The sequence below is a fragment of the Aplidium turbinatum genome, chromosome 13 (genome assembly GCF_918807975.1).
Source record: "Aplidium turbinatum chromosome 13, kaAplTurb1.1, whole genome shotgun sequence".
NCBI lineage: Eukaryota > Metazoa > Chordata > Ascidiacea > Aplousobranchia > Polyclinidae > Aplidium > Aplidium turbinatum.
The window spans coordinates 17,847,041-17,959,517 of record NC_137484.1 but is presented as its reverse complement, the minus strand read 5'-3'; the positions used below and the strand labels follow the sequence as shown (position 1 = coordinate 17,959,517).

The 112,477-nt window shown below is 38.2% G+C and overlaps 6 protein-coding genes across 7 annotated transcripts; 5 read left to right on the top strand and 1 right to left on the bottom strand.

Annotated features, from left to right (window-relative positions):
• Nucleotides 1-7,128: 7,128 nt before the first annotated feature.
• Nucleotides 7,129-28,850, top strand: LOC145782206 (protein SERAC1-like). The gene is made up of 17 exons (XM_082593976.1): nt 7,129-7,255; nt 7,732-7,870; nt 8,103-8,200; nt 9,287-9,436; nt 9,949-10,035; nt 10,293-10,427; nt 14,908-15,020; nt 23,891-23,998; nt 24,442-24,548; nt 24,776-24,890; nt 25,334-25,425; nt 25,841-25,970; nt 26,634-26,800; nt 27,068-27,175; nt 27,847-27,956; nt 28,237-28,386; nt 28,672-28,850. The coding sequence occupies exons 1-17, from the start codon at nt 7,207-7,209 to the stop codon at nt 28,842-28,844; spliced, it is 2,031 nt and encodes a 676-aa protein (XP_082450102.1). The 5' UTR covers nt 7,129-7,206; the 3' UTR covers nt 28,845-28,850.
• A 638-nt stretch (nt 28,851-29,488) lies between these two features.
• Nucleotides 29,489-35,700, top strand: LOC145782207 (L-threonine ammonia-lyase-like). The gene is made up of 5 exons (XM_082593977.1): nt 29,489-29,673; nt 29,993-30,183; nt 31,027-31,157; nt 31,457-31,602; nt 35,212-35,700. The coding sequence occupies exons 1-5, from the start codon at nt 29,502-29,504 to the stop codon at nt 35,553-35,555; spliced, it is 984 nt and encodes a 327-aa protein (XP_082450103.1). The 5' UTR covers nt 29,489-29,501; the 3' UTR covers nt 35,556-35,700.
• Nucleotides 35,701-44,132: 8,432 nt separating this feature from the next.
• LOC145781700 (tRNA-dihydrouridine(16/17) synthase [NAD(P)(+)]-like) lies at nt 44,133-69,799 on the top strand. Its single transcript, XM_082593372.1, has 5 exons — nt 44,133-44,332; nt 64,739-64,880; nt 66,885-67,051; nt 67,743-67,901; nt 69,055-69,799. The coding sequence occupies exons 1-5, from the start codon at nt 44,133-44,135 to the stop codon at nt 69,797-69,799; spliced, it is 1,413 nt and encodes a 470-aa protein (XP_082449498.1).
• A 7,818-nt stretch (nt 69,800-77,617) lies between these two features.
• Nucleotides 77,618-90,413, top strand: LOC145782534 (aminomethyltransferase, mitochondrial-like). Its single transcript, XM_082594337.1, has 8 exons — nt 77,618-80,033; nt 80,446-80,622; nt 80,890-81,096; nt 81,413-81,491; nt 81,595-81,740; nt 81,945-82,125; nt 82,338-82,454; nt 90,196-90,413. The coding sequence occupies exons 1-8, from the start codon at nt 79,926-79,928 to the stop codon at nt 90,411-90,413; spliced, it is 1,233 nt and encodes a 410-aa protein (XP_082450463.1). The 5' UTR covers nt 77,618-79,925.
• A 1,120-nt stretch (nt 90,414-91,533) lies between these two features.
• On the top strand, nt 91,534-99,399 carry LOC145782533 (RNA-splicing ligase RTCB). The gene is made up of 11 exons (XM_082594336.1): nt 91,534-91,666; nt 93,487-93,630; nt 94,375-94,483; nt 94,557-94,704; nt 94,928-95,084; nt 95,364-95,523; nt 95,873-96,048; nt 96,527-96,715; nt 97,166-97,276; nt 98,975-99,094; nt 99,198-99,399. The coding sequence occupies exons 1-11, from the start codon at nt 91,574-91,576 to the stop codon at nt 99,303-99,305; spliced, it is 1,515 nt and encodes a 504-aa protein (XP_082450462.1). The 5' UTR covers nt 91,534-91,573; the 3' UTR covers nt 99,306-99,399.
• Nucleotides 99,400-99,856: 457 nt separating this feature from the next.
• LOC145782535 (uncharacterized) lies at nt 99,857-109,452 on the bottom strand. 2 transcript variants are annotated; one of them, XM_082594338.1, is made up of 5 exons: nt 109,225-109,452; nt 102,500-102,600; nt 101,567-101,786; nt 101,164-101,337; nt 99,857-100,322 (listed from the first exon to the last, which is right to left on the bottom strand). In XM_082594338.1, the coding sequence occupies exons 1-5, from the start codon at nt 109,343-109,345 to the stop codon at nt 99,922-99,924; spliced, it is 1,017 nt and encodes a 338-aa protein (XP_082450464.1). In that variant the 5' UTR covers nt 109,346-109,452; the 3' UTR covers nt 99,857-99,921. The 2 variants fall into 2 exon arrangements, with proteins under 2 accessions (XP_082450464.1, XP_082450465.1); XM_082594339.1 differs by lacking the exon at nt 109,225-109,452 and adding an exon at nt 103,827-103,857.
• Nucleotides 109,453-112,477: the final 3,025 nt, after the last annotated feature.

Sequence of the window (112,477 nt, the reverse complement as noted above, 5' to 3'; positions counted from 1 at the left end):
AACAAATTAAGCCATATCTCTAGGTAGCCATGCTACTATTAATAAATTGTAAAAATTGCTAAAACGTTGATCGCTAAAGACAAAACTCAATCCATTGCAATTATAAAGTTGTACAACCAGGTGAAAAGAGGTTATACGAAGTACAAACATGGAGCTGCCAAAGCAAAACAAAGTGCAAAATTAAGAGAACGCTGAAATATGAAGTTCAGTTCAGTTGTTTTTATTTCTGACCATCATATCAAAACAATACACGTCAGCATAGCAAAGGTCGAGAAAAAGGTAGAAGCGACAAAACGCGAACGTTAAAACGTGCTTGAGACCGAAGTAAGTTATTGAGTTGAAAGAAATTTGGCACGGTCGCAACACCTTCAGAAAAATTTAAGATATAAAGGGAAAATAAAAAAAGAAAATATTACAAAAACAACATATATTTAGGCTATAGCTTTATTAGCCCACATAGCTTTAGCTGATATATTTAAGATTTGTATGGACAGTTGCTATGCAGATCGGCCATGGTGCGTTATCAAGAGTGCTGATGGTCGTAACACTCGTAAGGGGAGCAGGTCTTGATGCGTTTAGCTCATAGCAAAGAAGAGCAAGGCAGGCAAAGAAAACCCCACAAAGAAATCCTACCACGGGCAAAGCCATTTCAAGCGCAACGCACCATAGGCCTTGGACGACTCACAAAATAGATAGGCTATAACTTGACGACATGAAAACAATGACAAAAACAAATAAAACAAACTAGCAAAAACAACATCATCATCTTGCAGAAATTCAATTATACCCAGGGAAGTTATGTCTTGAAGATATCAAGCGTGCTTTGATAAAAGTTGCGTTGATAAAGCGATAATTTTAGACCCTAGTCAGCTAAACTCGTCACCTCCACACTGATCCAACGTTAGCAAACGTTGAATTAATGCAAAAGCGACAGGCATCGCCAGCTGGGATGTAGTAGTGGCATGTCAGAGTAATATGATAAATTTGGGTTGCCGTATGTTTTACACGTTAAACCATAACAAAAGTAAAAAAAAAAATCCAATACGGCATGTTAGAAAAATAGATAAACAATCAGACAATAGCATGACGATCCAGTCCAAGATATTGATATAAAACAACTGGTTGGAGCACATGGCCACCGCTTCACCGAAAGATGGCGATTGGTCGAAGAGGATGGAAAAACTTCTGCAGACTCTGTAGAACTTCTGTGGACAAAAAAACACAAAAACCAGAAGGCCAGTAGGAGTACTTACAACCTTATTATTTTGCTAATAAATCTACACACATTGGCCTATCATTTCTGGGCAAATAAAAAAATATATATTAGTAAGCTTGGTGCATGTAATACTTAGATAGGATTATTTCAAGGAAGATTTAGCTTGTTCATTTTTGATTTAAAGCCTTTTACAGTTTTGCATTCATTTCTTATAGTAGGGGGAAGCTTGTTCCAAACTGTTGGCCCCATGTACCGTATTGATTGTTTGCAAGTGTTAATTCTGCAATATATCGGAACATAAGGAGAATTACTTCTTGTTGTTAGGCTACTTGATTGAATGTTTACACATAATTATATCATTGAATGTTGTGGGAAGTAGCTTTTTTGAATATTTAAACATGAAAGTTGCAATCTCTGTATTTTTCATGTGGTTAATTGATTTTAAATTATTGAGTTCCATTACACCTTTTATGCTTTCTCTGCGGTCAATGTCAAATACAATACGAAGAAAGTTATTGCATGTACGTTGCAGCTTTTGCAATGTAGTTTTGTTTTCATGACACCATGTTGAGATACAATATAATATCTGACTCTCAACTAGAGAATGGTAAATGGAGAGAAGTGCTTGTTTGTTTAGGAAAGGCTTAATTTTTTTTGTCACGCAGAGTGTTGATCTTATTTTTTGAAGCAAGATTTCCATATAAGATTTCCATGACAAATGCTCGTTTACAATTAAGCTTATTCCCAGAAACTTTATTAAGGCAACTTGTTCTATGTTGTTTTTTCGAATATTTAAGGGTGGGTTGCATGATAGTGTCTTGCTTTCTTGACTTAAAAATAATATATGTTTGGTTTTGGTGACATTTAGAGACAATCAATTTGTTGATAGCCATTGATCTATGCATACAAGCTCTTGATTTGCCATATCATATACAGTAGAAACGGTTTTATTTTTATATATAATGGTGGTGTCATCTGCAAACATAATTGCAGTTCCATGTTGAAGGCAGTTAGGAAAGTCATTTACATAAATCAGGAATAGAAGAGGGCCTAAGATAGACCCTTGTGGGACACCCAAAGATATGTTGTTAACATTAGAAGATAGTGTGCCATTGAAAACCACTCTTTGTTTTCTATTACTCAGGTAACTCATGAACCAGTCATAGGCCACGCCTCTTATTCCGAAATGATATAATTTAGCTAGCAATATTTTATGGTCAATGGTGTCAAATGCTTTAGATAAATCAAGAAAGATTCCTAATGCAAGATGGTAGTCATTGAGTATACTGGTGATACTTTCTATTAGCATTAAAGCAGCATGGCTTGTGGAATGATTTTTTCTGAAACCAAATTGATTGTTATAGAAAAATTTATGTCTAATTAAAAGCGAGTATAGTCTGTTGTACATGATTCTTTTTAATATCTTTGAAAAAACAGGTAGTAGGCTGACTGGTCTGTAGTTGTTTGAAGCTTTGCAGCTACCCTTTTTAAAGATAGGTATCACCTTCTCCAATTTAAATGAATTTATGAATCTTCCACTCGTTAAAGATAAGTTAAATATATGAGTTAAAGCATGCAGTATATTGTTTGGTTAAGTGTTAAACTTAGTAGGCTAGTCTGAAAAACAAAGAAGTTTGTATATTGTTTGGTTTAAGTGTTGTATATTGGTTTAAGTTTGTATATTGTTTGGTTTAAGTGTTAAACTTAGTAGGCTAGTCTGAAAAACAAAGAAGCATACTCTAAATTTAAACTAGTAGGCTAGACTACTTTTGTTTGTAAGATAATAGTTAATTTGCATTTGCAGGGAAGGTGGGGCAAGATGGGACGTGGGGCAGGACGGGACACCGGGGATATTCTTAAAAGTATCAGCTTTAGCACCCTCTACCCATTTAGATGTTACAGGATACCATGATTCTCAATGACTTGCAAAGAAAGAGACGTTCATAGAAAAAACATGGTCGTAGCAGCAAGATAACTGATTAGAGGCTAGTTGCTATAAGAAATCTTATCAAAATTTTTCACATTTTAGCATGATTTCAGAAAAATCTGGAAGATGATACGTGGTCTAGAGGTACAGTAATAAAAGTGCTTTTGGGGTATCTGACTTTTTAGATGTGAGTTGCATATATATTAAACAAACAGAAAATTTCAAAATGCCAGTTATTGGGGCAAAACGGGACAGAGCTGCTTGGGGCAAGATGGGACATCTGTCCCATCTTGCCCTACTGAAGTAATCAATTTTCAATAATATGCTAGCCCAACTTGTCACATAGGCAAGGCCTACTAGCTAGTGCAAATGCTAAGTTAGCTAGTAACTTGAGAGTTAGGCATCTATTAGTAAGCTTTGCATCACACCCTCCATTTGGGCTGCTCCTACTATAAATAATAGAGGAGAGGTTAAATGGATTTTGTTTTATTGGAAAGTTGAAGCAGTTTTAGCATGCTGTAGCTAACCTTTGTAAAAACAGTTATCATTTTAGCAATAGGTGGCTTGACCGTAGAACATAAAATGGTTGTCACATAATTATGTTGTTATCTCTTGATTATTATTATCTCATTAAACTACGTCAAAGCCTCTACAGACCAAAGGACCACCTTTACGGTCAAGTGAAAGACCTTCTTTTTTGTCTCAAAATTCTATCTTTGACGTGAATAAACACAACTAAACAATCAATCAATTGTCTGTATTGAAAGCCTAGGATAGTTATTCTTTGTGCAAAAATGATGCCACGAAAACTGTTCTGCTTATAGGCCTAATGGGCGTGGCAATTTTATAGGTGATTTTTATGGAAAAAAATAGTCTGTCATTTTGCCCTGATGTCATTATGTGTGCAATAAATGCAAGTCATTTTTGAAATTACAAGATATTATCAGTGGATTTGTGGTTTTACAGTTGATTCCCTTTATAAACAACACTGCAATGAATTTTGGTAACAATGGGGCAAGATGTGACATGCGTCCCGTCCTGCCCCAGGTGTGGGGCAAGATGGGACAAATTATTTTTTTATTTTTTTGTTAATTATGAGGTCACGCGATACTGACTGAGTCTCTATATCTTGCTGGTTGGTAGTGGTGTGCAATGCCAATAGAAATAACATGATACCAAAGTTACCGATATTGATAAAAAGGAATTCAGCAAAACATCGATTAAAGTTAAGTGTCCCGTCCTGCCCCACCTTCCCCCAATGATCACTGACCACAATTATTAATTGATTAGCCTATGCAATATTGGCTCCATGTCCTAAACTCGCCCTGAGGTTAGCCTACGTGCGCGACAGTTGCAACGCAAGAGACTATTTTAATGTCGTTATTCGTTGATGTCTTTGTTTCCTGTAGATTTTGATTTTCAACAATGTATTGTTTTTGATATTCCTTCAGCCAGTAGCGTAGCCAGGAATTTTGAAAGGGGGGGTTTTGATGACTCAGCGGCGGGGGGTCTCTCCCAGAAAATTTTGAAAAATTACTTTGAATTTGGTGCATTCTGAGAGCATTTTCAACAAAAATGTGGGTATGAATATTCCTGTAAAATGGTGCTGTCCAGTGGCATAGCAAAAGGATAAGATCATGTTTTCTTCGGCATTTTTCGGAAGTAAAGCTAAGTCTTTATGTTTTCTTGTTGCTAATTCCTGGCTGAGATGTTTGAATGTTTGGTATTGGCAAAACTCGCTCTTTTAATGCAGTTTCGTTTAAAATTAGGCTAGGCAATTTTTTTTTAGACTGAAAGCATCATTCTCAATATCGTGACGTCACAAGCGTGCCAAAGAGAGGTTGTAACCCCCAAAACCCCCCTTGGCTACGCCACTGCCTTCAGCCCTTAAAAAGGGCATAAGACAGCCTACCTGTGTTTTACTAGCGCCAGAAACTTTGGACTTTTAGAAAGTAGCCTAGGTCACGACCACAAACTTCATTATCTTTAACCATATAATATCTTCACTGGTTTCGAAAATATAATATTTCAGCAAATGAGGTGTTTGTAATTAGCATATAGGCTACGTAGACTATCTAGGCTAAGTAGGCTAATCGTATATTATAGATTAGTTCAGTTCGTTCTGTTTCTGATTGTTACAACGTAAAATACTTTAAACGGTTGGCCTCCTGCTTTACAAACACGTCAGTTTGTGCATAGGCTGATACATTTTAAGATTGATTATATACAACTATATGTGAAGAAATTGCGAACAAAGAAAATTGAAGCATCTTGTGGGAATTCGGACATATTTTAGAATTGTTAGAGACAATAAATTGCAAGTCAAACATTTTTAAAGTTCAGTTCAGTTCAGTTGTTTTTTTATTTCTGACCATCATATCAAAACAATACACGTCAACATAGCAAAGGTCAAGAAAAAAGTAGAAGCGACAAAACGCGAACGTTAAAACGTGTTTGTTTGTTTGTTTGTTTGTTTATCTTTATCCTGCATTGCGGGAAAGCGGACTTGAGCGCTATGCATCGGTGTACGCCTTCCGACATACACCTGACCCACGCTGCAGCCGACGGCAATGTCTGTTTTCCGGTTGTCTACTTTACTTATGACTTAAATTTGGTACTACCCATTACTCGAAATCGATCACTAGGTAGAGGCAATTATCGTTAAGTTTCTTGCCCAGAGAAACAACAGGTATTGGCAAAACTCGCTCTTTTAATGCAGTTTCGTTTAAAATTAGGCTAGGCAATTTTTTTTTAGACTGAAAGCATCATTCTCAATATCTCAATATGCTTGTGATCGAAGTAAGTTATTGAGTTGAAAAAAATTTGGCACGGTCGCAACACCTTGTCTTTGACATGAAAGGGTGGAAATAAAACTTAGATTAAAAAAGGGCATTAAAGAGAACATAACCACCTCACTGGCGAAAAAACACCAGCTGAAAGAGATGGAAGCATTTTTTATTTATTTTGTAATTTATTGCAATGTAAAAACGTTCATGAAATGAATAATGAAGAAACTTCAATAACTATAGCAAGCTCCACTCTGTTAATCTCAGTGACTGGGCCTACTTCAGTGGTTCAAAGCTTTTACAAGTATGCAAAATTGCCAGGATTAAACTCTCAAAGAAGCTTTCCCAGTCCGAGGATAAAAATCAAAATCCTTAAAAAAAAATAAAAAATATCTGGCAACATTGTTTTTGAAATCATTGAGCCATTCCAAAACCACTGAGCCATGCAGTGTATACAACCAGGAATAAAATAAAAACAGTGTTTTGAAATACCGTAATGCAGTTTGCAAGTGTGCAGTTCAGTTTGTTGTTATTTCTGACCATCACAGCGAAAAAACAATATATATGCCGAATAAGTGTGTGGATAAGTCTTGAAGCTAATGTATGGCGATAGCTTAGGCTTCAAATTTCACAAGCTAAAGGCTTAGTAAGGAACTTTAGTTTCCTAAGTAGGCTAGTATGGCACGTCGTTGATTCCAGCTTGTACAACAGCATTGGTTTTATCTTCTGACTCCTTTTTGTGAGTGATGTATTGTAATAATATGAGTGCTGATGTTAAGTGTAACTTTGCCGAAGCAAACTAGTAGATGATTCATGGCCTAGCTTGTGATGGACCAGACGTTTTCTACTTTAATTGGTTGTTGCTTAATCAAAAATGAAAACAAATTGAATTGATTATAAAGTGTGGTCATTCTACTCGTATTTATTCATTCACTTTACTGCAGCTTGAGTAAGTTTTTAGGCTTTAACTTGTTGTTTGTGTTGCATAATTTTAGTGGTGTTGTAAAACAACAATATGGATATTATGATAAGTATTTAAATAATCAACAAACTAAATAAAGCATGGTAGGGTTAAAATAATATCGATAGCTTGTGATTTTGGCTCAATGCAAGTTAAATAAAAAATAGTTTTCACAAAGTCGGTGGTTTTATTCGTTTAGGTATAGACCTTGGCTTATCCTCAGCTTGCATTTCAAATATATATTACAGCCTAAGTTTGCACAATTTAAGTTTTGACTGATGTAGAGAGTCCACTTCAGTTTCATGTTTTTGTGATTATGAAAAAATCAGTGTTGTACCTTAAAAACAGTATCGCAAAATACAAAGGTGAGATGTTAAAATGCAATATTGGGAGCTGGTATACAAGTCCCCCCCCCCCCCCCCCCCTTGGTAACTCATGACAAAGACAGGACTCGACCAAACATATAGGGTGAAACTACTTTACGTTTGCTTTACTGTTCACACACTTCAATCCACATGTTTTGGTCAATTCCTCTTTGTCATGAGTTACCAAGGGGGGGGGGGGGGGACTTGTATACCAGCTCCCAATATTGTATAGTAGGCTACCTGTTACTTAGTGATCAAGTGTTGTACTATATGTTACTTGAACCACCAGAATGTCAGTTGTAAAAAAATTATTTTCAAAATTTTATAGGTGTCACAAAATAAGTAGTATCCTTGGAATGTTTAGCTTGTCACCTGAAAAATATTTCAAGTAGACTAGGCCTAATTTATGTTGTTAAGTTTATATATATATATGATATTTTTTTGTAATGGTATTTGTGTGATTAAATTTTTTGCAGGTGCCACCACTTGCATAGCCTTGGGTGGTGTTGGATCCACAATATTCTATATATATTACTGGTACAACATAAAAAAACATCTAAGCATACCTACAAAAGTTATAGATACTGAGAAGTTTAAAGATTACATTTATTTGGAGTAAGTATCTGTTTAAACAAAATATACTTTTTTGTAACATGGGTAGTTATACTAATTTACCAGTTTTCTGTTTTACACAATTTAGGGGTAATTAAATAGTGTTGCTCATTATTTTTTTCTCGTTTAAATTGTTTTGCTAGTTATTTTTCTTTAACCGTGGTTAGCCAATAACCTTTTTAATTTATAGATCAGTTCTATTAGCTGATTGTGATGCAAATAATTTTTGTTTTAGGGAGAAAAAAATTGCCGATAGTTTTCTTAATCCCAACAAAGGAAAGTTTACCTTGCAAACGCGACAACACATCAAAGAAATTCTACCTGCACCACTAGGTGATGATCTCATTTTACAAGTATTAGGCCTAGATACATTTTAAATAATGTTTGCTGTGATTTCTTTTTCAAACTAATTTTTTTTCTATCAATTCATATTGCATGTATTTCATCATAAATAGGCTATTGCAAAGAAAACTAGGATTTCATGGTATTTGAAACTAAAATAGTCTGAGAAAATTTAACAATTTGAATGATGAGAGATTCAGCAAAGCTCATTGTTACGTTTTTTATGGTAATGTTTGGCAGCAATAAGTGAATAACTGAATATGTTATGTGGTATGAAACTGTAATCATTGACAGATTGTTTAATTGTACACTGAGAATTTAACTAAATATTTAGTAGAATGATGCTATATTTAATTATGCGAGCAGCTGACCTGTGGTCCTATGTCCGTTTGCGGCTTCCTAATTTCTGTTGCGTTGCATCTATAACCACAGTGTACTGTCTGTAAGTTGTTTCAGTGGAAAAAATACAACCAGGATCATATCTTTTTTATAGCTTGTTTTGAGATGAGTTTTTTGTATAAACACTTTTCTGCTTGAAAACTGCACGTAGAATGAGCATAGTGTGAATATTTACAAATTGACAAAATATTGTATATATATATTAAAGTAAGTCATTACCAATGAGTAAAGCAGGGATTTTCTACCACTGTTCCATAAAACAGTAAGATACAATGCAAGGAACAAATGTTGTGTTACTACATTTTACACTTGATTTTGTTTGGCATTCCAAAACATTTTTTTGTTGAACAAAATTTTTTGGGGCATTAACCTGCTTGCTAGACTGTGCAGATGTCGCTCAAGTCTCTGACAAAATTTATTTACGTACTGTTCTTATCAATCTGAATTTACTGATAGCTTGTATTGTAGGAATGTGTACCTTCAATACAAGCTTACACTGAAGATGTAAATACTTTTTTTATCACCGGCGTGTCTCTTTGGTTTTTGCTGACTTATGCCACACACCGATGCTTCACTAAGTTGGGTCTTTTGAGAGCACTCTCCTCCCATTTTCTTCAAGCTATTTGTGGGGTTCTTTATGTTTTAAAACTTTTACATAACAAGTTATTTCCTTTCTAGCTCGAATTGTATTATTGATTGATAGAAAAGGAGCAAATCTTGCTGAAGATTATGTTTCCCCATGGAAGGTTCTGAGGGAAGCATATTCCAGAAATCAGCAAATTCGACTAAGGGCTGTTGAGGCAATTGCAGCATACAAAGATTGGAATGGTAAGTATTTGTTCTTACCAGGGAGATGGAGGCTCAATCAAAAACACTTTACCAACTCCACAATGTTTGAAATACTAACTTTCATCATCATTAGCCTATGTACCTTCTTCGAGCTGAAGATTGGCTATCATTTTCTTCCCCACAAGTTCCTCTTATACTTATTATATAATATACTAACTTTAGAGATTCTAAAACCATTTTGACCATATAATGTCAATTTCAATGCATTGAGTGTAAACAATTCTGCAGTAATTTCTCAAGATAGAAAGAAAACGTTTGCTACTGGTTTATCTCAGTAAAGTTAATATTTCTTACTTTTGCATTTTCTGTTGCCTGATGTTGCTAATAATATGATAAGTTTAGTGGACTTTTTTTTGCTTTCGTCTATAGTGAAGACTAGCAAGGTGATGTACCTGTGACTCTCACTTTTCAGCAGTTGTAAGATTAGAAAGTCTAGTGTGTATTATGCAATAAAGATTAATCATTAAAAAACATTTTTTAATACGAGATAGATGAGGAAAGACAAAAAACAAAACATGCAAAGCGACGAAAACTCGAAGATTATCTCAGTGCAGACCAGTTAAAAGTATTTGATTTAGGTAAAGGTTATATATACAGTTCATAAGCAAGGTAGCTACAACTTTAATCTTCAATAGTTTGAAAAATTTTACAGGATCAATAGCCTGATCTAGTGATTTTGCATTAAATGTATTAATTGTCAATATTTCTTTGCGCAAAGTTTAGTCTATTTTTTCATTTGGCGTAACAATTTTGTTCATTGCAATTAACTGTAATTTTGGTGTATAACAACAAGATGTACTTGAAACATTTAATTTTGAATCCAACTTGATGATAGATGCAGAGCTTTGCACATTGGCCCAGTCAATCGACTTTGTGACTTCTGTTGGACTAGCCCGAACCCACAATGTTGACCAGCGATTATTTCGCAAACCGCCTGCACTGAAGCCTTTGAATAATGTGGAAGAGATAGGTTGGTAGTTTGCGTACTAGATAGGTAAACTTTTTCAATGCATTTTGTTTTCTAGTAACTTTATTATGAACTTTGTAAGAATTTCATTTGTTGCTAAAAAAACTTCAGACAATAAAACACGAAACTGCGAAAAATTAGTTGAAATAACAATGCATTCACACATGTATGTACGTACATATACGTTATACAGCCACAATAAGTCATGAAATGACCATTCAAGGTCTTTTGGCTGTCGACTATCTGTTTTCGTTTCTAGCACTAGTTGCTACGTTCATCTGATGAAATTGAAAGTAAAATTAACAACAAACAAGATGGTTTATTGCTTCACTGACGTTAGCAACTAGTGTAACTCGTGCTAGAAACGATAATTGTCCTGATGAACACCCAAACTTTTCAGTATTCAGACTATCTGTTTTATCGTCAAAAATAAATCATTTCTTTATAACATGACTCCCTTGCCATAATACTAAACAAACTGTCACAGGTTATTTGAACAGATGAAAAGTTTCAACAATCGGAAACTTTATTCTGTCAATCTCGGTGACCTGGGCTGCCTCAGTGGTTCATAGCCTCTACAACAGGGGTGCACAACCTTTTTGCTATTGCCGGCCGCATTCAGATTTATTCTACAAAGCACGGCCGCTACGGAGTTTTAAATGATTTTTTTTTAATTTGCGTTATTTAAGAGAAGAATTTATCCGTTAATATCTACTAAACTTATCATGCTTATACCTAATAGTCAGGCCGTAGCCAGGGAGGGTTTTCAGGGTTCCCGGGAACCCCCCCTTGAGCCGAAAAGGTCCACATTTTGGAGAAGTTGTAGTGTACATACGATCACAGGATCAGCTACCTATGATCAGCTGAAACCTTCCAGATAGTTCTGAATAAACATGTTAATATATTGTTGCTTGTTTAGAATAGGGGTCCGCAAGTACTTGTTGGCGCGGACCAAATTTGGCTTAATAAGCGAGTGGACCAAATTTGGCTTAAAGAAAAAGGGACAAAGAAAAGACTTAAAGAAAGAAAGAACAATGGACAAAAAGAAAAATGAACCAAATTTGGCTTAATAAGCGAGTGGACCTACTAACTGTGGTCGTCGTCGTGTGAACTTCTGGGGCCAAGAATCTTTTCTTTTACCACCCCAGATTCACGATGTTCCAGGACTACACTGGAAGGCTACTAGAGAGCAGCCAGTCTTTGGTTTCATCATCCAAGACGCGCAGACCTTCCACTCCGTTCTACAGTCATTGATGACGTGGTCTGCGGTCTGTTCCTCGGCACCACATTTACAGGAGGAGGAAGAGGCCATTCACCATTGGTGCATGGTTGAGCGGAAAAGCCCGACGCTCGTACGAAGACTGTAGAGGCGCACCCATGCCTGTCTTTGTAGTGTCAGGCCTATGGAGCATGTGTCGGCGCAGGAAATGAACGAATGGAGTCTGGTAACTATAGGCTACTTGACTTCCGTTCAGAATTCAATAGATGGTTTGCTCAAGTAGCCGCAGAGAGGTTTTGTTCATAAGCTTCGTTGATCAGAAGTTGAGCGGCTGGCACGAATGGGTGTCTTGATTTCAGTCGACGAGGGTGCTCATTTGGAGAGCAGAGATCTTGTGGTGGAGAAGATGGTTAGGCTCCAGTGCCCGTCAACTAAGAGACAGAGTGGCTTCTTCACGACGAAGATCAGCGGGTTGGATGCCAGCGAGAATGGGAAGATTGTCCAATGGTGTGGGACGCAGGCATCCGGTCATTGTGCGCAAGGCGCTGTTTATAGCTGTGTCGATGTTGTGGCAGTGAGCACTGCAGCACCAAACATGTGCACAGTACTCTGATGAAGAGTAGACAAGGGCTAAGGCTGCTATAGGCAAAGTTTCAACTCTCGCCCCCCAGCTGGACTTGCATAGTGACACCAAATGGTGGTGGTATGTGAGCGATCTGTCTAGTGTCACCCTAACATATTTTGGTTCGGGGCAGAAGGACAGAGGTTTTCCATTGTTCTGAACATGTAGCTCACGATCAGCTTCCCGATGTTTTAGGTGGAAAGACGAAACTCAGTGCGTCAAAGAGTATATGATTGTATTTATTTTTGACATACAAGTTATATTTATAGTAAGTTTAAACCCTTTTGCGACCCACTGTGGATGGTCTCGCGATCCAAATTTGGGTCGCAACCCACAATTTGCGGTTCCCTGGTTTAGAACCTCGCATATCGTAGACAATTTAGGCTAAATGCGAATAGCAGAAATTGTTATATTGCAAAATGTGCAGTAGCTTACATGACCTTAAAAGGGCATCCGCCCCCTCTGCCCCCCGCTTCCGGCGCCCCTGTAGATGTGCTATTGTTAATGTGAAAATTGTTTGTAGCCTATTTATTTCGTTTTTGTAATGTTGACAATTTGAAGTTTGTTTTGTTTGTTGGTCTATATATTACGTACTTCCGCTTCCTATGTTTTGATTGCTTGCTTGGGGACACGCGAAGAAGAAAGTGTTATCAAAAGGTCCATATTTTTGGATTTGGGAACCCCCCCTTGAAAATGTCTGGCTACGGGCCTGATAGTGCCATGAAATATCAAACACTTTTTGAAATGAATTTTTTCCGTCTGCGACATTGCAACTAGTGACTCCCTTGATTTTGCATACGAGCAGATAAAAGTCTTTGTTGAAACTCCAGGTTTCCCTCCAACAATCGCGTTCGGTAGGCTACTCGTTTTTCGGTTACTTCATTTGTGAAATAGCAGACTCGCACACGTAGCCTAAGTGCTTCTGAAAAGAACAAGAGTTTCTCTTGTCAATTCTCGCAACGTTGGATAATCAAGTGCACTTTTCCACATTTTCGACACAGATTTTCCTCGACTCGCCTTCCAATTTTGCGTAATTGTGTGACATATGACGACGAAAATGCTGCTTTGCATTATCTCCTGGTTTTAACTACTTGACTGCATATTAGACACATCATAGCCTACTATGCGCTTCCGTCTCGACCATAAAATAATCCAACTCGCATTTGGAATTGAATACCCTTTTCTCCTGTGCTAGTGTTTTTTTTCTTTTTAAGGACATAATGCAATGTATGCTAATGTTACAATGAAATTGGGTCGAGGAAAAACTTTTGTCTCTAAACGATTTTAACAATATACAACCTAGCCTACAAAAACTTATGATGAAAATGTTTTTCAAGCTCTAAAATTTGAAATATTATATAGCCCTATAATTACAAGGGTATCCAGTGGTTCTAAATATCCCTGTAGCCTATAATATTTATAATACATTTCATTTTTTTAATGAAATAATTTTTTCATTTCAACAACAGGGCACGGCCGCCAACACATGCTTATGAAATTACGTGTTAACGGCCGCATAATTATTCATCGACGGCCGCAGGTTGAACACCGTTGCTCTACAACAGGGGTGGGGAACCTTTTTAGTATTGCGGGCCATATAAAATGAGAAATAACACAGGCGGGCCACTAAAAATTTCGAAATTATATTTACAGACAAAAAAATGCAGCGAAGTAGGCCTAGACAATGATTTATTTCACTTTCACAGCTAGTGGGATGGCTGAAAGTTTTTATTTTTGGTGAGTCGTGTGATGTCTGCTGACACGGAAGATGTTGCAACTCTTAACTGCGTCTTCACGTTTTTATCAGTCAGTCTGGAGCGAAGCCGACTTTTTGTTAGATTCAATTTGGAAAAACTGCTCGTAACGGTAGCTGCTTTCAAACAGAGACACATATTTCAAAGCATGTTTCCGCATGACTGAAAAATCATCAGCATTTATATAGCGTTGATAAAAGTTGAGCAGCGGAATGTTTTGGTACATCGCTTTCAACGTACCGTCTCTCTGGGGCTCTACTATTTCATATTGGAAGTTAGCCTACTAGGAACCATCAGTTGCAACCACATTGAAAGGAGATGCAAAAATATTTAACTCCATTTCTTTACTCTTTATGTCCAAAAATCTTGCTTTAAGTCTCTTTTGTTGACTCTGGTGACATATCACCCTCTTCCAATCTGCCTTGAGCCAGCATGGAAGCAGTAGGCTACGGCTCATAAAATCACATGGAACCCTGTCAAGTAACCCATGTTGATGCGTAATCTGCTGCAAGCGGAGATAGCGAATGATTATTAAGTCTCTTTTGAGCTGTTGTTCCAATATATTTTGGGTAAAGAAATTTTGACGCGGGCCACATGGAAAAGTCACGCGGGCCGCATTCGGCCCGCGGGCCGCAGGTTCCCCACCCCTGCTCTACAAGTATGCGAAATGGCCAGGATTAAGCTCTTCAAGAAGCTTTCCTAGTCCGAGGATAAAGATTCAATCAATCAAAAGTGTTTTATATTATCAATTTTTCATAAAATATCAAATATGTTTTTGTGGGAAACTGTTATGAAATTTTGCAGAAAGAGTACTTTTTTAAATGAACAATTTCATGGAAAATATTGAATATCCCTTCGTGTAAGGAAATTTATTTCGGAACTTTACAGAAGACATGCTGCGAGAATTACTGATGAAACTTCCTCAGAAAGACGTGGAAAAGTGCATTCAATATTTCACTTCGGGAGCGCTTAGTTTGAGTGACGACCAACAGCGAAATAGGGTTAGGTTTTAACCCTAACCTACCTTGTTACATTTCAGATATCAACGCTGGAAGCCCTAGGCAAAATGTGTCAACGCCACAAGGTGGCGTGACGTCACGACTGCGTTCTGCAAAATCGTTCAGGCTGTTTCTTGAAGCTGAATGAATTTGAATGTTTTAATCACGACTATGATACAATCATTTTTGAAATACGTTTTCTGCAGTAAGGACATGTAGCTATTTTTTGTTCACAAGTTCAGCAGCAACATAAATGCCCGCTCATTACAATGTAAGTCCTAAATATACCTAAAGTATACTTGAAGGTCATAAAGGTATTAACGCTACTCTAATTATTTGTCTTGCTCAGCCAACATATAAATAACCTTCTATACATAGATTATAATAATTATAACCAACTAAGCAACCCTTTGATCATTTGCCTTACAATAAACTAAAACCAATCCACTGATCAAAAGACTCATCAAAATACAACGAATTCTTCAATCAACCTAAACATTCCAAACAACAGTGAAACCTCATTGATATTCCAATAAAACCACCAGAATATCCCGCCAATCAATGACAAGTTATAAAACTCGAAAGATCTACTCCCCATAAGAATGAAACACAGTATTCGGAAAGATCTGGAATCGAACCAATAGACCTATCCACCATAATCAATAGTGAAAACTCTATTTCTGCAAGCAAAAAGCTTTACGAAAAAACATGGCAGCAACCAAACCGATACAAAATTAACAAAACTTTTATAAAATTAACTTAATTAAATCCTGCATATTAACCGATGTATAAATTTTACGTCCATATGCATACAGACAGTTTGCTAAACTTAAACGCGATCAGCTCGCAGCACGTATTGTACAGGAAGAAGAGCAAACATGCGTTGACACATGGTATTTAAATTGTGATGCTCTATATGTCTAGGACCAAAAGATTTGCGCTTTAAACCAGCAAAACTACATTAGTTAATATTTTGTGAGATTGAGATTTTTATGTTGGTTGAGCAAGAAACATTATAAAAATAATGTTAATAAACGTCCTGGGTATGACGTTAAACTGCATCCTCAATATCAGGAGGAGAGGTAGCACCTTACTCCAGGTCTGGGCCCGTTGGCACCGGAACACGTCCCGCTGGTAGTTCTGGACCTCACTTCTGACATTGATGCCCGTGCCAGGCAGGTTGGCGGCGTAAGCGGATGATAGCTACATGCTACAACGGCTACAATGGCAACATCTTTCAAGAAGGAAAACTTAAGTCAAACCCGGGTTGGCCGAACTCGTTAGTTGTCGTGCAGAGGCAGCCGGTCATCAAGACCACTCCCGTCTTTAAATGGAGGTTGGGGGTAAGCAAGGGCATGCTCCCTGTAGAAAACCATGCACCAAAAAATCCTAATGATAAGTGTCAAAAATAGAATGGCCCCCAGTCCACTGCAGCACCAAACATGTGCACAGTACTCTGATGAAGAGTAGACAAGGGCTAAGGCTGCTATAGGCAAAGTTTCAACTCTCGCCCCCCAGCTGGACTTGCATAGTGACACCAAATGGTGGTGGTATGTGAGCGATCTGTCTAGTGTCACCCTAACATATTTTGGTTCGGGGCAGAAGGACAGAGGTTTTCCATTGTTCTGAACATGTAGCTCACGATCAGCTTCCCGATGTTTTAGGTGGAAAGACGAAACTCAGTGCGTCAAAGAGTATATGATTGTATTTATTTTTGACATACAAGTTATATTTATAGTAAGTTTAAACCCTTTTGCGACCCACTGTGGATGGTCTCGCGATCCAAATTTGGGTCGCAACCCACAATTTGCGGTTCCCTGGTTTAGAACCTCGCATATCGTAGACAATTTAGGCTAAATGCGAATAGCAGAAATTGTTATATTGCAAAATGTGCAGTAGCTTACATGACCTTAAAAGGGCATCCGCCCCCTCTGCCCCCCGCTTCCGGCGCCCCTGTAGATGTGCTATTGTTAATGTGAAAATTGTTTGTAGCCTATTTATTTCGTTTTTGTAATGTTGACAATTTGAAGTTTGTTTTGTTTGTTGGTCTATATATTACGTACTTCCGCTTCCTATGTTTTGATTGCTTGCTTGGGGACACGCGAAGAAGAAAGTGTTATCAAAAGGTCCATATTTTTGGATTTGGGAACCCCCCCTTGAAAATGTCTGGCTACGGGCCTGATAGTGCCATGAAATATCAAACACTTTTTGAAATGAATTTTTTCCGTCTGCGACATTGCAACTAGTGACTCCCTTGATTTTGCATACGAGCAGATAAAAGTCTTTGTTGAAACTCCAGGTTTCCCTCCAACAATCGCGTTCGGTAGGCTACTCGTTTTTCGGTTACTTCATTTGTGAAATAGCAGACTCGCACACGTAGCCTAAGTGCTTCTGAAAAGAACAAGAGTTTCTCTTGTCAATTCTCGCAACGTTGGATAATCAAGTGCACTTTTCCACATTTTCGACACAGATTTTCCTCGACTCGCCTTCCAATTTTGCGTAATTGTGTGACATATGACGACGAAAATGCTGCTTTGCATTATCTCCTGGTTTTAACTACTTGACTGCATATTAGACACATCATAGCCTACTATGCGCTTCCGTCTCGACCATAAAATAATCCAACTCGCATTTGGAATTGAATACCCTTTTCTCCTGTGCTAGTGTTTTTTTTCTTTTTAAGGACATAATGCAATGTATGCTAATGTTACAATGAAATTGGGTCGAGGAAAAACTTTTGTCTCTAAACGATTTTAACAATATACAACCTAGCCTACAAAAACTTATGATGAAAATGTTTTTCAAGCTCTAAAATTTGAAATATTATATAGCCCTATAATTACAAGGGTATCCAGTGGTTCTAAATATCCCTGTAGCCTATAATATTTATAATACATTTCATTTTTTTAATGAAATAATTTTTTCATTTCAACAACAGGGCACGGCCGCCAACACATGCTTATGAAATTACGTGTTAACGGCCGCATAATTATTCATCGACGGCCGCAGGTTGAACACCGTTGCTCTACAAGTATGCGAAATGGCCAGGATTAAGCTCTTCAAGAAGCTTTCCTAGTCCGAGGATAAAGATTCAATCAATCAAAAGTGTTTTATATTATCAATTTTTCATAAAATATCAAATATGTTTTTGTGGGAAACTGTTATGAAATTTTGCAGAAAGAGTACTTTTTTAAATGAACAATTTCATGGAAAATATTGAATATCCCTTCGTGTAAGGAAATTTATTTCGGAACTTTACAGAAGACATGCTGCGAGAATTACTGATGAAACTTCCTCAGAAAGACGTGGAAAAGTGCATTCAATATTTCACTTCGGGAGCGCTTAGTTTGAGTGACGACCAACAGCGAAATAGGGTTAGGTTTTAACCCTAACCTACCTTGTTACATTTCAGATATCAACGCTGGAAGCCCTAGGCAAAATGTGTCAACGCCACAAGGTGGCGTGACGTCACGACTGCGTTCTGCAAAATCGTTCAGGCTGTTTCTTGAAGCTGAATGAATTTGAATGTTTTAATCACGACTATGATACAATCATTTTTGAAATACGTTTTCTGCAGTAAGGACATGTAGCTATTTTTTGTTCACAAGTTCAGCAGCAACATAAATGCCCGCTCATTACAATGTAAGTCCTAAATATACCTAAAGTATACTTGAAGGTCATAAAGGTATTAACGCTACTCTAATTATTTGTCTTGCTCAGCCAACATATAAATAACCTTCTATACATAGATTATAATAATTATAGTCAAGTCATAGATTATAATAATTATAACCAACTAAGCAACCCTTTGATCATTTGCCTTACAATAAACTAAAACCAATCCACTGATCAAAAGACTCATCAAAATACAACGAATTCTTCAATCAACCTAAACATTCCAAACAACAGTGAAACCTCATTGATATTCCAATAAAACCACCAGAATATCCCGCCAATCAATGACAAGTTATAAAACTCGAAAGATCTACTCCCCATAAGAATGAAACACAGTATTCGGAAAGATCTGGAATCGAACCAATAGACCTATCCACCATAATCAATAGTGAAAACTCTATTTCTGCAAGCAAAAAGCTTTACGAAAAAACATGGCAGCAACCAAACCGATACAAAATTAACAAAACTTTTATAAAATTAACTTAATTAAATCCTGCATATTAACCGATGTATAAATTTTACGTCCATATGCATACAGACAGTTTGCTAAACTTAAACGCGATCAGCTCGCAGCACGTATTGTACAGGAAGAAGAGCAAACATGCGTTGACACATGGTATTTAAATTGTGATGCTCTATATGTCTAGGACCAAAAGATTTGCGCTTTAAACCAGCAAAACTACATTAGTTAATATTTTGTGAGATTGAGATTTTTATGTTGGTTGAGCAAGAAACATTATAAAAATAATGTTAATAAACGTCCTGGGTATGACGTTAAACTGCATCCTCAATATCAGGAGGAGAGGTAGCACCTTACTCCAGGTCTGGGCCCGTTGGCACCGGAACACGTCCCGCTGGTAGTTCTGGACCTCACTTCTGACATTGATGCCCGTGCCAGGCAGGTTGGCGGCGTAAGCGGATGATAGCTACATGCTACAACGGCTACAATGGCAACATCTTTCAAGAAGGAAAACTTAAGTCAAACCCGGGTTGGCCGAACTCGTTAGTTGTCGTGCAGAGGCAGCCGGTCATCAAGACCACTCCCGTCTTTAAATGGAGGTTGGGGGTAAGCAAGGGCATGCTCCCTGTAGAAAACCATGCACCAAAAAATCCTAATGATAAGTGTCAAAAATAGAATGGCCCCCAGTCCCCGGCAGCCCTTAAATGGGCAGGGGGTGCGAAGAATCTCCGGGTTGTCTGACAGTTCTGTTAAAAATTCAGGGATACGACTAGGAAGTCTAAATGTTGGAAGTTTGCGTTGTAGAGGTACTGAGGTGAGTGAAGAGCTGAGAATGAGGAAGGTAGATGTTTGCTGTTTACAGGAAGTCCGATGGAGGAACAAAGGAGCCAGGTTTTTGGGTGTCAAAGGAAGGAGATACAAGCTGTGGTGGTCGGGCAATGATATTGGGACCGGAGGAGTTGGGATTTTGGTAAAGGAAGAGCTATATGAAAATGTTGTTGAGGTTCGTAGACAGAGTAATGGCGATAGTGATGGTGGTCGAGAATGTAGTGATGAGAGTAATCTGTGCTTATGCGCCACAAAGTGGAAGATTCGATGCAGAAAAAGAAAGGTTTTGTGACGAAATGGCCTATGAATGGAGCACAAGAAGTGATCAGGAAATTGTATTGGGTCTTGGGGACTTTAATGGCCACGTTGGCCAACAAATTGATGGGTTTGAAGGTGTTCATGGAGGGTTTGGCGTGGGAGAAAGAAATCGCGATGGAAGGCGACTACTTGAGTTCTGTGATGAAAAGGACCTGTGTGTTGCAAATACCTGGTTCAAGAAAGAGGAAGGACGAAAAGTGACTTTCAGTGCAGGTGGAAATAAAACCGAAATTGACTTTGGGTTGGTATGCAGGAAAAACAGAAAACTGATCAAAGATGTGAAAGCGATACCATGCGAACTTCAGCATAGGTTGGTGGTTATCGATTTGGACAAGAAAGGTCTGAAGAAAACTGTAAATAAAAAAAGGGTGATCAAAAGAAAAGTTTGGAAGTTAGAAGATGCCGACACAAGAGAAAGGTTTAAAAAGAGAGTTGAAAGTCTTGTTCACAACGATGTGAATGATGTATGGGGATCCTTCAAGAATGGAGTTCTGCAAGCTTGCGATGAAGTTTGTGGGAAAACAAAAGGCAGGATAGATCGAGGAGATACGTGGTGGTGGAATGAAGATGTGAGGGAAGTAATTGGGGAGAAAAAAGTCGCATACAAGGCTTGGTGCAGAAATAGATCAGAAGAAACTAAGCTCAAGTACAAACAATTGAAAAATCGGGCAAAGAGAATAGTTGCAAAAGCTATGAAGAAAGAAGCTGAGCAGGAATTGACCAAATTAAAAAACAATCCTAACGAAGTATATAAGTTTATGAAGGTTATGAAGCGGGATGGGAAAGATGTAGATGGTGGACGATGTATTAAAGGAAGGGATGGAAAACTTGGTTTCAGTGAGAAAGATCGTGGAAGAATTTGGAAAGAACATATGGAGATGATAATGAACGAGGAAAACGATTGGGATCAAAATGTGGAAGCCGACGTGGTAGCAGGTCCATTAAAGAGAGTTACTCGAGAGGAGGTGATGCAAGCAATGAAGAAAATGAAATCGGGGAAGGCTCCTGGACTATCTGAAGTCACTGTGGAAATGATACGCGCAAGTGGAGAGACAGGATTGAAAGTAATGCAGGAAATCAGTCAACGTGTGTTAGATGGAAAAGGAATGCCAAATGAATGGAAGATGAGTGTGGTGATACCCATCTTCAAGGGAAAGGGTGATGTAATGGATTGTGGGTCATATAGGGGAATAAAACTGTTGGAGCATGCAATGAAGGTAGTGGAAAGGGTGTTGGAGAATAGAATACGATCTGTGGTGAAGCTGGACGAGATGCAGTGTGGATTTATGCCTGGGAAGGGAACGACAGATGCTATTTTTATTTTGAGAAGGTTGCAAGAGGAATATCGGGACAAGGGTAAGAACTTGTACATGTGTTTCGTGGACATGGAAAAGGCGTTTGATAGAGTTCCAAGAAGAGTGATGGAATGGGCAATGAGAAAAAAAGTAATGCCAGAAGCTCTCGTTCAAGCCGTAATGGGTCTTTACGACGGTGCAAGGACGAGAGTTCGCGTTGGATCTGCCCTCTCAGGTGAGTTTTCGGTGAAGGTCGGTGTACACCAGGGTTCTGTCCTCTCTCCTCTAATCTTTGCCATTGTGATTGATGTGATTACCGAATGTGTAAGAGAAGATTCATTAATGGAGATACTGTACGCCGATGATTTGGTTTTGTTGAGTGACACAATGGAAGATCTGAGAGGGAAATTTGAGAAGTGGAAGGAGTCGTTTGAATGTAAAGGTATGCGTGTGAACATCAAAAAGACAAAGGTCGTAATAAGCGGAACGGAAGGGGAAATCACAATGAGCAAAATTGACCCATGTGGCGTCTGCGGAAGAAGAGTGATGGCAAATTCTGTTACATGTACGACATGCAAGAAATGGGTGCATGGAAGATGTGCAAAGATGAAGAGAGTGACATGCAGATCTGGAGATGGTTTTGAATGTGAAAGATGCAAGAAGATTGAGGAAGGAATGATTGGTCCTGTTGAAAAGCTGAATGATGAAGTTGAATCAGTAAATGCCTTTTGCTATCTAGGAGATAGATTGAATGCCAGTGGTGGTTGTGAAGCGGCAGTGACTGCAAGAGGAAGGTTTGGTTGGGTGAAATTCAGAGAGTGTCGAGAGTTGTTATGTGGTAGAAGATTTCCGTTGAAAATGAGAGGAAGAATTTATACTAGTTGTGTGAGATCTGCAATGCTGTACGGAAGTGAGACATGGTGCTTACGGGAAAACGAATTGGCGATTTTAAGAAGAACTGAGAGAGCGATGGTGAGAGCAATGTGTGGTGTAAAGCTGATGGACAAAAGGAATACCGAAGAACTTATGAGCTTGCTTGGGTTGAATGAGAGTGTTGATAAGTTGGCAAAAGCGAATGGAGTGAGGTGGTATGGGCATGTTTTGAGAAGGGATGAAGATGATGTTTTGAGAAGAGCGCTGGAGTTGCGAGTGGAGGGTCGGAGAAAACAAGGAAGACCAAAGAAAACATGGAAAAAGCAAGTTGAGGAAGAAAGCAGCAAGGTGGGCTTGACAAGAGAGGACGCGTTAGACAGATCGATGTGGAGGCAGGGTGTGAAGACGATTGCGGCACTTGGAGGTGAATCCGGCCACCCTCGGTAACGGGGACATCACCGGATAAAAACTGGACTACTACTATGATCTTCAAGTACGCTTTAGGTGTGTTTAGGACTTGTATTGTAATAATAATTATGGCAGTACTTCGAAGCAAAGATGAAAAATAGTTAAAATCAGGTCATTTAAAAACTCTTATATGTAATGTATAATGTAATTGTAATGACAGAAATTAAGGCAAGACAATTATGAACGCCTAGGAGATGCGATTAAAACATTCAATGCGCAGCATTAAGAAACAGAAGCGATGACACAAAGGTATCCTGTAACGTCAAATAACCGCAAACATAGGTTTTCCCTGCTAAAGCATTTAAAAAAATGTGATGAAGCTTTCTAAAAAAAAATCACTACAATCAGGTCGACAAAAATTAAGGGTTATCCTCGGAAGTTCGCGAAATGCAACAAATCTAGGTCAACAGTTTAAAATCAGCAACACTACATTAGTTAATATGTTCTGAGATTGCTAGTTTTACATTGATTGAGCAAGAAAAATTATTAAAGTAGGGTTAATATCCTTATGACCTTCAAGTATGTTTTAGGTATATTTAGGACTTACATTGTAATGAGTGGGCATTTATGTTGCTGCCGAACTTGTAAACAAAAACTAGCTACATGTCCTTGCTGCAGAAAACATATTTCAAAAAGTATAATTGTTTATCACATTGTATCATAGTTGTTAATAAATTGTATCATTGTCGTGAACATTCAGCTTTAAGGAACAGCCTGAATGATTTCGCAAAACGCAGTCGTCCTTGTGGTGTAGATACATTTTGCCTTGAACTTACAGTGTTGATACCTGAAATGTAACAACGTTGATACATTTGGGGCTTCTAGTATACATAGATAACTACTGTCGAAAGCTTTCTTTTCAATATCGTGTCAACGTGGAAATGTCACTTCTGTGATTGTCGGGATAGTACCATCTTAAAAAAGGTTTTCTTTTCTCATTATTCTTTAACTTTTAGGGAGGATTATGGTGCTTTGGAGGTAATGGCATCAACTACACGCGAAATATAAGGCCACAGACAGAAGTGGAGCTGCTCTGCCTGCAAGCTCTTGCAAAACATTCTTTAGTGAGAAAATTTTTCCTTCGTAAATTTTCTGTTACTTAATTAAAGACGTGGGAAGTTGGCGCTTGCTTGCCGATTTATTAGGCTGTCTCCACTGCATGAAGACTGAAATAACCATTATGTAGTTGGTTTTAACTCAATCATCTTTTTATAACATACACCCATATCAATTTGTGAAGACATTTTTTGTCTATTTTTTAGCAAAGCTATCAATGGAATAAGCATTTTCTTCTGTACTTTGCTTTGCTAGGCTGCTTTGGCTTTTCACTGCACCGCGAATGGTATATTCTGAATGCTGATGTATTTGTAAACTTTAATTGTCTGTTTAAAAGTTATTGGTACTGGTTAGTTTTTCCAACTGATACAATAATAGCAGCTTGAAACCTTATTGTAACAACCACTTGATCTTGGATTACGGTAACAACTTTTGTATTTCTCTATTTCAGTTTGAAGGTCATTGTAAAGTAATGGTGGACCATGGTGCTCTGCAGCTCATGCAGCGAATCAAAGAAATACGCTCAAACGATTCAAAAATTCAAGAAAATATTGTGAGGTAAAGAGAGCATGTTGAAATGGTTGAAACTTGGCTTATTCTAATAACATTACGTGTGGTTTCTCGAAATAAAGCGTTGGGATTGAGCTAATAGGAGCTTTCAAAACATAGCACTGGCAAATTGTTTTTTGATTTGACTTCTGCAGAAGTAAAATTGTAAAGAAACTGATTTTATTACCCGAAATAGCCCAGTCCGGTTTCGCTTATTTCTTTCAATTAAATTTCAGAACTGTCAGTAACATTTGTCTTTATCCTCAATTCCACTCGCAAATTTACCAGTCTGGTTGGGTGACAATGCTTGCCGAAATGTCAAAGTCAGATTCTTTAGCGCTACGGATACAGGTAAAGCCTAAACTGTTTCAAAACATTTGGTTAGAATTTTAGATAATGATGTAGTTTGGAGTTTAACCACACAGCGCCAAAGATTTGCAACCCTCAAGTCTCCTGAGCACCACCTTGGTCCAGAAATGGGAAAATAATCGGTCTGAGATGATTCAGAGACACCGATTCGGAGCTTTCTTAGAAATCCAGCGACGGCTTATGTTTATTTAGAGAACTCTTGGTCCACGTTGGCAGTAAATATAGTTCTAAACGAAGTGCAATCTTAAATCTCCAGTCTGTTACTGCTGTCTTAAACTCAACGCTGTTAGTGGGTTCTAAGTTGTTTGTGTAATGTCTTTTTTTATATACCTCTTGATTTCCCCAAGCCTCTGTTAATATGCATTTTGACCATGTATTTTTTTTACAAAGATGATATTTGACATCTAATAAGCAAACTTTTTCAGGCATCCAGAGGTCTTGCCAACTTAGACCGGGAGACAGTTAAAGAGAAGTTTCATGATGGCATTTGCACATTGTACCCAAAGTACCGCACCAAGTCAGTGATCTGCTTTAAATCATCAGTAGGCTACCATAGTACTTTAGTACATATCAGTGCATGGTTTCAGTTTCATTGTTTCAGTGGACACATTGTTTCTTTCAACTATATTGAACCAATTGAAATGTTTAACATGTTAGTGTAGCTGGTGGAGGAATCACCACAGACAACTGGTCGACCCTGATGTTTCGGGATAAAAACCAGGCTTTTTTGAAGCAAAATGAAGAGAGTGTATCATAGATGATTTTGCTTTTTCCCATGCGACCGATGTGCTTTAATACGCTATACTTTTTATGCATTCCAAGATGTTGTTTGCATGGTGGGTAGGAACAGACGTTGTTTTAAAATCACTCTCAGACCATACCAAATTGTTTAAAGGTCTCTTGCTAACAAAGTATTCTGTGACACGGCTCAGATCCAAACCAGAGGCGGATATTGTCTTTGTCCACGGCCTTATGGGAGGAGCTTTTTACTCATGGAGGCAAGAAGATAGCAAATCTTCTATATCGTCTCCAGACCAGCGAAAGATCCACTGCTGGCCAGAGGTAAGTCATTGTGGTAAGACGATTTTTATCCGACTCAGATTGTAAAAACTTGTGTAGTGAATTTCCTTTTGTATTATGGAAGACGTGTTGTTTTGTCGTGGAATGTGTAATTGTGCTCGCGGTCACCCCAGTCAGTGGTGCACTGAAAACACTTGTTTGCGTCGTTTGTGGTTTTTTTAATTTTCACAGTGCAAAGTTGGGAGAAGGTAACTGGTCATGTTTATGTCTTAAGCAGTTTACGTTAAGAAGCATATTAATTGAATTGTTTGTTGTAGTTATATTTAGATTTTTTAGTTAATTACACCTTATCATAAGGCTGCTGTAATATGATATATAAGTAGCTGGTTTTGTTAATTTTACTTATGACAGCATTACATCTACTCGAAAGGATGAGCTTTTTGTGTGGGTGCTCAAGCTGGTGTTACTATGCTTTTGACTGCTACGGTTGTGTGAGCACTACATATTTATGCATTACCATTTTAGCATTACTATTTAAGTAACAACATCGTTTTACTTTCAACTTTGTTTTCGTGTACAGTGCTGTGTAACCTTGGTTGAATTTTTTCTGACACTGCTTTTATACCATGCTTGTTTCAATGTACTAAAAAATACACAACACATTTTTTTGAAGTGTTGTGTTACATGAAAACTTACGGTTCATAGGAATGGTTGCCGACGGACTTGCCTGGTTGCCGCGTGACGTGTGTTGATTACGACACCAATCTGAGTGAGTGGATGTCATTATGTCCACACGAGTACGAACGGCGCACAATCTCATATCGCAGCCGCCAACTGTTGGACCATGCTATACAGGCTGGAATCGGAGACAGGCGAGTTGTTTCAGAAATTTGAAACATACGTTTCATTGGTTTTTCAAACTGCAGCTTCGAACTATGAGCATTGAGAGTTGATAGCGAGTAGAAGGTTGCTGAATTGGTTTGGTCAAAAACCAAACCAACTAAGCAACCTTCTACTCGTTATTATCAAGTTTTATCCCACCAATCAACCCTTTATTGCTTCTGTGTGCACTTTAGGCCAGATTGACGTTTTTTTCTTGCAGATTTTTGCGCAATTGATTTTTCTTCTTTATTTGATAGGCCTATCATTTGGGTGACTCATTCAATGGGTGGTTTGATAGTTAAACAAATGCTGTTGGACGCAAAGGAGAATCCGAAAATGTATGGAAAGGTTTTAAAACGAACGAGGTAACAGACTCTGTTAAACTAAGTCAGTTTTAAAACTCATTTTTAAAGGTCGTATTTTACAGCATTACAGTGTTTCTATGATTTTAAAATACACTAATTGAAAACTAGAGACATTATGGTGGTATACTTTTTGTGCAAAAAAAGGTTTTCAAATTTTAGTCTACTGTAAAAAAGAGACAAGACGCGTTCAGTTATTGAACTTGAAATGAAACGTTGAAAACCAGAAAATTGGCTCATAACCAATGGGCTGAGATTCTTACGTAAACGAGGCTTAAAAACGGAACAACTACCTTCTTGCATGTTGTATTCATGTGAAACTTAAACGCATTTGATCCATTTTCTACATATCAAAACAAGCATAGCCAGCAAAGATTGCCTTTTTCTGGAAAAGTAATAACTTTTGGTGTCTGGGAACAGATTCTGTTGTAGGTCATCCTTGTTTTCTTGTCTGTCCCTTAAACAAATGTCCCTTGAACCTTAAATCACCAATCAAACTGTGTTTGGGTATTGTATGTACCGCAGATTCATTCCATCAAATTATCGTCTAATAGCCGCATCATTGCAACCAAACTTCAAGTAGAATGACAAGTGATTTCTTTCAATTTTGTATGCCCTTCTCACGTGTGGCATTTCTCTGGCATGCGGCATAATCTAAAAAGCAATTGCTGCAGGGGGATTGTTTTTTTCGGGACACCTCACAAAGGATCTCAGCTGGCCAAGTATTCTCAACACGCCCGGAAAATCCTGTTTCCTTCAGTTGAGGTGATGGAGCTAAGTCACGGTAGGTGATGTATTTTTGATGTAAATTACACAATATAAACATGCGGTCTGGTTGCTGTGTGACAACGTAGTTGATTTAATTGAGAAAAAATTACTTTGCTTCGAATTTAAAACTGTTTTGAAAAAAAATCCTCATACTTTCACATTTTTATAATTAAGTTTATTGTGATCTGCATGTAGGCTATGTCGTCTGCGGGTGTAGGCACTGCTTCCTTTTCTGTTCTGATACTCCAGCTCTGAAACAGTCGGCGCAAACATTTAGCTTATGCGTCTATGATCAGACTCACCGAAGCTCAAGCTTTTAAACGAGTTCACGGCCGACCTGGTGAAGAACAACAGCCTGAAAGTGCTGTCGTTCGGCGAATCACAAAGCACAGATATTGCATTTGGGAAGTTAATAAAGCTTCACATTGTACCTCCAGAATCAGCAAGTAAGTCGTGACCAGAATCGTATGTGTGTGGTGGAATTAGAAAGGTTTGACAAGCTTCAAAACTTTATCCTTACAGATCGCCGAGTAGTGAATAGAATCAGGTTTGAGATATGTTACACCGTACGCATGTGATGAAAAATCTTTTTCTGACCTTTTTATTAACAATTTCAAAATTGGTAGCAACGTATTCCCGCTTTGTTTATCACAAGACATCATAATGTATATAAGATAGAAAACGATCTCACGGTGAGGCATTAATTTCTTCAATTTCCAACATGCTTGCAGACCCAGGTGTCGGGAGCTTCGTTCTTGCAGATACCAATCACTTGAACATTTGCAAGCCAGCCAGTAGACAAAGCAGCATCTACCAGCAGACTGTAAAGTTCATGCGAGATTGCTTGGCTCGACAACCACCTAGAGACAAGGAGGAATCTGACATCCACCAAGTTCTATTATAGTTTTCACACCATTCAACACGGTGTCCATCACTGTAAATTCTTGCTACAATCGGCTGCCGAGAAACATTGCTTTAGATTTTATGTATTAATTCAAGCAGGGAAACTATGAAATAGTCTATTGTCTTGCTTGTCATAGTCTTTGATGTGTTTTTTCGCTATGTCCGTTAAACTGTGACTTTTTTATCTTGTGATATTCTTCCACTATTTCTTGCTCATATGGTACTGATTTTTATTCGACTTGTAAAACTTTTGTTTTTGTGGCATGATTTTTACGTTTGAAAACATCCCTTTGCAAGTTTACTATGTTTAAGTGCTTTCGAACTTCATTTTAAGCGATATGTTTATTGACATTTACAATAGATTGGAGCTGCCCTTTAGGTTAGTTTGAATGTCGTCTTGTACCATTGAGAAACTCCATTTCTTTCAATCATTAATTTACAGTGAAATATAGAGCTTCATTTTTTTTTAAAAACGGGTGATTAAGTTTTAGTGAAGGAACAATTTTGTTCTAGGCCAATTTGGTCATTTTCGGATATTAATCTACGCTAAAAAAACACTTCCTGCATCCACTGGTGTGTTTTTTTTAGACAAAAACTGAAACAATTTTGAAATAACATAACATAACACAATTAAGTGTTGTTGACTTGTTTTGTTCAAATGGAAGGAAAACTAATTACAAAACTAGAGCTTCAATCTGCCTGCGATGTTGTGGCGAGTTCCCCACATTGTGTTAAAACCCCTCTGTTGAAGAATGTCGAAAAGATTGGATTAGTCGAATGTTCGGAGAACGTTAAAGTTCATCTCAAGTTGGAAAACATGCAAACTACAGGTAAGATAACGTTTAAGCATTGGCTTTCAAATAAGTTCTTGGTGTTCGTGTTTGCAGTATGCAAATAACGAGATGCCAACACACAAGTTAGTTTTCCAACCGTCTCATATTGGTACGCCCAGATAAGATTACAAATTGTTTTTTTTTCTTCAAAATGTCTTAAAAACTATTTCTACAGAAAGTGTAGTGTTAAAATTTTTTAACATTGTTTTATTTGCTCCTAAAACGTGTTTGCATATTTCAATAACTAACAGGTTAGTTCTATTGCTGTGACCTTAAAATACCGTGTATTCGTCAAATGTACTAAAGAACTTCGCAGGATCTTTCAAGGCAAGAGGAGCAACTGTACAAATGATGAACGCTTCACCTGAATCCAGTGACAAACAATTGGTGACCATATCTGCTGGAAATTATGGTCGAGCATTCGCGTATTTCTGCGACAGAATGAAAATGAAAGGCACGGTCGTGATGCCTGTCACTGCACCTGACAGTAGAGAAGTCTTGATAAAGGTATTTTTGTTTACAAAATTTAGTGACGATTTTTATTTGTAGGGTTTTTCTCCGTTGAATTTTGGCAATACAAAGTTCACTAATGAATTTTTCAAATGTAAAATCTTAAGTTTTGCGACCGCTTTAAACTTCTCTTCACGAGCTCATGCGTGATACGGATAGCTTTACGCGTTTTACACCACTCTGGTTTTTGTATATTCTTATAATTGTTATGCTATCACCACCAGTAACATCCTATTGGTAGATTGAACCCATTTGTACCCAAACTTAGAAAAAGGTGATTCACTTCATTGGCTGCTGTTTTGTCTTGATAAAGCTTTGGTAGAGAGTTTGCTTCGTTGAACCATAGACAAACAAAACAAAGTAACTTTAGCGGGTCATGTTTTATTACAAAGAGATATAACATAATAATTAAAAGATCAACCCAAACGTTTTCGACACGTACTTGTGTCCTCATCGGGAATTACTTAAATCTGCCATGATTGCTGTCTTATGATTTTCATTTTATGTTTATTGCAGATTTAATTAATTCCCGATGAGAACACAAGTACGCGTCAAAAACGATTTGAGTTGATTTTTTAATTTTGTTATATCTCTTTGCTTTGTTTATATTTTGTCTTGATGAAGCAACCCAACTCTCACATGCCATATTTCTCTATGTGTTGTGTTGTTTTTTTTTTCTATATATTTTTTACTTATTGAAGGTGGCGGCTGACTTGATGACCCATTCTCGTCTTCTTCCCTGTCTCCTTTTTCATTCAGTAGCAACTACTAGATATTAATTTCTTTATGACTATTAATTTCGCTGTTCTACTGGATGGAAAAATGCATTTGTTTGGTTAGAAATTAGGTTGCAACGTGTTGCGCGTTGACCTGACCAAGTTGATGACGACTGTTCATGATCTGGAGGAAAAACAGGATGTGACGTTTCTACATCCTTTCGACGACCGCAATTTAATCGCTGGCTATGGAAGGTTTGAGATTTTTAACTTTCTTCACTCAGTTTGAAAAGTCGTCTTTCAACCCTGTTGTTGTCGAGCATCTCCATCTGTGACGTTACTTTCTGTTTGTCACCAAAGCAGTTGGAACGCCTGGTCAATCTAATTAAAAAATAAAGAGCCCAAACTGTATATAATAAACTCAAGTCCAACAAACGTTTGCTGAACATTTTAGTATGCCGCCTACACTTTGGATTCTTTGTTATTTTTTTGGTAGATTCTCGTTAGCCTACTTATTTCAATAATTTTGTCGCAACTGCTAGTTTTTGTGACAGTGTTGCTATGGAAATTCTTGATGAAGTATCTCCGGATATAGTCTTGGTGTGCTGCGGTGGTGGAGGGTTGTTGTCTGGGGTGGCGACTGCAGTGAAGTGGCACGGACACCCAGGCACTCGAGTATATGGAGTAGAACCTGAAACCGGTAAGATCTGTAAACTTATCCGAAGTAGGCCCACTACCCTGCTGGAATATGATTTCAGAGTTATCTGTTTTTATAGCATAGAAGCCTTAGGCTTAGAAGGTCATTTGGTAGATATAAACCAGTCTTTTTCTTTAATCTGACTTTTTGACAGCAATTTATTGGACCTGAATTGTAGAACTACTGTTGTCACATTTTGTGGAAATTAAGTTGTCAACAAAAATATGTTGAATAATAATAATGGCGTATGAGCGATCTTTCCAGGCTAGATTGGAGGGCAGGAAATCTTCAGCCACTCAGCAGTCTCGTCGTCCAGGATTCTCAGACCATGCGCACCGTGTGGAGGCCGGTGGGTTAGGCAGTGGTGGATGACATGGTCTGCGGTCTGTTCAGTGGCACCACACTCGCATTCTGATGAAGGAGCCAGGCCCCACTTGTGCATGTCCGAACGAAAGCGGCCGACGCCAGTTAGCAGGCGGTTAAGCCTGACCCACGCAAGCCTTGCGAGGGACATCCCTGGTGGACGGGGATCGGCGTCGGGTATGAAGTCACGGAGCGTGGAGGTGTGATCTTGCCACTCCGTGTTCCACATGTGGTTCATCCAGTGTGCCGCACTTAAACCAAGTTCTTCTGCGTTCTTAAGGAGTTGTTGTGCGGCAGGCACAAAGGGGCGTCTTGATTTCAGCCGCTGCTTTATAGGTGGTGGTCTCTTGAATGTTGCATGGAGGAGATGGTCCGGGTCCAAAGCGCGGCGAGCGAGAGAAATCGTGGCTTCTTTACGGCGTAGCTCAGCGGGTTGGATGCCTGCTAGGATGGGTAGGCAGTCCGTTGGAGTTGGACGCAGGCATCCAGTCACAGTACGCAGTGCGTCGTTGATGGCGGTATCAATCTGGTGGGTGTGAGAACTACGACACCAGACCGGCGCGCAGTACTCAGCGGTAGAATGAACAAGGGCTAGGGTAGCTGTACGAAGAGTTTTAGCACCAGCTCCCCAGCCGGAACCCGCCAATCGCCTCAAAAGTGCGACGCGTGTAGATAGTTTTTTGCCCAGTGACTTCAAGTGCCGGCGGTACGTGAGTGACCTGTCCAGGGTTATGCCGAGGTATGTAGGTTCGGCACAGTAGGGCAGGCGTTCCCCATCAATCTTGATGTTTATCTCACGCTGTGCCTCCCGGTTGTTAAGGTGGAAGGCCACCGACACTGTCTTTGACTTGCTGAGCTGTAGCTTCCATTTCTGGAGGTATGCTGATAGTGTTTGCATGTCTTGGCTGAGGTTCCTCTCCACTGACTGCCAGTTTCCTGCTGAGTGCAGGAGTGCCAGGTCGTCTGCGTAAGCATATTTCCTGGAGTTGGTGGGAGGCAAGTCGTAGGTGTATATGTTGAACAGGAGAGGAGCCAAGACTGAGCCCTGTGGGACGCCGTTTTTAAGTCGGCGTAGTCTGCTTCGACGACCGCTACCGGTTGTGAGGGTAAAACTGCGGTTTTGCACAAGTTCCATCATCATATGGACCATGTGTCTGTCAGGGAGCAGACGGAGTAACTTGCAGGTAAGGCCGCTATGCCATACGGTGTCATAGGCAGTCGTGAGATCAACAAACACGGCGCCAGCCTTCTTCTTAGCCGAGAAGCTGTCCTCAATGCCTTGGGTCATGGGTGTGACCTGATCTACGGTTGATCGTCCGTGTCGGAAACCAGCTTGTTCACGAGGGAGCTGCGGATCTATTATTGGTTCGACACGGGCGTAGATGAGTCTTTCGAGGATCTTGAAGGGGATGCAGAGCAGTGAGATTGGACGGTAACTCTTCGGGTCCCCTGGGGGCTTCTTCGGCTTAGGGACTGCAACCACAAGGGCTCTTCTCCAGATTCTGGGAATTCTCAGGTGGCGCAAACAGCAGGAAAGGAAGTCTTTTAACCAGGACTTTAAGGAGGCAGCAGCATGGAGTATCAACTCCGGGCATAGGTGGTCAGGGCCCGGGGCTTTACCTGGCTTTATGTGCTGGAGGGCGGCGGAAAATTCTTCCGGGGTGAACTCACCCGAGATGTTGTCCCCGTCTGGGGTTGTTACCCTCCAGAGGTCCGTCATTTCTTGCAAGACGGATCTATATGATTCACGGTCTTTCGATTTGTATTTCCCGTTCTCCACAAGTTGTGAGGCGATGGAATTTGCTGAAACGGGGCATTGTTGACGAGAGGCACGTGATCTGCCAGTTAGGTTGTTCAGTGTACTACATGCTATGCGGCTGGAGTGCGTGAAGTCGATTGATTCAACGGCTTCTGTCCAGCGCTCCTTCCTCTTTAAGTCCAGCCTTGCCAGCAGAGCTGTGGCTGAGCTGTTGGTGTCATTGCCCTGAGGGGCGTGGAGGAAGTCGGAGTAGAGGCTTTCGCACTCCTTATCCCAGCACGGTATGTAGGTCTTTCGTCGGCCGCGGAAGATGGATTGTTTTGCCGCTGATGTTATTGCATCACAAAAGTCCTGGTAGGCTTCTTCCACGTTGTTGGTGTGAGGGGATGGGAGATACTGTGTGGCTTCATTGGTGAGGAGGTTATAGTACTCCCAGTTAGCCATTCTGAAGTTCCATCGATTAACAGGCTTGCTCGGGACAGGCATTATGAGCGTTGGAGCCGTGATAATCGAGGGTCGATGTTGGGACCTGGGGAACTTCTCTAGCACACGTCTGTCCGGTTGGCAATTATCGGGGTCATCACTTGCGAAAGCCAGATCGGGGTTTGTACCGGTGTTCCAGCGTCCAGAGAAGAAGCTGCACCTGCACCCTTGGGATCGTGCAGTAGGGTGAGGTTATTATTGGCTGACCATGAGGCCAGGCTTTCTCCGTCGGTGTTGGTGGTGTTGTAGCCCCAGTCAACGTAGTGGCAATTAAAATCGCCAGCATAGAGGCTGGGTTGGGGGAACACTGGGATGGCTGTTGGTGTTAATCGTGAGGGTGGTGGCTTATAGACATTGATGATGTGATAGCCTGATATGTCTATGCATAACCACTCTATCTCCGATTGGGCACTGGACTGGTCTATTGGCGTCCAGCTCAGTTGCTCATGGACAAACGTGGCGAGGCCGTGTTTCCTGCTGATGGTTGCGCCTGCGAGTGTGAAGTTGGGTAATACCAACTTATCCACAGATGTGCAGTGGGTCTCCTGGAGGAGAATAACGAGGGCCTGATGTTTTGTGGCCAGATACTCGATGATGCTGAGCTTGCTGGCCGTAATGCCCTCGGTGTTCAGCTGCAGTACGGTGGGTCGTCGGTACTTTTCGACAGAGGAGCTGCCGCGCCCTGAGAAGGGCGTTTCCCTATCCACCCTGGGCTGAAACTGGGCCTGGTTTGCTCGAGTGTGACAAGCTTCGCTTCGCATATCTTTTTTCTTAAAGATATGGTACTGACGGGAGGGACCACGAGAAGGTGCTTGTTCTTCCCCCCCCCATGATGGTCAATACACGTCTTCGCGTAAAGTTTGTTTTAAAAAATAAGTTAGGCTAATTTCTCTATAACACACGCTGAAACAACTAGGCTATAACTTGCTTTTTCTCGAAAGCTGTGCTTTGTAACTCCTTGAGTAGTTCTTCAACTCAGGTTTTCAATTTAAAATATTCCTTTTCAGCCAACACGATGCAATTGAGTTTTGAGCAGGGCAAGGCGGCTTCTCTCCCTACAGCACACAGCATTGCCGCTGGATTAGCCCCGCCCTTTGCTGGCTCGTTGTGTTACGAACACGCAAAAGTCTATGTTGACGGAATCATCACTATCAGCGATGAAGAAATAGCGCGCGCTACCATTGCCCTCTATAGAAAAGGCCTTGTCGTGGAACCGTCAGGCGCCGCTTCATTCGCAGCGGTTCTGTTCAACAAAGTGCCAGACATCAAAGGAGAGGTGGTTGCTGTGGTAACAGGTGGAAACTCGACACCGGACGAGCTTGCAACGTTGTTCAAGTCCTTCAACTTGTAATGTTGAGAGCAAAGATTATTTCAAAGTTCACTTTTATATAGCCTACTACGCCTAGCCCATCGTGCCAGTATGAATTGATACAATTAAACTTAATCGTTGTCATTTACTCATTTAATGAATTGCTAATTGCTGTGCAATAAATATCTTGTCACCATTTTTAAGAAATGACTTGGTAGCCGTCTTTGAGACTTGAGAGAACATTGAGAAGAATGTAGCCTAATAGATTGAGGTTCGCAAGTAAAATAATCGTAAAATTGCAGTTTTTCTAAACTTCTGTAGGGCTGCAATTTTGATAATTTTTGATTTGTCCTAATCTGGCTGTAGCCATTTGCAGTGTAACAACAGTATCTCACAAACAGTACCCTTAATTTATGGTTGAGGTAACGTTTATGTGTCAGTGACAAAGACCATGTCACGCTTTCCCACAAAACAAGGTGCTGAGAAAAAAATGGTCAAAATTTTCTTCAAGTCTTCGAAAGTGGGATGGGCCATAAAAAACTAGTTGTAGGCCTATAATATGTTCTCTTCAATTCACTGAAGATGATTTTGTTAACACCGCTCAAGTAAAAATGGGTTTGAGCAAACGTTACATTTTGAAAAAATCTGCCATAGGCTACCGTCCATAAAAGCACAGTAGCAACCAGTTGATTCCAGCACTTCTAACAGGGATACCTAAACAAACCGGGATGCGAAACTAACGGATTATCCACTTTGACCGTAACAACAGTAGGGCTATCTTCATGTCGTGGAGTGCGCACGTCGCGGTGACATGTGATTTTGTCAACAGTAAGCAGATGCTAGACAGCAGTTCACGTTTCGTTGTTCCTATTCACTGCTGTACTGGAAGATTACAAGAATGAATTAAAAGCTACAGCAGATTAGGTAGAACAAGCTAGTTAGTAGCCGACTTCACCAGCACAAATTCAATACCGAAGCAGGTAGTCGGCTGGTAAGACTCTGTACTGGTAAGACTACTCATTGCAGTTTTAGGAACTGTAACTTGGCCAAATCCAAAATGATGTCAGTTGCTAATCAGCGCTCTGCATATAGCAGCAGTGAAAAATGTTGCACACGAGTCTTCCCATTATTGTGCTATGCTACGCCATAACTGCGTAGGATAACATTGTAATTTTGAACTAATTTTGGAGATAGTTTGTAACTGCTTTGCCAAAAACGAACTCAAACGGCTCTACGCACCAAAACATGAAGCACCAGCAATGATGGCTAGAAAGCTTCGAAAAGTTACGAGTGCCAGCTCCAACAAAACTGCCGCTTAAGCCTCTAGGTTTTCGTATTCGATTTGTTATTATGTGTTTTTAATTTTCTAAGAAGTGATTTTTCATCCTTATTTGACTTTTGAATTATTGTGTTTGTAATAGTTTGATGGTGTAAAAGAAAATGTAGTCAATCAATATTGCTTCCAGTCTATGTAATGCCAGTATTAGTGTTTCTAGAATGTTTTAAACAGAAACTGCAGAAAGTTCTGCATCAGATATACGCTTAAAAAAAGCTGCATCGCCGTTTGGCGTTAGCCCTACTGTTGTTAAGCGGTCAAACGGAGTTTCGCATCCCGGTTTGTTTAGGTATCCCTGACTTCTAAACAGCGACTTTTGCAAAAACGTACCCTTGCACAGGTAAAGTAGGCTTTTACATTAAGGGAACGTTCAAATATTACGTAACGCTTTTTTTTCCGAATTTTTGACCCCCCCTCTCCATGTAACGCCAACGTAACGCTTTTTTCAATCCCCCCCTCCCCCATGTAACGCTTTTTCACTACAAATTCAGCACAAAAAACTACCATTCCGTGGTCGAAAGCGTTACGTAACGTTTTGCTTGAACCCCCTCCCCCCCGATGTGACGCTAACGTAACGTTTTGCATAAACCCCCCCCTCCCCCTCGAAGGCGTTACGTAATATTTGAACGTTCCCTAAGTTATTTGATTTGCTTTTACTTATGTTTTTCACTCATTTTTGCAACTACGGGATATCATGCTTTTAGATGCATTGAAAGTAGCGTAGCCAAGAATTTTGAAAGAGGTTTTTTTGACGACCGGTGGGCGAAGCCCGACGGCGTTTTCGCCTAAGACGCAGAGATGGGCAAGATCACCAGTATTGGTGATCTTGAAGATCAAGATCAAGATCACCAAGAATAGGTAATCTTGAAGATCAAGATCACCAAACTATGTGATCTTGAAGATCAAGATCACTTTTTGTGTAGCCTACTTGAAAAAAAAATCAAGTTTTTGATCAATGATGTTGCATAAAATAATTACTATAAGCAACCTGGGTAAAGGTATATAGTTGGTATTGCTAACTTTTAACTACTCGATCGCTGGCCTAAGAATTGTAATAAGTTAGTGACTGTTGCTATTTAGGCCTATCAATTGTTGACGTAGTTTGCGTATAATCGCAACGTCACACCCAAGGCCGAGGTTACACACACTAGTACTGAAAAAGTCGCCAAATTAGTGTTATGCTTTTTATTTATAATAAATAAATAAAAATAAACTCTGAACTGCATCATTTTTTACCAAATTTTTGTCTGGTTCATGTTGGATTTTTATTCGTGTTACTAAGTAGTTTTAACTTTCACTGTATTATGTCAATGTTTATTGTACCATTGACCCATCTGGCAACCTTGATACTGTTGTCTGTAATCAAAAAAGTTCAGAGGTTTTCGGTCAGACAAACCGCTCCATACTCAGACCCTAAACATTGTAAACAAGTCTTGGTCTGGTTGATTTTCTGCAATAAACCACTTTACATGATCAAAGTCGGCTAGAGTCCAGATTTTTTAACACCGCCATTCTAGACTTTTGAAACATCTAAAATTGAGCCAAAGAAAGCAAACATTTCTTTAAAATTCACACATGGAAATTGTGAACAAAGTTAAATCATTTTTATTATAAGTCAACATAAAGTAGGCTACACGGAAGTTGACTTCTTTATTATGACCAACACAGAAAACTTTTTTCTATTTGAAATGGCAACACTGACCAGATTAGATGGACTTCAAATCGTCTTTTGTTGGACACATATCGTATTAACAATGGCTTAATGTTAGTAGTTGCCACTAATTACTTTGTACAGTACGAGTTCTAAAAAAATGCCTTTTTCCAGCAAGTAAACTTCAATTTTAAAGTGATCTTGATCTTATTGTTCTTCAAGATCAAGATCACACAAGAAAAAGTGATCTTAGATCAAGATCACCAAAAAAAAAGTGATCTTCAAGATCAAGATCACGCCCATCTCTGCTTGTAGTGACAGGTGGTGAGTTTTAAAAGTGGGGCCATGTGTTTACTGAAGATGAGAAAAAGAGCCGGGGGTCTGGAGGACGTCTCTTAAAAAAAAAGTATTTAATTTGGTGCATTTTGAGCGTATTTTCAGCCCTAAATTGTAATGAAAGGTTTCCAAGGCCAACACAGAAACCTCAGAAGGTTGATGGCAAATTTTGGCCCTTTTATGAGCAGTTTTCGATTGAGAAGAATGCCAAGACAGGTGAGTGGCGTAACTGTAAGATATCACAAAAAGGATAAGCTTCCTATTGTGGAGGAGTTGAAGATGTAGGCCTAGATTGATGCGGAGTCTGTTTTCACAGCTAAGAGAGCCGTTGAGGGCGGATGCCCCCCTGTTCTCAATTTTTTTGTAGATGGAGGGCAGGGGGAAACGGTGCCCCTTTAAGATCATGTAAGCTACTGCACATTTTGCAGTATAACAATTTCTGCTATTCGCTTTTAACCCAATTACAATCTTTCATTTTTGCCTCAAAATACTGTAATATTCACGGCACAAAATTCTGCAACACAGTAGGTTACATCATTATAACATAGCATGATGCCTTTCGTTGTTTACTGGATAGTTGTATCATTACTCGATTGTGAGCTGATGGATGAGCATTATCGTTATATCTTATCTTAAAACTTTAAAAAATTGGCGTTTCAGCAACAAAAGTGCCCTTTTTTCATAATTCTGCCCCCCCCCATTAAAAATCGTTCCGGCGCCCCTGTACTGCGTGTGTACTACTGCAGCCTATGCTTTTTATTTTTGTATTTTTCTTTTTTTGTCTGATTTGAATATGGACATTCTTGTTTGATGCAAATAAAAAAATGTCTGCCCCATTAGCTCACTGGTTATGTGCCCGGCTCAATATCCTGCGGCGCTGGTTCGACTCTTCGGGTGTGCGCTTGAGCAACGCATTTCAGGACTGCTCTCCATTCAGTGGCACCCATGGGCGCCGATCGCTCTCAAAAATTGGTGGGGACATTTACTAGAAAAGGTGGGGAGGGGTGACGAGCGAAGCGAGCTAGAAAGATTGGGGGTCTGTTCTGACAAACAAACAAATACAGTGGGTACAAGTCTAATGCGATGTGTATATATTTTAATTGTCAGTGTCAGCATGGGACAGCAGACGTCTAAACACTCGGCAACGAATCTCCGGCAAATTAAAAACGAAGTCCTTGGAGAGGTCATGGAGGTTGATCGAATTCAAAACTTTGCTTTGCACATGGAAGACCATTGCATGATTTAGCAGTTTCTGTTTCATGGTAGATCGTAACCAAGTTTTGACATGTCGCAAAGTTGAAAATGGCTCTTCAGTTGAACACTAGCTAGCTGGTGATATGAGCAAAAGTCGCACAAAAAGTTCCACTTGCGAAAACATTTACCCAACAGCGGATGGCATCTTCTTGAATATCATTCGAAAATCTTCCTCCGAATTTCCATTGTACTGCTATCGAAAGAAGGATTGTTTTTGTGCAAGGGACTCTGTGTCAGATCAGAGAACTCCGGATAATCGTTTACTACATGTGATTATAGCTTTCCACTAAAGAGTGATTCTTGTAGAATTTTGTAGTGCTCAAGATCGGTCGACTTGAAATAACTTAGTAAGATTTTGCTGCCGTGCTGTCAATGACTGCAAAATACGCTGACCGATATTTAGTCTCCGGTGTTTGAAGTAGAGGAGGTTGGCGATGGCCATGTCCATGCTGAAGACGATTTGGGATATTTTTTGGACGTGACAGTTGCAATGACTCAAGGTTGCAATCCTCCATTAGTCTCTCAGCATTTACAAAGACACGATGAAATTCTTCTTCACTGCATAGATGGTGGAGTTTGCAGTGGAGCACTACAAAATTCAACACCTTCAAGAATACCAGCCACAGTCACCGTGTAACCTTGCAAGGTTTTGTTAAAACGTTCCATACACTGAATGATAGACAATGCCTCTAACAACCCAAGCACACTCGACCCACGAGAAAAAGATTTCAAAAGTCAATTAGCAGTTGTTGGTACATTTAAATCAAATTGACTCACAGCTGCTTCCAAGGCTTCCTATAGGGGAGAGGCAGGTTAGTTGATACGTTTTTTGGTTATGATGAACTAAAAATAAAAGTTATGTGTTTTGAGGAAAATTTTATTTTTTATACCCTGCATTATCATATTGAGGATCATTCTGTAGCAAATTATTTATGCTAAAGTTGATACATTATTATTGACTGCCTTTTAAAAAATCTTACTCAAACGTATCAACTAACCTGACCAAGCAGGTTAGTTGATACGGTCAGGTAGGTTAGTTGATACACTTTACATTCTTTTCAGTTTTACATGTAATTTTATTGAACATTTATAACGAAATAAGTAGGTTATCCAACAGTAAGTGTCAAACAAGCTAAATCAAATGAAAATTCACATAGACTACACAAAGTAGGTTAGAAGAGTCGTCTAGGGACACTTTTATAAACACACAAGTAATTTAGAGTACCGGTTTTTGTCATGAAAATGAGTCAATGAAACAGGCAGAACAACATTTTGTATCCAATACTGCTACACAAAGCATTCAAATGGCAAAGAAAAATTAGGGTAGCCTATAGGTGATGATGTAGGCCTACAATGGTATCGTAATTAGAGTACATCCGCGATTTCAGCAAAGCAAATAACTGCCTCAATTGCAGCTCCACTACTTTCAAGAGGTTCAGCGAAAGTTGCTACAGTAAGCTACCACGGTACCTTAACAAATCAATAAAAGTGCCGTACGGCAGGCTACTGGTAAAAATGTAAACCGAAGTCATTCAATTCAGAATGATAAAGACAGAAAAATGACGTTTTAGTTTAAGTCCCATTGGGTTAAGTCGCAAGGAAACTTGAATTGGTTGGACCTACGAGCGGATCCTCCTACATTTGTTGGTTGAGGCAACTTGTGCACAACATCACTTGCTGAAAAAGAAGCATCATCAGCTGCATTCATAACAAACACTACGTCGCCAACGTGTTCAGTGCTCACTCGCCCACACACCTTTTGAAGAAAAATACCTTCGTATTCATCACCATCTATTACATCAATGCGGGCAACGTAGGGCAACAATCTTGCCTTGCCTGGAACATTTACAATGACGTAGTCTCAAGGTCGTTTAACAAACTTAGTGGGCAGATATAGGCTACTTCAATTCTAGATAGAGCTGGTGATTATAGTTCAGACTCACCGAGACAGCAATCAGGGCTTGAAGTGATAATCCGTACAAATAATAATTTAAATAATAATAAGTCGTAACAGTCATACAGCAATTGATTCTACTAGTGCATCTTATTCAAATAGAATAGAATACAAAAATTTACAATTAGTAAACGGTTAAGAAATACTTAACATAAAGTTTCTCAATTTATGCTTAAGAGTTAAGATTTAAACATCTCGTTTTACCAAATGCAGCTAATACAAAACTCAACGGAATTTCTGGTCTATGCTCTCAAACGTTCGCTTTGCTAAGCCTTTTATGCTGATATTGCAAAACACAAAGAAGATGCGCTATATAAAGACAACGATAAGAAAAAATAGCTTCAGTAATATGCCTTGGTTGAAGCAAGCAAGCAGATAACAATCGTTCGCCAACGTTGATAAAACATCTTTCAAGATGCGGCGAAAAGCTTCGAAGAAATAACGCGTTTAGCCAGTATTTATAATCACATACAGACACACAGCATTTAGACGTTGAATTACCGTTGGCCGTGCTATGCCAACGTTTAAATGGATGATGAAAAACAACGATTAATTTTCAGCCCACAAGATGACATAAATTGTTTTTTAGAGCAATAGAAGTTAAAAATAGCATTTTAAAACAACACACTACAGATATTCTGGTGCCGTTTCATGAGTCACAATCCTTGCAAGTTTCAGTTTCTCGTCTAAAAACTGACAGCAATTATTTAACTTGTTTTTCGGGAAGAATAAGGAATTGCTAAAATGTAAATTGTTTTCGTACAAGTCGATAGATCACCAACTCCGTGGAAAGAGATATATGGATTTAAGTAAACACAAGCTTTATGTCTGTAAAAGTAACGTAATAATTCTATCAGCACGAAGACGCGATTGACGTTTCAGAGGTTTTCTTAAAACAACAAAGAATAGAGTGGCTGCTATTTGACATGTTATTCAAGTCGATTATAAAATTAACAGCTCTGTACCGGTACTGCCAAGCGTAGGCCTACCACTTCTTGCAAAACAACTAATTTGATCTAATCAAATTTTATTCGGAAGAATTATATCGGCGTACTAAAATAACACCAAAGCACTACAACTAAATTTAATGAGACTTTTTTTTTTGTTTACTGTCCACCAATTGGTCGCTGGGCGGTGTAAATTTTCTAACAGCGCATCGAAAGTCATTTCCGGGCGCACCTAGTCGGTTTCGATTTTTTGACTTGATGCTTTTTATGACTAAAAATCACTGCTCGCATTCCCACGTGGAAGAGAAAATCAGTAGCTGTGGAACAGCATGGTAAGCTACCGTTGAATATGAGGAGGCCATACTGAGCCAGAAGTTTATTGGTAAACATTCCTTGTAACTGTTATTGAACATTTTATTCCTATCTATTTTTAGCTTACAACTAGCATAATTCAACGTTATTTGTAGCTTAAGCTATAAAACAGTAGATGATAACTATCAAGAGCAATCACTTGACATAATTAACGCCCACTGTCCTACAGCGTTGCACGGCTTTTCAAAACAACTGTGTTCTTATTGACATGACCTGTATTTTGAAGATCGTAATGATACGAAACAATAAGAATAGGTTTCGGGAATTTTTTTTTTGTAATTAAAACCAGATTAATTACGTTTTGTTTCGCATCCAAACAAAAATAAACGACCATCCATCCAATCAACACCAAACCAAACATTCAGTCAATATTTGTCCCCGATACAAAAATAAGTAAGCAACAAAACCGGAGCGGATCTATTAATCACGCATGGATGATTTTATGTGCCAAGCTTGTTGCACAATGTTTATCAAAATTTCGACAAGTACGGTATTGAAATACTGTATTTACTTTTATCATACAAGTGTGATGTACATACGCTACTTTCCGTTTTTGTGAAAAAATGTTGCCAACCAACCAAGAATTTGTATCAAAGTAGCATTAGACTTACCGAAGTTACCGCAATAAATATATATTCTTCAATGGCTTGGCATATGTACTGTAACTTTCTGCTCTCGAAGGAAAATCTTTATATCATAATAGTTAATGGAAGGTTTACCTGTTTTTTTTTACATTTCTAGTAGCATAATTTGCAAGACATATTGTAGTATGGAAAACAATACATTGGCTGAAAAACTTGAGGGTTATGAATTTTGGGATAAAGTTTTAAAAAAATCAAAATACATTGTTGCTCCTATGGTTGATCAAAGTGAGCTTGCATGGCGGATGTTAAGTAGAAAATATGGAGCAGAATTGTGCTACAGCCCAATGTATCATGCTTCAGTCTTTGCAAGAAACTCTCACTATCGGTAAGTATCTTCAAGAATTAAGTTTCTACTAAATTTTTAGGTTGTCTGCCAAGGTTTGTGATTTCTCTGTAGACAACACTTATGGACATAATGAATATTTGCATTAGATTTTGTTTTTGTTCATTTCAAAGGTTAATTTTTTTTGCCTTAATTGCGTGTTGTTTTGTTATTTTTGCAATAAGACCAACAAAAACTGGTGCTGGTTAAGCATCGGCCGCCTTGGTCAGTGACGTCATTAAAATGTGTGACGTCATGCAAAAAAAACCAACTACTTTTAGGAAGGGTGCAAAAACGCGGAATAGAAGTAAAAGCGGAAAGGCTATTGATTTTTAAATATTTGTAATGAATAGTGCCTCCTAGCTTTCTCATTTCTGCTCGGATTTTAACAATTTTCCTATCGTTGGAAAGCATGATGCCTCATCTACAGTAGGCATTACATTTATGTAGCGCTAACTTAAACTTTACTATTTTGTACCAATTCTCCGCAATTCAATTTTTAAAATAAAAACATCAAACCAACACAAATTAAAAGAGTATGTCTTGGTTTATTCATATGTTAACTTTCACATTTATATCTAATCCACAAAACGAGCAATCGTTGTTCAAACGTAACCGCTCGACGAAGCTTTTTTCCAATGCATTTTTCAAGGCGATTCGATCGTGGTTCAGTATAAGCCGCCCACAGTTTGCAGTGATCGATGAATACTGCCTCCACCAAATGTGTTGTAGCTTTCTCATTTCTGCGCGGATTTGAGAAATTTTACCACCGTTGGAAAGCACGATACTGCATCTATCCGATTTAATTGGTTGCAAATTTAAAGTATGCATTATATTGATCTAGCACTAACTTAAACTTTACTATTTTGTACCAATTCTCAGCAACTCAATTTTTTAAATAAAAATATCAAACCAACACAAATTAAAAGAGTATGTCTTGGTTTATTCATATGTTAACTTTCACATTTATATCTAATCAACAAAACGAGCAATCGTTGTTCAAACGTAACCGCTCGACGAAGCTTTTTTCCAATGCATTTTTCAAGGCGATTCGATCGTGGTTCAGTATAAGCCGCCCACAGTTTGCTGTGATCGATGAATACTGCCTCCACCAAATATGCTGTAGCTTTCTCATTTCTGCTCGGATTCTAACAATTTTACTATCGTTGGATGGCATTATGCTTCATCTACCCGAATGGATTAAATTCCAATTTAAAGTAGGCATTATATTTATGTAGCGCTAACTTAAACTTTACTATTTTGTACCAATTCTCCGCAATTCATTTTTTACAATAAAAATACCAAACCAACACAAATTAAAAGAGTATGTCTTGGTTTATTCATATGTTAACTTTCACATTTATATCTAATCAACAAAACGAGCAATCGTTGTTCAAACGTAACCGCTCGACGAAGCTTTTTTCCAATGCATTTTTCAAGGCGATTCGATCGTGGTTCAGTATAAGCCGCCCACAGTTTGCAGTGATCGATGAATACTGCCTCCACCAAATGTGTTGTAGCTTTCTCATTTCTGCGCGGATTTGAGAAATTTTACCATCGTTGGAAAGCACGATACTGCATCTATCCGATTTAATTGGTTGCAAGTTTAAAGTATGCATTATATTGATCTAGCGCTAACTTAAACTTTACTATTTTGTACCAATTCTCAGCAATTCAATTTTTTAAATAAAAATATCAAACCAACACAAATTAAAAGACTATGTCTTGGTTTATTCATATGTTAACTTTCACATTTATATCTAATCCACAAAACGAGCAATCGTTGTTCAAACGTAACCGCTCGACGAAGCTTTTTTCCAATGCATTTTTCAAGGCGATTCGATCGTGGTTCAGTATAAGCCGCCCACAGTTTGCAGTGATCGATGAATACTGCCTCCACAAAATGTGTTGTAGCTTTCTCATTTCTGCTCGGACTTTAACAATTTTACCATCGTTGGAAAGCACGATACTGCATCTATCCGAATTAATTGGTTGCAAGTTTAAAGTAGGCATTATATTAATTTAGCGCTAACTTAAACTTTACTATTTTGTACCAATTCTCAGCAATTCAATTTTTACAATAAAAATATCAAACCAACACAAATTAAAAGAGTATGTCTTGGTTTATTCATATGTTAACTTTCACATTTATATCTAATCAACAAAACGAGCAATCGTTGTTCAAACGTAACCGCTCGACGAAGCTTTTTTCCAATGCATTTTTCAAGGCGATTCGATCGTGGTTCAGTATAAGCCGCCCACAGTTTGCTGTGATCGATGAATACTGCCTCCACCAAATATGCTGTAGCTTTCTCATTTCTGCTCGGATTCTAACAATTTTACTATCGTTGGATGGCATTATGCTTCATCTACGCGAATAGATTAAATTCCAATCTAAAGTAGGCATTATATTTATGTAGCGCTAACTTAAACTTTACTATTTTGTACCACTTCTCCGCAATTCATTTTTTACAATAAAAATACCAAACCAACACAAATTAAAAGAGTATCTCTTGGTTTATTTATATGTTAACTTTCACATTTACATCTAATCCACAAAACGAGCAATCGTTGTTCAAACGTAACCGCTCGACGAAGCTTTTTTCCAATGCATTTTTCAAGGCGATTCGATCGTGGTTCAGTATAAGCCGCCCACAGTTTGCTGTGATCGATGAATACTGCCTCCACCAAATGTGTTGTAGCTTTCTCATTTCTGCTCAGATTTTAACAATTTTACCATCGTTGGAAAGCACGATACTGCATCTATCCGAATTAATTGGTTGCAAGTTTAAAGTAGGCATTATATTGATCTAGCGCTAACTTAAATTTTACTATTTTGTACCAATTCTCAGCAATTCAATTTTTACAATAAAAATACCAAACCAACACAAATTAAAAGACTATGTCTTGCTTTATTAACCTAACAAATTTCACGTTTATATGTTATCTACAAAACAAGAAATCGTTGTTCAAACGTAACCGCTCGACGAAGCTTTTTTCCAATGTATTTTTCAAGGCGATTCGATCGTGGTTCAGTATGAGCCGCCCACAGTTTGCTGTGATCGATGAATACTGCCTCCACCAAATATGCTGTAGCTTTCTCATTTCTGTTCGGATTCTAACAATTTTACCATCGTTGGAAAGCACGATACTGCATCTATCCGAATTAATTAGTTGCAAGTTTAAAGTAGGTATTATATTGATCTAGCGCTAACTTAAACTTTACTATTTTGTACCAATTCTCAGCAATTCAATTTTTACAATAAAAATACCAAACTAACACAAATTAAAAGAGTATGTCTTGGTTTTTTCATATGTTAACATTCACATTTATGTTTAATCCACAAAACGAGCAATCGTTGTTCAAACGTAACCGCTCGACGAAGCTTTTTTCCAATGCATTTTTCAAGGCGATTCGATCGTGGTTCAGTATAAGCCGCCCACAGTTTGCTGTGATCGATGAATACTGCCTCCACCAAATGTGTTATAGTTTTCTCATTTCTGCGCGGTTTTGAGAAATTTTACCATCGTTGGAAAGCACGATACTGCATCTATCCGATTTAATTGGTTGCAAGTTTAAAGTAGGCATTATATTGATCTAGCGCTAACTTAAACTTTACTATATTGCACCAATTCTCCGCAAATCATTTTTTACAATAAAAATACCAAACCAACACAAATTAAAAGACTATGTCTTGGTTTTTTCATATGTTAACTTTCACATTTATATTTAATCCACAAAACGAGCAATCGTTGTTCAAACGTAACCGCTCAACGAAGCTTTTTTCCAATGCATTTTTCAAGGCGATTCGATCGTGGTTCAGTATGAGCCGCCCACAGTTTGCTGTGATCGATGGGGTCTGCTACTATTCGGCGAGTCCGATTCGGCGAGTCCGATTCGACTAGTCCGATTCGGCGAGTTCCCTATTCGGCGAGAGCCCTTTTCGGCGAGAGCCCTATTCGGCGAGGTTTTGAAATTTTTGAAAGGAAATTATCGGGTACCGTAGCCTAATTATAATTGCCGTTTTTACATCGTTTTAACGTCGCTAAACGTTGAAATCGTGCAGAAAGGAATAAAAAGAAAATGTTTGAACTATTAAATTAAAATTCGTCATAGCAAAGGTGTAGAAAAAGGTAGAAGCGACAAAACGCGAACGTTAAAACGTGCTTGTGACCGAAGTAAGTTATTGAGTTGAAAGAAATTTAGCACGGTCGCAACACTTTCAGAAAAATTTAAGATATGAAGGAAAAATAAAACAAAGAAAATGTTACAAAAAAAAATAAAATAGATTATGTTTATGTCTATAAGTTAGTACTTTTGAATAGTTAAAATGATTAGTTTGGGCCAACAAATGTGTGGCCTACAGCTTGGATTGAAAGGAAATTATCGGGTACCGTAGCCTAGTTATCCCGACCAGCAAAAAATTGTTCCAAGAACACAGTTCATTTTTACATTGTAGTAACAGAATGAAAAGGCTAAACAAATGTGTGGCCTATCGTTTTAACGTCGCTAAATGTTGAAATCGTGTAGAAAAGGGAGCTTTTGCTGACTAGGATAGGCATTCACAGAAGCCCTACGATTTGTTCCAAGAACCCATTTAGCATAACATTTCATTTGTACATTGATTCAACGTCTGAATACATTATCTTAAAAATGCAACGTATCGTAGGGCTTCTGTGAATGTTTCTCAGTTTCAACGTATCCTAGTCAGCAAAAGCACCCTTTTCTACACGATTTCAACGTTTAGCGACGTTAAAACGATAGGCCACACATTTGGTTAGCCTTTTCATTCTGTTACTACAATGTAAAAATGAACTGTTAGGCTAACTGGGTTCTTGGAACAAATTTTTGCTGGTCGGTATAACTAGGCTATGGTAGCCTACCCGATAATTTCCTTTCAATCTAAGCTGTAGGAGTGTAGGTCACACATTTGTTGATCCAAACTAATCATTTTAACCATAGGCGCCTAAGCCGTGGGGGCCAGGCCCCCACGCATATTTCCGCGTGGGAGCAACTTTTTATGCGGCATTGATACATAAAACAATAGATGAACTAGCGATCGGCAGCAGGAAAACATTTTTAAATACAAACCGCAACAGCTTCGCAGTAAATAATCACTAGAACGAGTTGCGATGCTACAATCCCACCCCAGACAAAAAAATCTGTTATTTTTACGTTGATTTAACGTCTGCAGACGTTGAATCAATGTAAAAATGACTGACTTTGCTGCCTGTGACATAGCAAAAATCTACCATTTTGCGTCGATTCAATGTCATCAGATGTTGAATGCACCCAAAAACAACATAATTTGCTACGTTGACGCAGCGTGCGTTTAACTTAATGCGCTTGCAAACAGTAACAGCCTCGCTGTCGCTTTCGAAAGTCGAAACCTCTGCAGAGAATTGTCGCGGCAGTGAATCGGTTGCTGTGAAAATGAACTTGAAGTCTCGGCCCGAGGTTACCACTAACCAACGTAACAAGGGCTGGTACAAACCGCACTGCCCACAGTCGCACAAGCGGCATAATCAACACAACAACGGACTCTCGCAAACTGCATGGCGCACACACGTCCGTTGCCATAGAAACCCGATCAAAGGCGGGGAATATGCGCATCTTTTGTTTCATCTGCAACACGAAAACGGGCGTATTACAACACATTGAAACTTGAAAGCTGGTCAGCCATAAGTTGCGATATTGTAGTGAAAAGGGAGCAATGTCAAGTCGAAAACTTAATCAAACGTCTCTCCGTAACTATTTTTCAAGGGCTGTTTACGGATGTCAGCAACTTTTAAATTTATTAAAGGTGACGTGCTGTTGAATTGATGTAAACATGAATGATTTTGCTTTCAACAGGTATATTTTCAAGCATATGATCAAGTTAGTATTTTCATTCCATTTACAGTATACATTTTAGTAAACCTTTTCGTCTCTTGTTTCATGCTAATAAATCTAGTTCGTTGCTAAACTTTATGTTGTGCTTAGCTTAAAGAGTCGCAGTCCATCAACCGCTAGCCAACGCAGACGCATAGCATGTGTTTTGGTCGAGCTTTGTTTATAATAATTAACGGTAGGTCGAACGTAGCGATAACTCAGAGTGTGGCAATAAAAGCAATCCTAGTGTGACGACAGAATTACGTCATCCATCTGCGTGACATTTCGCTGAATTTACGTTGCTGCTGATGAAACACGCTTTCGCCCCCACGGCCAAAAAAATAGTTAGGCGCCTATGATTTTAACTATTCAAAAGTACTAACTTATAGACATACACATTATTTTTTTTGTAACATTTTCTTTGTTTTATTTTTCCTTCATATCTTAAATTTTTTTGAAGGTGATGCAACTTTGCTAAATTTCTTTCAACTCAATAACTTACTTCGGTCACAAGCACGTTTTAACGTTCGCGTTTTGTCGCTTCTACCTTTTTCTACACCTTTGCTATGTTGACGTGAATTGTCGCTTATACCTTTGCTATGTTGACGTGTATTGTTTTTCATATGATGGTCAGAAATAAAAACAACTGAACTGACATGACGAATTTTAATTTAATAGTTCAAACATTTTATTTTTATTCCTTTCTGCACGATTTCAACGTTTAGCGACGTTAAAACGATGTAAAAACGGCAATTGCAATTAGGCTACGGTACCCGATAATTTCCTTTTAAAAATTTCAAAAATTCGCCGAATAGGGCACTCGCCGAAAAGGGCTCTCGCCGAATAGGGAACTCGCCAAATCGGACTAGTCGAATCGGACTCGCCGAATCGGACTCGCCGAAACGGGCCATTCCGTGATCGATGAATACTGCCTCCACCAAATATGCTGTAGCTTTCTCATTTCTGTTCGGATTTTAACAATTTTACCATCGTTGGAAAGCACGATACTGCATCTATCCGAATTAATTGGTTGCATGTCCAAGGTATACAGTACATTTATCTAACGCTAATTTAAACTTTACTATTATAACATCAATTACTCCAAAAGTGATATGACATTTGGACAACACCATGAACTCCAAACAGACTTAAGCAATGATATCCATAAGCAGACAATAGGCAAAAAGTGTTTACTAATTCCCTTTAACTGTGTCTTGCTTGAACATTTTTAATTATTCCAGACATGTTGGATCAATGTGCTTGGCCTGCGCAGTTTTTGAAGTCAAGATTCAGTTGGTCAAGCAAAAATAGTAAGCTACACATTTAGCCAAACGCAGCAGCACCACTTTTCAAGATTAAACAATAGAAACCCTTTAATGATGCAAAAATCAGTAGTCTTAACAGCATCAAATTTTACGTCTTGAAGCAGTTTAACATCGCCTATCTTAATACGAGAAGTAGAATGGGTTGACTTTGGTCCAGTTATGAGACACCGCTTAGTTTAATTTTGCAATGGTTCTGGGAGTCTTAGATATATTGGCAAAACTCGCTCTTTTAATGCAGTTTCGTTTGAAATAAGACAAACTTTGTTTTAGAGACATAGAAACTGAAAGCATTATTCTCAATCTCGTGACGTCACACGCCTGCCAAAGGGAGGGTTGTAACCCCCCCCCTCCCCTCCCCTTGGCTACGCCACTGTGTTGTACATTGCAGGTAGGTCATCTATGCCAGTGTTTCTCAGCCGGGAATCCGCGGACCCCAAGGGGTCTTAGAGCGATTTCAGAGGGTGCGTGAAAGGTTCCGAGTTTGCAGCATGATTGATAAATTACGAAATTTAAAAGTAGGATGTGCTTTATTTGTGTATTACCGTGATTCTCAAACTGTAGCCTACCTCGCGACGTTCTGGTGCGTCGTTTGAAATTTCAAACGACATCGTAAGAAGGTTTGGTTTCCTGACTATTCAAAAGCTCGTTTTAGGGCTACTAAAACAGCCCTTTTTAGGGCTACTCAACAATACAAAGAGTAGTCCATGTTGTGCGAATTTTACACTTAAAAACGACAAAGCTTTCACAGCCATAACAGAGAAATTGTTTCGTTTGTTTGGATAGGTATGCTATAGGCTACTCTCTAAACAATTCTGAGGAGAGAGAGTTTAAACTTGAATTGTGTTGCGTGTACTTTGAAGTGAAGAAGTTACCAAAACGGCTAGCGTCTTGCTCTTGCTCTAGCTATGAGAAACATCAGTTTGTCCCATTATAACATTTATACTGTAACACTTTTGTCTTGACCGCGTTGCGACAACATAGCCCACTGTACAGACAATGACACATCACAGATGCAATACAACAAAAGCCGAGACATATAATCAATACATTGACAAGGAGGTATATTTTTTGGACTCGGACCCGAGATGATTTGAGGGTCCCGCAACCCTTCCGAGAGGTCCGGGAAATTGAAGAAACTAAGTCATATATTAATACAAAGTGCGTTTTTGTTAGAAGTGCCTTGATTAGGGGCCCGCGAATCTCATGGGTACCGAGCAGGTGGTCCGAGAGGGGGAGGGAAGTCTGGCAACTTTCTTCCCTAGCAAAGCACTGTAAGGAAAAACGAGTAGTTTTTCGTTTATTTAAGTTTGAAGGAGTCCCTTTTTGCCACAAAAACAATAGTGTACCAACTTAAAAAATTAACAAATTTTTGGATGAAATAGGCAGTTCCAAATATTTTTCGATCATGGATAGATGCTACTTCAGATGTTTCTCATCAAGAACAAATCATTCCGTAAAATGGGTTGACATTGGCCATCAGGGGTGACTTTGTACCAAACAAAAAAAAGGTTACTGGTTAACTTGAGCAACTTAAAATATTTCTGCAATATTTTGGTCATTTGCATAGGTTTGTAAATATCCTCTTTTGTGTGTTTTCAGAATTTTTTAAGAAAAATGTGAATTCAGTTGTTCACTCTGGAGGATCCAATATGGCCGCCAAATAACACCAAAAAATAACTTTGCAAACTTTTACCTGGCACGCCAGTGTCTGACCATACTGGGTATGCCAAGCATTGACAGAAAGTAGGTCTTAGCTCTAGGTTCAGTATTAATTATGTAATTTGGCTGCTGGGCATTTGCTTCTTTCACGTAGGTGGCTATAGTCACCCCTTGACATGTAGAAAATATGGTGTGATTTGGCCACTTTTGTATGATGTTAATCCACTTTTTATCGTTTATAACAGAATATTAGCTATGTTAGTGATCCATTTTCTTCAATTTTGGCTTGATGGAGTGCAGATTAATATTTCAAAAATTGACATACCTATAGGAAATACAAACGGAAACCAGGTGCCAGGCCTTATATTAGTGGTACATTTTCGTTCGATTAACTTGATATTTGATACGTAATCACGAGTGCTGATTGTTGAAAGTATTTTAAAAACTCTGAAAGAGGCCAGTGACACCCCTTTTTGGGGTTGGCAATGAGCATGTCTTGAAAAAAGATGACTGCTTATAGTTTTTTTAAAACACTGGAGTGAAAACCACTTGTAGTTTTTTTTTTTTTTAACTCTACGCATGGACTAAATGACTTCAAACTTGGTAACATGTAAGGGCTCTCGATAGTCTTCAATATGGGTAAATTAAAGTTTTCTCCCAGAACCATTGTAAAATTAAAGTAAACGGTGTCTCATAACTGGACCAAAGTCACCCCATTCTACTTCTCGTATTAAGATAGGCGATGTTAAACTGCTTCAAGACGTAAAATTTAATGCTGTTAAGACTACTGATTTTTGCATCATTAAAGGGTTTCTATTGTTCAATCTTGAAAAGTGGTGCTGCTGCGTTTGGCTAAATGTGTAGCCTACTATTTTTGCTTGACCAACTGAATCTTGACTTCAAAAACTGCGCAGGCCAAGCACATTGATCCAACATGTCTGGAATAATTAAAAATGTTCAAGCAAGATTCAATTAAAGAGGATTAGTAAACACTTTTTGCCTATTGTCTGCTTATGGATATCATTGCTTAAGTCTGTTTGGAGTTCATGATGTTGTCCAAATGTCATATCACTTTTGGAGTAATTGATGTTATAATAGTAAAGTTTAAATTAGCGTTACATAAATGTACTGTATACCTGGGACATGCAACCAATTGATTCGGGTAGATGCAGTATCGTGCTTTCCAACCATGGTAAAATTGACAAAAAACCTTCATCGAGCGGCTACGTTTGAACAACGATTTCTCGTTTTGTAGATAATATATAAACGTGAAAGTTGTTAGGTTAATAAAGCAAATATATAATGCATAAAATGAATACTTTAAGCTTGCAACCAAATAAATCGGATAGATGCAGTATCGTGCTTTCCAACGATGGTAAAATTTCTCAAATCCGCGCAGAAATGAGAAAGCTACAACACATTTGGTGGAGGCAGTATTCATCGATCACTGCAAACTGTGGGCGGCTTATACTGAACCACGATCGAATCGCCTTGAAAAATGCATTGGAAAAAAGCTTCGTAGAGCGGTTACGTTTGAACAACGATTGCTCGTTTTCTTGATTAGATATACATGTGAAAGTTAACATATGAATAAACCAAGACATAGTCTTTTAATTTGTGTTGGTTTGATATTTTTATTGTAAAAATTGAATTGCTGAGAATTGGTGCAATATAGTAAAGTTTAAGTTAACGCTAGATCAATATAATGCCTACTTTAAACTTGCAACCAATTAAATCGGATAGATGCAGTATCGTGCTTTCTAACGATGGTAAAATTTCTCAAATCCGCGCAGAAATGAGAAAGCTACAACACATTTGGTGGAGGCAGTATTCACCGATCACTGCAAACTGTGGGCGGCTTATACTGAACCACGATCGAATCGCCTTGAAAAATGTATTGGAAAAAAGCTTCGTCGAGCGGTTACGTTTGAACAACGATTGCTCGTTTTGTGGATTAGATATAAATGTGAAAGTTAACATATGAATAAACCAAGACATAGTCTTTTAATTTGTGTTGGTTTGGTATTTTTATTGTAAAAAATGAATTGCGGAGAATTGGTACAAAATAGTCAAGTTTAAGTTAGCGCTACATAAATATAATGCCTACTTTAGATTGGTAATTAATCCATTTGAGTAGTTGAAGCATAATGCCATCCAACGATAGTAAAATTGCTCAAATCCGAGCAGAAATGAGAAAGCTACAGCATATTTGGTGGAGGCAGTATTCATCGATCACAGCAAACTGTGGGCGGCTGATACTGAACCACGATCGAATCGCCTTGAAAAATGCATTGGAAAAAAAGCTTCGTCGAGCGGTTACGTTTGAACAACGATTTCTCGTTTTGTAGATAACATATAAACGTGAAAGTTGTTAGGTTAATAAAGCAAGACATACTCTTTTAATTTGTGTTGGTTTGGTATTTTTATTGTAAAAATTGAATTGCTGAGAATTGGTACAAAATAGTAAAGTTTAAGTTAGCGCTACATAAATATAATGCCTACTTTAGATTGGCAATTAATCCATTCGAGTAGATGAAGCATAATGCCATCCAACGATAGTAAAATTGTTAGAATCCGAGCAGAAATGAGAAAGCTACAGCATATTTGGTGGAGGCAGTATTCATCGATCACAGCAAACTGTGGGCGGCTGATACTGGGGTCTGCTACTATTCGGCGAGTCCGATTCGGCGAGTCCGATTCGACTAGTCCGATTCGGCGAGTTCCCTATTCGGCGAGAGCCTTTTTCGGCGAGTGCCCTATTCGGCGAGTTTTTGAAATTTTTGAAAGGAAGTTATCGGGTACCGTAGCCTAATTATAATTGCCGTTTTTACATAGTTTTAACGTCGCTAAACGTTGAAATTGTGCAGAAAGGAATAAAAATAAAATGTTTGAACTATTAAATTAAAATTCGTCATGTCAGTTCAGTTGTTTTTATTTCTGACCATCATATGAAAAACAATACACGTCAACATAGCAAAGGTGTAAAAAAGGTAGAAGCGACAAAACGCGAACGTTAAAACGTGCTTGTGACCGAAGTAAGTTATTGAGTTGAAAGAAACATACGCGCCGACTTCAGGGGGGGCCGGCGCCCCCCGTAAATTTATGGTTGAGGGGCAACAAAAATGGTGATGACAAGTGGTGTTTCAAATATAAAACACTTCGCGAAGGAGATTTAGATAATTTAAACGGACTTAAAGAATGCCGAAAGCAAGAAAAGCCTACGTTGCTCTTGCCCGCAAAACAGCAGCTGATCGCATGGCTATCTCATACGGTATGGAAATTTCAAAGTAGATGGTAGAGTACTGCTGGAATAGTCACGTAACTATTCACTGCAATATTAAGTAAACCAGCTAAATTAGACGCGCTATTTTCAACGAGGTCTTCCCGCTGTGAGATCAATTGTGATTCAACAGAACGCATTGTTTTTGCAATGTGTGAGAATTAAATTGAAAACCGAAAAAAGAAAAGGTGTTTAATGGTCTTGGTCGCAGATATTGCCTGCATTAACGACGTCTCTTACCGCTATTATCACCTAGCTAACCTGACATCATTGTTTTATGCGACCGCTAAGGTTTGACATCGACTTTAACGATCATGGAATGTTACGTAATAATAAGAACGATTATATCCTACACGCAAAAATAAAATAATGATCTCCTCTTTCTGTTTTGTCTCGTGAGCTTTGCATATTGCTCAACAAGTGCATAAAGTTTAGAATTGACAAGAAATCATTGAATTTGAAAATTAAGTTTGAATCACTGCAAATAAACGTATTCAAAACTTTCACTTAAGCCGACGCGATTTCACAATCCGTAATCTACGTCGACAATGATTTTTAGTGCGTTCATTTTGAAAATTGCTGAGCTGGAGACAACAGCTTGTCCCGTGTTAGTTGAACTTGTCTTTTTGAGGTGAAAATCAATTGCGAACATCTCGACCTTTACTCGAGTATAGCCTACTGTATTCAATAAAAGACTATAAAGACTTTCGATAAAAAACAGAAAAGAAAACACTTCGCCGTTGTCAACGCTTTGAAAGTAAGTAATTAGCGAAACGAGGTTAATAAAACTGATACCGGGTTTTCACTCTGCTTGAGATCATGATTTTTTGCGTTTTATTTCGATAACTTCACTGTTTTGATCGTTGTTGTTCACTCGCACGAAAAGGAAATGAATCGGCTTGTTTTCCAACAGTTCCAATTATGAGCTAACAATATCAAAATTTTTACTAGACGTAGGCGTACTGCAAGCGTAAACCTAATCCTTTCAAGCAGCGCTTCTAATAAATTCGGTTTGCGACCTAGGTGTTAATATAAACACGACACTAAGCTTAATCAAAGACTATTTTAATTGAGTAAATAGCGCTATGGTTATGACGTTATCACCTTTCTCGCCCCCCAAGGTTTTTTGAAAAGTCGGCGCCTATGGAAAGAAATTTGGCACGGTCGCAACACCTTCAGAAAAATTTAAGATATGAAGGGAAAATAAAACAAAGAAAATGTTACAAAAAAAATAAAAATAAATCATGTTTATGTCTGTAAGTTAGCACTTTTGAATAGTTAAAATGATTAGTTTGGATCAACAAATGTGTGGCCTACAGCTTGGATTTAAAAGAAATTATCGGGTACCGTAGCCCAGTTATCCCAACCAGCAAAAATTTCCGTTTTTACATCGTTTTAACGTCGCTAAATGTTGAAATCGTGTAGAAAAGAGAACTTTGCTGACTAGGATACGTTGAAGCTGAGAAACATTCACAGAAGCCCTTCGAATTGTTCCAAGAACCCATTTAGCATAACATTTCATTTGTACATTGATTCAACGTCTGAATACATTATCTTAAAAATGCAACGTATCGTAGGGCTTCTGTGAATGTTTTTCAGTTTCAGCGTATCCTAGTCAGCAAAGTTCTCTTTTCTACAGGATTTCAACGTTTAGCGACGTTAAAACGATAGGCCACACATTTAGTTAGCCTTTTCATTCTGTTACTACAATGGGTTCTCATTTGTTGAACCAAACTAATCATTTTAACTATTCAAAAGTACTAACTTATACACATAAGCATGATTTTTTTTGTAATATTTTCTTTGTTTTATTTTCCCTTCATATCTTAAATTTTTCTGAAGGTGTTGCGACCGTGCCAAATTTCTTTCAACTCAATAACTTACTTCGGTCACAAGCACGTTTTAACGTTCGCGTTTTGTCGCTTCTACCTTTTTCTACACCTTTGCTATGTCGACGTGTATTGTTTTTGATATGATGGTCAAAAATAAAAACAACTGAACTGACACGACGAATTTTAATTTAATAGTTCAAACATTTTATTTTTATTCCTTTCTGCATGATTTAACGTTTAGCGATGTTAAAACTATGTAAAAACGGCAATTGTAATTAGGCTACGGTACCCGATAATTTCCTTTTAAAAATTTCAAAAACTCGCCGAATAGGGCACTCGCCGAAAAAGGCTCTCGCCGAATAGGGAACTCGCCGAATCGGACTAGTCGAATCGGACTCGTCGAATCGGACTCGCCGAAACGGGCCATTCCGCTGATACTGAACCACGATCGAATCGCCTTGAAAAATGCATTGGAAAAAAAGCTTTGTCGAGCGGTTACGTTTGAACAACGATTTCTCGTTTTGTAGATAACATATAAACGTGAAAGTTGTTAGGTTAATAAACCAAGACATACTCTTTTAATTTGTGTTGGTTTGGTATTTTTATTGTAAAAATTGAATTGCTGAGAATTGGTACAAAATAGTAAAGTTTAAGTTAGCGCTACATAAATATAATGCCTACTTTAGATTGGCAATTAATCCATTCGAGTAGATGAAGCATAATGCCATCCAACGATAGTAAAATTGTTAGAATCCGAGCAGAAATGAGAAAGCTACAGCATATTTGGTGGAGGCAGTATTCATCGATCACAGCAAACTGTGGGCGGCTGATACTGAACCACGATCGAATCGCCTTGAAAAATGCATTGGAAAAAAAGCTTTGTCGAGCGGTTACGTTTGAACAACGATTTCTCGTTTTGTAGATAACATATAAACGTGAAAGTTGTTAGGTTAACAAAGCAAGACATACTCTTTTAATTTGTGTTGGTTTGGTATTTTTATTGTAAAAATTGAATTGCTGAGAATTGGTACAAAATAGTAAAGTTTAAGTTAGCGCTACATAATAGTCTGGGAGCCTACGACAGAAGATTTCACCCCATAAGGTACAAAAGGTTTGACCCCTTGAAGTTACTGGGGTCAACCATGTCACTCACAAAAAGTATGGAAGATTGACCGCACCGGGTGGATCTGGACCCTAGAGCCCCCTAAAAAGCCCAAAAAGGGGGTTAATTTCACCCCATAAGGTACATGGACCAAACTTGGTGAAAACGAAGTTCTATGTCAGGACATCACAAAAATATCAAATCTAACAATATTTTCGAGTGGAAAGGTGATGTAAGACTCCCCCCAAAGTGACCCCCCAGGGGGTTAATTTCACCCCATAAGGTACATGGACCAAAGTTGGTCAAAACGAAGTCTTATGTCAGGACATCACAAAAATATCAAATCTAACAATATTTTCGGGTGGAAAGGTGATGTAAGATGCCTTCAAAGTGACTTCCCTTAATGTGACCCCCTCGGAAGGTTTATTCCACCCCATAAGGTACATGGACCAAACTTGGTCAAAATGAAGTCTTATGTCAGGACATCACAAAAATATCAAATCTAACAATATTTTCGGGTGGAAAGGTGGTGTAAGATGACTTCAAAGTGACTTTCCTTAATGTGACCCCCTCGGAAGGTGTATTTCACCCCATAAAGTACATGGACCAAACTTGGTCAAAACGAAGTCTTATGTCAGGACATCACAAAAATATCAAATCTAACAATATTTTCGGGTGGAAAGGTGATGTAAGATGTCATCAAAGTGACCCCCAGAGGGTTTATTTCACCATAGAGTACATGGACCAAACGTGGTCAAAACGAAGTCTTCTAGGGCACCACAAAATATCAAATCTAACAATACTCTCATTTGGAAAGGTGATAAAAGACCTACCCAAAAGTGAATCTCCTCCTATAGTTTAATTTACTTCATCCCTTTCTCGAACCAACCTTGGTGTAACGAAAGTGCTATGCCAGGACAGTACGAATGGATTAAATTTAAAAATATTTTTATATAGGTTTTGATGAAATACATTCACAAGCTGTCCCATGATGCATGAAATGGAACTATAGCCTACTTTACAAAAAGTTTTTGTATAAATCATATTAAGTCAATCGAAAAAAGGCAACAGGACATGACAATACATGGCTTTGTAACACCAAAAACAGAAAGTACACAAGAAGCATATAGGCTACAGTAGCCAGAAAATTGATCCAAGATCTTGATACCACCACTAAATGTGGACTTAATCGAACAGCTGACTATCCAAATCAAAACGTTTCGAAATGAATCATTTGGAACGTTAATTTAGGCAGTAATGAACATTTTCCAGCTGCTACAATAAATAACCTAATAAACCCAATGCAGTAAATTTTTATTTAATGCCATTTGCTTCATGTCTCCAATCAGTTATCGTAACTGTTCATTCATAAACAGAGATTGTTCGTGTAAATGTAAACGGTCGTTTCTTTATTCTTCATTGTCACTGCTGTCGCTTTCACTTTCTTCATCTTATTCTTCAGATTCATACAATTCTCCTGTTATATACAGAGATAAAGCAAGCTGTCTGCGATGTACCAGCCCCAAGCAATGTGGTTATCCGCACGTCTGACACTGACTGTCTTGTAATTGGCTTAGGTTGCTATGGAACTTTTGATCCTTCATTAAAGATATGGATAGAAGCTGGCTTGCAAAGCAATAACACGCAGCGGTACATCAACATCAACCAGCTGCATAGGCCTACCGCACTTGGAGTGACGATTTGCAAGTGTTTACCTGCATATCATGCCTTTACAGATTCTGATTACACCTCGTCATTTAGCAGGAAAGGGAAAGTGCGGCCGCTGAAATTACTCCAAGGAAACCACGAAGCGCAGGCAGCTTTTAGCCAACTCGGACACGACAAAGAAATTAGTGAAGACACTATCATCGCCATAGAGAACTTTGTGTGTAACATGTACAAAAACAAGAAAATTAATTATGTCAACGAAGTCCGTTTACAAATGTTTTTAGACGGCTACAAACCCAAAAAAGAAAATGAAAGGATATCATGCATACCAGAAGCTACTGTAGATAGTAGTACTCTACCACTTTGTTTACGAGTACTTCTCCAGAAGACAAGGCGCACACATCTCATCACAAGATGGTGGTTATCTTCAACTAGAAGTGAACAAGCAGCAACGTTGCTGCTAGAGTATGGCTGGAAAGAAGAAGGAGGTTCTTATAAAGTGGTGTGGTTTGAAGGTAAAGGTATAAAGCATCTTTAGATGTCTCTGCGTGGAATCTGATCTCATCCAGGAAAGTCAAGAAGAAGGTAAACAGCATTGGATGTCGCTTGGGTTACCCTTTATAAATATAAAACTTTCTCCTGGTCTATCAGTCGTTTACTTTCTTACTGTAAACATTAGCCAATAACTGGCTGTAAAGTTTCGTTTTAGGAACCTATAACCAATAGTTTCTGCAATCTTGAGAAAAATGCCTGGGTGCACTAAATAACAAATAAATGTTGAACTTTTTCCAGTTAATAGTAAGTTGCAATGTTGCATTATTCGAAGAAAAATAGACGTCTGTAAAAGATAATAAAATTACTATTGTATGTTACGCATATCTGTAGTGCATAATAGCAATTGTTTCGTACAGTCTTTATTTCTCTGTATATAACAGGAGAATTGTATGAATCTGAAGAATAAGACGAAGAAAGTAAAAGCGACACCAGTGATTGATTGATTGATTGAATCTTTATCCTCGGACTGGGAAAGCTTCTTGCAGAGCTTAATCCTGGCAGTTTCGCATACTTGTAGAGGCTTTGAATCACTGGCGCAGGCCCGGTCACCGAGATTGACAGAGTGAAGTTTCCGATTGTTGAAGGCTTGTTGTCGGGGAATTATTCCATCCATTAGATGCCGCTGAATGGAGAGCAGCCCTTAACGTGCGTTGCTCAAGCGCACACCCCGAGAGTCGAACCAGCGCCGCTATTGATCTTGAAGCTTCTTCGTTCCAGAAGTGACGCGCTAACCAATTGAGTTACCGTTTACATTTACACAAACAATCTCTGTTTATGAATGAACAGTTACAATAACTGATTGGAGACATGAAGCAAATGGCATTAAACAAAAATTTACTACATTGGGTTTATTGGGTTATTTATTGTAGCAGCTGGAAAATGTTCATTACTGCCTAAATTAACGTTCCAAATGATTCATTTCGAAACGTTTTGATTTGGATAGTCAGTTGTTCGATTAAGTCCACATTTAGTGGTGGTATCAAGATCTTGGATCAATTTTCTGGCTACTGTAGCCTATATGCTTCTTACGTACTTTCTGTTTTTGGTGTTACAAAGCCATGTATTGTCATGTCCTGTTGCCTTTTTTCGATTGACTTAATATGATTTATACAAAAACTTTTTGTAAAGTAGGCTATAGTTCCATTTCATGCATCATGGGACAGCTTGTGAATGTATTTCATCAAAACCTATATAAAAATATTTTTAAATTTAATCCATTCGTACTATCCTGGCATAGCACTTTCGTTACACCAAGGTTGGTTCGAGAAAGGGATGAAGTAAATTAAACTATAGGAGGAGATTCACTTTGGGTGATCTTTTATCACCTTTCCAACTGAGAGTATTGTTAGATTTGATATTTTGTGGTGCCCTAGAAGACTTCGTTTTGACCACGTTTGGTCCATGTACTCTATGGTGAAATAAACCCTCTGGGGGTCACTTTGATGACATCTTACATCACCTTTCCACCCGAAAATATTGTTAGATTTGATATTTTTGTGATGTCCTGACATAAGACTTCGTTTTGACCAAGTTTGGTCCATGTACTTTACGGGGTGAAATACACCTTCCGAGGGGGTCACATTAAGGAAAGTCACTTTGAAGTCATCTTACACCACCTTTCCACCCGAAAATATTGTTAGATTTGATATTTTTGTGATGTCCTGACATAAGACTTCATTTTGACCAAGTTTGGTCCATGTACCTTATGGGGTGGAATAAACCTTCCGAGGGGGTCACATTAAGGGAAGTCACTTTGAAGGCATCTTACATCACCTTTCCACCCGAAAATATTGTTAGATTTGATATTTTTGTGATGTCCTGACATAAGACTTCATTTTGACCAAGTTTGGTCCATGTACCTTATGGGGTGGAATAAACCTTCCGAGGGGGTCACATTAAGGGAAGTCACTTTGAAGGCATCTTACATCACCTTTCCACCCGAAAATATTGTTAGATTTGATATTTTTGTGATGTCCTGACATAAGACTTCGTTTTGACCAACTTTGGTCCATGTACCTTATGGGGTGAAATTAACCCCCTGGGGGGTCACTTTGGGGGGAGTCTTACATCACCTTTCCACTCGAAAATATTGTTAGATTTGATATTTTTGTGATGTCCTGACATAGAACTTCGTTTTCACCAAGTTTGGTCCATGTACCTTATGGGGTGAAATTAACCCCCTTTTTGGGCTTTTTAGGGGGCTCTAGGGTCCAGATCCACCCGGTGCGGTCAATCTTCCATACTTTTTGTGAGTGACATGGTTGACCCCAGTAACTTCAAGGGGTCAAACCTTTTGTACTTTATGGGGTGAAATCTTCTGTCGTAGGCTCTCGGTCTATAAATATAATGCCTACTTTAGATTGGCAATTAATCCATTCGAGTAGATGAAGCATAATGCCATCCAACGATAGTAAAATTGTTAGAATCCGAGCAGAAATGAGAAAGCTACAGCATATTTGGTGGAGGCAGTATTCATCGATCACAGCAAACTGTGGGCGGCTGATACTGAACCACGATCGAATCGCCTTGAAAAATGCATTGGAAAAAAGCTTCGTCGAGCGGTTACGTTTGAACAACGATTTCTCGTTTTGTAGATAACATATAAACGTGAAAGTTGTTAGGTTAATAAAGCAAGACATACTCTTTTAATTTGTGTTGGTTTGGTATGAATTGCTGAGAATTGGTACAAAATAGTACAGTTTAAGTTAAAAATCACCACGCATTCCGCTTTTACTTCTATTCCGCGTTTTTGCACCCTTCTTAAAAGTAGTTGCGTTTTTTTGCATGACGTCACATATTTTCGTGACGTCACTGACCAAGGCGGCCGATCTTTAACCAGCACCCAAAAACTTGCCTAATGTAGGCTATTTGTCAATCACATATTTTTATTACCTTACTTGAAAAGTAGCATCCGCATGTTTTTTTTATCACGTAAGCAAGACATAGAATATAGATTACACCAATTGTTTGCTGTTTTTTATGCAACAAGTAGCCTATTGAAGTTAATTTTATGCTGACAAAACCATACTTTCTTTAACTATACATATACTGTATACCATTATTATTTTTGTGGCTTTACTATTATGAGTTTAAAAGTTGTACCATTTTTTGCATAGGAAAGAAGCATTAGCATCATGTGAAGGTGATAGACCTTTGATAATTCAATTTTGTGCCAACGATTCTGATATTTTGGTCAAGTCAGCATTATTGGCCCAGGATACTTGTGATGCAATTGATATCAACCTTGGCTGCCCTCAGGTATCAAATATGTTCCCACGAGTAGAAGATTAGCCTAACAGATTTAGATTGTAAGTTTTTGACCAAATCATTTTTGCATGTTTACTTATTTAAATGTATTGACAATTATGTATGCCTAGTTATATGAGGTTGCACTATCAGTGTGCTGTTATATTCAATAACTGGAGCTGGTGTACAAGTTTTCGCCCTGGTTAGAAATACCACAACCTCATTTGTTAAAGACGACCAAATATATAGGGTAAAACTATTTTACCGTTGCTTTACTGTTCTACATGACTTGATTGATTCCAATCTTTGACATATATTCAGTTATTCACGTCATAGCATTTATGACCAGGGTGGAGACTTGTACACAAGCTCCTAATAACTATTAGCACTGTAAAAAGAGTGCTCAATGCCAAGCAAAAAAGCCCAGCAGACCAATTAAAGTATTGTACAGTTGCTGCTCTTTTAAAAACCTTAATAGACTGTTTCACTCGTTGTTTCAGAAAATTAAAAAAAAATGCAATAATAGATTTATAATACTTGAAAATAGTTAAGAAATTTACCATAATCCTGACTTTAACAGTCTGAGTGTAAACTTGTCTTCTAGATCTAAGCTACTTGTTACTATAGGCCTAGATGCAACTAATATTTATTCTTAATTGGTTGATGTTTGTGCATTACCATAGTTAGAGCTTGACCGATATCACTTTTTCAGGCCGATACCGATATTTATAAAATTTTTAGGCCGATACCGATATATTTCAATCGATATATATCAACTACAAAAAAATTTGTTACCAACAAAGTTATTTAGCAACAAACCAGTCCAAGAAAGTTTATGCATTGGTTGCTGTAATGGAAAAATCATTCTTAAATCTAATCACAAAAAACATCAAATAAAAAAGAAACAATCAAATGCAATAGCCTACTGTTTTGTGTTCAAGCATTCATACCAAAAGAGAACATCTTTTGTCATCGTAAATCAGTACAACACGACAGAATTTTCTGCTAGGATTCGCACAAAGACCGGTATCACTGCCACTAGCCTGATAAACACAAGCACAACCAGGCAGCACCAATTAAATAGGCAGCTAGGAGAGCGCCCTTCCACATGCACAAAACAAGACATTCAAAAGCATACCCACGTGCTGCATGCAAAAATGGATTGTGTGCAGCCGCTTGCACTTGCACGTAATTAAAACGAGAGAGTTTAAATGCGCGTTTGTGCAACTTGTGTTTCTTAAGGCTTGTATAACTGGTTTTGAGTGTGCTTTTGCTGGCCGATGTTTATCGGCAAAAAATAGCCGATTACTCCTGATATCGGCTGACCGATATATCAGTTGAGCTCTAACCATAGTAAAGTGGAACTTAACATGTAGTATTAGTATAACAAGATGTTTCAGTCAGATATAATCTGTTTTATGTCTAAGTAGAGTGAGGTTTTCGAAAAGTATGCATTTGTAGTTTTTGACCACAATGACTGACACATTTGTTGTTCATACAACACTGAAGTTGAAAATAGAAGTTTGCTTTCTACCCCAACTTCTAGTTAATGAAATGTATAGGAAGTAAAAATAGACAGTCTGTTGTTAAACTAATGCAGAAACTGTTACAGTGTAAAATGTATGTGCCATATGCTTTGGTCGGAATGGCCCGATTCGGTGAGTCCGATTCGGTGAGTCCGATTCGGTGAGTCCGATTCGGTGAGTTCCCTATTCGGTGAGAGCCTTTTTCGGTGAGAGCCCTATTTGGTGAGTTTTTTTTTGGGGGTTTTGGGTTTTTTTGGGTTTTGGGAGTTTTGGTTTTTTTTGGGTTTTTGGGTTTGGGGTTAGGGGGTTTGGGGTTTTGGGGTTTTAATTAGGCTACGGTACCCAATAATTTTCAAAAAAAAATTCAAAAAAATCACCGAATAGGGCTCTCACCGAAAAAGGCTCTCACCGAATCGGACTCACCGAATCGGACTCACCGAATAGTAGCAGACCCTGCTTTGGTTGACCTTTGTATATTGAATGGGTTCAGACAATAGCAAAACGTGGTCATTATGGAGCTTTCTTGAGCGATAACTGGGAGCTGGTGGCCAAACTGGTGAAGGCATGCCATGAACAACTTTCTGTTCCAGTAACTTGCAAGATAAGAATTTTTTCTGACATTGAAAAAACTGTAAGATACGCCAAGATGCTTGAAAGGTCAGTGCCTACAAATCTGAAACATTCTTAGACATTCATTGCAAATTACAGTAGAAAGTAGGTTGATAATTTTAAGTACGGTAGCAAAAATGTTAAATTGTTCTTTATGGGTAAAGAAAGCAAGCTTACATTGGGACATCTCAAATTGTTGTCTACCCTAAAATCTCAGTTGGATAATTGCTTGACTTTGTGAATAAAAAAATGGCAAGATCGAGGAAAGCTGGTAAAATTGTAGGGCCGGTGTGCCCAAAATTTTTATATATAGATACATGCCGCTTTTCGTTAGTCCTGGTGACCGCATTAAAATTTTCACACAATTTTTCCTTAAAATTCAGCCAAACCATAAGATTGGATAATTGGATATTCTAGAGCCCAGACAGGAGCCGAAGATAGCGTTCCTGCAGGCCGCACTTTATATAGGCTATACATTGTTTTTCTAGGGTATGTGCTTGATTAATGCTTTCCATGGACAGCTCGTTCAACGGCACCTAGTGGGTGAAGTAATTCTCAGGCAACAACAATTCAATAACAAGTAGAAATTTCATTCTGTTAGTCTCAGTTACCATGATTGCACATCGGTTGTCTAAAGTCTCTACAAATATGTGAAATTGCCAGGATTGAGTTTCCAAAGAGGCTTTCTCAGTAAATTATTAAAAAGTTTAAAAAAATTAGTTGTTGTTGGTATTTACAGTGCTGGGTGTCAACTTCTTACTGTACATGGACGAACCAAAGAAATGAAAGGTCCTTTGACTGGCATAGCTAGCTGGGAACACATCAAGGCAATAAAAGCAGCCGTACAAATCCCAGTGTTCGCTAATGGCAACATTCAATATAAAGCTGACGTGGAGAGGTGCCATTTGTTTACCTATTTTGACCATTTTATTTTCAGACTCTGATATTTCGATTTCGATTTGTAAGCAAGCAAAAACTAAATGTAATTTGAGCTTTATAGTAATCTTAACGAAATGTATCCTTGCATATGTTTGCTGTACACATAAACACTAGGGTGGCTCGTTTTTGAACTTTTTTTTTAAATTCTCTCGGGGTAGTGGGGAAATGGTGCCAATGAGTGAGAAAACAATCATGACAAAATTTGAGATTTGTAAAAAATTGTCTTCAGCCTCCTCATGGGGCCGAAAAATGGGGTCAAAAACGCAGTTTTTTTTTTAAATATTTTTAGTTTGGGTAGATACAATATTGTTTAGATATATCTAATTAACCTAAGAAAAAAAATTGGAGTCATTTGAAATATTCCTTCAGCTTCCTCACAGCTTCTGAAAATTTCCATTTTGCTGAAAATTTCGCATTTTTGTGGGTGGGTACATGATACATAATTGCGTTAGGCATTTTGCCAGCTATAAAACGTCATTGTATTTCTCTTTATAGGCCTGCCCTGAGCTGTTGCGTCATTTTTTAATGAAATTGGGTTAATTTGGTAGGAAAAAGTGACGTCTTTTATTTGAATTTACGTCACTGACGAAGTTTGTAGTTATGTAACCACAAACAGAAATGCGAAATTTTCAGCAAAATGAAAATTTTTAGAAGCTGTGAGAAAGCTGAAGGAATAGTTCAAATGACTTCAATTTTTTTTTATAGGTTATTTAGATATATCTAAACAATATTGTATCTACCCAAACTAAAAATATTTAAAAAAAAAATTGCGTTTTTGACCCCATTTTTCGATTTTTGGGCCCCATGAGGAGGCTGAAGACAATTTTTTACAAATCTCAAATTTTGTCATGATTGTTTTCTCACTCATTGGCACCATTTCCCCACTACCCGTCTACCCGGAGAGAATTTAAAAAAAAGTTCAAAAACGAGCACCCTAATAAACACGTTCATCACAAATAAGCAAAGTACATTGCTGCCAGCGCTGTACAAAGCTCACAGTTTCAGCTCGGCTGAGTGCATTATTACTTGAATTTCTTCACTCAGTGCTATACTGTGTTTGCTTACGGCCCTGGTTTGCTCAACACATACTAATATCTTTTATCTTCTTCAAGGTGCATTCAGGAAACCAATGTAGATGGTGTTATGATTGCTGAAGGGAGTTTGCATAATCCAGGCTTATTTCAAGGAGCGAACCTCGTTGTTTGGGACATAGCTTTGGAGTATTTAGACTTTGTGGACAAGTATCCCTGTCCTGTTTCCTATATGAGGGGCCACGTTTTCAAAATGTGTCATCACGCATTGCAGAGACACACAAGGGCAAGAGACCTTGTTTCAAACGCCAGAAGTATTAGTGATATTAGGCAAGGTGTGCATTTGCTCCGGGAGATATGCACGGGAGAGTGTGGTGGGAAACACTGCGGGGCCCCCAACGTAGAGTCATCTCTTCCATTTCCGCATTGGATTTGTCAGCCTTATGTTCGACCTCCCCCCAGCAAATCAGTTTCTAAAAACCAAAACATGGAGACACCATCAGACGGGGCGATTTCAAAAAAGAAACTAAAGAAGCTACTTAAACGGGGACTCAAAATCGAAGAAATTGCTGACCTCGACCCTTCAGAGAAAGCAGAGAAAATTTCTAAGTTTGTTTTAGAAAACAAGTCCACCAAGCCGGTTTATGTTGATTGTGTAAAATGTGGAAATCCCAGCAGTAAAAAATGTGTTTTCTTGTGTTGCAAGCCATGTTGCAGAAAAAGAACAAAAGAGTTAAACATGGAATGTTCATCTCACAAAAACGGAAAAAAGTTTAATAAACCTGTACCTACCACCCATGCATTGAATACAGAAGATCATAGATAAGTGAACATGTTTTGGAATAACATTATTTATAAAAACTTGTTTTTGTCGCTTTAATAGTATATGGCACTTTTGTACATTTTTTATTTAATGAATTGGGCCTTAAAAATGATATGAACTTGAACGTCGTTCTGTTAAATGCGTATCTTTAGTTTTGTAAAGTGTTTTCGCAAAAGCCTGTTACGTGTGCACGTTAATGTCAAATGTATTTTCAAAATGTAGCCGAACTACTAACACCAGTCGTCTTCTGTTGCTTTCCATAAATGAAACTATTGATTGGTCGGTGATATTCTATTCCACATGTGTCTCAACAATTTGCCATCTAGTTGCATAATCACTCTTTTAGGTGCATAGCTTTCATGTGGTGCAGATTTTTTAAAGTTTGAGTCGTTACGTTTTCAGTCAATGATAGAGATGTACCGACACCAACAATTTTGCCGATACCGACGTCGATATCACTTTCTTAGGTCATTGCCGATATTTCTACCGTTACTTTAATATCTCAAGAATACGTAGCAATGATAGTCAAATTAAATAACAAGGAATTTTGTCAGGCCCCAATACAAATTTTGATTGCATAATAGGGTGGGTCGAAATTTGGACTTTTTCTCCGATTTCATTCCTACAAACTTTTTTTTTTTGCAAATAGTCATAAAACGACATTCCTCAAAATTTGAGCTTGATCGGACATCGTCTTCATTTCTAAAAATCGCGATTTATATAGGTACCTGAAGCGATTTTTTCGAGGCTTGAAAATGCATTGTTTTTAATAGGGAGTTGTTTTCACGAGATTTGAAAACGTCATAACTTACTTAATTCCTGTTGTAAAAAGATGATTTATGCGTCAACAGATTCAATATAATTAGGAGAATCCAATTCATTGTGTACTGACTTCGAAAAATGATGACGTCATCAATGACGTCATTAAACAGTAATTTGCAAATAGCGATAAAACTGATAATCCTACATGCTTCATTTCTAAGTTATTTGATAATGAATTGATGTACTTTCCAAACATAAACATCATGCTGGTACTCATGACGTCACCCACTTTATTAAGGTGAAACTGTTAAGATAGCATCAAGAACAGGTGGCAAGATTTTTGTTCGCAAAGAACACTACAGTGTTGTTCAGAAACCTGGAAATCAGTAATTAACTGCTGTCAGTCTAATATCAGGAACAGCTGAAGATATTAGGCTACAAATGCTCTCATGGGCTGTATCAAAAAATATAATACGGTGCATTGTGTCAAAGTAGTTGGGTGTGATTCCGTGAATGTAAACACTGGATTTAAATCAGGTGTGATAACTGGACTGGAACAACGCCTTGGTCATCGTGTGAGTTGGTTTATATTAGGGTGTACCAAAAAAACCTTACTTTCACTGATCTTGCTGTTGGCTGGCAAAAAGTTGTGTTTGGGGTCAAAACTAATGCTAATATAAAAAATTTTAAATTTCATTGATGTTTGACGCCTATTTTCTTTACGTTTCCATGGAAACAACCCAAATTTTTAAAAAATGGCGTAACTTGAAAACCACTATAGTTAGAAAGCTCTAATACACACCAAAAGTTCCAGAACACCAATATTCCTATGAGTGTTTAATACATTTTATGGGTCTAGATAATGTAGTTTTTTAGATATTTCCTAAAATAGCGTTTTTGTAAAAAATCTAGTTAATTTACTCTAAAAATTATTTTATACAAATTTTTGCTGTAGCTGGCTAAAGTGGCAATGTAACAATCACACAGTAGTCTGGCAATGTAAACAAAAAATTAAAGTATATAATTGACTAAAAACTTAAATTACCAGTATACATACAGTATATATATGCAGTAAGCAATACTATTTTACTTCCTTTGACAATGCTCAAGACAAAAGGTATACCAGTGGTCAGGTACCTGTGTAGCCGTAATGTGATATGCATTGTTTTATGCATCATATCAATGGAAATCAATGTTGCTTGATTTGTAGTTTTTACAAGTACAGTTTCATTCTTTTTTTAGTAACTCTTTCTGATGATGTAGCAACTGTGGCTTGTTTTTCTCTCAATCCTTTGATATGATCTTTAAAATGTTTTGTTTTGCTGTAGAATTTCGGGTGAGTTTGTTATAAAATTTAGTAAGAAGACCCAATGTTCGTTCAGATGCATCATTGACAACTGGGATTGCTTTGATTATATTTCTTACCTTTAAGTACAGTAGATGTTTGTGCCAAAACTTGGGATTAGCTGTTAAAAAACTTGTATCTAATTTGAGCAAATTGAACCAAGTCCATGAGTCTTTTCCTATAAGGTTGTGGAGTTGAGTTTGTTGTTGAAGAACTGGCATTTGCTGGATTCTGGTTTTTGGAAGTTTACTTGATTAAAATACTCCATCATACTTTAAAAGTTCTCTAGCCATTTTCTGTTTCTGAGTGAAGGAAACATGATCACTGAATAGTGAATAGTGCAAAAATAACTAGGCGCTCAGAAAGGTACTACAAATGTTTACCAAACTTTGTCAAATATGCTGAAGGTATTTCAATAAAAAGTGGAGGTATAGTTGCAGAATATTTTTGCATCTCTTTCATATCATTCCTCAACTGGCAATGTAGTTTTAAACCACCATTGATTAGAGAATCAAGAAAATTGGATGCAGTAAACCAGGGCTCTATAATCTATATGATATAATACTAGAAAAACTGCCAGGATACCAGACAAGTGTTCCATTTTCAAGCTCCAGGAGCATCACATCATGCTCATTGGATGAGTAGAATATCAATAATATATTCTTTGAAAATATCTTCATTCAAATCACAATTGCTGAAGTTAAATCTGGTATCTGAAGCAACATTGAATGAAATCTCATCTCTGGCAGTTTTTCTAGTATTTTATCATATAGAGCCCTAGTTTACTGCATCCAATTCTCTTGATTCTCCAATCAATGATTTAAAACTACATTGCCAGTTAAGCAATGATATGAAAGAGATGCAAAAATATACTGCAACTATACCTCCACTTTTTATTGAAATACCTTCAGCATATTTGACAAGGTTTGATAAACATTTGTGGTACCTTTCTGAGCGCCTAGTTATTTTTGCACTATTCAGCGATCATGTTTCCTTCACTCAGAAACAGAAAATGGCTAGAGAACTTTTAAAGCATGATGGAGTATTTAAATCAAGTAAACTTCCAAAAACCAGAATCCAGCAAATGCCAGTTCTTCAACAACAAACTCAACTCCACAACCTTATAGGAAAAGACTCATGGACTTGGTTCAATTTGCTCAAATTAGATACAAGTTTTTTAACAGCTAATCCCAAGTTTTGGCACAAAAATCTACTGTACTTAAAGGTAAGAAATATAATCAAAGCAATCCCAGTTGTCAATGATGCATCTGAACGAGCATTGGGTCTTCTTACTGAATTTTATGACAAACTCACCTGGAATTCTACAGCAAAACAAAACTTTTCAAAGATTATCAAAGGATTGAGACAAAAACAAGCCACAGTTGCTACATCATCAGAAAGAGTTACTAAAAAAGGAATGAAACTGTACTTGTAAAAACTACAAATCAAGCAACATTGATTTCCATTGATATGATGCATAAAACAATGCATATCACATTACGGCTACACAGGTACCTGACCACTGGTATACCTTTTGTCTTGAGCATTGTCAAAGGAAGTAAAATAGTATTGCTTACTGCATAAATCTTTTCAGGTATATACAATGTATGTATATACTGTATGTATACCGGTAATTTAAGTTTTTAGTCAATTATATACTTTAATTTTTTGTTTACATTGCCAGACTACTGTGTGATTGTTACATTGCCACTTTAGCCAGCTATAGCAAAAATTTGTATAAAATAATTTTTAGAGTAAATTAACTAGATTTTTTACAAAAGCGCTATTTTAGGAAATATCTAAAAAACTACATTATCTAGACCCATAAAATGTATTAAACACTCATAGGAATATTGGTGTTCTGGAACTTTTGGTGTGTATTAGAGCTTTCTAACTATAGTGGTTTTCAAGTTACGCCATTTTTTAAAAATTTGGGTTGTTTCCATGGAAACGTAAAGAAAATAGGCGTCAAACATCAATGAAATTTAAAATTTTTTATATTAGCATTAGTTTTGACCCCAAACACAACTTTTTGCCAGCCAACAGCAAGATCAGTGAAGGTAAGGTTTTTTTGGTTTTTTTGGTACACCCTAGTTTATATGCATGTTGCACAGTTGCAGCCAATGAGTTACACCTTCGACACGTCTTCGCTACATTAGATGGACCTACCAGTGGTGACAGACCATTTAAAGGGCCAATAGGGAAGCTTCTAAGTAGAGTTGAATTTGAAGAAGTCAACCCTTTTTTATTTGTGCCTGTGAATATGGGGCCAGGAAATCGTTTGCTACCGGAGCACATAGTAAAAGATCTATCGACTGATCAAAGGTATCTGTACGAGATTACCAATGCCATTAGGAATGACTATATTTCATCTAAACTGATGTACGCAAAGATTGGTCCATTAAATCATTCGTGGTGGCTAACTTTCGCTTCGCGTTGCTACAAACTATACATCAGTGATCACAAATTGCCAAGTGACATTGCAGAAAACTTGAAAATAATTGTTGCGCATAATATAGTCATTCAATATGCCTCATGTTAGTTCAATATAAAATGTGAACCATTGTACAAAGACGGACCAAAGCATATCCTTAAATCATTGCAGTGCTGTTCACTTTTGCCTGATAAAATTCGAGACATTGCATTGAAATATGTTAAAAAGAATGCCTATTTTGCACACCCGGAAAGGCAGTGTGGAACAAATCTTTAAAGAGCAATATTGTTATTTAAAATCAAGCGAATCATAACTAATTGATAACGATCCATTATCTATCAGAAACACGCAATATTTTCCAGAAGCCATCATAGTGAAATGTAATTTAGTAATGTAGATGACGTCATCAATTACGTCATCAAGCACCAGCATGATGTTTATGTTTGAAAAGTACATCAATTCATTATCAAATAACTTAGAGAGGAAGCATGTAGGATTATTAGTTTTATCGTTATTTGCAAATTACTGTTTAATAACGTCATTCGATGACGTCATCATTTTTCGGAGTCAGTACACAATGAATTGGATTCTCCTAATTATATTGAATCTGTTGACGCATAAATCATCTTTTTACAATAAGAATTAAGTAAGTTATGACGTTTTCAAATCTCGTGAAAACAACTTCCTATTAAAACAATGCATTTTCAAGCCTCGAAAAAATCGCTTCAGGTACCTATATAAATCGCGATTTTTAGAAATGAAGACGATGTCCGATCAACCTCAAACTATCAGGAATGTCGTTTTATGACTATTCGCAAAAAAAAAAGTTTGTAGCAATGAAATCGGAGAAAAAGTCCAAATTTCGACCCACCCTATTGCATAATCACATTTCTCATAATCATATTTTTCCATTGATGTCAAATGCCATGAAATCTGAACAATCCTGTCTCACACGAATGAAGAAGACGTTGCATTGACGCCATATGCCATGAAATCTGAACAATCCTGTCTCACACGAAGGAAGAAGACGTTGCATTGACGCCATATGCCATGAAATCTGAACAATCCTGTCTCGCACGAAGGAAGAAGACGTTGCATTGACGCCATATGCCATGAAATCTGAACAATCCTGTCTCGCACGAAGGAAGAAGACGTTGCATTGACGCCATATGCCATGAAATCTGAACAATCCTGTATCGCACGAAGGAAGAAGACGTTGCATTGACGCCATATGCCATGAAATCTGAACAATCCTGTATCGCACGAAGGAAGAAGACGTTGCATTGACGCCATATGCCATGAAATCTAAACAATCCTGTCTCGCACGAAGGAAGAAGACGTTGCATTGGCGCCATATGCCATGAAATCTGAACAATCCTGTCTCGCACGAAGGAAGAAGACGTTGCATTGACGCCATATGCCATGAAATCTGAACAATCCTGTCTCGCACGAAGGAAGAAGACGTTGCATTGACGCCATATGCCATGAAATCTGAACAATCCTGTCTCGCACGAAGGAAGAAGACGTTGCATTGACGCCATATGCCATGAAATCTGAACAATCCTGTCTCGCACGAAGGAAGAAGACGTTGCATTGACGCCATATGCCATGAAATCTGAACAATCCTGTCTCACACGAAGGAAGAAGACGTTGCATTGGTGTCTTTTTAGTGATTTTTGTGACGTCATAACAAAAACAACAAAGGAACGCACACCATAATTAAACGTTTTGCAAATTTCATTTCGCTAAACGTTTACAGTAGGTCTCGATGGCGGTATCAGCAAAATTTACTGATATTTCTAAATTATACGATATCGATTAGTAATGGATTGAGCCCTCTCATGGCCCGCTTAAAAAACCTACTTATTGACAGTACGCACAATATTGATTTGAGTAATGCAGTCATTGCCTCGCATAAAGCTTGACATACCTTAGCATTATTGAACTTCTGATTTTGCTGAATATCGTAAAGCGCATGAGTCCTATTGATACTGATATCTTGAGCAGATTTGTTCAATTCCACTTAGTTATATTGTTACTGGTGACGAAATTTGATGGTGTAGGGTATTTACTATTCATGTTTATACTGGTTTGAAGAATGTTGAGAAGATGCTGTTTCTTCTACATTGGGTTAAGTTGTGAAACTGTGTTCGGTTTGTGAATTCAGTTACGTGAAAACAGGGTAACACTAAACAGATTAAAATTATACAAAGTTAACACACAAAAACGAAATGGAATGGACGTTTTCGAACTTCCATAGAAATTGATAGGAGCCTGTGATCATTCATAACCATCTTTTAACACGTCTCAAGTCTGTAATAGCCCAATTACACGTTGGGAATCATTGTATTTGTATGTGTTACCATTGATCGCGGAGTTTTTATCATCACATGATTGATTTTATTGCTTGGTATTGCCGGAATGGCCCGTTTCGGTGAGTCCGATTCGGTGAGTCCAATTCGGTGAGTCCGATTCCCTATTCGGTGATTTTTAAATTTTTTTTTTAAATTATCGGGTACCGTAGCCTAATTATCATTGCCGTGTAAGGGTTAGGGGTTAAAGGTTAGAGTTAGGGGTCAGGAGTTAGGAACCCACCGAATCGGACTCACCGAATCGGACTCACCGAATAGTAGCAGACCCTGATATTGCATATCTAACGTTATTTACTAAGTTCACGTTAGAGTACTGGTTTGCTGCCATGTTATTCAGTTCACAATGCTGCTCCTGCTCGTGGTTTCACTTACAACATCAATTGAACTCCCCTCTTTTTCAAGGAACTGTGATACTAGGGTGGAGTGAAAAATTTTTTTTCTAAAAAATCAAAAAAGTCCCCCTCCAAAAACCTGGCAAATGGCCTAAAACTGGCATAAAATTTGGTTTGGGGGTGTTGCCCCCTAAACTGGCCGAGCCCAGGGCTGATAAAGGTCACAGAAAGGTCAAATTTCATAAAATCACCATAACTTTTGAACCAATTATGATAGAAAGATGAAACTGGTCTTAAGAGATGCAGAAGGGTCAAGTTCCTATCTGTTGTAAGAGAAAAGTTTTATCTATCTTCTTTAGAAATAGAAATATTTCCAAAAAACTGCTTTTTAGAGGTCTGAGATGCTGAAATAGGGAACAAAACTTGTAATTTTGTGAAATTGAACAAACAGATGCATAACAAAATGTAAGCATTAAGCTGCCAACATTATTGTAACATTGAAGATAGGGAATGTACAATATGGGCAAAATTTAGAGGAAATCTAGTAACCACCTATGTTTACCCCCAATTTAAAAAATACTACTAAATACTAAAAATATCTACGAATCCATCTCAACCTATACAAGCATACAATATACATTTAGCTCAAGTAGATCTACTTCAGTGACCTTTGCAATGGGCAATTTGCCTGCTACACTGCAATGAACTCCCTTTGCGCCATGTCTTCATCAGCTTTGATGGCACAACTAGAAGCCCAGAAGCTTTTGTGGACGAATAGGGAAAGAATTAAACACCAGTGTCTCAGATTGGCCAGTGGAACAGTTTAAGAAAATTCCTAATCGAAATTTTCCAACCTTGAGCAATGAAGTTATTGAAAATCTTAGTTCTGATCAATATTACGGCTTTAGAATATGCATGGCGGTAATGCTTGGTAATGTGGACACGGATCTGCAACTCTTGGAAGTTGGACCGCTCGTTCATTCCAGATGGATGACCCTTGCCTGTAGAATACTACGATATTATACTTCAATTACCAAACCTTGTCCAAATTTGATCCATTTAGCTGAGTTTTGCGTTCAAATTTACTTTCCAACATGGTTTGAAATTAAAGAAAAACATAAACTAACAGATGGTCCGAAAATTTTCTTTAATCTTGTTCAGTTTTCTAATCAAAAAGTTAAAGATATTGCAAAAGAAGTCGTCCAAAGAAATTCATTTTTTTGCACATCCTGAAAATGTCTTGCTTGGTATGCTTGGTGACAATGATGATTGATGAGGATGTACGAAGAATTTCCGTTAACAAAGTCCTGGCCATAAGAGGCAGTTTAAAAGATTTTACAATTGATGATGGTGGTTTCAGAGGAGGGTAATTGAACAGAATGATGAAGATGAGTCTGTAATGCGAACATTGCACAATTCTAGCGCTACCGTTCGCAAATTTCTTCTTCCCAAGTTGAATTTCAGAGCGAAGTCCTTTCATAAATTAGTGAATCTGAATGCACCAGATATGAATCAGCCACCAGCACTTCTAACTCTAAACAATTCTGAAATTGAAAGCATAAGATTTCAGCCTTTGGAACTTTTGCATCCTTGTCATAACCAGGCAGTGGAAAGGCATGTAAAGCTGGTTACAGAAGCTTCAACATCAGTTGCTGGATTTGACAAACGTGATGGTTTGATAAGGCAGAAAATTAAATCAAGGCAGTTGATGAAACAGTTCAACACTAAAAAGCAATTTAGTTCATGAGCTCATTCCTAAAGATGAGGCACAATGACTCCTCAGTCCACATTTTCACTTCATTTATTTTTGTACCCCAATGTTTGATCTAACGATCCACTGTTTTCTGCTTGACTGTGACTAAAACAATACTTGTTTTATACTTGACTATGACTACCGATGACGATTTTATTGTATGAAGAAGTGCGAATTGAAGCCTGCGTCTAAGCAGCAATGTGTTCTTTAATCACTGCTACATCAAGTGTATCTTTAAAATTTGTTCCAGTAGTGAACACCGTGTTCACGTGCATATTGGATAGCCTATATTTATTCAAAGTATAGTAGTTATCATGACGTGAGCTACTGAGCTAGTACAAGTTTATCCCTCTTTTCGTACTGCAACACAGGCTAGCATAACAGTCGCTGTTCACAATTTGTTCATTACATTTGAAGGACTCTTATTAGCTTAAATATAAAAGAGAAACGATCTACTTGAGCTTTACTAAATGTATATTGTATGCTTGTATAGGTTGAGATGGATTCGTAGATATTTTTAGTATTTAGTAGTATTTTTTAAATTGGGGGTAAAGATAGGTGGTTACTAGATTTCCTCTAAATTTTGCCCATATTGTACATTCCCTATCTTCAATGTTACAATAATGTTGGCAGCTTAATGCTTACATTTTGTTATGCATCTGTTTTGTTCAATTTCACAAAATTACAAGTTTTGTTCCCTATTTCAACATCTCAGACCTCTAAAAAGCAGTTTTTTGGAAATATTTCTATTTCTAAAGAAGATAGATAAAACTTTTCTCTTACAACAGATAGGAACTTGACCGTTCTGCATCTTTTAAGACCAGTTTCATCTTTCTATCATAATTGGTTCAAAAGTTATGGTGATTTTATGAAATTTGACCTTTCCGTGACCTTTATCAGCCCCGGGCTCGGCCAGCTTAGGGGGCAACACCCCCAAACCAAATTTTATGCCAGTTTTAGGCCATTTGCCAGGTTTTTGGAGGGGGACTTTTTTTATTTTTTAGAAAAAATTTTTTTCACTCCACCCTACTGTGATACGATTTGTAGTTGCTTGACATTGACATTAGGATTTGTATATGCTCACACAAAAGAGTATGTGGTGAAGAACAAGGATAAACGTCCAAGTTGAACATGATCAAAGCTTTATTTGCCTGTACTCGGAGCAATTTGCTGCTTAGGGATTCGAGAAATTGTTTTCAGACCACCGGTTACTTCTCCACTGGAAAAACGTTTTTTAAGGTACAGTACTACATACGTCTTTGCTGTCTTAGTGTGAAATATCACTGTAAAGTACTCTTAACTTTTTCTAAATCTATGAGTTGTCTTTGTTATGTACGTCTATATACTCGCACGTCTACCTGGAGGTGCGGCCTGATTGGATTATTTTTAGAAAATGGGATAACCTTGATTTTGTAATTTGTACGTTCCATTGAGTACGTATTTATCAAGCGTTGTTGTGTGCTTGTTTGTGATCATGTTGGTACACTAGCCGATGTGTTTAGAGCAAATTAACAAAACGTTTGTGCAAAAGTCTTATTTTTATGACGATAATGATAGCCGGAGATGTGTTTCGCTATATCTTCTTTTATGCGCGTTTTGTGTGTCAACTTACAGTTCTTATTCTGTTGATTCGTGAAATGTTTATTTCAAGAATGAATCAAAGAAAACCGTTCTGTATGATTTCCATTGCGAACATGGAGGGAAGATGGTGGACTTTTCTGGCTGGTTGATGCCAGTCCAATACAAATCGCTCGGGATAGTTGCGTCGCATTTACACACCAGGGAAAAGTGTTCTTTATTTGATGTGTCCCACATGCTACAAACCAAGGTTTAAAAATTGACTTTGTTTTTTTTGCCTTTGTAATCATCAATCCCTCTGTCTCATGTAATCCCAATTATAAAGTTATTCAGAAAGGTTGTTGCTAAAATAGTATGCGTGAAACTTATCTTCTGAATTTTTAAGGCATTTTGTGGTCATTCGTGCACTTACTGCTTACCGCAGCACTTTACGTTCTACCCACGCTTAGGTAACATCTCTCATATAGATTAATTTGTAAACCGGGTTCATACAAAGTTCACACTTCTTTGTTTCCAGATTTATGGAAAAGACAAAGAAGATTTTATCGAGAGCTTAGTGGTAGGAGACATAAAGGGATTGCCATCCAACGGCGGGACCTTAAGTTTATTTACCAACGCACAAGGTGGAATCCTGGATGACGTCATAGTGAACAAAACTAATCGAGATTATTTGTATGTTGTATCCAATGCCGGCTGCAGCGATAAAATTCAAGCTCATTTTCAGGTGCAGTAGTTTCTTGTTATTGAACTAGACCAGTGGTTCCTAGTCTTTTCGTAGTCAGACTCTTTTTGAAGCTTGTGGCCTTCTATACTAATAAGAATATTTTTTGGTAAATTTTGAGCAAAACACCTCTTGTTTTTTTTCATTTGTAAAATCAATGTATCCACTGACCCCTAAAACTGAACAAGTGAAGACACCCAAAGATGGGTGTCTTCACTTGTTCAGACCCACTGAACTAGACGTTTGTCTTGTTGATTTTTGTGATTATATTTTTGTTTGTGGCCATTTCCATATTTATAATGACAATTTGTTCATTCAGAATTCTCTAACAGAATTTAATGCGAAAGGAGGAGATGCTGTGGTTGAGCACCTCGATTACGGATTAATTGCTTTACAAGGTAAGCTACATCACATACGTAGTGCAGGCTTCTGCAGCTGTGTATTTAGTTGTGTCCTCACATTCAACGTCGAGTGTAGAAGTGTCACAATTGCCTGACTTAGGTCCTTTGATGTCTGGGATTCTTCAGAAGGGGCTTGATTTCGATATTTCAACTTTGTCGTTCATGCAAAACAGAGAAGGAGCTGTATTTGGGGTTGAAGGTTGCCGAGTGACCAGATGTGGGTACACAGGAGAGGATGGTGTGGAGGTAAGGAAATCTCGCAGCTTCGTGTATCTTTGCTACGTGTTAAGTTTGAAAAATATTCGATAAGTATACGAACCGATTACCGAGACTTTTGATAATTTTTTAAGAAGTGTTGGTTGGGACATTTTTGAGGCAAACGTTTCAATATTTTGGGTATCAGTAGCCATCAACTTGATGTAGCGATTTAGCAAACCCTTCTTGCCCCAGATATCCGTTCCACGGAATGAATGTGTCGAGCTTTCTGAGAAGTTATTGTCAAACAGTGCCGTTCACCTTGCCGGGTTGGGGGCTCGTGACAGTCTCCGCCTCGAAGCTGGTCTTTGTCTCTATGGCAATGATATTGACGAGAATACAACCCCTGTAGAAGCAGCGCTTACATGGTGCATTGGTATGATCATTAGTGACGTTAATTTTGCCGTAGCCTATTACTGTTTTTGCGCACGTTTTCGTGATAGCCGTAGGGTTTCATCTGCACTTTGCTACTTAGCTTTCCTAACCCTTACATTTACCAATTGTGTGTGTAAGTAAGTAAATTTTTGTATCGTATACATGTGATGACCATTTTTGCAACAACCTCTCAGTTAAGTTACAATTTTCCAGGAAAGCGAAGACGGGTTGAGGCAAACTTTCCTGGCGCATCGGTCATACTGGATCAGCTCAAAAAGAAGCCTGCTGTGAAGAGAGTCGGCTTGGTCCTCGATGGTGTGATAGCACGAAGTAAGTTACGTCGCACTTTCATGTTTAAAATCATATCATGATTTGCGTGATCGTGTCTCGTGCCAGTTTAAACCACTAAAATTTCAATTGATTGATTTCAAAATTGACGTATTTATATGGTTCGAGAGCATGGCTATAAGTTAGGGTGTTCCAAAATTTCACCACTTTTAAATTTCAAAACGAGTACCTTTTTTTCTGATGGAGTTTTGGCCGCTGATTACGAATCTGGCATTATTTTTTCATTATGACGTCATCTTGAGGGTGCCCCACGCGATTTTTCGCGTTTTTTCAATATCTTGAAAACTACTTGGGCTAGACGTATGGAATTTGTATCAAATGATGCAGAATATACGATTTCCTATCTCTACTTAAGAGTGTGTAAAGTCGTATCTGCTTCAGAAAAAAAGTTATTTGAGAAAAACACTTTTTTATTGTTTTTACATCCATTCCATATCTACAATCTTCGAGCTATATGACAATACATTGTGACGTCAATTCGGTAATTGGTAATAACAATGGTAATTGTTTGTAAATCAACAACGATAATTGTTTGCTGACAATACGGGTCTTAAGGGATAAAAACAATTTCCAATTTGAATTTAGTTGGTCAGTTTTAAATGCAGTATAAGCAGGGATATGGCATGGTTGAGATCTGTTGAGGTTAAGTCTCTGATAGTCTCGAAAAAGTTACTTGAAAATACATTACCAACGTGTAGAGAAGTTATAGAGCACTATCATTATATTCAGAAGCTTTTAATGGATACAGACACTACATTTTTGAAGAAAACTCCAGGATTCAATGATATCAAAGATGTAGTTATGAATGACATAGTTCAACTGTGGAGAAGAGCCAGCTTGCCTGCTATCGAGTTGAGAAGTATCCATACAAAACTGAAGCAACGTATTCACAAGTTTGCTGTGGCAAGAAAACGTGCCAAGAAATTGAAACTTATTTCAATCAGCGATGGCTGGCTCGACCAGCTCTTTGATATAACCAAGTGCCGGTGTGAAATACCAGATATATTTCAAACGTATAAAGGTAAGCTGATTTGTAGTTGCAGTTTTGACCACAGAATTCCAGAAAAAGAAATTATGTTTCTGAAAGATCAAAGGTCCGATAGAAGAATGATTTTATCTTCATCCAAAGATGCACTGTTTAATATACACAAGCTGCAGAGTGTAATCAAGCTCAAGCGACGCACCACGGCGGAAGATGATATTGAGAACCCCACATCCAGTAAATTAAGAGCTACAATAAACGGAGGCCTATCCAATTCTAAAGTTTTATTCAATTCGTTGAGACCGCGCCAGTTCGATTTAAATATAAATTCTAATGAGAGCAACGATGATGTTTTCGAAGCAGAGACGAGTGATAATGTTAGGGATACGTCAACCTATTTCGACCTGGATTACCAACCTGCTCCCAAGCATCTTGCAGGAGGAAAAGCTTACCTTAAAAAACGTTCATTTTCGATCAGTACCAGTGACTGTGTTAAAGCAGACGGTCGTTTAGTGTCGATTCGCCAACAATCCGATCTGCAGCGATCAACTGTTGGAGAAAAAAATATTTCTGCTTCGCCAACAACTGTACTTCGAAAGCGCGAGCAGTGTCGACTTGAAGCTTTAAATCAATGTGAGGAAGAGCTGAAACATGCTAAAGCTATTCAATTATGCTATGATGGAAAAATCATAAACAAAATGGACAGGTACATCTTTTTGGGACAATTTGTGAATACAGGAGTCAAGTGTGAAAAAGTTATAGCTGTGAAAACTTTTTTGGAAGGAATTTCGGTAACTTCTCAGACCATTTTTAACTGTGTTACCGAGCAAATTTGTGAGGAAAGTTTGAGTAAAATATATTCAGTTATGTCAGATACTACTGCATTAAACACAGGGAAAAAATCTGGTGTAAATAAGCGCCTGGCCGACTTCTTCATGGAACGGCATGGTCGAGGCATCCACACATTGGAATGCTTATTTCATGTTAATGAAATATATTTCACTCATGTCATCTCAAAAATCGAAGGGCAAAAGAAGGGACCTGGAGCAATGCAAGATGGAGCACTGATGAATTACTTTAGTGAAATCAAGAAGCCTGATTTGAGTCACATTGTTGACAGAGTTAAACTTAGCGTTCCTATCACAGGATTAGCTGCTCTGCATTTGAGAAAGAAAGCAGAATGGTTTTCTAGTCAGATAGAAAATGGCAGTAACGAACATTCGTTTAGGAACGATCACGTGTGTTTACTTGCTTTGGCTTGTTACCTTGTAATGGATGTTCCAGAAAACATGAGAAATCTTTTGGTTTACAAGCAAGAGCCGACATGCCATGCCCGACGGATTACAACAGCAAGCGGATATCTTCGTCTGTTGATTTTCAACGTCTGTAAACTGGATGGTAACCAAAAAGAAAAACTTACTAGATTGGTATCTTACATAGTTTCAGTCTATCTACCTTCGTTTTTGCTTATTCACCTGATGCCTTCCGCTGCTGAAGGCCCGGGTATCATGATTGTGCAACGAAATTTTTTACTTGCGTACAGAGACCTCGATTCAGAACTTGCAGATGTCGCTTTGAAGTACTTTTACGACCATGCTCTGCAATGGTTGACACCAATAAACATCTCATTAAGCGTTTTCTCTGAAGCAGTGCCGGTCTTTGGGATGTGCAAACCGTGCGATCGCACAGGGCCCGCAAATTAGGGGGCCCGCAAGTTACTCAGAAAATGCAGTAACTTTGTCATTTTCAAAGGAAAAATTCAACAAGTGAATTCAGCAAAGGAATTCGCAACAAGAAAACATAGAGACTCAACGAATTCAACCTATTTCGTCGCCTGAATATTTCGTACCCTGAAAAGATCGAGAAAAAAAAACGACATAGCCGAAATCGCTGATCGGAGTTGCCGCAAACATTTTAAAATTTCTCGATCTTTTCAGGGGACGAAATAAGTCGAAATTTAATTTTGTTACACGATTTCAGGGGACGAAATAGGTTGCATCCAGACTCAACATACTGTAGAGACATAGCTTTATTTCCGAAAAATGCCAAAGAAAGCATGATCTTATCCTTTTGCTATGCCACCGGACAGCACCATTTTACAGTAATATTCATACCTAAATTTTTGTTGAACATGCTCTCAGAATGTCCCAAATTCAAAGTAATTTTTCAAAATTTTCTGGGGGAGGCCCCCCAGACCCCCCGCCGCTGGTTGTCGTCTTTGGCGATCACGCCGCCACCGCCGCCCCTCCCCTTTCAAAGTGCCTAGCTACGCCACTGAATTGGATTATTGTCATTGGGGCCCGCAAAAGCATATTCCGCACAGGGCCCGAAAAACCCTAAGACTGGCACTGCTCTGAAGTACCACCTTATTCCGTTGAAGCTGTAAAAACAGTAGCGTTTCCTCAGTCAGTAGATGCCAGAAGTTTACTGCGAGATCGCAAAGCCGGACTTCGAAACTTTTTTACCGCAAAGAGCAAAACTGCTCCTTGTATAATGTGTTGCGATGTTCCGGAGACATTTTGGAAAAAAATTGAGAACAACAACAGAGCGACGGAAAGGATGATTGGGAAATTAAAAGGTGTCGTAAACAACAGGATTATCGATAACCCATCACAAGCAGGAAAGACAGATGCTCGCTTCCGTGCGTTTCTTTGTAATTAGCAGACGACCATCATGAACGTTGAAAATAATTTTAGTGTTATGTTAGCTTACAGTTTGTTGTTTTGGTTAAGATACAGCTGAGTGGGATATACTGTATGCTCTTTTATTCCTGATTATACTACTCGTGATTGTTTATGTCAGTGGAATTTTCTTAGCATGTGATTTTTCCTGGCCAATCTATCTAGGCTCTTTAGTTGCTAATATTTTTTTATAATATTGCGGTGTATTTTACTTAATATGGTACAGTATTGTATAATATTGACTTAGAACGACTACAGGTTATAAAATCAAATTTAAAAGTAAAGACGCTTTTTAAATTTAAACCCATCCTGCAAATGACGTCACAATTGTAATTGTCATACAGCTCGAAGATTATAGATATGGATATTAAGGCGATTCGAAATTTCAAAAATTATGAAGAATCAAAATTTAACCTATCAATCAAGCAACCTTTAACCTTTCCTAACACTAATTCAAAGCAAATTTTTTTGTATTTTGCATAACTTTAAACATTGAGGCGATTTTATGATCAGGCGTTTGTAACAAGGACAGAGTTGCCAGAAACTAATTGTTCTAAGAATTTAACTGTGCAAAATTCTAAAAACAGAAAAATTTGGCAACCCTAATGAGCTAAATTGCAATAAGAACCAGTGTAATGGTTACTTTTTCTTCAAAAGCAGGTTCAGCATCTTCTGCGCGATCCTTCATGATCACTCTGGCAACCCTGCTGTTGTTCAGTCAGCAACAAATGTGGCTTATTCAACTCTATATCAAGAGTATAATCTCGATCGTCTTAAATCGTCAAACATCTGCTTTGCTGTAGGACTGCAGTAAACACTAACATACAACAACCTCATGCATATGGACGTAGTAACAACTACAAATTAAAAATCACTTGGAAATGTACGACTTTAACGTTTACCTATAAAATATGTGCCAAGAAAATTACAATATTGAACCACATCAACAGAAAAAGCAATCAGAACGATATAACCGTGCTCATTAGCAAATATTAAATCGTGGTCATAGCAACAAAGTTGGATTTTGTATTTGCTTTTGGAGTGACTCTCCTTGAAGCTAATCTAGCTCGAATATAGCCATCCCGTCGTTGCATGGTAGCCAGCCACACTTCCGCAGGCGTTGGTCACTTCCCGGATAAGGCGCTCCACAGCATGAGAATGACAAAGGAAATGAGCGCATTCGAACTTCGTATTCTTTAATTCGTCCAAGGTCAAGTGAGAAGTTAATACGGACTCTGTAGGTGTGGTATCCTCCCAATTAATTAACGAGTACAGTGAGTCGGCATTCCAGTTTAATTTTGGAGGTGTGAATGTGCGGATGGAAACATCACCAGTGTTGTTGCACTTACGAATGTCTTCCAAAATTCTCACAGCAAAAGATGGAACAGCAGGGTCGTCATTGCTTACCATCGCTGGAAGGAGGCTCTCACTGTGAGCATGCCACGACTTTATATAAGGAGCGACAACTTCCCGATTATCCGCAGGAAGAAGATGTAGCAGCTGGACCTCACGGAGAACATGAAATGGGGCATGGTGAATGTATGGCTTGCTTTTTATGTCAAACCACAGTGGAGCATAATTAGTGGCAATAAATGCTACCAACTTCTGGAGAGCATCAACAATCGTCCCTTGTAGAGCATGCTTTGACATGTAAAGACGACATAACCGACATGCGAGTGTAAGCCATCGTGAATGAGAAATTGGACCGGGTTTCAAATGCTTCAAGCTGTCTAAAATGTTTCCACCTTGAATTGATGTTACAAAAAGAAGAAGATATCTTTGATCTGTGAAAAGATCAGAGATAATTTCAGGTGGTACTTGCAATTTTGGGCCTTCAATTGGCTAAAATTTTGCATCCCATTCAAGGTCTTCAACATGCGGCAGAATTTTTCCATTCGGCCCTTTGAAGGAAGCACTTCCAGAAGTTGCTCTATCAAGATTTTGGAATAAATGTCGCAATGGGAGCTCATTGGTATGCAACATGCATATATTCCATTGGAGACGGTGGCCAATGTGTCGTTCACACCTGGCAATTATTCCATTATTTTTTCCAGTATTAACAGCAGTAGAGTCTGCTCCTACAACCAACCAGTTGTCGATGAGGTATTCCTCCTTTAAAAAATTTGTTATTTCAACAGCTGTGGGCTCTGCAGCTTTCCCAAAAGGTGTGACATGTCCAATGTATTGGCCTCCCGGTTCTCCAACTAAAACTATGTGCTCTTGCTTTATTTGTTTCTGCCTAAAAACCCCATCCTCTTTTTCTACAGTAACAGTTTCAATCTCCTTCCCATCGAAGAAGATACCCTGTAACTTTTCCTCTCATCTTTTTCCTCGATCTACTTCTGTTTCTCTCTTGCGAACCTTTTCCACTTCTCTCCGGATCTTGCTTTGGTCTACTATCATTGAAGGGTCGTCTGGTGAAATAAATCCGACATCAATAAGTGTAGCATTTACCAAAACAGCAGCTTCTCTTTAACTTGTACCCCATCGCATTACTTCCCTTGCGACTGTTGGAAGTGGTAATCGCATTTGATGGCCTGGAAAAAATGTGGTTTAATAATTATTGCAATAAGAGGAATCTGTTTGTGGTATATGATGTACATAAATTATGTTACTTCTAAAAGATAAACCAGAACTTAAAGATAAAACCAGAACTAAAAGATAAAACCAGAACTAAATTTTTTAATTTCAATATTACCTTCAACAAACCACAGAATGCGAGGACAACTCGTAGCGTTGGTAGATCTGCAGTCGGGAGTTCTTTCGCGGGTCCAATGACAGAGCTTTCAGCGCTTCTAACAGTCTTCGTACAAGTTTTAGGCATTATCTTACTGATACAACAGTCTACAATTATTTTAGCGTTATTAACTGAAAAGATAGTTGAAGAGTATGGTACCGTTATAGTTTTGTGATCTTATGACTACGGTACATAACTACATACAAACTGTGAAGTAGACTAGAACTCAATAGAACACAGAACTTTTTCTAACACTGATTTTCAAATATTGAAATTCCTAGGCCTTGTACTTCATTAATCTGTAACAAACTCTACATTTTATACAATTTGTCATCGTGATTCAGTAATGTTTTAGCACCGAGCAGAAATTAGGCTACATCCAAGCAATCACCTGCAGAAACTCTAATATTTGTGTCGTGTGTCGTCACAGACCACGTTTCCATGGAACTGCGCAATCACAGAGCGGTATTTGGATCACGTGATTCAGGCGTTACGCAATCTAGTTTGGTGAATCGCCTTATCAAAAGTTGTAAATACCTAATCTTTAAACGCTTCAATGTTTAAAGTTAGAGCGTTTTATTACAAAATATTTTACGGGAATGCTCTACATATTGCTACAATCCATGAGCGATAGGTTAAATCTTGAAATTTGATTTTCGAATCGCCTTAATGGATATAAAGACAATAAAAAAGTGTTTTTCTCAAATAACTTTTTTTCTGAAGCAGATACGACTTTAAACACTCTTAAGTAGAGATAGGAAATCGTATATTCTGCATCATTTGATACAAATTCCATACGTCTAGCCCAAGTAGTTTTCGAGATATTGAAAAAACGCGAAAAATTGCGTGGGGCACCCTCAAGATGACGTCATAATGAAAAAATAATGCCAGATTCGTAATCAGCGGCCAAAACTCCATCAGAAAAAAAGGTACTCGTTTTGAAATTTAAAAGTGGTGAAATTTTGGAACACCCTACTATAAGTGTTTAGTTTACTGAGTATGGCAGCAGTTACAGTCTACAAATGTAGGTTGTATCTTCTCATTCAGGCAATACAGCTGTGCGTTTTGGCAACCCTGGTTTGAGCCAACATTGTCATTGGTTGGGAACATAAATAGTAAACACATTCAAAAATGGCCCTAGACAAAATAATCGTTCCACATTAAAGATCGCTCATACGCAATCATCAATGAAGAATTTTCGTATACTTCACTGAAAAAAGTAACCCCATTCACGATACGCTCGTGCATTTGTACTTTTGTTAAAAACTACGACTTTTCACATTGAAAACTTGCGGAAAATGTTTGATGAATTGTTGTCGTCAGGTGGCGCTAAAGTGGAAGACGGTGGTGGAAAAGAAGGAGGCATGGTAACGAGCGGTTGTCCATCGCCCTCCCTCTCCACGAATATTGCAATGGCTTATCTTCCGCTGCGCTTATCTAAACCTGGAACCGAAGTGCTTGTGAACGTCAGGAAGAAGAAAGCCAAAGCTATTGTGACTAAAATGCCATTTGTTCCCGCTAATTATTATTTCAACTCGTAAACGCGTGTTTACTAGTGGTAGTGCTGCTTGCAAAACGAGTTGTTTGCATCTGTTCGTGTTGATCCATTGCCTGTGAAAGCATAGGCCTGCTACGCGTTTTTACTCTGATTTTGAAAGAACAAAAATTTGAATATGATTCCTTCAAAGTTTTTTTCACTTCAGTAAATTGAATTACTTTGAAAACGTAATAATTAATTTAGTTCAACGATTTACAACTGTCTTAATTGTAAGTTTTATGAGTTGAAAACATGTGTTTTTTTTTTAGAAATATTATGTCAACATTGAAATGGATATTACCGCAAAATCAATGCTCCTGAAGAGAATTGCTTATGCCTAATATTGCATGATAGCCTATTCTTTTACATAGCATGCGTGTGGATTTATAGCATACTCAAAATATTTTTTCTTTTGCGAATATAAAGAAAGTTGGTTGTGACATCCCCAACTTTTTATGACGTAACGTAGTCTATGAAACTGGTCTACTAACGCTAATTTGTTGTTTTAACAGACGATCCTATTCTTTTACCTAACTCTGTTATTTGTTGAACCGTATTCTCAAAATTATATGAAGTTTTAAAATCTAAACAAACTAATGTGGCCAAAATCATCTATTGAGGTGCAAAATTCATTGAATACGTTTTATCTTTTAAATTCTTTGGTTAGCGCGTCAGCTCCCAGACATAAAGTCATTCGTTTGATTTGCTGTCTAGGGTATTGGTTGCTACGTCACTCATTGCCTAGTTGGTTTGTAACTTTATTCAACCTCCGACTATGTTGTATACTGCCCGTTTTCTTTCTTGACAATCAGACGTTTTTACCACAAGTACTTTAGTACCGTGTGTAAAAGTTCGCTTTTCGTGCTTAAAAGTCGCAATAGGCCTAATTGGTAATTCAAATGCAAGTAACATGAAAGCAAGCATTTGTATGTGTTTTGCTTTCCTTGATACTTGCGTTTATGTGCTACCTACGTCCTACGCTGTGATAAAGATAGTAGGCTATTCCTAAAATGGAAGGAGAAAGTGCAGAGTTCCAACGTACATGTCGTCGTCACGGATTTCTCTTACCGCGTGCAATCCAGATCGTTTGAATGTCTGCGTTTGGCTGTTACAGGTGTAGGAACCTTATGTAATTTCTATGACTTTTTTGCGTTAATTACCAAAATGCCGAGGTCATACGACGAAGAGCTGAAGTATCTTGAAAAGGAATCTCCGTGCTGTTGGAGGATAAAGAAAGGATTTGTTCCTAATATGCAGGTTTGATTCTAAGAAGCCATGTGTTATGTAGGAAGTTGTATTATTGCTAATATCATTTTTGCTTCAAACCACATCTTTTATAAGAAAATTTATAATGTGTTATTTTGTTTGTTGTTTGTCTCTTGTGCCGTGCTTAGTGGCGGATCTAGGGAGGGAGCCTCCCTCAAAACACAAAAAGATAACTTCATTCACGGTGCGTTTGCAAGGTCGGATTAATGCAGACCTACACGTTGTTGCGTTTTGTTGAGATCAGTGACGTACATAGACCCTATTTTAGGGTGTTCGGATAGTTTAGAAAGTTTCAACAAGCTTCATCTGCACAGTGACTATCATATCACATCAGTTTACTTTGATATGATCTGAGCAGCTATTGAGCAACTGCAAATCTAGTGTGCGTTTAGCCTGCTGAAAAAAGTGAACACCCCAAAAAATAGTCACCGTACGCCACTGGTTGAAATCGATCCCCGAGGCTACTTGCTGAATCGGCCTCTGATCATGCCACCTTACGACCCAATAACTACTCATACACGTTTTAAAATTTTGTCAAAGTTTTGCCATATTTTTCTGTTCATTGATCTACCTGCCGGTAAACCATATTGGTTATTGTAGCTGATGAAAATAATACGATTGTGTGCAGGCGCGGATCTAGGAGTTTTTTTCGGGGGGGGCCAGAAAATTTGAAAATCAATTAAAAAGAAAGGAAAAGATAAAGCACATATGAACAATAATGATACTACGACATATAGCCTAGATATGATATAAAATAGACATTAAAACAGCCATTTTCATCAATTGTGAATGTTTAAAAAATAAATGTTGCTTCAATAAAAATTGCTAAGCATGCAAAGTAAACTTGAAATCTGGTTTAAAACCCTGCATGGAGTATCCATGACCAATTGGATATATTTTATGTTTGCAGGCATATACGTAATTGATGGAAATTATAAAGAAGACTAAAAACTATAAAACAGGCATTCCAGTGGCTTGGCTAGAAATTTTGAAAGGTTTTTTTTTATGACGTCGGGCGGGCAAAGCCCGCCTGCGTGTTCGCCTAAGACGACACCCAGCAGCGGAGGTCTGGGGGGCCTCCCCCTGAAAATTTTGAAAATTTACTTTAAATTTTGTGCATTCTGAGAGCATTTTCAACAAAAATGTAGGTATGAATATTCCTATAAAATGGTGCTGTCCGGTGGCATAACAAAAGGATAAGATCATGTTTTCTTCGGCATTTTTCGGAAATAAAGCTAAGTCTCTATGTTTTCTTGTTGCTAATTCCTGGCTGAGATATTTGAATGTTTGGTATTGGCAAAACTCGCTCATTTAATGCAGTTTCATTTAAAGTTAAGTAAACTTTGTTTTAGAGACATAAAGAGACTGAAAGCATCATTCTCAATATTGTGACGTCACACGCGTGCCAAAGGGGGGGTTGAAACCCTCAACCCCCCCCTGGCTACGCCACTGAGCCATTCAGGGGTTTCAGATTGTTGCAACTGACGCCATTTGGTTCAGCGTTGGTTTCAGCTCCAACAAATGTTACTATTAAAATGTATTTGAAGTTGTATGAAAGAAAATAACGGAGTCTGATCGATGGGTAATTTCAACCATAATAACAAAAACCTATCCCCCCGTGGTAAGTTAAGTCCGCCGTGGGACTAACATTAGCTGTTTAGAAGCATATCAAACCATTTGATGCGGAAACATACAATTTCAACAATTCCTCACAAAATTTCGGGGGGGCCCGGGCCCCCTGGGCCCCCCCCATAAATCCGCGCCTGATTGTGTGTGTTGTTTCCTACCTAAAACTCGATGTTTATTTTAAGGTTGAAGGTTTATTTTACGTGAACAACCATCTGGAACAATTGATGCTTGATGAGCTGAGAAATTCTTGCCGTGGAAATATCGGAGGGTTTCTACCTGGTGTCAAGCAGATTGCTAACGTGGCTGCTTTACCTGGAATCGTCAAGGTGATTTGTGTCTTAGTTTAAACTGCGGAAAATCTGCATCTCTTGGGCTCTGTAGGTAGGTGTGTTTGCTGAGAATTATCAAGGTCAACTGAGAACCTAATTAAACTTATTAAACGCCGAGTTTATTCTGAAAGTGTTTTTTGTATTTTAACCATTTAACAGCGATTATTGGCTAAACTTAGACGATTTAACTTGAGTTGCCTACATTGCTTACATGTATTTGATACATTTTTGGTAGGCTTTTAACAAGAAAGTAATTTTTATATATGTGATCTCAGCTATTCAAAATTTAACAACAGCATTACTATAACTTATGTAGCCGACAGTTGGTTATGCTCTTTTTCTCGCTGAAGTTTCTGCAAAGTAACTTCGTCGCGGTATTGATCAGTGCACGCGAAAATCAGACGTACCGGTGCCTTAGTTATTTTTTTAGTCGTTCTACTGTCGTGCTAGTATCCTTTGTGCTCTATTACCTGGCCGGCGGCTACTTTCTACGGATCATATTAAACTATTTCCTGATGCAAAAAAGTACCGTTTCACGTACGCTATATTTATAAACATACATTGTTGTCTAGTTGATGCACTCATCCAACAGTGGATTTGAGGTAGCCATTGAAGTCATTATCAGTATTGCTTCGTTTGGCTGGAGAAAAAGTATTTCAAACGCACATTAAGCCAGCACAATGTCAATCACCATGACGCTAGAAATTTTCCCCGTGTCACTTGTGAATACAACTGTTCTAGAATTCAATCGGTCTTCCGGATTTACATTCTGGCTATGGTTTCGCGATCGGGAACATGGCCGCTTTCGATATGGATGATCCCAATGCTGTCGTGTCACCAGGTGGCGTAGGTGAGTATATTGAGCAGTTGGTGTTGCCTGAAAGATTTTCGCCTTTCAAACGGAACGTTTATATTCTCTTCAGGATTTGACATCAATTGTGGAGTCAGGTTGCTGAGGACAAACTTAGACGAATCCGACGTCCTACCTGTGAAAGAGCAGCTGTGCCAATCACTGTTTGATCATATTCCTGTCGGAGTCGGTTCTAAAGGAGTCATTCCAATGGGAGCAAAGTAGGTATCCAACTTGTCGGATTAGGAAATCTATCCGTGTTTAAAAAGATCAGGTTTTGGGTACACTACATACATATATAACATTTAGAACTGTTTTGGGGTGCAAGGGTAATGAATTTAGGTGTAAGGTTAATGAATTTAGAACTGTTTTTATTTTTGACCAACAAAGTAACTGAAATATTTTTTTTGCTTGAATTTTGCAAAAATAAGTCTTTATGCGCAGAGACCTTGAAGAAGCTCTGGAAATGGGAGTTGATTGGTCTTTACGGGAGGGGTACGCTTGGGCTGAAGACAAAGAGCACTGTGAAGAATACGGAAGGCTGTTGCAAGCTGACCAGTCAAAAGTTTCCTCAAAAGCGAAGAAGAGAGGCTTACCACAAGTATGTTTTATTCTAGCGTAGCAAATCAATTCTTTAATGGATGAATCGTCAATTGTTTGGCTTGAGGGTCGACGTTTGATCTACTTTGACAAGACTTGTGTAATGTGTATGCAACGTATGCGTTGTAAGCAAAGTAGAGGACGTTTGGCGTACCGGTATTTATTTATTACTACTGAGTACTGATACAGTAGGCTACACAGTTGCAAAAAATAGAATCTATTTTTCTTGATGCAAAGAAAATCATGTAGCCTATGTAATTGTAATGTATCCATTCGTCAGTTGGGCACGCTTGGTGCCGGGAATCATTACGCCGAGATACAAGTCGTTGATGACATATACGACAAGCATGCCGCTAAGAAGATGGGAATCGACAGGAAAGGTCAAGTATGCGTGATGTTGCACTGCGGGAGTAGAGGACTCGGTCATCAGGTTGCGACTGGTGGGTATTGTTGCTAAGTGATTCAAACTAACTGGAACTTTTCACATGTCATTTTTATATGATTGCAGTCGTTAAAAGTATAGCTGGTTTGTTTGATTTATACATGCTTTAGTAGAGTGGAGGAGCGGCCGCTTATAGAAGCATTGGTATTCCAAAAGCCCACATATACAACGCAAACCACAATTAGTACGCGAAGAGAAATCGGTTAAGTGTGGCTAACCAATGAGCAGTTCCTCTGGTGGCTACATATTCACCAACTCAACTAAATGAACCAATGGGATTTCTAGATTCTGAAAATTTAAAGGTGTAGTCTTTAAAGTAGTCAACCACGTTTTTACTGTCAAACTAGATGCTCTAGTTGCCATGGAGAAGGCAATGACGCGTGACAATATAGTGGTGAACGACCGACAGCTGGCCTGCGCTCACATCCACTCAAAGGAAGGTCAGGATTACTTGAAGGGCATGTTTGCTGCAGGAAATTACGCTTGGGTCAACAGAAGTTCAATGACATTTTTAACCAGACAGGTAAGTTTGAATTGGTGCTATCTTGTTTGGAAGAGGCTACTATTTCATTTTGTCATTAACATACCTGGAGAAAACGAAAGTAACAGTTATAGTGTGCGATATCAACATACCATAATGATATTCACTTTGATGGTTGTTTAAATTGTTTTACGCCTAGTCTAACGTTTTAATATTTTATCGTGGATGTTTCTGGGCACTGTTTTATATTTAATACTGTCCGTTGATTTAGCTCCCCGATTTCCACTTCTCTCCTTGAACGTTTTCTCTGATGCTATCTGTTGTAGTGCTATTTTGAATCATACGCAATGCAGCATTCACAGGAACAAACGGCAACATCATGCGATGTTTAAAATGTCAGTAATATAACCCAGCTACAGAGGGACACGTGTAACATACGAACTGAAAGCTTCGACGTTGTATTTTTTGTGTGTAAATTACAAGATATTTCACCTGTTTGATGATCTGGTTTACGATTCAGGCTTTTGGCAAAGTATTTAATTCCTCCCCCGATGACCTTGACATGCATCTCATCTATGACGTGTCTCATAACATCGCCAAAGTTGAAGAGCATATCGTGGACGGAAAGCAGAAGACACTTCTTGTTCACAGAAAAGGAGCAACTAGAGCGTTTCCTCCCCACCACCCTCTCATTCCTGTGGACTACCAGGTTGGTGTAATGCAGTTTTATTTTACATTGATTAAACGTAAGACTGATTTGCTGACTTGGAGCTCCGACATAACTTCACCTGCTGGTATTTTCACTTTCGCTCACGTTTTTTTTCTGAATGATCACAACTTGTAATGAAGGTTAGCTATCGCAAACACGAGGGAATAAAGTTCTCATTGTAACCAGAATACGGTGACCTGTTTGTTGAACTTGTTAATCCAGTTAGTGGGGAGTTCGTCAACCATAATCACCAACATACTGTTCCATCCAAAAGTAGGCTATTTAATTTTGTTCTGTTTGAACTAGTGTTATTTCAGGTTTATACGCACACCGACAGAAATCAAGTTCGCTTGTGCAGCAATTACTTAGCGGTACGATCCGTTTTGTTTTCTCTATGCATGTTAGGCGACTTTTCAACATTTATCTCTGATCGGTCTGAATGTTGTTTAGCTAACCGGGCAGCCGGTGCTCATTGGAGGAACGATGGGAACTTGTAGTTACGTTCTCACTGGAACTCAAGTTGGAATGGAAACCACGTTTGGGACAACATGCCATGGCGCGGTATGCTGATCAAGCTGTCACAATTCAACTTCGAGCGTCTTCCGTTTAACGCTTTTATTGTCTAAGCCAGGGGTGACGAACCTTTTTGCGGTCGCGGGCCACTTTGTCAATTACACATGAGTTATCGGGCCACACAACTTTTTAATCGTAACCTACTATGATATCTTTTAGAAGCGACTCAAAATATTATTCATGAAAAGTAACAAACGGCAGATGAAAGTAATAAAACCCACACAGTTGAAATTATCTTACGCAGAATTGAAACATACAACAGTAAAAAAATAAAAACAAATCAACTTGAGCAAAATAGATAGAGCAACAGTACTTGCACTGATATTGAAGACAGTTTAATTTTCGAAGCGTTTGCTTTCATATGAGTATAATTTCTTCATGTTTTGGCTCTATCCTTTTTGCTCGAGTTGACTAAAAGTTTCGACCATTATGCTCCGAAACAACAAACAAAAGCCCATGCGAATCATACAGCTGAAGCTGTCTATATCTAATGCAGCATTGAAGCATAAAATATTAAAAAATAACATTGAAGCATTGAATTTTTTTTGCTTAGTGGGATTTTTGGAAAGTTTTTTGCTTGACTAAGCGTTCAATATTAGGTCGAACAGACGATGTGGCAACTCTCAACTGCATACTAAGATTTTCATCTGTCAGCCTCGACCTGTAACGACTTTTTGTAAAGTGCATTTTAAAAAAGAACTGTTCGCATAGGTACGTGCTGCCGCCGAAAACAGATGACCATTTGAGAGCGTGAGCTCTCAAGTTCGGAAACTCTTCCTTTGATAAACAATTAAACATACACGATAAAATTCAAGCAACGTCTTGTTCACATACATCGCGTTTAGCGTGTCATCACTCTGTAGCTTTATGAGTTCGAGCTCATAGGGTGCAGAAGCAGGTGTAACATTGAAGGGGATAGAAAAGACATCAAGCTCCGGTTCTTTGCTTTTGATATCCATTACCCTGAAATCTAACATTAAAACTTTCCAAAAGACTTGAACATTCCAAAGCGTATTGAGTACATGAAGTTGGATTGTGTTTTTTCAATGTGGGAAAATGCGTGCAACTGTTATCTTTCAACTGATTTCCCCAAAGGCTCAACATTGACATGAAAGATTTGACCTTGGAAAACATCGAGTGCAACATTTGATCTGGCCCTTGAAGTTGTACATTTAAGTCGCTTAAGTACTTAGTAATATCTGACAGCGTTGAGATGTCTTTAATGCATGAGCGATTGTAAAATTAATGTGAACTTTAATGCATGAGCGATTGTCAAATTGTTTTGCGGGCCGCACAAAATTCTTTGACGGGCCGTATGCGGCCCGCAGGTTCGTCACCTCTGGTCTAAGCGAACTTGACCCAAGCAGACTGTCTGCTTGAAGCGGTAGACTGTCTCAAATCAAATAGTATAAAAGGCCTTGAAGCTGGTAAACAATTCTTCATTTTTAATAAGAAATCGATTTCACTATACTTTTATAGCATCGTCAGTCTCACAGCTTTTGAAGAATTTTATTTTACTCTTGATGTTGTAAGTTTAGATGAGTACGGTAACAATACGTATCTAAGCTTACAGCCTTTAAAGAATTTTATTTTTTGTTGCAAACTGTTGCTGCGTTTTCTATTGTGCTAACCTTAATGACCAGAATTAACGTTTGTCAATAGCTTGTTATGTTTTGAAACTTTTAGGGTCGTGCTTTGTCTCGGGCCAAGTCAAGAAGAAACCTGGACTTCCAAGAAGTGCTGAATAGGTTGGCTGACCTTGGCATATCCATCAGAGTGGCCTCGCCCAAGCTGGTCATGGAAGAGGTATGATTGTACAAAAATCTCGTGTGTGAATGTCACTGTATCACAATCTCTTACTCTTGATCCATAGATACGTGTTTCTGACAAAATTGTACGTTGTTTGCAGGCACCGGAGTCATACAAAGATGTGACTGAAGTTGTAAACACATGTCATGCTGCTGGCATCAGTAAGAAAGCCTTAAAGTTGCGACCTATCGCCGTGATCAAAGGATGAAGCTATGAGTTAAAAGAAGATTGTATGTACTTCTGAATCGTGTCTGCTTAGAAAGAGCACAAACATGACTGAGTGGTCATGCACCAAGAACCTTCATATTTTTTTTATTTTGTTAAGTATCGTTGCAATAAAACAGTTCTGTTCAGGGTGGAATCACGAGACTACAAGTACAGCGGGTCAAAAATTTACAATCAATATGCATGAATTTCATATACAAAATCAAGTAACATACTTCATGCTGGCCCCGATAATAATATTGATTCAATTATCACCTGGGCTCCTATACTGGGGAGTAGGCCTAAAGTGCAGTTGAGGTTAAATATAACTTCTCTTCTCGTTAGACAGATGGGTGTGAAAGGGATTGCGACACTTGGTCCAGATGAATTCGGTAATGGGGACATCACCGGATTAATACTTTTTGCAAAATAGAATTATCAGCACTTTCCGCAAAATGATTAAGTAGGCCAAGGTTAAAACAACGCCAGATGTCGTGGAAGATGTTAATAAAACGAATTTTGATTAAAACAACTGTATGATTGGATAGTACATACACGACAGCACAACATGCATGAAGGAAACGCAATAAAATCTGTTAAAAAAAAGTACCAGTATACGCTTAACGGTATTCTGAACCACAGTCGCCCATCACTTGCATTAAATCCTTGCCCTTATCTAGGACCTCTTGCAAGTTAATTAAATCTTCTGGTGTTATGCACCACGTCTTGGTGACACTTCGATAATTATCTTGTGCATGATCGCAACCTTCAACACCAAAGCGACAACCAACGATAACTCCGGCCACAACATCGTCATCCAATACGTAACGAGTAGCAACATTAGCTATGCTTACTGTGTGTTGCTGGGCAATCGCATTCAACACAGAAAGAAGTTCTTGAAATAAGTCCCATCCTCCCCAGACGTCTATGACATGTTTGTATTTTCCCAGAGAAGCGGTGTTAAGTTCGTGAGGTTTAGGTTCTGGTTTTCCAAGATATTTTTCTGACAGTAATCCACCACCTATAAAATTATAAATATTTGAAGAAAATATTTCAAGTGTGTGTGTCAAAAATCTCGAGACATACACAATTACACATGTCCGTGGTAGATTGGTTTTGAATCTTTATTCTCGGACTGACAAAGCCTTGATGGGTTATTCCTGGCAGTTTCGCATACGTGTAGAGGCTTTTGATGCAGGGCCGGTTACCTTAAAATGCGTTGCTCAAGCGCACACCCCGTGAGTCGAACCAGCATCGCTTGACCTTGAATCTTCTTCGTTCACGATGTCACGCGCTAACCAACTGAGCTATCGGGGCGGACAGAGCTATTGGTTTATTTTGTTCCAGATAAGGGAACGTTCAAATATTACGTAACGCTTTTTTTCCGAATTTTTGACCCCCCCTCCCCCATGTAACGCCAACGTAACGCTTTTTTCAATCCCCCCCCTCCCCCATGTAACGCTTTTTCACTACAAATTCAGCACAAAAAACTACCATTCCGTACTCGAAAGCGTTACGTAACGTTTTGCTTGAACCCCCTCCCCCCCCGATGTGACGCTAACGTAACGCTTTGCATAAACCCCCCCCTCCCCCTCGAAGGCGTTACGTAATATTTGAACGTTCCCTAACACAAAAAAACCTTGTATGTGTAGACTGTGGTGCATGCAGCAGAGTAGGTATGGAATAATACCCGCAATTATCATTACCAGAACGGTGTAAAATTGCACAAGTGAAAGGCACCATGAATTATGGACTTCGAGTCAGGTAGCTACCCTCATTTTATGCAGACGTTGAGTTACCGATCTAAGAAACGCAGTCCTCAGTCGCTGTTCAACATCGGTTCTAGAATGTGGGCTACTTACACAGAGTTCCGTAAGTGAATAGTTTTATGGAGTTCGCCTGACAAAAGGATTTCATATGGACGGTCGGCCGTTGATCAATTATTGAATATTGCACTTGATTGGAGGAAATCAAAATTCCTTCTTCAACGATTTCTTTCATGTGTTTCGTATCGAAGTTGGTTAAGGACAGCTCCACTGCGCAAAAGATAACAACTTAACGTCGATTCAAAATAATCATGTTAACTTGCGTCCATTTGTCACAATACGCAAGAATAAGACACATCCGCGTGCTTTGGAGCGGTGTAGAACCGAAGGTCATGCAGACGACATGCAAACTAGCAATGATGTCATATGATGAAGAGCTATAATAGCCGTTGTTTATAAAGCAGACTACAATAGTGCGTCACGACGACATGGAACATACCTATTTTTCCATTTTGTTGTATGTCAGACAGATGCCGTAACGCGTCAAGATAACGTTTATCCTTGTAATCCCACCAATGGAGTTGCAGGCAATCTAACCTGTCCACGCGCATCTTGCTCATGGAACGGTCTATGTGAGCTTCAATCTCATTGCGTTGCATGCTCCCAACACGTCGCACCATTTTGGTTAAACCTTGTATCGGATTGAGTGTGTCATCACGCTACAAAAATATTAAGGTGTATCGTGTATAAAAAATTGTTTACTAGTATTTTCCCTTTCCGAAGAGATAAACCTGATTTGGCCTACACGGCAACATAATGTGAGCGCGTTCGGTAAAGACTCCCACTCACCCAAAAACATTTCACCAAGCACGTTAAGTCAAAAATGTGTGACGGAAAAACAGTTTGCTGAGCAGTTGAGCACCCCCGGCCGTAATGAATGATGATTCCCTCTCATTAGACACCTCTCGACAAATCTGCCGCATGGTAATAACAAGTCATTCTGTGGTTAAGCACCTCGGTGATTTGAAAAGGTTTTTGAACCAATGAGAAGTGGGTAGTAATATTTCACACGAACAGGGTGAAGTATTTTGTCTTACACACAACCAATTGGTAGGAAAAACTACAGCAATCCTGCGACACACTTTTAATTGCAATGTGTGTTCGAAGCATTTCCCTTCCAATTTGACAACGAAACAAAAACCATGATTCAGGAGATTTGTATCAAAACAAAATTTTCCAAAAATTTGAAACGTTTTTGTTTGATGGAGCCCAAGTGACTACTATAGCCTACTTCGTTGTAGACTTACCGTACTTACAGTTCTTACAGAATGAAGTATACCATACTATTTAATAACTGAAATGTTTTCAATTTAAATTTATTTTTCAGTTTTATTCAAATTTGTAAAAATTTCGATCTGGGCTGTGCACTCACAGTTTTCATAAAACTTCCAAATATATCTTCAGCTGGTCCATAAATATCAGCCATGTCAAAAGTAGTTAAACCCATATCTGCATAGCGATTCATTGCTGATACTGAAATTGAAAATAGAACTTGTTGGTAAAAGCAATTATGCAAAATGTCCGAAAAATGTGCAAATTTATGACAACGTAAAACTAATTGTGTAGATCAGGGGATGGCAAACTACTGACATACGGGTCACGAAGAAATCACATATATATTTTGAGTGACCCACTTGTCTTTTTAAAAATAGCAAACTGTAAACAAATTAAAAATTTGTAACAAGACCTATTTTTTAATCTAGTGCCATACCGAATTACCTAACAGCAGCCTGACACAATTAAGGCGCTAGTAGTCTAGTACTGTAAGCATAATCGCAGCAAGCACCGCTTGTGGGTGCTAAGGTGCATATAACGTAATAAAGCTTTAGTGTTCCTAATTGTTAGGAATCGTTTTTCTGGGTACAAACAGCGACTGCATGACTCTTGGCTGTTTTAGATTAGTGTTGTCTGAAAATAATTAATTGAAATCAATACGGACATTCATGGAAGTGAAACTCTCGGCCAAATTTGTTTGAAACCATTAAAAGCTTGCGGTACGTGGCTGGAAATTTTACTTTTTCAAATCAATTTTATACAATCAAGCACAAAAAATTGTCTCAATTCAGAAATGAGTGTTGCATGTGCAAAGCTAAAAACTATGTATTACTAGCCAAGGGTATAAAACTTGCAGATAACATGCAGTAGCAAGTTCCGTTTTAATATAAACATCTATATAATTGAACGTTTAACCTACTTTTTTATTTTTTTCATTATTAAGGATTAAGGTTTATTTTGGATTTGTATCATAAAAACAAGTTTGCCATCCCTGGTGTAGGTAAAAACGATACAAGCACTATTGTAAACATTTCAAATGGGGGTATTCCATTAGCATACACAATTTTCCAACCAATACAAGAACCAATAATCTTGTATTTTAATTACGTATGATACATTAATAGGTGTCTCCATTTACTACTCTAGAAACATTACCTCTCTGCGCTGCAGTATATACATAACAAGACTGCTACATCACTATTAAAAATTAAACCATAAAGTCAAGAAATTTCTCAATTGTAATGCCATGATTCTCTTTCTACTCTCGATGGTAGAAGGTAGCTATAACTATGGCATTAGTCTGCCTTTTTGTGCATGATGCATTGATACCGTTTTTAACACAGAAATTAACAAACATCTCATTTGATGACTTTTGCAACTTATGGACTTTTGCACTGGTTTATGAGCTCAGTAGCCTACTTTACCTCACTGGTCCTGTAGTATAAATGCCTGCTTCTGAGTCATGTGATCACTATATTGAAGCAAAGTATCAAACTCATGGAAATGTCAACTGCAGAAATATGAATTTTAAACATCATCAAGCTTTCAGGCTTCAACTATAGGCCAGCCTACTAAGTCAGAATTCTGAGTAAGCTGCTTCGAAGCACAAGTAGCCCTCTTTTATAGCAAACATCAAAGTATTAAACGTGAACTGTACAAAAAGTGTTTGAAACATATCAAGTTAAGTTACCAATCCAGACTTATAATTTTGATAATAAAATACACACACTAGAGCTCGACCGATATATCGGTCAGCCGATATGTATCGGCCGATATATTGTATCGGCTATTTTTCGCCGATCAGCAAAAGCACACTCAAAACCAGCCATACATGCCTTTAGAAGAAACACAAGTTGCTAAAACATGCTTGCATAGCACGAACAATTGTTGCGAGAATATAATTTGCCGCCCATTCTAGTGCGCGTATCTAGAAAATGTTAACACTGTATCCCTTAGCTTCTATTCAAGCAGGAAAACTTTCGAGTTTTACGTTGCTTCAACAATTGATGACATTGAATCAGTGTAACAAAGATGAATTGTTCGCTAAAAATCGATGAAAGTACCGGTGTACTTCTACACTAACCACGCGCAACTTATTACGTCACAATGTCTGGCTTTGATCTCCGAGTGATATTGATAAGGCAAGATTTGTTACAAAATTAGATCATACGAGTAGGCTATCACAGCAAGATGCAGCAAAATTTGTCAAGTTTGGGTATTACAGTAAGAAAGAAAAGGCCCAGGAAAAATTAACTTTCGCTCACATGACATGCAAAAATAAACCCAAAGAAAAAAGCCTAGTGAAACTTTGCACACTAAAGAAAATAGTAGCGGTAGTGTAGAAGTTTTTCGACTCGTGCCCAGAGCATTGTGACGCAAAAATCCACATGACCTCGTTCGGTGGAAGTTAATCAGTTATGCGGCGTATTGCAGCTACACGGCGCTTTGACTCTCCAAGCGCACCTCGTTGGTCTGATGAAAGCCTTCGCTGAAATTATAAAAAGCCTTCCAAACCGTAGCCGTAGCTCTTAAATGGCGAAAAATTCAGACCGGACACGTTTGTCCGCCGTCAGCAAAAACGAATTTCGAGGCCTGGGTTGTTTTTTTTTTGTTTGGTGTTTTTTTGTGATTACTGTTTAGAATGATTTTTCCATTACAGCAACTAATGCATAAACTTTCTTGGACTGGTTTGTTGCTTAATAACTTTGTTGGTAACAATTTTTTCGTAGCTGATATATATCGGTATCGGCCTAATAATTTCATAAATATCGGTATCGGCCTGAAAAAGTGATATCGGTCGAGCTCTAACACACACTGCTTGCAAAGCCCACAATTTATTGAGTTTGTACAAAAATTTGTTTGAATTTTATCAATGCGGTATGGTAGTCCTCCACCTTAACCTTCATTGTAATGCAACAACAGGAATCCTAAACTTCACTTGAACTTTGTAATCCTTTCCCTAATCCTGTCTTCACTAGTACCAAGATTAAAGTGTATGTCAGCGATGTGTACATGATTAACTGTATGCACAGTTGTACACCTCTCATATAGTTCAGTTAGAGAATTGTTTCTCAATTTTGTTTGAATGCAAATATAGAAAATTCGAACTCTTATAAGCAGATTGCAACATTGCAGGTGAGCTGGTGATACTGAACTACAAATGTTCACTGTCACTGTAGTGCAGGGCTACTCAACCGGTGGACCTCGGTCCAAATCCGGACCTTCTGAGTGATGATAGTGGACCTTGAGCTTTTGGAAGAATAACCTCATTGCCACATTTCAGGGTTTCTTTAATCAGATTTCTACTGGAGGGAAGCAATTTTTACTGTGATTATCCCATTTGCTGGGGGGCTTCCACCCCCAGACTCCCCACCACTTTCTCAAAAATTTAAGTTGAGTTACATTTTACCTAAAAAAGTGGTTTGGTACCGATAGTTTAACTTTTGTGGTTGTGTGTGAAATAACTTATTCACCGGACCGCTAAAAATATTCAATTTGTCAAACCGGACCTTTGTTAACATTAGTTAAGAGTAACCCTGCTGTAATATATCACTTTACATCCATACTGCACACTAGGGTAGGCTGAAAATACTTTTTTTTTGAAAATCACGAATGGGGGGTCCTAATGCCTGGCAAATGATCCAAAAACATCCCAAATTTTTTTTTGGGGAATTGGGGGCAAAAACCAGCCTCCAACTCCCCCATCAAGGTCATGCGGGAATCAAATTTCATGAAAATTCTGTAACTCGAGAACCGCTTGTGGTAGAAAGCTGTGCTTACACTCAAATGATGCAGAATAGTCGTAATTCTATCTGTCCTAAAACAACTTTTCTTCATAAGTAATATATTTATTGAGATATTTAGAAAAAACTGGTATTCCATGTTCTTATGTACATTCGCATGTGCTTATCACATCAGCCTTTCTAGATTTTCGCTTTTAAAACTGCTGACATGCAAACTTTAGCAGTCAGCATTTGTCACCAAAGCATCTCTTTTGATGAGTTGTGTGCAATAGACAATTACTGTAGACGTGGAATTAGACCAATGAACGTCTTAAGAGCGTTCATTAAAAACGAATACAAAACGATATACTAGCAAAATCTAAATATAAAATCGTCTCCACTCCTGCACACATAAAAGGCAATTCAGTTGCAAAGTTATCATAGCAGCGTACAGCCGTACACTGTACAGTATAATGTTCTCCAGTGTATGATATAACTGAAATGTTATTTAGCAATGCATGAAAATTGCTCTTGCACTTGCTGCACGGATTTTAAGACTTTACATTTCCAAAGAAAAACCATCAAAAAACCTTGCTCTTTTAGCAGAATTTTGTGTTAAAATATTCTTTCCTTCCTGGTTTGAGATAAAACGAAGAAAACCGTATCTGAAGAAGCAAAGAATTTCCATGCATTGCCAAAGCGAATTACAAAGTTTCCTTAGTCCAAAAATAAGAGAAACAGCAATAGCGTCTCTTGAGCGCAATGCCTATTTTGCTCACCCAGAAAATATTCTATTGGCCATGTTTGGTGATAGTGATTACCAGGTTCGCTGTTTAGCAGTAAACAAAATTATGGCTATCCGCGGTGAGCTGCAGGCAAGTGCTTATGCTGAAATCCCAGCAGAAAGTTATGAAGGAGGATATTGGCCAGAAGATGAACCAGATAAAGACGTATCTTCTGAAACCCTTCGCTGTTTTAGAGTCCCAAAAATTAATGTAAAGGCCAAAGTTTACTACAAACTTGTGGACATGAACATGGACGGTGTTACTGAACCACCAGCAATTAGGAAGAAGTCCTCTGCCGAAGTAAATGACATTCGTACCAACCCTCTCAAGCTGCTACATCCATGCCACAATCAAGCAGTTGAGCGTCACATTAAGCTTGTCAGTGAAGCTGCAACAGCAGTTGCAACATTTGAGCGACGTGATGGGCTTATACAGCAAAAAATTAGATCAAGAAAGATGATGAAAAAATTTGACAATAAGTCTCATTTTGCCACAGATTAGGCAAAGTAATAACTGCAGTGTCACTTTTCTGTGGGCTGCATCCTGCATTATTTCACTGTTTTTTGTTTTTCACTGCAACTTTATATTACTCAAAACAAGATGCCAGTAGTATTTTGATTGTGAAACGTCTTAGGGAAGGTTCAAATATTACATAACGCTGTTTTTCTGAATTTTTGACCCCCACCCTCCCTCATGTGATGCCAACGTAACGTTTTGTCAAGCCAGTTAGAATACAGGTAGGCTACAACATTTCAGTCATACACTGCAGAACATTATACTGTACAGTGTACACTGATATGATAACTTTGCAACTGAATGGCCTTTCATGTGTGCAGGAGTGGAGACGATTTTATATTTAGATTTTGCTAGTATATCGTTTTGTATTCGTTTTTAATGAACGCTCTTAAGACGTTCATTGGTCTAATTCCACGTCTACAGTAATTGTCTATTGCACACAACTCATCAAAAGAGATGCTTTGGTGACAAATGCTGACTGCTGAAGTTTGCATGTCAGCAGTTTTAAAAGCGAAAATCTAGAAAGGCTGATGTGATAAGCACATGCGAATGTATGTACATAAGAACATGGAATACCAGTTTTTTCTAAATATCTCAATAAATATATTACTTATGAAGAAAAGTTGTTTTAGGACAGATAGAATTATGACTATTCTGCATCATTTGAGTGTAAGAACAGCTTTCTACCTCAAGCGGTTCTCGAGTTGCAGAATTTTCATGAAATTTGATTCCCGCATGACCTTGATGGGGGAGTTGGAGGCTGGTTTTTGCCCCCAACTCCCCAAAAAATCTTTTGGGATGTTTTTGGTTCATTTGCCAGCCATAAGGACCCTTCCATTCGTAATTTAAAAAAAAAAGTTTTTTCAGCCCACCCTGCTGCACACCCTCATTGTGTCTGACTCAAAACAAGGGTCAATTTGCTTCATAAGGGTTAGGACTCCTCTTTGTCATGAGTTACCAAGGGGGGGTAACCTAATTCGTATCATGAACAATTCGTACCGTCAGTTCGTACCTTGAAAAGATAGAGAAAAAAAATTAAAAAAGCCGAAGTCGCTGATTGCAGTTTCCGCAAACATTTAAAAAGGGTTAGGGTATCGGTTGACGGTGTCTGCAAACAAACAAACTGAAAAGATCAAGAGAAAAAAATAGAACATTGCTGATCGCAGTTTCCGTTTTTCCGCAAACATTTTAAAGTTTCCGGTAATGATCCTAAAAGTTTGCCGAAGTCGCTGATTGCAGTTTCCGCAAAAATTTAAAAAAGGTTAGGGTTGATCGGAGTTTCCGCAAACATTTTGAAAGGGTTAGGGTGTTTCCGCAAACAAACAAACTGAAAAAATCGAGAAAAAAAATAGAACAAAGCCGAAGTCGCTGATTGCAGTTTCCGTTTTTCCGCACTTTCTGCAAACATTTTAAAATTTCTGGTAATGATCCTAAGAGTTTTCCGAAGTCGCTGATCGCAGTTTCCGCAAACATTTTAAAATTTCTGGTAATGATCATAAGAGTTTTTGTTTGTTTGCGGAAAATTTTAAAATGTTTGCGGAAACTGCAATCAGCGACTTCGGCTTTTTTTAATTTTTTCTCTCAATCTTTTTAAGGTACGAACTGATGGTACGAATTGTTCATGGTACGAATTAGGTTGCATCCGGAGGGGGGGGGGAACTTGTATACCAGCTCCAACTGTGCTTGAAATCAAAAGCATGTACAAATATTTAATTATACCATATATCAATAGGCCTAGTCATACAATGGAGTTAATCTTTAACATGAATTTTTAATAATATCAGTAAAAAACATCATACTTGCTCTATTCGCATCAATGTTTCCATGAGCACCAGAAACTTGCCACATTCCATTTATAATTTTGCACACTTCTAACCCATTCCGTAACCGTGTAGTTGGCATTACTGGTATCAATGCCATGGTAATTTACAAGCAACAACTACTATACTTTGCAAAAATTAATGGTTGCTTCTATAAGCCATAGAATATATTTCAAGTAAATATTAAGCTGTAGCTGTAAGTAAATATTAATCTAGAAAATGAGAAAACAAATCTTTTCAAAACAGTTTAAGGATAGTACAATTACTTTACATATCAGTACTGCAAATAGCTTATAAAATGTAGGCTACAGCAGGGCTTTGCAAACTGGGGGTCGCGACCCTGCAAGGGGTCGCGTAATGAACTTCAGGGGTTGCAGAGAGTACGTAGGCTATATTATACTGATTTTACATAAAGTACTGCATATTATACTATGGTACTTTTCAGACGTTTATTTCAAAGCGCAGTTGTTGCAACAAATGCAACTATTCAAAACATTTCTTAACTGAGCTGTAGACTCTGAGTAAATAGGTTTAGCCCTGGTAGTGGGCTAGCAAGAGGACTGCATGCCAGTAATCCAGTATAAGTTACATTGAAAAAGTAAAACTAATCAAACCAATGGATAGCTAGTTAAAAAAATTGAACTATAATTTTGCCAATTTTATCACGGAAAGACTGTGTTGGTATGTGTACTGAAGCAGCTGCTGCAATGACAGGACATAGGCCTACAACTGGGTTTCATGCTGCAAGTGTGATTTGCGGGTGGTACACATATTGCATTTACACCCTGTAGGCTATGATTCATTGCGAGACCCTAATAGCTAAAAAAATATCTCCTCATCGAAATGCTGTTGTTCAAGATGCTGTGAAATTATTAACTTTATTAAAAGTCATGCACTCAATACCCATATTTACAAGTTTATATGATGAAATGTAATTAGAGTCAGGGTTGGAAGTCGTTAGTCAAAATGCAATGACTATTTCGCTAGTGTTCGAAAAAGCAATGACTTTCCGCTATCGATACTTAAAAAAGCAATCAATAGCAATTACTAAAAATTGACTGGCCAAAAATCAAGCCCAAAAACAAGCAATCTGCATCCGCAAACTAAAAAAAATACGAAAACTCTAAAAAAACAGAACTGTGTTGCCGCAAAATTTTTCTTAATCCTTTAAAGTTCGAAAACCGGAAGGGAACTAAGTCGAATAGTAATTCAAAAACTAAATCTCGTAAATTTGTTTTGACGACGAAGTAAGTGAACAACAAAAAATAATTCAGCAGTTCTCCTAAAAATCAATTAGTGAAAAACGAATAATGATTTCGTTGCTTACATAAAAAAGCAGTAAATAACGCGCATTCGATATTTATTTTTAAAAGGAATGGGTATAAGCATTCGATATTAAGAAAGCAACGAATAACGCTATCGAATAGTGACAACTAGTCGTTACTTCCAACCCTGATTAGAGTTCAGAGTTTAAATCTTTTTTACTGCACTGCGAAATAAGGGGGCTCACAAAACCAACGCTTTAAAAAGGTTACAATTACAACGTTGAAACATGAAATGTATTTTTTCCAACAGAATAAAAATTAAACTTAGTCTATTTATTATTATTATTTATTTGCGTCAAACAAAGTTGTCCATATCCAAAACAAAAACAACGAAATAATACACAAACTGAAAATGCACAAAGATCACAGAGAGCCACCTTGGATGCCGTCGGTTTAAAAGCTCACTAAATGGGCTACCTACTGTTACAAATTTATATACAATGAGCGTTGGAAGAATTGAAAGTATTCAGAGCGATAAAAACAATCAGATGACATCAGGTCTGATATAAAGCGATTGGAGGAGTGAATGCAACGGTTGATAAACGAAAACATGTTTTTTCTCAATAAAGCATCAAACGTTGTTATATTATACATTACTTGATATTCACGGGCACTGACATAACGAGGCAAGTTGTGCAATATTCTAAAAGAATCATTGTAAGCAACACGTAATCGTTTTATACTAGAAGATCTAAACTTGTTCCACAACTGGGATGCGTAAAAGGACATACAATAAGAGCAATATACAATGTTTTTTACAGAGGGTGAGCATTTAGCGAAATGAGATTTTGCATTGTTTGCAGCACAGTACTGAGAGCGTACCTGCCTTGAAATATCATTTTCATCTGAGAGAGAACTCTCAATAAATACACCCAGGTATTTTACAGAGTCTGTGTTTAAAATTAGGCTATAGCCTACTATTTTTGAGATTTGTTTGAAAAAACGAAAGAACTTATAATTTATCCATCTAAAGAAAAACGTCAATGTTTTTAGCCTACATTGAAATCCAAAATTGAAAAGTTTGTCAAAAAATTAAACATCTGGAAAGAAGAGATTGAAAATGACTGAAAATTTTTTGAGTAACAATGATGTGGAACCAAATGTTATTAAGCCTGTTGTTATCGACCATTTGTCAAATCTGTTGAAACAGTTTTAAAAGTAGCCTATTTTCTTCCAGAATTAGACAATGCCAAATTAGTCTAAAACCCAATTACAATACAAAAACAAAGTAGGCCCACCACCTCTTTCCCAAATCTCAGGAATAACTTCCTGATCTATTTTCTAACTTTAAGTTGCGGCTTGAATTTTCAGGAAAAAAACTTTGCATTTTTGGCTCGTTATAGAGCGAAATATCTATAATTATCTCATTCAGCAGTAATCACACTCCTGCCGACTGCCGTTTATCTCCATGTATCTGTGCGAGTCAAGGTTTTCAAAGTTGACGGCAATCGCAAGAAAATACCGTTCCAGACCAGTAACAAACGTTGAGCAACAGCTGGAAGTGCTTTGTAGCAGAAAGCAGTCGCACCCATCACGCTGAATAAATGTGTTTTGTTTTCAGTAGGCTACGTGTGAAGTAGCACGTTTCAATGAATGCAAAACTGTAAAAGGCTTTAAATTAAAAATGAACAAGCTAAATCTTTCTTAAAATGATCCTATCTAAGTATTACATGCACCAAACATGCTAATATTATTTTTTTTTGCCCAGAAATGATAGGCCAATGTGTGTAGATTCATTAGCAAAATAGTAAGGTTGTAAGTACTCCTACTGGCCTTCTGGTTCTTGTGTTTTTTGTCCACAGAAGTTCTACAGAGTCTTCAGAAGTTTCTCCATCCTCTTCGACCAATCGCCATCTTTCGGTGAAGCGGTGGCCATGTGCTCCAACCAGTTGTTTTTTATATCAATA

What these genes read in the sequence shown, in the direction of transcription:
- LOC145782206 (XM_082593976.1), top strand. Translation starts at nt 7,207, where the DNA reads ATGAAAAAATCAGTGTTGTACCTTAAAAACAGTATCGCAAAATACAAA. An exon ending in AATTCTACCTGCACCACTAG is followed by an intron (nt 8,201 to 9,286) that starts GTGATGATCTCA and finishes TTTCCTTTCTAG; the next exon opens with CTCGAATTGTATTATTGATT. An exon ending in CTTTAGCGCTACGGATACAG is followed by an intron (nt 24,891 to 25,333) that starts GTAAAGCCTAAA and finishes AAACTTTTTCAG; the next exon opens with GCATCCAGAGGTCTTGCCAA.
- LOC145782207 (XM_082593977.1), top strand. Translation starts at nt 29,502, where the DNA reads ATGGAAGGAAAACTAATTACAAAACTAGAGCTTCAATCTGCCTGCGAT. An exon ending in GGAAAACATGCAAACTACAG is followed by an intron (nt 29,674 to 29,992) that starts GTAAGATAACGT and finishes AGAACTTCGCAG; the next exon opens with GATCTTTCAAGGCAAGAGGA. An exon ending in TTAATCGCTGGCTATGGAAG is followed by an intron (nt 31,158 to 31,456) that starts GTTTGAGATTTT and finishes TTTTTGTGACAG; the next exon opens with TGTTGCTATGGAAATTCTTG.
- LOC145781700 (XM_082593372.1), top strand. Translation starts at nt 44,133, where the DNA reads ATGGAAAACAATACATTGGCTGAAAAACTTGAGGGTTATGAATTTTGG. An exon ending in GCAAGAAACTCTCACTATCG is followed by an intron (nt 44,333 to 64,738) that starts GTAAGTATCTTC and finishes TTTTTTGCATAG; the next exon opens with GAAAGAAGCATTAGCATCAT. An exon ending in TATAAAGCTGACGTGGAGAG is followed by an intron (nt 67,902 to 69,054) that starts GTGCCATTTGTT and finishes ATCTTCTTCAAG; the next exon opens with GTGCATTCAGGAAACCAATG.
- LOC145782534 (XM_082594337.1), top strand. Translation starts at nt 79,926, where the DNA reads ATGATCAAAGCTTTATTTGCCTGTACTCGGAGCAATTTGCTGCTTAGG. An exon ending in AAATTCAAGCTCATTTTCAG is followed by an intron (nt 81,097 to 81,412) that starts GTGCAGTAGTTT and finishes TTGTTCATTCAG; the next exon opens with AATTCTCTAACAGAATTTAA. An exon ending in AGCGCTTACATGGTGCATTG is followed by an intron (nt 82,126 to 82,337) that starts GTATGATCATTA and finishes ACAATTTTCCAG; the next exon opens with GAAAGCGAAGACGGGTTGAG.
- LOC145782533 (XM_082594336.1), top strand. Translation starts at nt 91,574, where the DNA reads ATGCCGAGGTCATACGACGAAGAGCTGAAGTATCTTGAAAAGGAATCT. An exon ending in CTTTACCTGGAATCGTCAAG is followed by an intron (nt 93,631 to 94,374) that starts GTGATTTGTGTC and finishes CAACTGTTCTAG; the next exon opens with AATTCAATCGGTCTTCCGGA. An exon ending in TGACATTTTTAACCAGACAG is followed by an intron (nt 96,049 to 96,526) that starts GTAAGTTTGAAT and finishes TTTACGATTCAG; the next exon opens with GCTTTTGGCAAAGTATTTAA.
- LOC145782535 (XM_082594338.1), bottom strand. Translation starts at nt 109,345, where the DNA reads ATGGCATTGATACCAGTAATGCCAACTACACGGTTACGGAATGGGTTA. An exon ending in ACAACAAAATGGAAAAATAG is followed by an intron (nt 101,338 to 101,566) that starts GTATGTTCCATG and finishes TCTTTTGCGCAG; the next exon opens with TGGAGCTGTCCTTAACCAAC. An exon ending in ATTCACTTACGGAACTCTGT is followed by an intron (nt 100,323 to 101,163) that starts GTAAGTAGCCCA and finishes ATAATTTTATAG; the next exon opens with GTGGTGGATTACTGTCAGAA.